Source organism: Pteropus medius, unplaced genomic scaffold (genome assembly GCF_902729225.1).
Source record: "Pteropus medius unplaced genomic scaffold, Ma_sr-lr_union100, whole genome shotgun sequence".
Lineage (NCBI taxonomy): Eukaryota > Metazoa > Chordata > Mammalia > Chiroptera > Pteropodidae > Pteropus > Pteropus medius.
Genome location: NW_024349802.1, coordinates 15,917,050 through 16,044,852, shown reverse-complemented (window position 1 = coordinate 16,044,852; position 127,803 = coordinate 15,917,050). Strand labels below are relative to the sequence as shown.

The 127,803-nt window shown below is 41.5% G+C and overlaps 2 protein-coding genes and 2 pseudogenes across 6 annotated transcripts in view; 2 read left to right on the top strand and 2 right to left on the bottom strand.

Annotated features, from left to right (window-relative positions):
- The first annotated feature begins 9,165 nt into the window (after positions 1-9,165).
- Positions 9,166-9,284, top strand: LOC120581691 (uncharacterized; annotated as a pseudogene).
- A 9,096-nt stretch (positions 9,285-18,380) lies between these two features.
- DPYSL3 (dihydropyrimidinase like 3) lies at positions 18,381-117,419 on the top strand. Of its 2 annotated transcripts, none has more exons than XM_039836467.1 (14): positions 18,381-18,923; positions 84,983-85,071; positions 89,301-89,485; positions 91,859-92,023; positions 94,176-94,237; positions 95,058-95,138; positions 98,922-98,990; positions 102,908-103,028; positions 106,943-107,099; positions 107,750-107,891; positions 108,915-109,085; positions 110,251-110,430; positions 113,089-113,251; positions 114,190-117,419. In XM_039836467.1, exons 1-14 carry the CDS (start codon positions 18,546-18,548, stop codon positions 114,276-114,278), a joined length of 2,052 nt encoding a protein of 683 aa, XP_039692401.1. In that variant the 5' UTR covers positions 18,381-18,545; the 3' UTR covers positions 114,279-117,419. The 2 variants fall into 2 exon arrangements, with proteins under 2 accessions (XP_039692401.1, XP_039692402.1); XM_039836468.1 differs by lacking the exon at positions 18,381-18,923 and adding an exon at positions 58,676-58,838 and having other exon boundaries at positions 114,190-114,927.
- LOC120581768 (uncharacterized) lies at positions 93,367-93,485 on the bottom strand (annotated as a pseudogene).
- Positions 117,420-119,991: 2,572 nt separating the features above from the next.
- Positions 119,992-127,803, bottom strand: part of STK32A (serine/threonine kinase 32A) — a 92,780-nt gene continuing 84,968 nt past the window's right edge. For 3 of the 4 annotated variants that reach the window (XM_039836469.1, XM_039836470.1, XM_039836471.1), the window contains 3 exons: positions 127,567-127,695; positions 123,989-124,053; positions 119,992-123,582 (listed from right to left, as the gene is read on the bottom strand). In XM_039836469.1, the coding sequence (XP_039692403.1) occupies positions 123,489-123,582; positions 123,989-124,053; positions 127,567-127,695 (288 nt within the window). In that variant the 3' untranslated portion in view covers positions 119,992-123,488. The remainder of the gene's footprint in view (positions 123,583-123,988; positions 124,054-127,566; positions 127,696-127,803) is intronic. The other variant, XM_039836472.1, reaches the window with a different exon arrangement.

The following is a 127,803-nucleotide window of genomic DNA, read 5'->3' as shown; positions in this document are numbered from 1 at the left end:
GCCACATCTTGAACACTTTCTTTGGATAAATAAAAATGCATGCTTATTGCCCCAAACTGGTCTTTGTTGGTGCTATAATTTAGTCAACATAAATCTTCCTCTTACCTCAGTCCAAGAGAAAAGGAACAACGCCCTCCAAAAATGAGGAATTCGAGCAAGTCCCTGGATTCACCTAGTGTCCCCAAAACAGAGATGCAAATGCCAGAGCCACCAGCAATGGTTCCCCTTCCCTGGTCAAATTATAATCTGAGGCTTTGACAGAGTATGGTCACTGCTTTTTCATGAATATAAAAAGGATGCAGTTAAAACAAATTAAAGGCTTGGATGTCTTCATCCTGAATTAACCCACAGACCCACAGAAAGTTTCTTCAAACACAGAAATTACATCCTGAACTCTCTTCTTTCCAACTGAGAAAGAAAAAATGCACAGGACAATTAAAGAGATGATTTTATTTGGGCTATTGCAATTAGGAAATTTCATTAATGAAAAACATATCAAAGAAAAGGATGGAGACCTGTAGTTTCACGGAGGAAAGCAGACAAAGGCAGAGTGGCAACAGGGCTTAACTGAGTTATGTGGGAAGGGTGGTGTTTTGTGGTTAGCTCTTCCCTGGAGCAGTGAAACTTGGGAAATTTCTTTTTGGGAGCAGAGTGCTTAAAGTTCACTGTTCTCCCTTCTCTCTCTCTCTTTCTCTTTCTCCCTTCCTTCCAACCTTCTTCTTTTCATACTGTTGTTATTCAAGAAAGGTATGAAAGTATTCAAGAACTGAGTATCTATTTTTACGCTGGAATCAAGGACTCTGGGCTTAAGAGAGGATCCTTCTGTCGAGGGCCCTTGTGGCAAGAAACAGAGCTTGGTAGGTTTCTGCATCTTCACAGGCCAAGGAAACACTTGATGTTGAGGCAGGCATTTTTTCCTCTTACTACCTCTTTCTCATCATTCCCATTCCCATGTCACCTCCCCTCACTTGGTCTCTGTGCCTTGGATCAAGATGTTCTTCTGTCTAAATAGTACTTCTATCTTCCAGGTCAATCTAAACGCCTTTTCCTCCAAGGAATTTTTTTAGATTTCAAATGAAGTATGTGAGATGGCTGTGGGAGGCTTTCATGAACCCTATCAAGCCCTGTAGCATTCTTTAATAGAAGTGATCTACTTTTTATGAATTTTTTGTAAAGTGGTATCTAAAAGCAGCTTCAGATAACCTTCGGTTTCTTCAATCAAACCAGATTGCCTCCTCTAAATGTCTCTTATAGAAATTCTGATAGGTTCCCAGAGCTGAATGAATCTCTCCTTCCTTTATTTATATTCTTTACCAATCTGCTTTATTGAAATTATTTACAAGTGTCTGCTCTGGTAATTTATAAGATATTTTTTATTTGTCTTTCTATCTCCCAAAATGCCTTTTACACCTATCCGATGTAAATTCTTTCTGAGTTTGAGAAGCAAGGGTGACTTGTAAGTATTTTAGGGAAAATTTTGTGTTCAGTGGAAAACTATGCATTGTCCATAGCATATCCTTCAAGCGTTATCTTACTTTAATTCTAAGGAGCTATGATTCTGGAAGTAGCAAATAGATAAATGATAACGATGTAAAATAACACTATAGACATGCAAATTCTACCCAGTGGAGGTTCAACTGACTTTGACCCTAGTTGTTCAAGAGTCCAGATTTGTCTCCAATCCCCATTTATTTCAATATTCCTGATATATAAATATGTCCTTTTGTGTGTGTGGTTTAACACATCTCTAGTTTCCTTATTATGAGTTAATAAACTCTTTGTCACATATTCATATTTATATCTATATGAGAGTCATTATTTTACCTATTTTTGAAAATTATTAACAAGGTTGAATTGCATGAAATTGCTCAAATCATCAAGGTGTATCGAGGAAATTCCCAACAGGCATACGGTCAGGGGAAATAGGGTGTAATAGTTAGGAGTACAGGATTTGCAATTAGACTACGTGATTTCAAGTTCTACCCAGATCTACCACTTTTTCCCCCTAAACTCTGTAATGTTGGGGTTGCTCCTTATCCTCTCTGTGCCTCAGGGGAGATAATAGTACTTATTTTATAGGGTTGTCGTAAGGATTACGTGAGCTCATCAAACAATGTGTATCATATAGTAAGAGCTCAATAAATACCAGTTATTACTATTATTATTTAATAAGGAGACATGTAAGTGAATTCTGGGCCCCATTAAATCTTAGCAGGTTAAAGACAGACAGCAAAATTTTACCAATCTCAAATATTCACAGCCACAGTTTCATTTACAGAAGAGCAAGGTGAGATGATAGAAAGGGATAGAATCAAGCTGACTTATTATTCTGCAATCTTCTCCTACTTTGCAAATAAAGTATCAAAATGTTAGCCCTCAGATTTTCAAAGCAGGGCCCTGAATTAACAGACAGCAGGTCCTTCCCGTTTATCTTTCTCTCACTTTTAGACACTGCCTCAATGCCCACTCTCCCAGGATTTTTTAGAAAATCTTCCCTCTGACTCAAAATAGAAAATGGAGCTGAGGCACAATTATCAGGATTATTTCTATCTCAAGGGATCCATTTTCAAGGTCTCAATCCAGAATCCCTTTCTAGCCAATTTCTGCTACAGTATTTTCTGAGACATTTTGGGTTCCTTCGTGACCTTACATTATACCATCTCCCTTCTTGGCCAGATAATAGTGTGGGGGAAGGACAAACTTTCCTCTATGTGCAAGGTTATCTCAGCTGGTCTCATAATCAATAGACATGAGACAGATTAGCAAGAGAAAATAAGCAAGTTTAATACATACATATGTATGGGAACTCCACAAACGTGAGAGTCAGAGACCCTGCATGCACAAGAGGTTCAGAGACAGGAAAGAAACATGGGAATATAAGACATTCTGAGCTGAGGATGAGATAAGTTACCTTGCAGGCTTCAGAGGGTCATTGCAGGCTGCTAAGAACAGATGTTTAATAAATAGAAGTTTGTTCTGCCCTACAGACAGGTCAAAAGAAATTATCTCTGATAATAGCTTATTATAGTCGAGGACCCTAATTCAAGTTATTCTAGGAAGTTAGAAGGAGGGGCAGAAGTTTTTCTTGAGCCTGTGGATACAGTTGCCTTTAGCTCAAAGTAATCTACACACCACCAAAGCACATCTTGGGGTTCCTCATTCTGAACCCCCACAATACCAAAATTTTTTCATGGGTATCTGTAATTGGATGTCCAGAACATAAAGATAAAAAAGAAGATAAAGAACCCAGAAGTAGCAGAGGTAGTAAAAGGAAGTGTCAAATTGCCTGAGGAAGCCAGATTGAGAAAAGCAGTCTTTTGTCTACAAACTCATGTTAATTTCTGAACTAGACTCATGAGAGAGAAATTATATTTCAGGGAAACAATCACAGTGCTTGCGTTATTTTCCTTTAGAAGCAAAGGGCTTTTTTAAATGTCTTCATTTTGTTTATATAAGAACAAATTTTTAAAAAGATGTTGGTACATAGTTTAGCTTTGAATTGGTTTTCTATCAATTTCTTTGAATTCAGTTTGAATCTGGTTTTCTATTATGTGCCCATCTCCATAAATAAAGATGAAACCCATATTTATTTTTTTCTCACAGTGTCAAGTTTCTTAATTATGAATTCATGGTCCCTTAAGAGGTCAAGGTAGGTAAATATTTGAAGCATGTATAATAAATTCTTCTGGGGCCTTACTTTCATTTGTTACGTAAAAGGGCTCAAGATTAACCCAAATTTAAGACTTCCTGCTTAGAGGATTTCAAAAGAATGAAATAATTTTATCATTTCTCCCAGTCAATAGGCAATAGGGACGTGGAAAGGAAGAAGGAATTTTGACTCAGCCTTTGTTCCATTTCTCCTCCAAGGTCAGCACTTGACATGAGTGAGTGTAATTCAGGGAAGGAGAGAGTGATTGCAAGGAGCCACAGCGTATGTGATCATTGCAGTTTCACAGAATGACAAGAGACCACTTTTCAAAATTCTTGTCTCTCAGTCTATTAAAATAAATAAATAAAGAGAAACGGGTTCATCTTTCATTTGAAGAAGGCTTTGAGGTCAACTGGTTAAGTGATGTGGACCAAGTTCATTCAAGTGTTAGATAATGTTTTGATTATTTAGAATGTTCGGAGGGATTTGTTCTCTGATGAGGCAGAAAAGTCATCACTTTAAGGCTGTCAGTGACTCATTGCAAAGGTCAGGCGGAAGTATTATTCTCTACCCTTTCCCCAGTACAGCATAAATGGTTGAATTCATTCTCCCAGCTATCAAACCTGCTTTTGAAATGTCCTGAACAACCCCATAGACTCTCTGATGGCCATCGATAGTTTAAAAATGTTCTCCAATTTATTCTAATGTGCAGCCAGAACTGAGAATTATTGGTTAGAATCAGAAAAATCTGGATTTTTAACCCCATTTTACTATAAATCACTTAAGACTCAAAGCCTGTTTCCTTATTCGTAAAGTGGGGGCAAGCAACAATTCTTTAACTTCAATAAATACGGAAAAAGAAAAAACACACTCTTAAAATTATATGTTAATCCTTTTCCATTATACAATAGACACTCTCCCACACAAAGAGTCATAAAGGTGACAAATGCCTCATTATCATATTCAAAGTAATAAAGTTAAAATAACTGGGTTTTTTTAAAGGATGATTAATTCTGACCAAGCATTTTCCCTTCTTTGCTGAGTGAATGATAACAATTAATTTACAGGAAGCAGGTGATTCACATTCTACTCACACTCGGAGATTTCCTGGCTAGAACCAATGCAGAAGATCAAGACATCTTGGCTGGCTGCCTATTCATCTGCAGCATTATTCTTTACAAACAGACCCAGACACAGCAAGACCAATTCATGCCCAGCTGAGACAATTGTCCTTATCACTATGCATCTTCTGGGAATGTTCCCCAGTCCCTGCCACATGGCCTGTACCTTCTTTCCTAATGATATGAGCAACCATTTTCTGCGCCAGTCAATTTCTGCTCATTATTTTACAAATATTATTTCATTTAACCCTCACAACAGCTTTGTGAGTGAAGAATCCTGTCTCCATTTTACAGAGGAGGAAATAGACAGAGAGAGGTTATAGAATGGCCCCTGGGCACTGAGCTAATGTTTAACGTCTGGATTTGAATTCAAGTCTGCTGGCTCTTAACCATTACACTAAATTTCTTCTTCACCCACCCAGATTCTGCCATTTGTTCTTGCTCAAATCAGAGAGCAATGAAGTATCCATCTCAGAAAATCTAGACTTAGGATTTCCAGTACTATAATAGCTAACAGGTATTGAGGGCATACCAGGCATCAGATATGCTACATGCCTTCTTCTCTCCTTTTAACTACCTCTTCTAGACTCTCTATATTAATTTTAAACTGATGAAATCTTTTACATGTTAAAAATTATGTCTATGTACTTACACACATATATTATGTTTACTCACTTTATTTCTCACACTCTTTGCTCCTCCCCCTCTTCTCATAGGAAACTGTTTGCAGTTCCAAGAACCAGCCACACGATCTTTTATTTCTTATCTCTCGCACAGAATCTTCTTCAGCAGCATGCTCTTTCAACGCTACTTTGTTTCTCCCTACTCATTCTTTAGAACTGGGTTTCTCTCATTCTCCAAAGATGGCTTTTTGTGTCCCATGTCTGAGCTGATCCTTTTGATAGCATTTAGGCTATATTTTCAGTTACAATTTGTTTGTCTCCTCCATAATGTTGGGAGCCCCTGTACCACAATGACTGACACATCGACTATGCATAGTGCACACATCTGGTAGAACCATAGGAATTTTTTTTTTTAAATAAGGGAATTCCAATTTCTATAATCAACACTAAACCACATAGGCTATATCCCATGTCATATTTCAAATCCATGCATTGCCCGCCTCTGTGAAGTGGAACCAAAAGCTATTTCGTACAAAATGGCAGGAATATGTAGAACTGGTTTACTTAATGACTCTCTCTCTCTCTCTCTCTTTTTAATGATTAAAATTTCCTGGGTCATTCTCAGATTCTGCCTTTAACAGACATAGAAACATTAGCTAAAACACCAATTTGCTTCATATTTAGAAACAGGAATAGGAGGAAGCTGGATTTATTAAATTGCTAACCCCAGTCCAGATTTCTGGTCTTTCTTAACACATGGCACAAAATTTCAACTCTTTGAAAATAATGTTAAAATTTGAAGGAGAGCGTTTTGACTTAAAACACAGTAAGGCCAAAATAGGATGCTAGACCATAAAGACTAGGTGCACAATCTTTCTTTTGACTGTAAAACTATAAGTATTTGCTTCCCCAAAGAGAGTCAAAACACACTCTTCAAAGAAAAAAAAAATTAGAAAAAGTCCAAGTATTCTAGTGTTAGGAAAAAAACGGAGTCATGTGAGTTGCTATCCATATGAGACTATTGCCATTTAAAACAGAGAATCCTGGGAGGTGAAAGGATTTGCTCTTTGAAGGATTCATCAGTTACAGTCTGCATTCAGGTGTGTGACCTGCATTTGAGAACACCTGTGGGATGTGGTGCTGAAAGAACAGTTCCTACAGAGACTCTTTCACCTACACCCTGTAGACAGGGAAGAGAGAGCTGGGAATCCTCTACAAGTTAGGAAGTGTAGGCAACACAGCAGTTTCAATAGAGATGGTCTCAGAGACACCAGAGAGCATTGCTTCCGAGAATGTGCCCTGGGTATTTCCACTTGCAGTAGAAATACCTGGCAGATGCATCTTATGCAGATTTTTAAGTGTCTATTGTCAAACTGCCCTCTAAAAATATTGTACTTTATTAACATTTCCCAAAGTGACAAGAACCTATCATTCTTCACACACACCAACCTGAACTTGCTATGAATCAAGGGTTGGTGAACTTTTGCTGTAAAGGGCCAGACAGCAAATATTTTCAGGTTTGTGGACTACAAAGTCCCTGTTGCAATTATTCAACTCTGCTTTTGGCATGCGAGAGCAGCATGGGCAATATGTAAACAAATGAATATGACTCTCTTCCAATAAAACTTTATTTATGGACATTGAAAATTGTAAACAAATGAATATGACTCTCTTCCAATAAAACTTTATTTATGGACATTGAAAATTGAGTCATAAAATTTTCACATGTCATAAAATATTTTCTGATTTTTTTTCAATTATTTAAAAATATTTTTAAAAAATCCAGCTGGTATGTCACAGGAAAAAAGATATTTGACTAGATTTGGCCCATAGGCTGTAATTTGCTGATCATTGAGATGCCACTAAGTCTGCTCTAGTAATTACAGAAATTTCTTTAACGTTCACAACATGTATAAAAGGTTTAACTCCTGAATGTTCTTCTATGTACTTTCATCATCTCCTTTAAAAATTATATAAGAAGAAGAAACTTTTATTTCAACTCAGCGTAAAGTGCCCTGTAAATGAATCTCCTGCAGAGGAGTTGGGAGACTTGGCCATGTGTGCATAAATTACGTTCTCAAGTTGCCAACTTTAGACTACTTCTGAGCCTTGACATGAAAACTTTTGAGGCCACCTAGAATTGAATGGGCTGCCGAGGCTGTAGTAGGAGCAGTCGATGAAGGCTGCATAGCTGGGAGAATCATCTTATTGTAACCATGTGAAGCAAGAGTCTGCCACTGTTCTGGTCCACAACACTGGGCTTCTCTGGCTTAAATATTGGGTGGGGGGCATGTTTTGTCTAACTAATAAGGCATCAAGGTTTTGCCTAAGAACTTATCCCTAAATTTTATATAATTTTTCATATTATATTCATTTGTTGCAACTATTATTATTTGATCCTTACAGCCATCTTACTAAATCCTTAGAGCAACTTTGCAAAATAGATTATCTGTCTGTTTGGTTTATTGTCCCATTGTGCAAATTGTTAAGATTCAGAGACCTACAGTGGCCTGTCTGAAAGGCCTCTGCTAGTATCTGGTGCTGCCTAAACCAGAATCCTGATGCCCTAATGCTCTTTTCACTATTCCACTAAGACTTTCAAAAGAATTCCACTCAACAGAAGACAAAACATTTTAGTAACTCAATATATATTTTATTGCAGATTACCAGGCCCTGTCTCATTGTTTTGTGCATTCATATTGATACTCTCAATATTATATAGTAAAAATCTCCTATTAAAATATGATTTTTAATCATGATCAAATCTGTATCACCTTATTCAAATACTATAAATATAGATATATTGATACTTGGTAAATCCTCAAGAACTAAGTGCTAAGCAGTGGAAGAAGTTGTTTAGACAGATAAGAAATGGCCAGACTGGCCTACTTTTCAACAACTTTCCCAATGGAATAAGAGCATCAATATGGAATCCTCACCTATTAAAGATCCTGGTATATGTCTCTTATGACAAGCAGAATTCTATGATAGCCCCCAATAGTCCTACTACCCTGGTTATATATCCTTTCTCCTACTTTTTAAGCAAATATTAACCTAGGTGCTGAAGTGAAAGGATTTTGCAGATGTAATTTAGGCTCTTAATTGATTTTAAATTAGGGAGCGTATCATGGCGGGCCTTACCGAATCAGGTGAGACTTGAAGTCAAAGACTAAAGCAACAGAGTATCTTACTCTGAGCTTGAAGTAGCCAATAGACATGTTATGAACTGTCTATGAAGGGTGTCACATGGCAAGGACATGAAGGTGACCTTTAGGAGCTGGGAGTGGTCCCTGGCTGACAATCAACAAGAAAATGTCTCAAAGTTTGGCCACTGCAAAGAACTGAATTCTGCCGCCAACCAATGAGCTTGGAAGAGGACCCCAAGACTGAAGTGAGATTTCAGCCTGATTTGACACCGTAAGATCAGCTTAGTGAGACCTGAACAGAGGACCTAGCTAACCTGTACTCAAATTCCTGACCTATGGAAACTGTGAGATAATATATGTGTTGTTTTAAGCTGCGAAATTTGTGATAATTTGTTATATATCAATGGCAAACTAATATACTCTCATAGAGAATTAAACCTTCTCTTCAGGTTCCTGTATTATTTAATCTTGTATTTCACATCCTAGCCCAACCCACAGTAAGAAAGAAATCTGTTCATCTTATCAGTCACAGCTCTGAGCTTTCTGAAAGCTTTACTGTCAAATGACAGGTTTTCCAACCATTGTTCTCCACCTGCAACCCTGGACAAAAAGTGATCAACTCTCTTGTCTACAGCCATGCCACCCTGAACATGCCCGATCTGGTTTGATCTTGGAAGCTAAGCAGGGTTGGGCCTGGTTAGTACTTGGATGGGAGACTACCTAGGAATACCAAGTGCTGTAGGCATTAAAAAAAAAAAAAGTGATCAACTCTCATCCTAAACATAATGCAGACTCAGAAACTTCCCATTGTGAAAATTTGCCTTCCAGTTCTAAATCTTTCACCAAACACTTCTTGCACTACACATTGAGATTTAGCAAACTCACTTAGCAAGGGATGAGAAATCTATATCCTGATAGCTAAAGGTGATAGCATCAGGAGAATTGATGTCTATGAAAGCACTGAAGTCTTCAGGAATAGAATGGAGGTCCTGAAAGTGATTTCGATAGCAATATCAATTCAGGAGAAATTTGAGCTGAGGGCAGATGCAGAAGTGATTTTTACATCTGAAATCAAACCCAAGCACTTATGACTATAGATAAGGTTAGTATTGCAAAGCAGGTATGACCCAGGATATACTTATTTTCCTAATCAAAAAGTTTTTCCCCTCTCTCTCGCTCAGGATCCTCCATTTTCAAGCCCTGTCCAGCCTTCCTGACCTTATCAATTATTGCCCTACAAACAGCATGCTCTCCAGCCAAGCAGGATTGTTCACTGTTCTCTACTGTTTCTCACTCTGCTGAGAATGACTTGACTCAGCTTCCCCCTTAAGACTTGTGGTTTGCTTTTCAGAAGTCCTTTACTAATCTGTATTTCTCTTGTCCTTTGTAATACTTATTATAGTCTGAGGTGCATTGCATTTGAATTTTGTCTTACCTCCTGTATTATGAACTCCTACAACACCTCGAATGTTCCCTGGCACAAAATAAGTACTCATAAATATGTAATTAATTGAATTGATTAAACAGACTGTTTATTATGTTATTCCAGAGTTCTCTTCCCTTAGCTCAGCGAGAATGTACTTGGCTCACATATTGTCTCTCCTGCATTTGATTTATTTTAGGATAATAAACAGAACTGGTCTTTGGATACAAAAAGAAAAAGGATGAATAAGGCTAATTCAAAAATTCAGTTTTTTTTTTTTAACAAGAACAAATTTCAAAGTGGTTTCTTAAACATTGCTCGATGTCTTCAAAGTAACAAAAAAAAAAAGAAAGAAAAATAAGCAAATTTGATTTCCATGTCAGGTATACAGAATTTTGGGAAGAATACTTAAAGATTTATAGAAATAGTTATATTTCTAATAAAATAAGATCAGCCTTTCCTATGGGAAGGTTTTATTTATGTCTTATCCTGAACGAATTAAAGATTTCTCAGTATCCAGTATAAAAAGCACTGGTAATAATCTAAATAGTGAAATTAATCCTCATTGTATGATTTAAGATTATATTTTAATTAGTGATTATTGAATTTTTAAATAAGTTATGGCTTGCCAGCCAATGTCAAAAATTATATTCATAACAATAAATAATCCAGCTAACAATATTACATCCTTGTTATGTTATAAGGGTAATTCTCAAGGTCTCATCCATCAGACTTAACACAACGTTATAGATGTGTTGTAAATCCCATCCAAGTCTTAAGTCGCTCAGATTTTTAGTTTGATAATTAATTTTTAGTTAAAATTAAGCTATAAAAATAAATTATTATATTAAAAGTAAAATATTTCACCAGATAATTACTATAATTTTTGCATAGTATTTAACTTCAGATTTTCTTTTGATAACACTCTTAACTTAAGTATTTGATAAATGTAAGGTTTTGAGAATTTTAGATTAGTCCATCTTGATATACTTTAGTTATTCCTAGAACTGATGAGTCAATCTTACAGCAAAAGAGTACAATATATATATTTTTGCAGATATAAATTTTATAGCCAAAAAATCCTTTCTGCTACAACTAATGATTTTATAGTATGTTATTTGAACATATAGTCACATGGATTATTTTTTGTTAAGAAATAAACATTTTAGCAAGTTAACATTATACTTTAAATGTTATAATTCCTACTGGCCAGCCAATGTTAAGAATTATTAAAAGTTGTTAGATATTATATAGTCAAAACTGAGTAAATTTTAATATGAGCTCTACTTTAAAATATTAATCATTAAAAACATTTACCTATATCTTGTTATTTTTAGTGAACTTTTATATAATAAGTTTCACATATACATCTGACTATACTTTTGGTCTAGGATACCTTTAGGAAACAAATGTTTTAGGATCGGAATAGAAGTTAATCTGCCTTGGTTTTCCAGAATAGATTTTCACTTTGGTCATGCCTAAGGCTGACTAGTAATCATTAGCTACATACTACATACAGTTCTAGAAACAAAAATTCCAGATAGCGTTAATTCAGCATATGTTTGTTGTTTACCTTTTGGGTCACAGAAATTGCAGTGAGCCTCTGAAGAAAATAACATTTGTGGAGAAAAATTATGACAGTATGCAGCATCCTACTTTTCTTTCCCAACAACACAACTTTCTATTCCCATTTTGTTGATGAGGGAGCAGAAAGGGAGTTTATGCAGTTCCCTTGAATTCACTCAGCCAGTGGTGCACCCACAGTTGTAGTCCAGATTGTCTCTCTCCAAATCCATGACTTTCCCAAATATATCGTACTCCACATAAACACCCTGATATATCTTAATAACAAGTGGAAATTGGGGCTATATGATTAAACTAATTGTCTACATACATATTTTTTTCCTCCATGTTTCCAATATAAATCACTATAAAAGCTTGAAACATTGAACAAATCCCATTTCCTATCCATTTGTCTTAATTATGAAAGATCTGGAGGAAAAAGGCAAGCGAGGCAGCTGCCTAAACAACAAGTTATTTATTAACAGAAAAATGAAATCAGACAAAAATACTGGGATAAGAAGTCATTCCCAATGCCCTTATGTGTTCTGAATCTATACATCACTACAAGTTCTCAATGAAAAAATTATTCATTATTTTTTCTTTTTTTCCCTTCCATATCTCTTAGTATCTGTCATTCATACTCTTTCCTGTTAGCTGTTCGTGTTGGAGCCAGGATATGTCCTAGTCTTGTGGAGCCAGCAAATTTCTGTCTGGAATGAAAGGGGCTTCTCTTCTCAGATTGTCACTTTATTTGATTACCTTTCTTTGAGCATTACATGGCTTATGCTCAAGGGAATACCAAAACCAAAGTTATCTTTTTAAATGTTAAATGTAAGTTTGACGTCTAGGTTTCTTGAGCCACTTAAGCTATAATAACAACAAAAATATTCCCAATAACAACAAAATGGTTAGATTTCGAGCTTGTTTCTAACAGAGTTTGTATCAGCTGATTCAGGAACCTAGAGCTCTGAAGACACACACTTTCTCTGAGAGTTTGAGTGGAGCATTTTCTGCCCTGATATAAGAGTTATGATCACCTTTATTTTAGTGGGAGAAACCTTAATGTTATTACTGCAAGCCTTAGCTTTCCAGGAGTGAGGGGCATCCCTATATCAAACATATCATGGTTATTCTTAGAAGCAAATAATTAAACTAGGACAGTAATTTATTTGGTAAGGGGAAAAAGAGTTTAAAAATCCCAATTAAAGAATCAGATTCCAACAGATAGTGGTCCCTAGGAGAAAGAAACATTAATAGAGGTTAGTGGTTCTTTTTCAGAGGGAGCAAAAGAGAGCAGAATAGGTAACGGCACTCGAACTATAGTGGGCTTTATTGCTTAAAAATGTATGATATAAAGTATGATAAAAAAGTTAACATTTATAAATTTTAGAGTGTGAGTACGCGGGAGTTTGTTAAATGACCCTCTACTTTTCTATAGTTTTGACATTTTTATTGAAAAGCAAGGAAGGAAGGGAGGGAGAAAAAAATAGGGATTAATTACTGTTATTTTTCTTTTTGGATGGCAAAAAGCAAGAGAATTGTTTATATTTTAAATAACTAAAGTGTGAGTGTTATAACAATAATGTAAAACCAATGAGGGTTTTTTTTTTTTTTTTTTAAAGGGACAAAAAAAACAGGAAAAGTAACTGGGACAATAACAAGTACATTTTTTAAAACCTTGGAAACATGTTGTGAACCATTGCAGCTGGTAAGGGATTGGGCAGGTTATGGGTTTTTTTTGTTGTTATTTGCTTTTTATTGTTGTTTCTGTTAATCCTATAACTCGATTGATTGGTCCTTACTTAGAGATTTTCATTTAGGAGATTAAATTGCACCTGTGAACCTGCAGCAAGGAAACTAGAGCATTAGAGCATTTGAAGCGAATATCTATTTTATCATATTGGTCAGCATTTAACATTTGTCTCCTTCCCACTTAAGGCAAAAGAAAATTCTTTGATTGACATTGGCTTCCGAACATTTGAGAATAATATCAAACAGAGACACCCAGTATATGAAACTGAGAAGAAAACCCCAACTCCCTACAAGGAAGGTGATTATGTCATATCTTATTAACTAATCCTTTGGTGGAAAAGATTTGCCTGGAGGACATTTATAAGCCCTCATTTCATGCCTTCATCATAGTGACCATTTTCTCACTCAGCTAACTGCTGAGGTGCTTTGCATGAGGTGACAACTTGACTCTGATGAGGGGTTTGACTTCCTTTTATTTTTATTTTTCATTTTAGATAATAGATCTTCATAATAGAGACAGGAGCTAACAGCTTGGTTTAGTAATTCTCCATCAGCAATTTTCGACATGCTCAATAAATGTATTTTTACCTAAAATAACATCCTGGACACACATTTAAAAGTGACATTTTTTATGATTATAAAAGTAAGTCACAGGAATTATAAAAATTTTGGAAAATATAAAAATACATGAAAGAAGAAACTAAAAGTTACTCAAAATCTTATAACTCATTTCCTATTAATATTTTTATATATATTCTTACAAGTTTTACTTATATGTCTATATGATAAAATAGCAGAGATTTATCTCTACATACACAATTGGGATTATTAAAAATATTTCATAATTTGATTTTAGCATTGTGCATATATTTGAAAAACAAACTTCTTTTAGGTTTCCAATGAACATTTTAGTCACCAAGTTATGAGCTGAAATTCAGTAGTGGCCTGTCAGGAAAATTCTTAGGGTTCGGTGAAGGTATATGGAAAATAGCAGTTATTTTTTAACATATATACTAAAAATTATTATAGTGTCAATTTCTCTGTAAAACCCTGCAAAACTAAAGTTACAGGACATGGTCAAGCTCATTATTACAAACTGTGTGATATTTATGATACATTTAAATATATTCTGAGGACTAATATGGAAGACTAATATTTATTGACCACTTACTTTTTATTAGGCAGAGAGCTGACTATTTTGCAAAGATTACCCCATAGATGACATCTGTAGGGTAAAAATGAGGTTTCTAATCTCTGTACCCATAAGGTAGGAAAGAGGTAAAGTAAGTTCAAATTCTGCAATTCAAGGAAGAAAAAGAGGTGCGTTTTGATCAAAAATATTTAAATTCACTGTTGAGTCAAGGTAAACTGCATAACTCCTCTATTTTCTCCTTGGAGGCACAGCCTTAGTGACTATTCACATTTTATCTTCTGTTGGGGAGATTTTTGCCTTATAAGAATGCAGTGCAAGTCATTTTACGTAAAAGATATTCTTTGGGCTGCCATATCAGGATTGCTTCGTGCATGCCACTGCTTACTATCTAGCAGTCTCTGCCTTCTGCTGATCTACAGGTAATAGAAGAAGCCTCTGGAACACATTTCCCTAAAGTTATGATTGGATATGCTTTGGACTCACATCACAAGTCATCTCAATGCAAAGTGGCAAATCATTTACTGCAGAGTTACAGGAAATGTAAATTTGATCTGGTGTGTGAAAAGTTGAAAGCTCTAGTTATAGAAATAGCTTGCTGTTCGCATATTTGTTTGGATGGCCCCTTTCCTGGGAAGTCTGACTTAAGGTGACCATAAACATAATGCTGCTCTTACGTTAGTGACTGTCATAAGTAATGTATCCTCTGCCTTACTGGGGAGAGACAAGACAGAATTGCCATGTGTTCATGAGGCTGATGACTTTATTAGAAGGACGTTGATAGGATAGTCCTTTCTGTCTTGATTAAAGGTAATCTTTGCCCAAGAACAGCTGGGCCACTTAGAATTATTTCATTTGTTAACGCCTTACTTCTAGTCTTCCTGTGTATTATCTCTTCGGATCCTTACAAGAGAACTCTATTGTGGGATAGTTTTTAAGAGCACAGCCTCTGGTACTAGCTAGTAGAGGGTTTGAATTCCAGCTGGAAGTGCTAGCTGTGATACTTTGGGCAAGGAGCTTAACTTGTCTAGGCCATGTTTTTTCCACTGGTAAAATGAGAATGACGATCACACCAAATTTATAGAACTGATATGAAAATTAAGGCAATGCATATGAAATTCTTAGCACATCAACGTCTTACTCGAGGAATGAAATGCTTAATAATCTTTTTAGGTGGATGAGGCAAATATGAAGCAGACAGACATCAAGAAGTTAAGTAAGACATTTGGCCTAAGGCCACATAGTTGCAGAACTGAAGTCAGATCAGCTATTTCCATTTAGGTCTTCTTTAAAAGGCCGCTTTGCTTTCTTAATTAAATGCATATCTGCATACATAGCTGTTGACTTTGAATATGTTTCATCAACAAATGTAATTATTGAGCATACATTGCAACAGACATCGTGGTGAGGCAATGTAGCTAAAACAATGGGGCTGCTCTATGCCCATGCGCCCACACACACATGAGCACATACACGCATGCATCTACATTCAGAATGTGCCTCTCTCCAAGGAAAGCTTAGACCTTTTGTACATATATTTTACTTTCAGTTATGAGTCTGTCATTTACTTGGGCATTTACTCAAAGCCTCAGCTTCCTCGCTAGTAAAATAATAATAGTAATAATTGTACCTGAATTGTAGTGTTATTAAGATTAATCAAGAGATTATATGAAAAGTCCTCAGCACTGAGCCTGGCACAGAATAAATTCCTAATAAATGTTAGTTAATATTCTTATTGTCCTTGCTGACAGTGCTGGTGCCAGTGGTGTTTATAGAGAGTTAGAAGTCGAAGACTTAAGTCTTTCCTGACCAGCCAGCATAAATGTTGGCTGTCTTGTTTTCTGCATAGCTCATGTGACTATCTGACCTGATCTTTCTTATTTACTGTCTGTTTTGCCCCACTGGAATTGTGATCCACAAAGGAAGGAAGCTAGGACAGTGTTGGACACATAGAAAGTGTCCCCGTAAAAGCCTGTAAATAAATGAGCGGAGAAGAGGTTAACAACAATGGGAAAGAAGGTAGAAATAACCTACATGAGCAAGAGTGGGGGAAATGGCCTATATTACTGATTTTTCACATGAAATTCTGGGTCCATCACTAGTCAGCATTTATCTAAAAGGAGCAGCTGTTCACAGGAAGTCAGTTTAAGAAATCACGAAGAATTTGGATAGTGACAGGCAGTTTAGCAAGTGCCTTTCTCCTCACTGGAATTAAGTATAACTTGTGTCAACACACTTGTCTTTGATCCAAGTTCAGGTTCACTTCCATCTCCCAAACCTTCAAGGCAGTCACAGACCTGCCAGCAAGATCCCATTTTCCAATATCCAGTTTACCCTCCAAAACTGGACTTCAGAGTTCCAGGTCATTGAATTCAGTGCAGATGCTTTCCACGATTGTGTCTGTGTGCACAAAGAAGACTGCCATATGCTTATGAGCATTAAATGAGTCAATATATGTGAAACAATTACAGTAGTGATTGGCACATAGCAACAGCTCCATAAATGTTCCCCGGTGTTGTTATTGTCACCATCATTATCCATTTATTCAAAAAGGATTTATGGACTGCCTATTATGTGCCTGTAGATATTCTAGGCTCAGGATAGTCAAAGATAAACTAAACAGATCAGATCTCTGCCTTTGTGGAGCTTATAATGTGGCTGTTCAAAAAATAAAGTTTAGTACATTGAGCATAATGGCGAATGACTGACTACTTTTGTGTGCGGCTGTAAACTATACTCTCAGTGAGGACAAGCCCCCATCTGCCCTGTTTAACACCATTGCCCTAGTATCTCATGAAGAGAGTAGAAGGCACTCAATTCATGTTGGATAAATAAATAAATAAATAAATAAATAAATAGTGAATTTCCGAGGGAAGGGGGCCCAATTTAACGTGAGCGCTGCAGGTTCCAGGATTAGGCCGTGTGTGCAGATGCCATGCAAACCCTGCAGTTTGTGGACCCTGCTTATGTAGCAACGTCTGGGTTAGAGTGTATGTGGGTGGACGTAGCGGGGAGGATGAGGTTGTGAGAGCTTGCATATACATAAATAAAATACTTTTTTCTTTTTTTAAACATAGAAGGCGAAGTCTTTGGCTGTGCATTTTTAGGTAAATCCCAGCTTATGTGTGAGCCCAGGTGTAGGGTTCTGACTGAGGTAAATCTGAGCTTGAGTCAGCGTATGAGGTATTAGGCTGGGTTTTGTGGTCTGAGACGGTATTAGGAGTATTTTGCAGGGAAAAATCTAGAGATGTATGCATATCTGTGATCTGTAATGTCATTGTCTGTGAGGCAAATTATGGGTGGGTAAACAAAATCTAGGGTGCTACATATGAGGTAAGAATGGCGTAAGTGTAGCTTTGTCTGTGAGTCAATTAGAGGCTTTTGTGATTGTCATCGAAGTAAGAGGGTCTCTCTTTCCTTCAACCAATTCAGGAGTTCTTTATTTGAGGGTGCAGGTTTGTGAGGCAGATTCTAGAACTGGGAGCAATTGTGAGACAGTTTTAAGATTAGGATAAAACCAGCCTGGGATTATGGGTAAGCAAAGTCTAGGATTGTAAATCTGATGAATCCGAATGTGTGTGTGTGTGTGTGTGTGTGTGTGTGTGTGTCTATAAATCAGATTTGGCTTTGAAATTAACACCCCTGAGCCAACTAGGTTTACATGCATAAGACAGGCAGAAAGACGAGTTGGTGAGCCAAACTCGAGAGTTGGTGTGGGTAAAGCAGGGTTTGCATGCATGTGTGAGGCAAGTTCTTGAGTGTGAATCTGGGACTTGTTGGGCGAAGTGCGTGAGTGCGCGCGCGCATCAAGTTGAGATTTCTGCTTCTGATGGACAACAAGGGCGTGTAAGCCCGTGAGGCCACGTTAGGGTCAGGGTGCACGAGGAGGGGCGGCCAGGCGAGTGGTCCCGCGAGTGGAGCGCGCCCTGCTCCGGCCCCTGCGCCGCGCTGGCTGGCTGGCTGGGGACTGGCAGGAACCGGAGCAGCACTGCCGCCTCTGGCGCGAAGGCTCAGGCGCCTCCTCCCGCCCCAGTCACTGTGGCTCGGCGCACGCTGCCGGCGGCTGCCCTTTCTGCCTGAGGGAAAGAAAACCCGCGGGCCTCTGTCGCTCTCTAACCATGGCCTCGGGCAGGAGAGGCTGGGACAGCTCCCACGAAGATGATCTGCCCGTGTACCTGGCTAGGCCAGGCACCACAGACCAGGTCCCGCGGCAGAAGTACGGAGGCATGTTCTGCAACGTGGAGGGAGCCTTCGAAAGCAAGACGCTGGATTTCGATGCCCTGAGCGTGGGGCAGCGGGGCGCAAAGACTCCCCGGAGCAGCCAGGGCAGCGGCCGCGCCTCGGGGAGCCGACCCGGGCTCGAGGACTCCCCGCGCAGGGGCCAAGGCCGGGAGGAAAGCAGGGAGCCCGCGCCCGTGTCGCCTGCACCCGCTGGGGTAGAGATCCGGAGCGCCACTGGCAAGGAGGTTTTGCAGAACCTCGGCCCCAAGGACAAGGTAGGGGGGCCTGGGTCTCTTATCCGCTTGCCGTTGTTCCCCGCTCAGCCGGGGGCGCCATGTCCCAGGCACAACTTTCTTTTGCTCACTTTGCACGGGGATGGGGGGACTAGGAGGAGGTAAAGGGCATCCTCTGCTGGGCGCACAGTGACCCCCCCCCCCTGAGGGACACCAATCCATCTGATTGCAGTGTATGCACGCCCCCCCCTGTCGCACCCGGGGGCCTAGGGTGGGTGTGTCAGCCTGACCAGCCCAGGAAGGCTTAGCGATTTCCAGCCTTTCTCTCGTCTGAGTAACCGGACACATTGTCTTGGTCCCCTCTCTGGCCCTCGATGAAATCTCCACTCAGTCAACAGGGCAAAGGGCAAACTGGTGCTGGGAAAATGGGGTCATCTCCATAGTGCCCAGATAAAAGTACAGGATGGGCGGTCTCCCCTCTCATTCTTCAAGCATCAGCTCTGTTCCCTGAAACTTTCGGGTGTGGAGCCGCTAGACTAAAATGCAGGAATCCCCATGCCCGGCTTCTGCCCTAGATCAACATTTCACATCTGTGTTTGTAAGGTGTGTATTTGTGTACCTAGCTCGGCACAAGATTGGGTACCACAGAGATCCAGCTGGCTCTGGAAGAATACCCTTGTATTTTGAAAATAGGTGACAGTATTAGGGGTGTACTGAAGCAGCATAAGCTGCAAGTTCCCTGCTGCTCTTACATGCGCCAAAGCCAATTTCTTCTCTTTGTATTTCTGAGAAACTCATGTCACACTGAATAGCCGGAGGTACAGCATTGAAATCCAGCTTGCCCTGAATTATTTATTTTATAGAAAATTAAAATCTTAGTTCAGAAAATTCAGGGCCTGGGCAGGGCTGGAGTATTCAAAGTTCGAACTGACGCTTTTGAGTTGGGGACAATAGTAATCAGATACGTCACCCTTGTCTAAATAATGGCTGCGGAATCCAGCTGCATATATTATTCTGCACTAATACTGTTATGAATAATAACTTGAAATGGAAATGTCTGCCTCAGAGCAATTAGAGTTAATGCTTACCCAAGTTTTAGATGTTTTTCCATTAAAATGCTAAGAGCCAGGGAAAGGAAAGCACATCTCTCTCAAATGTTTGATTTTTGGAAATATAAAAAATTAAACAAACCTTTAACTATTGACACTACCAGGAAAAAGCAAGTCCTGTTTAAAAGTGCCATTAAGAAACAGTGTCAGTGTCCCTTGGAATCACTTACTTTGTGATTTTCACATGTTTAGAATATAGGATTCCTTTAGGCCCTGCTCAAATACCCTTTTATTAAAAACTTTAGACCTTTTGGAAAGGGTTTGACTGATTTCTAAACTGAAGAATGGCCTTGTAGGATGGTTATTACCTCCTTCAGGCTTAAGTGCAAACTTTCACTTGTCAGAGGAGCCTGAGTTGATCAGTGTTGAAATGTTCCTTTCCTGACTCTAAGGGGTGGAAGAAGGGATGGAAAAGGTCAGTAACAATTGCTGTGAGTCAGTGCTATTCCCCTTGCTGGAACACCCCTGATGTAAGCCAGATAATATGCCGCTGGGTTTGCAAGATTAAAAATGGTAACTAGAGAGAGGAAAAATGTTCCTCCTTTAAACCCAGCAATTCTCTCGTTTTCTTTCCTTTTGTAAACCCTATACTTTTGGCTCCTAATTGAAAAATAATAATACAACCTAAGCATCAGCAGGATTTCTAGAGCTACATGGTTATTTGTACGTTCGGGCTTGCTGTCAGCTCATTCAGGACATGTTATTATCTCTAATTTGGTTGAATCACAGTTAGAAGAGACACCATAGGTTATCTCTTTCTGAACTTCATCATTATTTCCTTGAGGATAGAGGTTGTGTATTTGGATTTATCTTTGTGGCTAAAATACCTGGCACATTAGAGGTGCTCCATAAATACTTAATACATTAAGCCGCCCCTTAATTTAACCATTTATTTTGCTATATAGATGCAAAATAATCATCTGGTTTCACTGCCATTTTCAGGGACCTCTCTATCCCATGAAGCAACTTTTGGGCAACTTTTCTTTTAAAAAGTCATATTAAGCCTAAATCTGCCCACTTGTAATTTCTACAAACTATCGTTAGTTCTGACTTCTTGAAATATATGAATAACTATGTTTCCTTTTTCTGAAATATTTTAATGATTTTAAGCATGTGGACTCGTGTATCTGTTAGAAAAGGTTGGGTAATGCCACAGTAACAAGCAATCCCCAAATGTCAATGCCTTAATCAAACAATAACAATTCATTTCTTGCTCCTGCTACTTAGCCAGCATGAATGAGCCGGGCAGCTCAGTTCATCACTGCCCTTCAGAGACCTAGACTGATGGAGGTTCCATGACCACACAGTCATGGTGGGAAAAGCATGTGGCAAATTGTGCACAATCTCTTCAGCCCCCACACTGAAGTCATGAATATGACTTATGCTCACATTTCATTGGCCAGAGCAAATCATCAGTCCATGTCCAACTTCAAAAGATTTGGGAGAGTGCAATCTTACCACGATCTTGTTAGAGAGGGATTAGAAATATATATTTAGAAAATTGCTTCAGTATCTCTCCCAGATCTGGGGATGGACTACTGGGGTAAAACCTGGCCCAACTCTTAAAAATTATGAGACTATAACCATGTATCTTGGACTACTTTCCACATAATAAGTACTCAATGCGTATTAATTGGTATTACTCTTTGATTTTTACTGCTCTATATGTGTTCCTAACTTCTTCATCTTTTCCTTGTATGATCATTTTCATCATTTGGATTTCCTTTTCAGGGTTTACTTTATTTTGTAAATATTCTTTCGAAAATACAATGCCCAGAACCGAACACAGTGCTCCAGATGGGATATGGCCATGGCAAAGTGAATTAGGCTAGTTAACTTCCTTGATTTATATACACCATATGCTTCTATAGTACAAGATTACCTGATAATTCAGTGTCCATGTCCTACTATTGTCTCCATAGTAAATTCCTATCATTCAAGCCTTCAGAAACTTTTCCACATAAGCTCTCCATTCTATGCTGGTACAACTGAACTTAGAACCAAAAGGAGAGAGGGAACACTAACTGTAGAATTTTATTTTTCTTCCCACTATAATATTCATCACCATCTGAGTTCATCTTTCTATTATACCATGATAATTTTGATACAGCATCAATTCTGTGATATAGCATCCCTACCCCAAGTTTTGGACCATCTGCAGATTTGATAGTGAGTCCTTCTCTATAAGTACTTTCTATGTACCTAGCATAAATACATATCCCCCTCCCTTTTATTTTCTCTTAAAGAAAATGATTTTATAGATAAAGGAATCAAAAATCAGGGACTCTAAGTGGTTAGCCCCAGATCACATAGATCATAAGTGGTGAGCCAGAATTCAAACTGATTTTTTCTAATTCCAGAATCCATCCTCTTCCCAGACTGAGAGGCTGCTTTATTTAAATTTAATGAGCCTGACCATTGTGTCTGCACCTGACATGTTACTATAATGCAGAGCAAGGACATCTTTCCACACGTCTCTAGAAACCTTCCTTCATCTTGCCACCAGCCCAAATATTCATGATGCTTGGAAAGCATTTACTCAGCCTTTAAGTACAATAACTGCAAAATCCTTGTTCTTCCAAGTTGATTGCAAAATTATCAAAAAAGGTTTTTAAAAAATGTCTTGGTAAACTCAAAATATGCTTTGTATCTAGCATATCTACTCATTAGTCACACCATTAGAAAATGAGCTTAGTTAATTAATCAATAAATTATGAAAGAATTAAATAATAAAAGTGTTTGATAGAATAAAAAATAAAAATATTTCTGAGTTATACTACGAATGCCAAATTCCACGTTTGAGATATGATGGGGTATTTATATTGTGGTTCTGGACCTATCTGTAAACACCTTGTTAAATTTTATAGTTTGATTTTTCTCATGATAGGTGTTCATATTGCCAAAATCCTCCATGGTTGGCTCACATACTTTTTGTTAATAATTTTTGACAGTAGGAGCATTAAAAACAATTCTAAGTGAAAAGTAAATATTCTCCATCATTTCTCGAGATGGTTCCCAGAATCTAGCAGTGAAATTACTAAAGGGAAGAGAATTATGTTATATGGTCAGCCAAGAGCAAATGATACTGCAGAGACTCTCATCCAGCGAAAACATAGTAATGACATATGATTACAAGGGTCTATCGATAACTCCCTCTCAGGAGCTGTGGGTCATTTCTAGTTCCCTGCTTCCCACGTGGGCCACTTTTGTGTAAGATGTTTCCTTTATGAAGTCAGCAGGGGTTCTAGGTGTTGAAGGAGAGCATTCAAAACCAATAAGATGTGTCTCTTCGCTTTTTCACTATTTTTCATTTGCTCTTTTGGTCCTGGGCGAAAAGTTTTCAAAATGATTCAGAGACACTGAAGTTCTCCTCCTTAGCCCGCATAAGGAAAGATGGCTGAAAATAGAATCCTAGGTTTATAAAGCCCTCTGGAGTCATCCGAATCCAAACCCTGCAGTGTAAATTAATTTTACCAGGCTCCTCTGACAAGTGAAAGTTTGCATTTAGACTAGGAAAAAAAAAGAGGTGCTTGCTTACCTGGCCCTTAGGCCACACTTGAATCTGGAGTGTACTCACTTCTCCAAACTTGGAAATGTTTGAAACCTTTCAGAACTTTTGTTTAGTTTGACACTGGGCATTTGAGGAACATAAAAAATGTGTCTTCCAAGTAATGCTTCGATTGGCAGAGTTCCCTCAAAGTAATGGTCCCTGGAGTTAGGATTTTGCTGACGGCTCTTGTAAGTAATGTTTAAGACAGCTAGAGACTGCCTGTGTTGCTTTTCTGTCAGTGATTTCTATTGCTGATTCTCCTTATGATTTATTTCCACTGGGCATTATCCCTTCAACTAATATTTCTGTGAGATAGTGGATAACGCTTACTAGGAATAGGCAATCTGGCTGAGGAGAATGCAATCTGTGACTGGAAGCTTAGCCTTCCACTTTTGAAAGGAGGCAAAAATTCCATTTAGGTGTATGAATGCTTTTTAAATATTAAACTTCTAGGAAAATGTAATATTAAAATGTATCTGTACTCTTAACGTGGACTCATATGACATTCACAAAACAGTTCTACTCCGCCAAAAGAATGAGATGAGGCAGAAAAGAAAACTAAACCCCAAATAACTGCATAAGGCATTAGCAGTCTCAGCTAATGGAGACCCAGCCTTTAACCAGCTATCCCACTTGGGCACGTTACCTCTTTTCTCTCTGAGTTTTAGTTTCTCTTTTTCTAAAGTTAGGGGACTAGACCAAATGGTCACTTTGGTAATAGTCTATAAACTTTTTTGATTGTGCATCTCTATGCAAAAATTTTCGAGCATGTTCTCTATGCATGTATATGTACCCACTTGTGCATTGATATAAATTATGTACAAATAATGGACTAATATCTCGTGACCTTGATACAATACGAATAAAGGTAAAACTAGGAAGGAAGAGATATTATCAGAAATACAAACAGAAATCCTGATATTTTTCCTTGTACCTCAGTAGCTCATCTTCACTACCTAGTTGGCTGAATGCTTGTATGACCAAAGCCATAAGTCAGTGTTTCTAATATTAGAGTCACTAATGAGTTCATTGTCATTTCCAGTTCTTCAAAGATATATGTTCTTTTATGGACTAGTATCTAAGAGAAAAATTCAAAACTATTGAAGGCCGCAATGAGGCTACAGACTCGGTGCTGGTTAGCGGTCAGTGTACTAGGTTATCCAATTTGTGGGCATAGAGTTTTTCATAATATTCCTCTATTATTCTTATAATATCCATGGGATCTGTAGCAATGTCTCCTCTTTTATTTCTGTTGTTAGTAATTTGTGTCTTCTCTCCTTTTTTCTTAGTTATCCTGACTGTAAGCTTATTGATTATTGACCTTTTCAAAGAACCAACTCCTGGTTTTGTTAATCTTCTTTATTGATTTCTTGTTTTCAGTTTCATTGATTTATGTTCTAAATTCTATTCTGTCTTTTCTTCTGCTTACTTTGGACTTAATTTGTCTTCTTTTTCTAGTTTCCTAAGATGAAAGCTTACACTATTGACTTTAGGCCTTTTTTTCCCTAATATATGCATTTTATATTATAAATTTCCCTCTAAGCACTGTATTTTTACTTTTATTTAGCTCAAAATATTTTAAGTTAATTTTGCTGTTATACATCTCACTTATAAGCATACATATATATGTATACACATGCATAACTGAATACGCTGCTGCTATTATTTTGGATTAATTTATGTTAGATCAGTTAAGAAAAATGAAAGATTTTATTTTATTTTGTCTTCAGTTATTCTTTCTTCAGTACTCTTCCTTTTTTTAATGTAGATCCAAGTTTCTGACCTATGTCATTTTCTTTCTCTCTGAAGAACTTTTAACATTTCTGGTAAGACAGATCTACAAATTCGTAGCCAACAAATTTCCTCATTTTTGTTTGTCTAAGAAAGTCTTTATTTCTCCTTCATTTTCGAAGGATATTTCCCAAGGTCAGAATTTTAGGCTGGTTTTTCTTTCAACACATTATATATTTCACTCTATTTTCTTCTTGCATGGGTGGTTTCTGAAAGTTAGATGTAATTCTTATCCTTGCTTCTCTTTAGGTAAGGTGTTTTTTCCTCTGGCGTCTCAGAAGGTTTTTTATCTCTGATTTTCTGAAATTTGAATATGATGTGCCTAGATATAGTTGTTTTCATTTTGTTTTGTTTTGTTTTGATATCCTCTGAGCTTCTTTGATCTGTGGTTTGGTGTTTGACATTAATTTAGTGTTTGATGTTAATTTTCTTCACCTTTTGGTATTCCCATTATGCATGTTACACTTTTTGTGGTTGTCCCATAGTTCTTGGGTATTTTGTTATGTTTTATTTAGTCTCTTTTTCTTGTTGCTCAGTTTTGGAAGTTTCTATTATTATATCCTCAAATTCAGAGATTCTTTCCTCCGTCCTGTCTAGCTTAGTAAAGAGCCCATCAAAGGCATTCTTCATACAGTGTTTTTTATTTCTAGCATTTTTTGATTCTTTAGAATTTCCATCTCTTTGCTTACATTATCTATCTGTTCTTACATGTTATCTACTTTTTCATTGAAGCATATTAATTATAATTTTTCTAAATACTTGGTCTAATAATTCCAACATTCCTGCCATGTCCCACTCTGGTTCTGACGTCTGTTCAGTATCTTCAGACCATGTTTTTTGCCTTTTGGTATGCCTTGTGCTTTTTTATTAAAAGGTGGATACAACCAGTGGATGAAATGAACTCCAATACATACAACGTTAGTAATATAGTAGTAAGGCATGGAGGGATGGGAGCATTCTATAGTCTTATGCTTAGGACTTAGTCTCCCGGTGAACTCATGCCTGTGGACTGTGGACTTCACCATGCTTCTCAGTGCCTGCCCCCCTTAGGTGGGACAGGATGGCGGGAGGGGGCTGGAATTGTGCATTTCCCTTCTCTCACATGGAAGGTCAGAGGTGGCTGATATGGATTTCCCCCTTCCCCCTCAGGTAGGTTAGGCTCTGAGAAAATAGTTTCTCCCAAAGATGGGCTTTGTTAAGGAGAACAGAATGGTCTGGTGTATTTTGAAATGGTTCCTTTTCCCCTCCCCCTGCCAGAAGCAGGAGGAGATTTTTCTCTACTATTCACCGTGAGGACCTAGTAGAGCTCTTGGAGGTGATGGTCATAACTGTGAGGGCCCTCCAACAGTTGGGTCCCCCTGGAGTTTTTAACTCTTAGAATTGTCCACACTGAACCTCCAACAATTTGTCATCTACAGGTCAGGTTTTCCTGCCCTGGTTAGTTCCCATGAAAGTGTTTGCTTGTGGGTTTCTGTTCAGGTAAGTGATTCTCTGTATCTACCTGTCTGTCTCCCCAATTTTGGGGGCAGTGGCTTTCCCTGTGACTTCACCTTTCTGCTGGATCTAAGAAGAGTTATCGACTTGTCAGTTTGCTCAGCTTTTCACTTATTGTTAAGATGGAGCTCTTTACATGCTGGACTGGAAACCCTAAACTATATTTTTAAACTTAAGTTGTTAGGGCATCTTTTCAGAGCATCAGAGATTTTCTAAAGCATTATTTACAATGGCTTTATAGTACTCCATTGTGAGATAGTACATATTTAATTACTAATTACTTTTAAATTGGATATTTAAGTTCTTTTTCAATTTTGATTTCACTTTTCTTTTGCTGTTGTAAATAAGGAGACAATTGACCATCTTCTAGATAAATCTTTGTACATATTCATTTCACTACTCTTGGACAATGGAAAATTCCTAGAGATGTCCGCATGTGGTATGGTCATTATATGCTACAGGAACACTGAGTATGGGATGGTCACTTTCTGCATGACACCTTACAGGCAGGACTCTAAGTGTATAAAGCCTGGGAAGCCTTTTGTGTAAATTCTGTAAGAAAGAAGGGCACAGCCTGGACAACATTGCTTAACAGCAGATGAGATTAAAGGTCACAAGAGCCAGGTAAGTGGGGACAAAGTAAAAGATGTGGGATGAAGAAGATTTTAAATCTTAGCTGGAGTTAAAACATAGAAAGTTAAAGTTGTAAAAGGAGATCAACCAAAGGAACAGAATTTTTCTCTACCAAAGTCATTCTAACCTTCATCTCTTGGCATTTTACTTTTCCTTGGGTTTGGAGGCACAAATATGATGTCCAAGTTATGTCCAAATGAAAAGTTCCATTTATGGGTAACTAATTTATGCAAGACACTGTCTCTAATTCTCATGATAACTCTACAAAATAGGTATTGATATCAACATAGTCTGGAGGAGAAACTTAACCTCAGAGAAGTTACCTGACGTCGTATAATCATATAATTAGAAATAGACAAAGTCAGGATTTAAGTGCTAGGACTGTCTGATTGCTTTTGACATACCACTTTTCTGTTCTCCTTTTATGTGGTAGCAGTTAAGCATCAGTGCCAAATGGGGTCCAGCACCTAGAGCTGACTTGGCGAAAAGGATTATCCAAAATAAAATGCCTGCTAACTGGTGGGACTTTCTGGAGAGTGAGAGGATGTGGCTCACAAAATTGAAATAGCAAAGCAGAATTTGGTCTAGTCCAAAAGGTGAACACAGTAGCTAAATCAGAAAACATGGGAAGATATGAGGCCCTAGAAAGCATCCAGGAGATAGAGAAAGGGAAGGAAGAAGCGGAGAGGGAGTAGGACAGTTTCATGAGAAGCCCTAAGTGCCTAATGATAATTTTTATTGGGTGCTATGGCTCACTGGGAGGTCGGCCTGATTTAAAGGCACCTCCCAAGGGCAGACAGTATTTGAAGGATGGTGGCAGAGATCGGGCTCAAATCCAGTCTACAGGGCCTTGCAAGTCCACACGCTGCCCATTCTGGACAGTCTCTGTCAAGCACAGAACTACTTGGTTTGTTGTTAAGCCGCTAGACTATGTCCAATGAGAAAAGATTCAATGCTTCGGTTGATTTGGTAGGGAGGGGCTGTTTTCCTCTAATATTCCCACATCCTATCACTTAGAAATAAATAAAAACAACGAAATGGAAAGTTGTGTGATAAATGGATACATAGTGAGAAGGGAAAAAAAAATACAGTTGATGAATGATGATGTCTCACACAGTTGATAGCGAGGGAAAACCTTTCCAGAGATATAGTTTTCTCCTACACACCACCAAGGGAGAGTCAGGAAGCCAGCCAGTGGTACTCTTACGTGATTTTTTAGTGAGATTACAGGGTCAGGGAGTTTCAAATGGGTGTGGAGGATTTGAAATGAAGCCAGCACCTGGCAATGCATGCTGTCAGCTAAGAATTTGAAAATAAAGGCTGAGATGTCCCTTCATTGTCCACAACAGGAGTCTGTAAACTTTTTCTGTAAAGGTCCAGATAGTAAATATTTTAGACTTTGCAGGTTATCAAGTGTCTGTTTTACTACTAAACTCTGTATAGCAAGAGCCTCTATATAGACAATATGTAAATGAACGGGGTAGCTATGTGCCAATTCAACTTTATTTACAGAGTCAGGTGGTGGGCTGGATTTGGCCTAAGGACAATAGTTTGTCAACTCCTGGTCTTGAATACAAGAAAAGGGACATGCGCGCATATGTATTAGAGTGGCAGAATGAACCCTAGCAACTTTCAGTGTGAAAAACTTCAAACATTTGAAGGAGATTTGGTAACTAAACAAGACAATCTAAAAGGCTCAACAAGAAACACTCATTTCCCTCTTTCGGGATGTCTGAGATTGGAGGAGGAAATTAAAAATACATATCTGACAATGAAGGGGAGAACAGTGCAGGACATTTTAGGAATGCAAATCTGTGAAGTGGCAACACGGCTTTGTAAAGAACAGAGACGGAAGAAAGGAGAAGTTTTAAGAGGCTCACTTGGAAATGACAGAAATAAAGGAAGTCCAAGTGATGAGGAAGAAGGAAGTCAAAGTTAGAATACGGCTTTGCTGGAGTGCTAGGAAGTGGAGAAGTGTGAAGGCAGCAAACAGCTTGGAACTGCAAAGAGGAGAGGTAAATGTGGGAAAGAAGTCCTCTCGGAATGTTGGCAGATGGTGACATAAGGGAACGGGGAGAATGCTAGCCTCACTCACCCTTAAGACATGGCAACAGATTAAAACTATGGAGCTTTGGGAGCTGAAATAATGGCTTGTCCAATAAAAGTGTGATTAGGGATTTTGAGAGAAAGGGTGGGTGTACTTGGGAAGGTGTTTATTACTTTTTGGAAGAGGTACGGTCACCACGAGCATTCTGTCGTGGAGCTCAGGAATTCGGCAAGGGCTGCCTCCACTTGAGGTTCTGCGGGGAGACTCAATGGCTGTGCATTCACTCTTCCATTCGTTTTTTATTCTGTCCACTCATGCGTCCACCAGATATTTACTGAGAGTCTGCCATGAGCCTCTTCAGGGCCACCACCAATCAGAGATCTATTAGGTACTTGAAGAGGTAGTGACAGCTTCAAAATGAGTGCTCAGGAGAAGGACACTGGGTCTCTGTCAGGCCAGAGGAGAGAGAGGGCAGGAAGTAGATATTCATGAAAAGAATTCTTCATCAACAGGCAGATGCATCCAGCTAGACTGTGGAATCTCAGAGCTAGAAGCAATTTCAAAGATTATTTTGTCCCCTTCGCTTTATAAATACGAAAACTGAAACCTTGAGAGGGGAATAAGTATGAAAAATAATAATTGTGGAGTGCTTCTTATATATCAGGCAGTATTTTATTTTGTTGGTTTTTTTACTGTGGTAAAAAATATATAACATAAGATTTACATTTTTAACCATTTTAAAGTACAAGTCAGTGGTATTAAGTACATTTACAGTGTTGTACAGTCATCATTATCTTGTTCTAGAACTTTTCCATCACCTCAAAAGGAAGCACTAATTCCTCATTACTTGCTCCACCGCTGTTCTGCTTTGGCTATAGATTGGCCTGTTCTGGACATTCCATATAAATAGAATTACACAGTATGTGCCCCCGCCCCCTTTTTTGGTCTGACTTATTTTATTTAGTACAATGTTTCAAGGTTCATCATATTGTAGCGTGCATCAGTACTTTATTCCTTTTTTTGTGTAGCTGGATATTATTCCCGTGCATGGCTATACCATCGCTTATCCACTCACCAGCCAGTGGACAGTTGGCTTTCCGTTTTTTGTCTGCTGTGAATAGTGTTGCGCCAAGGCACTTTTTAGAGCACTTAAAATTTATTTAATCTGTTCACAAAAACCCTTGGAGGGAGGAACTATAATTACACCGATTTTACAAATGAGAGAAGAGAGATTAGGTCACTCGTCTAAGTTATGCCGTTAGTAGAAGGGGGTTGGGGGTGGGTGGGCAGAGCTAAGAACCAAATTGTCTATTCCCCAGCCCAGCACGCTGTCCACGCTCCTCACTCACTCAGCTCTGTAAGGGTACTCACCACTCACTCCTGACTGCTCTTCCTCAGTGTCCACCATAGTCACATGTGCTCAGTATATTTGGTGTAAATTAGTTGACTTAAACCCCTCTGCTGAATAATCTATAGGAAACAAAAGGAAGGACTAGAGGTGATAAGCAGTCACTCTATGTATTGTAATAGTAAATATATAAGATAACTAACTGATCCAGTAACAGGATATTATAAATAATTATGGCATATTCCAATGACAGAATACTATAGGGACATTAAAAATGATGCTGAAGAATAATTACGGCATGAGAAAGTATTCTTGGTCTGTTAAGTCCCTCAACTCTCTGAAAGTGTTGTCAACTCCATGGGTTGGAAAACTGAGGCTCAGAGAGGTTAAATAAGCTGCATGAGCTCAAAAAACTTGCAAAGAGAGAATTCTGTCTAAATCCCCAATCCCATGCTGTCAGCCACAATAAAAAAATTAAATGGAAATTTAGCAAAATCTTAGCAGTGGTATAGTTCTGAGCAGTGGGATAATGGATAACTTATGTGTTTTTTCTATTCCTTCAGCAACATTTTCCACAAAGACCTTGCATTGCTTTTGAAATGAAATAAAAGCATTATATTTTCTCTTACAAAGAAGAGAATCCTGCTCAAGTTAACCTCAAAACATAGGTGACTGAAAAAAAAAAAGAGACTTAATTCTCATGGAAGAAAATGTGGGCCACAGCATGAGTAAGGGACAATGCTGGAGAGAAACTCCCAACGGAGGTACAGTTCTGTGGTTATTATCTTTACTATCTCAACGTTTGGGACCTATTAAGTGATGCTGACCACTCCTTTCCCCTAATTAAACATTTCTATTTCCCAATTCCTTACAAAGCTCTTGCAGTGATTTGAAAGAGCAGTTGAGAAACCACGCCAAATCAGATGTAATTGTAGCCTGCCTGGTCTTGTGTAACATGGTAGAAATTTGCAGGATTCAGTTATTTAAGTCATATTCCTTGATTCTCTAAACTCTATCTAAAGTTTTACCTTGCCCTTTTTAATTTTATTATTTTGTTTGGTTTTATTTTACTTGTTATTGAGGTATAATTGACATATAATATATTAGTTTCAGGTATATAACATAGTGATTCGATACTTATATATTTATTACAAAATGATCACAATAAGTCTAGTGAGCATCCATCACCATACATAGTTACAGAAATTTTTTTCTTGTGATGAGAACTTTTAAGATTTACTCTCTTAGCAACTTTCAGATATATAATACGGTATTGTTGACTATAGTCATCATGCTGTACATTACATCCCAGGACTTATTTCTTTTATAACTGGAAGTTTGTACTTTTCGATTCCCTTTTCCTATTCCGCCCACCCCTCGCCCCCACCTCCGGCAACATCCAGTTTGTTCTCTGTATTCATGAGCTTGTTTTATTTATTTATTTATTTATTTATTTATTTATTTATTTATTTATTTATTTTTTATTTCCACACATGAGTGCAATCTTCCTTTCTGAATATTGCCAATGAGCACTTGCTTGGGGCCTGTAGTTGTTATAGCTGCCACAAAGGATTTGCGAAATAACCCTTCTTCATACTATCAATGTAAGAACAATAGTAGTTTGTTATTGTTTTTACTGTTGATGGGAACAACGCTATGAAAACTAGCTATTGTCTCTAAGGATTCAGGTTGTTGATATTTAATTCCAGATTTCCCCTTTCAAGCCCTGTCTCCTCATTTAATCAGCAATGATGTGGCTCTACAGTAGCTGTAATGTTGTCATAATTTCCATGGAAACTGTCTGTAAAGCTATAAACACAGGATTACACCCTCCCCGCAGGCTAAGGCAGGAAGGCCAGATGGACTACAAAGGGGTGAAGGCCTTCACTCTGACATAAATCATTTGGTGCAGGGGTGGGGTGGGGGGAGACAATAGAGGAGGGCTGCAGGAGGAAACCACTTTGGGAGGAAAATTATATTTGGTGCCGTCTTTGCCACAGGGTGAAATTTCCAAACGAAGTGGCCAGCAGTGTAGGCTCCTTTCCAAGGCCAGTGTCTGGGCCTGGTTACTCGCCCCCTGATGCTAATGGGGCTGCAGATGAGGATTTCTTCCCATGTGGGCTGCTGGCTTGGTTGGTCCTCAGCCACAGACTGACATAGGTCCTGGTCAGCTCCTGTGTGTGTGTGACAGTAGGGACATCCCTGTGAGCCAGGCTGGACACATGAATACAGTAGTCCCCCCTTATCCACAATTTCACTTTTCACGGTTTCCGTTGAGGTCAGTTGTGGTCTGAAAAATATTAAATGGAAAATTCCAGAAATAAATAATTCATAAGTTTTAAATTGCGTGCTATCCTGAGTAGTATGACGACACTTCCCACTATCCTGCTCCATCCAGCCTAGGAAGCGAATCATCCCTTTGTCCACCATGCGGACACTGTATGCGCTACCTGCTTATTCATCACTTGGTAGCAGTCTAGGATAGCAGGTCAGTTATCAGAGAGAGAGGCCACATTCACATAACTTTTATTACAGTATATTGTTTTAATCATTCCATTTTATTATTAGTTATTGTTTGTAATCTCTCACTGTGCCTATTTCATAAATTAAACTTTATCATGGATAGGTATGTGTAGGAAAAAGCATAAGACTTAAAGAGTTCGGTACTATCTGCAGTTTAAGGCATCCATTGGGGGTGTGGAACGTATCCCCTGCAGGTAAGGGAGGACCAGTGTATCTCCTTGGAACATCATAGCATCCCCGAGAGTAAGATAAGATTATTCTCATTGTATAGCTGAGGTAATGGCACTAGTCTCTCTCTCTCCCCCTCAGATCTCAACTTCATCTTGAGTATTTCCAGGGACCTTTCCCTGGGTCCTCAAAGCTGAGTGAGGTATCTCTGTGTACTTCTTAATATATCTCTCTTTGACACTTATCGTTCTGTATTACAGATTCTTGTTTATCTCTTACCCACTACTAGCCTGGGAGGCAATGTCTCTCACAGTGGTTGACTTATAGTAGGTGCTCAATACTTATTTTTGAATGAATGAATAGAAATTTTCAGTAACTTATTCAAAATATGTCTTTTTCACAGTTGTATCCCTGGGAATTAGCACAGTCGCTGGCATGTAATAGACGCTCAATGAATATTTGCATGAAATAGTGAATGAATGAACATCAGCTAGCTCATTACCCAGTGTACCAGGGAGTCACGCCAAGCTTTTTGACTCCAGGCACTGTGTTGCATTAGCTGGTAAAAGAGATCATTGTCATGTCTAGCCAGGCAATTCAAAGTGCATAGCTTCCTGATAGTGGCTTGTTACTGTCTGGTTTTAGAAGTGCATCTCATTCTATAACAGCTTTTACACTTATCTGAGGCCACCTCCAGCTTGGTAGAAAAAACATTTGTCTGCAAGCCAGGAGGGCAAAGGCGAGACATGGTTCTGTTACTCATGTAAATTTGGCCAAATCCTTTCATCTTTGTGGGCTTTAGCTTCTTCATCTTTAAAACAAAAGAGTCAGATCTGAGATTTTCTAGGAGCATACCTTCCCTTAAAAAAAAAAATCCAAAGTGATCTGATGTTAAAGGAGCTGCTTGACGAGAGGCCTTTTCCAACCTTCCCTTCTCACCCTTGGTAACCTTTGAGGAAGCTCAGTGGACAGCCAGGTCCCTGGTAAACACAGTTCAGAATCCATTAGAATAGATTCTAGTTAGGGCCGCTTTGGTTCTAAAGTTCAAGAATTCTAGCAATGTGGACACCAAATCCCACGAACTGTGCAGCCAGTTCTGGGCTAATGGTATGTGCCACTTATTTTTACAAATAGACATCTGGACGGAGAGGAATGGGCTTAGGATTTGGGGTCATGATTTCTGATTTTAGGACTCAGAATCAGCACTTGCCTAAAGGGTATCACCGTAGAGCAAGCTATTTCACTTCTCTGAGACAGTTTCCTCATCTATAGATTGCGGCAAGCATTCTTTCCTGATTGGGTTTTATGAGACTCACAGTGACAGTGATCATAATGACTATTTGGTGTGTAATTACTAAGTACTAAGCAAATTTGGTTGGGAGAGACAATCCACCATGAGCTTTGAGTAACCCTTTAAGTCCTTACTGGTTATGATCAAAATGCAAGGTCCTAACTCCTCTTTACCTTGATTATTTCTCATGGTTTTCAGTGAGCAAGCATGGCCGATAAGGTAACATTTCCCCCGGACAAAGAGTAGTCTTACTTCAGTTTACTATAAAAATATTGAATCCCCCAAACACAGTGTTCTATAATACAATCCACCATGTGTGCACACATCTATGTTGGGCCTTTTGCATCATCCCTGTGAGAACTGAGAAGCATGAGCAATCAGTGAAAGCCAACGCGAAACTCTGACTAATGCTTTTGTCATGAGTAATGAAGCTGTTTGTCTCTGACCCAGGAGTCTCTTGTCTTCTGTCAATATCCATAAAATAGTAATAAGCTAACTTGTTAGGTTGTAAGTAGGATAAAATCTCAGACCCTACACAGTTCTTGACATATATATTATATTACATTAATTAAAGGATCACAACAGCTGTTTGAAGTAGGTAGTTCTAGTAACCAGATTTCATAGATAACAAAATTAAATTTCAGCAAGTTTCAGTAACGTGCCAGAGATCGCACAGCTATTATATAGTAGAACCAAGATTAAAATAATGTTTGTTTTACTCCAAAGGTTATACCCTTAACTATAATATATTTTCTTTCTGAATCATACGAAGTAATGACTATGAAATTCCTTCCAAATGCTAAAGCATTATATACATATGTTATTATTAACAAAAATATAATTATGTGAGCACTGAGAAATTGTTATCAGCTGTGGCCCTAGCTCCCCACAGCAGATAAAACTACCTAATTAAATGTCTGTGGAAAACCTGATTCGCAGTCCCCTTGCTGCTTGCTAGCTGTGTGACATTGGACACATTTAACATCTTTCTATAAGTTTATTGTTCAGTCGTTAAAACAGACCCCATCTTAGGTACCTCAAACTGATTTAATACAGAGAATTGAGTATAGACATGTTGGGAGCTGAAAGAGCCAAGAGGAACACAAAGGTAAATCCAGAGGTAGTAACTACTTGGAACAGCAACCACCCGGGGCCGAGTAAACAAAGACAGGGCTGCTGGACTGGAGGTGCTCAGAGGGTCAGTGTTCAGAATTCTGAGGAGACACCTTGCCTAATTGATCCTGATGCTCTTGAGAAGGTGTCGCAAACCCGCGAGTGAAAGTGAGACTGGAGAGAACCGCAGCCATAATGAGTGATGCTGCCAGAACAGGGATGCACGGAAAAGCTCTGTTTCCCTTTATTTGGTTCTCTTTTTCCATTTTCTGCCTCCTATTTGCAGAACTTAATAGGAAACTAGCTGGTTAAGGGTCCTGGGTCATGTAGTTTTGCCGAATCCCAGCCAAGTAGAGGTTGGAGAGTATAGAATATAGAAGGATGGGCTCGGGGCTGGAACAGTAGGCAACTGACAGGCACAAATGTTGTCCTTTCATCTCATGTCTATAAAATAGGGATAATGTCTATCTCATTATATTCTTTTGGAGGATTAAATGACATAACCACTCAGTTGCTTAAGACCGATTGCAAGTACCCAATAAAATGTAAGCTTTTATTATTCTTATTATGCTAATCTTGCTCTCTGTATAATCTGCTGCCTTTGCCTGTTTTCCAGTGGGACTTGAGTGTTAATGCTCGCTTCGGGGATTATCAGGCCATCTGGGAAGCTAGTTTTGCTCAACCCCATGTAGAGAATAGGCTTCAGAACTCAGCACTTGCCCTTGTGAGTCAAGATGGGAACCCTCTCCCGAGAGACGTTTAATTAGCTGGTTGTCAGAATGGTGCTGATAGATGAAATGCCTGTCTTAGCCGGGGTCTGTGGTTGCTCTGATGTGGATTCTCAGTTTATTTCATTTGTCATCCTGCTTCCTCTCTTTCCCCAAAGAAAGAACAACAACCCCTCCCACCCCAACCGTTCACTTTTCTCTTTTCATTCTCTTGTCAGACAAAATGTCCTTTGCTGAGTCAGCAAGATGTGTATTACCTAACAGCTGTTCAGTGCTCTAAAGCTTCACACTGCAGCACCCTCTCAGGACATACAGCCAACTTGAGTTTCAGCAACACAGCCTGGTAATTAAGAACTTTGATTGTGGAGTAGAAACAACCAGGGTTCAAATTCCTGATCGATGCTTTATATGACCTTGAGCAAATAGCCTCTATTGGCCTCAGTTTCCTCACTTATAAATAAGCATGGTAATTTATATATATATATATATATATATATAGTTATATATATATATATATATAAATTTATTTATATATATATATATATATAAATTTATATATATATATATATATATATATATATATATATATATATATAATCATATGGTTGTTGGAAAAATTTAAAAAAGGTAATTCATGTAAAGCTCGAAACCCAGCATGCTTTACATACATAAACTCTCAATAGACGATAACTATTATTACTGCTTGAAGCACCACTTTTTTCTTTTATGAAATCCTGAAATATTCAGTTGAATTTATTAACTTAATTATTCCACAAATATTTACTGGTCACTCATTAGCTGTTAGATCCCGTGCAAATAACTGGTGAACCAAAAATGAATAAAATGCAAACCCGACCTGGTAAAAAGAGTAGTTTCTTCCGTTAAAATGCTAAGTTTAGAAAATGGTGGGGAAAGAGACTGGCCACCTTCATGAACACAAGTACAGTGTGATAGGTGTTCCAATAGGGACTTGTACAAAGGGCCACAGGGGCTAAGAGACAGATGGGGAGCTGAACCAGGGTTTGGGAGACAGGGAAGTCTTCCCATGGCCTCAGTGCATGGCAAAATCTGTACGTATGGTATGGTAATGGAAATATATGCTGGTGTGTGTGTGCACGTGTGCACACACACAATGGGGGTGGGGTTGGAGTGGGAAGGGAGGGTGTCTCCAGGCAGAGGATCTATAAAAGAGAAAGTATGGATGCTTAAGAACCTGAAATCCTGTAGATAGTGAAGGCGTTAGTTGGGCAAAATTTAAAGCAGAAAGGTCAGCATGACCAAAGTATGCATAGCTTTACAGAGCATGTGCAGGGCCACAAACCCTAATGAGCCCCTTGCATTCTCTGTGCTATTTCCTTCTTTCCAAAGGTGCCGTCTGCTCCTCAGACCACACCTTTTATGTATCATGGCATTTGTCTAACGAATAATCAATTGTCTTCTTTCTTAGACAACCCTGATTTTGTTGAGGGTAGCCGTATGCCCAGCTAGCAAAACTCCATTTTCCAGCCTCACTTACAGATAGAATTATACATAACTGAATGCCAGTCCTATCAGATGCCAGTGTGTACAGCCTGGAGATGCAGTGAAAATAAAAAAGTCAGAGTGTATTAAGAAGATCTGTAAACTACTTCTAACAGACCTATAAATATAAAGGAAGTATTTGAAGCTTTGAGAGATGTGTTATCTCATGCAGTGAATACCCAGGATAAATTCTTTATTGAAAAACATTTTTTATAAGAGCAGTACTTAAGAGAGCTCAAAATGATAGGACACAAGAGACATGAATTCTGGTCCTAGCTCTAAAGTCTAATCGTGATTCTGAATGGGCCATTAAATATCAAATAATACAATTCCCTGGAAAAATGAAAACAAAACCTCTACTGCAGTGCTATTGTGAAGATCAAATGAAATATGATAACAATAATCACACTAGCTAATGTTCATTGAGTGTTTCCTGTATTCTAGACACAGTTATAAGCATTTTACATGTATCTTTTCACTTAAAACACACAATATTATCTAATCTACAAGTGCTACCTTTTTATAGATAAGTGAAATGAGACAGAGACTAAATAACTTGCCCAAGGTCAAAAAGCTTCTAGTTGGAGGAGTCAGGGTTAGAATCTCTTGCATCACATTCTTAAAACTAGACTCATCACATGGTAGAGATTTTGAAATACTGTCTAGAGCGTGCGAAGGGAATATTATTATCATGTTCAAATGATAATGATAATCAATAGATTACTGAGAATTAGAATAAATAAAATATGCTAAACACTAACCTCGTATTGGGTGGTGTTTGATATTTAAAGATATCAGGAGTCTTTCAAAAGCCGATGTGATATCAAAATTAAAATTCCTTTGTAGGTAACATTGCTTTCTCTCTGCTTACCTTTAACGTCTTTTCTTTGTCTTTGAGTTCTGTAATTTTAATTAAGATTTAGGTATTTTTATTTTTCCTGCTGTGAACTCAACATGCTTTTTAAATCTGAGAATTCACATCTTTCAACAATTCTGGAACTGTCTTAGCCATTATGCTTGTCTCCATTCTCTCTCATTTCCTGTCTGCAATTCCTATAAATTGGTGGTGTACCATCTCACTAACGTCCAGACATCTTAGATTCTCTATTGTATTTTTCATTTATCACAATTAGTTATTTGATCATATTTACATTTCAGCTTACAGATTCTCTTTTCAGTTAATCTGCTGTTTAACTGTTCATTAAATATTTGATTTTATTGTCTTTTTTTCTTTTTAATTTCCAGAAGATATATGCCCTTTCCCTTTTTTGAAATCTGCATTATTTTTTTGTTTTGATAGTGTCTTATTCTGATCCTGTACTTAAATCTTGTTTGTACTGGGAATTTTGCCAATTTAAACGTACTGATTTTGTTTTATCTATCTGATTTTTTTATTATATGAAGTTTGGAGGGGACTTAGTATACTTATTATATCTGCTAAATTTTGCTTATGATAAATTATTTTCTAATGTGTTTTGTAATTTCTAATAATGAGCTCATGTTAAGTAGTGTTTTGTTTTTTGGTTTTTGGTTTTTTTTTTGAAAGAATTTACTTAGCCTGAATTTAGAGTGTTTCTTTTGAGTAATTTGCTTTTGCTAGATACCCCAATGGTATCTTTGCCATGACCATTTTTGATGTTAATATCTCATTTTAGGAATTCCCAATGGTTTAAAATAAAATCCAAACCTGTGAGAGGGTCCTCCCATCATTACAAATTCTGGAGAGACTCACCCTACAATGCCCTATCGAGAGCACGGTCCAAAGCCAACAAGCTCCATGTTGTCACCTTTTATTAATAAGATTTTCCTTCTTGATTTTCTTCACAGCAGGATCAAAATTTATGTGGGAGGGTGGAGAGGGTCCGACTCCTGCTTTGGTGTGAACCTGAGGGTCCCCTTTCTTGTCCTTTCTGGAGGTTTAAAACCAAACCTTTGGTAACCAAGATGGGCAAATTCCCATAAGGTCGCCAAAGTGTCAGCTCTCACACTTACTTCTATTTTCAGTTCCCTTGTTTTGGCCCCTAACTGTGCATTTATATATTTTGTGTTGGAAGGGCTAAATTATCTAATTTACTATATTGCTCTACTCATCTTAATGGACATTAATTATTTTATAGTCATAAAAATTGTCCTCTGAATGGACCCTGGATAACTAAAAGTTCATGTTAATTCAAATAAAATCAATTTGTTTCTTCTGTTGACTGGGTGATTGAGGAATTAATTGGTATCAGGGCTTAATTTTCCATGCTAAAATTATAGACCAACTCATATCCTTTATTTAATTTTGAATTTCAAAATGAAGTTCATGACCTTTTGTAGCTATATCGATTCCAGTTCTAGCTCCATCACTTGCTATGTTAGTTTGGTCAGGTAACAAATTATTGTGGCTCACTTTGTTGCTATAAAAAGGGCCATGTAATAGTATCAATCTCAGCAGGTTGTTATAAGAATTAAGTAAGTTAATACATGTAAAACATTTAGAAAAGTTCCTGGGCACATAGTGCTTAATAATTTTACTCTTTTCCTTATTATTACTATTATCTGTACAAGCAGTGTAATGATCATACATTCATTTCTGAAGATTTGTTCATTGGTGCTACTTTGTGTTCATGCTCTTAATCCAAATAAATTAACTTCAGTTTTTTTTTTCACTATAATTTCCCACTCCAAAACCTTTAAGAGTGTTTTCAAGAGTTTGAGTCATCTTTCCCATTATGATAACATGTTAAGACAATCCTTTATGTGGGATTAATCCTGTAGTTTCTAAATCCTTTGATCGTTCCATCTTTCCTAAAGTGTTTTTTACTTATTCTTTAGCTTGTATTTATAAACAGCTTTTAGGCTCTGCTTTTATCTGTTCTTTGAAGGTATTCGTTCCATTTCCTTAAATAATTTTCCACTTTGAGCAATTTGTTTTGTGATTTCAGCCTTTCTGTCAAGTCTTCAGCAACGATGATTAACTGCGTCAATCCTAAGACTGTTCTCAAAAATCATATACATGCCAGCTTTCATGTCCGACTATCTTCTTCAAAACTTGTTTGGCTTTTCTTTTGAAATGTTATTATTTTAACTTTTTATTTTGAAATGATTATAGGCTCACAGGATGTTGCAAAAATAGTACATAGAGTTGTTTGAACACTTCACTCAGCTTTCATCAGTGATCACATCTTATATAACAACAGTACAATGTCCAAACCAGCAAGCTAACACTGGTACAATAATGTTAACTATACAACATGGCCTTAGTCAGATTTCACCTATTTTTTTTTCACCTACGCACATGCATTTGTGTGTGCGAGTGTGCATGTGCGTAGTTCTTTGCAGTTTCACCCAATGCATATTCATATAACCACCATTACAACCAAAATACAGAATTATATTCCATCACTCCAAAGGAGCTTCCTCATTCTACCTCTTCATTGTCCCCCGGTAACCACTAATCTGTTTTCCATCACTAAAGTTTTGTCATTTTGATGATGTCATATAAATGGAATCATATAGTATATCACTTTGTAAAGTTATTTTTGTCTATTTAGCACAATTCCCATAAGATTCATCCTATTTTTTCATCTGTCAGTATTTTGACCTTTTTGTTGCTGAGTTGTATTGTATTGTGTGAATGTACCAGACTATTTATTTATTCACCTGTTTAAGGACATTTGGGTTGTTTCCACATTTTGGCCATTACAAACACAACTGCTATGAACATTCCTGTACAAGTTTTTGTGGGAATGTAAATTTTTATTTCTCTCGGATAAATGCCTAAGAGTGCAATTGCTAGGTCGAATAGTTAATGCATGTTTAGTCTTACAAGAAATTGCCAAATTATTTCCTGGAGTGTGTGTGCTGTTTTATATTTTAACCAACTATGTATGAGAGAAGTAACATCTTTGATAAATTTCTCCCTTAAGAAATTCATGAAAATCCAGATTTAAAAAATAAAGGAATTTTCTAGTGATGAAAATATACTACACTTAGATTGTGGTGATGGTTGTACAACTGTGAATATACTAAAAACTCATTGAACTGGTGAATTTATGGTATGTGAGTTATAGCTCAATGAATACGGTAAAATAAGTAAAAGATATTACAAGACAGGATCTAATCATATCGCAAAAAAACTTATTCCCTAATCAAATTTCTAATATTTATTAAGAATTTATCATGTAGCAGGCATTATGTACAATGTTTAACATACAATAAATCCTGACCCATCTACTAACTAACGTGTCATTTAACTGTTTTCAATTTCTGCATCCTTTTCTGTAAATGGAAATATTAAAATTACCTTCCTTTGTTTGAATGAAATAACGTATGTAGAGTACTTAGAATGCTTCCTGCATAGTATTATTATCTTAGCATTAAGTTTATGAAAAGACATTTTCCTCTTAGCAGTTTATAACTGCCTGATGATATTGTTATGAGAAAATGAGTCATATGTATTAATACAAGATGACAGATTTTTCCATTGTATTTGTAGGAAGACAAGGGAAGCAGCTGACAGTTACTTATAACCTACTATGTACCAGACACTGTATTTATTAACCACCATTTTGCTCATTTAATCCAAACAGTGTTCTGTGATGGAAATAGTATTATCCCCATTATATGGAAGAAGAAACAAACTCAAGAAGGTTAGGAAATTTTCCCAATTTCACAAAGCAAATATTTGATGTAGCCAAGACGGAAAACCAGGTCCGTGTCCCAATTTCATGCTTTTCTACTTTCATGGATGAAAAGGATTGATATACATTCAACTTTTCTTCAAACACTGCAATGAACTTACTTACAGGATTAAGATACTTACAGCTTTTCTCTCTTCTGTACTCAGAAACTAAAATTCAGCATTTCTAAGTTTGTTGTATGTAAAATATTTTGAATGTATTTTTAGATGAGATTTGGAGATCATTATGGTAGTTCAGAAAGAGCTCCAAGGTTTTACTCGGCTGAGATTTCCAACTGTTTAGAACTTGAACTGCAAAAAGGCAAAATTGCTGGTGAGACTGTCCATTGCCAGAAGTGCTCAGTAAGAAGTGAACAGATATATTCCAGAGATTAGAAGACAAAGTACCGCATGCTGAACTCAATTAAAAAGCAAAACGAAAACAAATTCCAAGCTAAAAAAAAATCGTTTGCAATAATATGTCATCGAAACCATTTCTGAGGTTTATTCACCCATGTATTAGTCTTTGTGTTCTTTTTCAAACTCTTTTCTCTTTAGAAACTGCCAAGTCCTATAATGGAAGCAAAGGAGGGACTCTAGTGTCAGCCAAATTATTGAGAAAATCAACAAGGAAAAGTTTTCTTTGTAGCGAGCCTCAAAGATTATGCATCTTATTCCCCTGGTTTATGGAGGAATTGGCTGCAAGTTTTCTTCACTGGAAAGAAACACAAGAATTTGGAATTCCACTTGGAAAACTTAAGCCCCCCTGATTTTTGGATCCACACAGACAGAATTACAGTGAGCACCCTCACACTGATGTGAGACAGGAGTAATCTGAAAAGAAACCCACTGATTTATGCTTATGTGTTGGCATGTTATACCTTATTTTATTTTACTTTATTTTATTATGAGCAGGAGAAAGAAGTCTGTTTCCTGTATGCTCAAAATCAAACCAAACTAAACAGTCTTAGGCTGGGTTAGGAGGTTCTCCGAACTATGAGAAATGACCTCAAAACTGACTGAAAAAAAAACCCAAAAAAACCCAACACAAACAAAAAAAAAAAAAAAAGGTATACTTCAAGTTCCAGGAAGAAGCAGCAGCCATCAGCTTCAGACATATTTCATTTTGCATTATTATTAATGGCTTGGAAAGAGGCTGTAAAGCTATTATGGTAATTATATCTGCAGATGAGGGTAAATAGGATGGTGTTATAGACACTGATGAGGAAGAGACATAGTACAGAGCAACCTTAGAGAGATTAGAAATATGGACAGGAAATTAACAAATGAGATCAGCTTGGAAAAGTAGAAACATATGCATCTGGAGAAATACATAATTGGAAAAACAGAGAGATACTTAAAGGAGAGTCATAGTTGGAAAGTAACGATGGTAAATAGGTTTTTGAGCGGATATCGGTCTTGGATATGTTTGTAACGTGATGGAAAAATAATTATAAGGCCTGGTGTTCATATAGCCTTTCTGAGTACACTTTTTTTTTCCATAAAAAGAGGCATTTCCATGATCTCATTTGATCATCAGCCCAAAGAGGTTGGAAACAAATAATTTATTCTCCACTAAAGTATGAGGACAGGTTAAGTGAATTGCTTAGGGCCAATTTGTTAATGAACCAGATGTGGCTAAAACCTGGGTCTCTCGACTTTTTTCCTCTTTCCACAACACCACCTTGACTGTATGCCTTGGATCTCGGAATAGGAATTGTTTCTGGTTCAGCATTTATCCATCTCTTTTGATATTGTGCACAATTTTATTTCATTTGAGACTGAGCTTAGTACTGCTGAAGGTTTGAACAGGGCATGAACCCTGCCTCTGTCCCTGACACCCCTGTCTATCTAGGATGAAGAGAGGCAGTGTGTAACTGGAGTCAGAGCCCAACACTGATTGTGTCACTAACTGTGGGGTTAGAGGTAAGCAAACTGTGTGACTTCTCCAGTCTCACGTGCTTTAACTTGTGGAACTAAGTGGGTTGGCTGCTATGGTCTCATGGACTTGATCTCTTTGAAGATCTGAAAGAGAAATGGAGCTAGTACAAATAGACAATCAGAGGCAAGACCAAGAAGCCTGAGAGAGAGAGGTGGAGGCAGGGCCAGAGAGAGAGGCACCTGGATGCAGGTAACACCTGGACTGAGAATGCTTATTAGCATATGGCGAGCAGGCAGATTTAAGTTTTCAAGGATCACCTTTGCAAAATTCATCTCAATCTTTTTTCTGCTGTACTTGTTAGACAGCTCCTGTCTTAAACTTGACATTTTTTTCTTTTCCTTGGTAATGATGTATGAATTTCTGTGCACCCTTATCTGCCTTTTTTTGTGTGGACAATAGATAAGAATCAGAACACTAGTCGTCTTTTTGGATTCTGCCAAAATCATAATGGCTCCTTTTTCTCTGAGAAATACATCTAGGTCCATGTGGGTGGGCTCCTGGCAGTGTTTATATTGTGATTCCTCCACCCCTTCTCCTTAGGTCATTAGGTTGTAGGGTTTCAACTGATTCAAGCAGAACCAATCAGATTGTTTCCAACTGGCAATTGGAACCAAGAGATATTCAATTTATTCTCTCAATGTGATTATAACAAAGAAATATGGAGTGGCCAAATGTTTTGAGAAAAAAATGTAATGTAAATAGAGTTAAGTGAATGACCACGAGGCCTCAGAAGGTCAAAGAAGCTATGCCTAACAGATCCTAATTCCAGCCTAACTGGTTCCTTATACTTGAATCTTTTTAATAAATATAATCCCTCTCTTTTTTTTTTATAATTGTTTTTCTGAGATTTGCTATCTTTCACTTTTTAACAAGGTGTTTTCATGAAGAGTGAACCTAAATGATATCCAATTGACTTGCAAATGAGTCCATACAAAACTTTCTGCCACCCCAACCAACCCATTAGTTCTTCAGGATTCTGCTCTCACTTAGTTTGAGTTTGTTTATGAATGTATGTATGTGTGCGTGCGTGCATGTATGTATAGTATATGTATGTTGGTATGTATTCACCAAAGGCATTCAGGAGTGAAAGGAAGTGAAGCCACAGAGATGAGCAGGGGCCAACTATGGGGAGATCAGTACATCATATGAAGAATTTTAGACTTTTACATGAGAGTACGGGGGAATGATAGGAGATTCACGGACAGGTAAGTGAGGAGGTGACATTTCAGATGAGAAGTAAATGATAAGAAAGACCCAGATTGGTTGTGGTTGATCTACGTGGAGGGAGCCGATGATGTAAAAGCACCAGAGACGAAGGCCCCCGGTTTCTGTCTAAAGATCAGGTGAAGAATCACCAGCTGAACTACAAAGCATTGGAGAAGGTACAGAAGCTTCTGGAACCTATTTGAGACATGTTAAGTGTTCCAATTTCCCTAAGAAGCAGATTACGAGATGAAGATTAACACACAGGTTTTTTAGGGGAAGGGAAGGAAAGGGAGGGAAGGGAAGGGAGCAGAATTAAGTAGGAGAGTGTAGCCTCACGGCAAACCTCAGCTGACCCTGTGGGGAATTCTGAAAAGTGGACAGACTTCAGCTCTGTCCTGAGTTGGGGTAAAAGGGCTAGGCCTCCACTCTGTGTTATCATTGGATATGGGCCACACCCCAAGGCAACGTTATCTCAGTCAAGGTGAATCTGCTTAGCTGAAGCCATGTTCAAAAGTGGCTGGCAATTGGGAGCCTCTGCCAGTGGCACTTGTAGCAGCTGGGATCCTATGCCCTTTATTTCCAAAGGGGGATCTGGGTGGTCCACCACGGGGTGCACTACTGTGACGCTGAGGTGTCTGTGGGTCACTCCGATGGAGACATCCCATATACATATGGATTGATGAGCTTGAAGCTGACAGAAGAGATCTAGCTGTAGATAAGAACTGGAAGGCACTATCATCTCAGTGAGAATGTGTGACCTTTTCGGTTAGGTACCCTACTGAGAATCTGAAGAATACTGGAGACTCGCCCTGGAAAAAAATGTGCAAGAATATATACCCATAGAATTTGTTTGGCTCTCTTGGACTAGCTTCACTCAAGGACACTCTGGACCTTGGGCAACATCATGCAACATTTCAATTAATCTAATTAATATAGTTTCTTGGAGCATTCCACAAAATATCAGGTACTCTCTATTATTTCAACTAATTTTCATACCATGTAAGTTAGTTTTATTATCCCCATTGTGCAGAGGAGGAAGCTGAGTTTAAAAGAACTTGTCCAGGGCTGCCATAGTTAGCGCATGGCAGGACTGGAATTGAAACACCAGTCTGTGTGATCAGCTGAGTTGGATTCCATTTCCGAGCTCCGGAGTGAAGTCTCTAGGCTTCCACTTTGTCACTCTCAGGGTCACAATAGATTCTTGCTTAGCAGGGAGGAAAGCAAAGGGACCCAGGGACCAGTCAAGAGGGTTTATTGATACCACCTTCTAGCAGCCATCACTGATGGAGAGACTTACAGCCCTGGGGAAGGAGAATACTGCTCGCCTCAGGCAGACCTCTCCAGAGCCTGGGGGAGGGGCTGGATAGGGGTGGTTGGGGAGTACAGGGTAAGCGCGGCGCAGGTGTGCTGCGCGGCGCGGCGTGCAGGTGTTGTGTGTGTGTGTGTGGCTTGTCTGGCTTCCCAGGATGTGGTGTTACTTTGAGGGTTCTCCACTGGTCATTGGTCAAAGGAGGAAGAGCAGCTTGTCTACTACTCTGTCCCCGACTCTGTCCTCGGTGGTGGGCAATTGGCTGCCTCAGATATTTTTCTTTTTTATTGATGTAGTCATGGAAAATAGCCTACCTGTGTTCTCAAGTTAATTGGCTATTTTCTATTTTACTTGAAAAAATGTCACGTGAGGGTCATTAGCTCTGTCCATACTTCCGTCTTTCCCATCTTATGTTAGTTAATGAGAAATAATCAGTTAGCAAGATCATAGTAAATATGTCAGCACAAAGTTGAGTCAAATCAGCTTTCTGTGGAATCTCTTTTCTGTTAGATCTTTTGCAACAAACTTCGTGATGAGGTGGTTTCCTGTGAGAACCTTTCACAGTTCCAAGGTTTTAAGCGAGGAGATCTTGGATTCTATTAAAACAAAAACTAGAGAACTTAGAGAGAAGCTCAACTTTATGGTGATAAAATAAGGAATAAATATAGATCCCCCTTAAAGTCTATAGTAAATATATAAATATTCAGTAAACTTTTCCTTTATAGCTACCCCTTCAAGTGATATCCAGGGCTCCTGCTTAGCAAAAGAAAGTGCCCCCTGGTTTTAATTTTAATTAAGGTTGAGCCAAAAATATATGGCGTTTATAATACTTGTTTTCCACAATGGCATTAGTTTAAAACCCTCTTAACAGAACCATTGCTCTAACTAGCCTCTTGTTATACATTTCTTCCTCTCACGCTATAGAGAGTTCCCACGGACTGGATAAACTAGGCAAGTATCAATAACAAAATGTCATCTCTGTTGCCAGCAATACCATGGGGATTTTGGAAGTCACTGTAAATTATTCGTGGCTATGAAGCAATGAAAACAGGACTTGGTTACTTATTAAAATATGTGTTAATGAATTATGCATACCTTTCTGGAAGATGCTCAGTACACTGTGCTAGAAGTCTAGAACGTCCTTATCTATTTGGTATATGATTACAGCAGGGAGGCAAGATTAGGATTTGACTGGGGGGCTTCATTTTTCATTCACTCACTGTTACAGGGACTCCAAACCTATTCTTTTAATCAGTCTATGCTGTAATGATATACACTGGCAACTCTTTTTAAAGGAATCAATTCATCCTTCTGCCTCTTAGGACCTCTTCCCTCACGTTTCTGTAAGCACATCCACTCAGCTCTTCTGCTGACCCATTTTATAGGTGAGGCAACTAAAGCTTAGAAGATTTTTCAGGCTCTTAATTCCAAAGTTAAATCATTTGAAAAATTTAAGTTTTAATGTATTTCAGTCTCTGGTTCTTGCTTCTTATGTTCACTATCTCCAATGAAAAATTAGTTCCTAGACCTTCAAAACTGACCAAGAACTCTGCTAGGGACCAGGTCAGCATCTAATATTGGGCTTCTTGAGGTCAGAAATCCAGAGTTTCATTTGGAATCAGTGTGTAGAGGTGACGTGTCCAACAAAGAGGTTCTCATTTGTTGACACAACAGTTATGTGCAAGAGGCACCATTTTTCATCCCTATCTCCTTTGGGAATTTGTTTGGAGAAACCTGAGACTGGGCCCTCAGGCATATGTCTGCCATTCCTACTTCTCTGAAAAGATAGGGAGCCAGAGGCTGATGAGGCCCTGTGGCCTTGGAGCATTTGCTGTAGCCGAGTACAGGAAACCAGAGGAAATAAAACAAAGGACATACAGCCAAAGTCCCTTCCTGGAGACGGATGGGAAACCTGGAAAATATAAACGGGGTTACAGCCTTGCACTTGGGAGTTGGCTGGCTATTCCGAGCCTCCATCCAAGAGCGAATCTCACATCCCTCATCTGGGAGTGAGCTGTTGTGCTGTACATGGAGGGATCTGAATCCAATCATGTGTGTTTCCACGCGGCCCAAGGGTGAAACTGACCGCACTTAACCATAGTTTCAGCAGCTCCAGCGCGTATTCTCAAACATGCTTTTAGCAGAGGCTCTGGTGGTTCTGGGATCCAGTCTTCTGGTTTGGGGCCCCATCGGGGTGGAGTCGGGGTGGTTGGGGAGGGGTAGTTCCCTGAAGACAATTCACGGCTCTCTCAGTTCTGAACAGGCACCAGATTGCTTAGGAAACGTACAACCCTCATCTTTGAGATACAGAGTCCCTATTCTTTAAGGCCAAAGTAACTCAGAGCCTTCAAGTGATCTGATTTCAGAAATTCGAATGATGATAAGACATGATGCATGGAAGGCCAGCCCTATGTAAAGGAGGAGGAAGCAGCAGGCATTATGGCTAATTGGAGAATACACGGTCTGTTCAAAAGGCAGCTAGTATTCCACTCCAGCTGACAGGCACAAAGGTGTGTCCATAGCTCAGAATTGTCAGGTTTTCTAATAATAATAAAAAAAAAAATCTAAGTTTGTGTGTACAATCTATACATTTAAAAATATTGACTAAATAAAAATATCATGCCCATGTTAATATTAATTTAATATCAGCCTTGCTGTGACAGGCCGGGGTTTCCTGGAAAGCAGATTCTGGGAACGAGAAAAGATGCAGGAAGTTTATTAGGAGTGTCAGTGGGATCAATATCTGAGGAAGGGAAGGGGAGGAGAGAGAAGAGAAGGTTAGGTTAGGATTGGGCAGAGCAGGAAGTCGAGCTGTGATATGGTCTTAAAAGCTTTAGCTGACCTTGCCCACCTGAAACTGGATAAACCGTCTTCTGTGGCTAGGGTGCCAGACCTGTGTATGGTCACATTAAGCAATGACGGGATCAGGCTGCCCTTTCAGGTACCTCAGACAAGGGCAGTTTCCAGAAAGGACTGACCACTGAGGGTTGAGAGCACCCGGGGGAATGTGTCCTTCAGTCCTGAACCGGGAGCCGGGTGGAGTTTCACAGAGCCCCAAGTGCCCTGTAGCAGCTGTAACTTATATTTAAGTACGACTCTTGCTATGCCCTCTGTGGAAGCATTTCCCCTTTGTTGAAAAGATACTAAACAACCCAGAGTTACAGGGGTGGGAGGCATGTATTTCCTAGTTGTGTCCCTGGGAGTGAAGACAAAAAGAGTCACTCCTGCTTCTCTTTGGTTCTTGGATCTGTGTATTCTTCCTTTTGGGACACCGCACCATATAGAAGGCATTGTTTTAAAATGTCCAGTGCATCCTGGAGGATGGTGCCTTATCCTTTCAAGGAATCCTCTCTGAACTGGTGCTTCAGTTGTGCCTTTCGTAGTCTGTTTCTCATTGCTCAGGATGGCAGCTTTGGGGTTATGTGGTATTTGATATAACTTGTGGATCCCATAGTCACGTGACCTTCCATGCATCTCATTTGCTCTTAAACAGGCCTTGTGATCTGATTTGATGTTATGTGAGATCCCAGGTCAGTGAATCAAATACTTCTTGAGCCCTCGAATAGTAGTGTAGACTGAGGCCATATTGGGGAGGCAGTGTTGCTCTCTCTTGCTGGCAGGGTGGATGTTTGACAGCACCAGTAGCTGGGTCAGCACTGGTAAGTAGGTGTTGGTTCCCTGCATAGCCTCTATCCCTATCACTGTTTCTACTCCATCCACGTGACAACATCAGGGTGGTTGATGATGGAGCTTGGCTGATGTCAGCTGGCTGAGTCATTTTGTCTTCCTTATTGTTTATTGCCTCCTCTGTGATGGATGCTTTGTGGAGGGCATTAACATGTAAAACATATCTTCACTCTTCAAGCCCAGTGCCATCGATCCACCGTATACTTCTACCCAAGGCCTCCTTTTCCTTGACCTTTTAATCTATCCCCTCGGCAGCAGAGCTGCCTAGGAATACTTCAGTTCTGCTGAGGAGTCTACATATAATCGCGAGCCACTTTTCTTTCCAAAGTAGATGAATGACTAAGTGCATTGTCTGAAGTTATGGCCATTGGGAAGAGATCTCACTATGCTTTCAACAGCACGCTGAGTAGGACTGTCACGTGGCCATGGTCTGTTTTCACTTTTCTTTGTGTGCCAAGCCAACCTATTTGTGAATCGAGTCAGGCTCAGCTGACCATAAGGACCATAGATGTACGCTAACAGAAAGTTCCTGGAGCAGTAGCGGTGGGTGACGTGGGAGACTAGACCACCTGCTCAAGTAGTTAACTTGTGCCCTCTAGCCCTTTTCATGATCTAGTCTTGGATGTTTACAATGAGTTGCTGCTAGGCTGACTTGATCTTATCACTGGCTAGGTCTGATAGAACCTAGCTCTTGATGGGCATTTCTGGCTGTCTGGCCACTTTGTGACCCTGATCCTGCCTTCCATTTCTACAAGGCTCCGGTACCACTCAATGACCTATTTTTCAAGTCGTACATAATTCCCGTGTTCCAGAATCCTAGGGAAGCCAATTGTGATATTCATATTGGGACTTGCATAACCTCTTCGTGGTGACTTTTCTCACCACGGATACCTCGAATCCTATAGGATTTATTGGATCAAATGGCAAGGTTGTTTGCACTGCCTGTGGCTTTGAAATAAATTGCCATCAAAGCTCATGGAGAATGCCAGAGGCCATCAGAATCATTCTCTTCTAAAGAAGTGAATGAGAAACTCCATCTGGGCAAAGGAGGTTTGCACCCCTTGCTCATGCTGGTATAGGTTTGATTTTGGGATAAGCCCATGGGAGTATTTCTCTGTGGCTATAATATTGTTTTTCTTTTTTGGCTTATGTATATCAAGGGTAGAATTGTTTATCAGGTTACTTCTATTAATAGACTAATCACCACTTTGATTTTCATTCTGTGACATGGAAGTACATGACTAAGATTGTTGTGTTTGAACTGTAGGTAAAAGTAATAGACCTGAATGGGTTCATGGGCAGTTCTGAGATTAACTATGTATTTATTCACATTAAAATTTCCTAGACAAGTTCACAAAGGCCTGGTATGTGGTATTATGCATTTAGAACTCTTCTGTATTTATTTTGGGACTATTTTTTTTTTCCACTCTTCAAATCAGAACCAAGGGGAAATGTTTCCCCATGTTAATATAGCAAAATATAAATTTGTTTTTAAAAAGTAGAAAATATTCTTAATAGTCAAAATGGTATAAATGGCTGAGTACTTATTTTAGATATTTTGGCAATTAAAAGGAAGACAATATTCTTGACTTTCCCTTCTACTCAATTCCATTTCCCCCACCATCCCATTGATTTTACTCTATTCCAAGCATCATAAAAGCGCTGGAAAGTGCAAAGATAAATAAGATATAGTCCTTGACGTAATGACTTAAGCAAATAATAATAAGAACATTAAAAGTAATGGAATGGCCACCACCTAATTAATTTACTTTGTACTGTGAGCTTTACATGAATAATCTTATTTAATCTTCAATATGTCCCCTGTGCTTTTTCCCCTATAGACTATACGTGCCCTCCTTTTTCTCTGAACCAGCTTAGGTCCCATGCTTCATCCTCAATTCCCTTGAATTTTTCTCTCCCTTCTCAGCAAAGCCCTTGTTAAACTGTACACCCTACCTACTCCACGCTTGCATTATACAGCTGCACATGGCTGGAGGAATATCCACATGTTTATGGATCTTTCTTTAAACTCATGGCCACTAAACGAAGGGAATCCTTAGTGCTGCCAGTTGATCACACCATATTTCCCTAGTTCCTTTATTCTCCTAGAAACTGATTTCATAGCAACTCCTCTCCCCATTAACTTCCGATACCTTCTCCCAGACTATCTTAGCTGGTGGCAGAGAAAATAGACACAGTCGCAAAGAGAACTTCTAAAAACTCCCTCCTTGAAATTTACCTAGTTACCTGTCTTTGTGCCAATGTACTCTTTCCTTTAGTTATTATGAAGAAACCATCATTGCTCTTTGCTAAGGGGCAAGCCCTGCATTTGAACACTAGATGTCACCTGCGTTGCCTATTCAAGAATGATAGAGCAGTTGTCCCATTTCTCTCCTGCACCGTGAAGTTTCCTCTCCTAACCGAGGTAGCCCCATTGGCGTACAACCGTGACACTACTTCTCTTATATGAGATTCCACTTTCTCTGCTAGTTACGGCTCCATTTCCCTGTCCCATTTGCACTAAAGTCCCTCGAAAGAGTTGCCTATCTTAGATGCCTTCAGTTTCCACTTGGATTTCCACCCCACAACTTTATTAAAACACGTACACACATAGGAGGGACTCAGTAAATATTACTTGAACAATTTAATACATGCTCACAAAAAAAGAAAACATCATGAGATAGGTATCAAGATATTTATTTTATGGGTGCTCTGGTCAAGGTCCTCTGTAACCAGTGTTTCCATGTGCTTATTAATGCTCAGCTCTCATCTTCCTTGACTTTTGAACGGCAGTTAAGTGAACACATTCTCTGCTTTGAAATAATTCTGTTTCTTGACCGTCGGAACACAATACCTGCACGGTGTTCCCTCTGCCTCATTGACCACTCTCTTTCTGCTGCTTTTCTTGGTTGCTCATTTCCCCTCAGGATGCTTACTTTCCTCACATTTCTTCTTTATCTACACTCCTTTGCTCATCTCATCCAGCATTGTTACTTTAAATAATATCTAGAGGCTGACAACTCCCAAACTTGTCTCTCCGCCCCAGCTCTTCCCTTGGATTTCTAATCTCGAATATCTATCTGCCTATTCAACATTTTACTTGGATGTTTAACAGAAATGTCCACAAATGTACTCCTGATGTTTCTCCCAAATCCCGTTTCTCATACAGGTTTCCCCACCGCACCTTCATCTTTCGAGCTGCTCAGGTTTAGTGTAAACCTTGATTTCCCTTTCTCTCACACCCCCGTCAACTTCATCAGCAAATACTGTTGGCTTTACCTTGAAATATATCCAATATCTAAATATTTCTCACTGCTTCCACCGTCACCGCCTTCTCACCTTGCCTTCTGCGACCTCTGTATGTAAAGTCCCATACCATCCATAAGACACGAGAATGATTTTTACCTCCCCATCTCTTTTTTAATCCTCAATGCACTTGCCATCATTTTAAACACTATATATTTCAATTTTTGACTCTTGATTTTTCCCTAGAACAGAAGCTTCAAGGGGTCAGGGATTTTGTCTATTTTATTCAGATATTTGTATACCTAATGCCCAGGTATCTAAAGTAAGTACTCAATAAATATTAGTTGAATGACTTAATAAATCATGACAAGAACATTAAAAGGTGGCTAATAAGATGCTCATTTTAGAGATGAGGAAACCAAAGCTCAGAAGGTTGAAGTAAACTGCTAAAGGTCACAGAAATAGAAAGTGCATGATTTATAATATGGACTGAGGTCCCTCTACCCCTGAGTCCAGATCCTTAAAACAGTCCACCACTCTAGGTTCTAGTCCATACTTTTCCCTCTGAACTCAGTATCAATTTTCTTTTTCTTTTCTTTTTTTCTTTTTTTTTCTTTGAGAAATTTTTTGACACAAGGCTCTCGATCTTCTCATACACTTTGATGGCAGTTCCTTTCAAAGCCTCAGTTTTCTAATCAGTGCTTAAGTACCAAATCTATTCTACTGAACCGTTGTTTGGCCCATGTGTTGCCTTGGAATTTCACGTCTATATCATATTAGCAAAGTGATTCCTCACCATCTTGAATTCAACTGCTTTGAAATCGAGAATCGAGAAACTCTAAGAAGACTTACAGAAGCGAAAATATTCTTAAATCTAGATTCTAACCGCACATTCTTTAATTACAGGAAGGGTTTTACTCCATCTTTTTATTCTTTCTTCAGACACAATTTTAAACAGTCTTACAGTCATTCATCTAATAATTATTGATCAATTTCTATGGGCAAGGCCCCATTTCACACAATTAGGACATAAAAGTTATTAAAACAGACATATTTCTTCCCTCAAGGAGCTTATATTCTAGTGATAGGAAGGAAGACAATACTCAATAATAAATTAATATGTTATGTGGTAAAAATTACCATGAAGAGAGATAAAACACAGAAGGGGGCTAAAAAATGATAGGTGGTAGTCTCTTGACAAAGGTATAAAGTCAACTCTGTGAGATCTGGAATATTATTATTATTATTACTCACCTCTAGAACACTAGTACCTAGAAAAATAGTAGCATAGAGTAAGCATAAGTACAAGGTAAGTATTGTGTGAAATTATGAGAATGAATGAATGAATGAATAAATAAATGAAGGAATGATGGTGAAGAAAGGAGCCCAGTTAGGAGGTTACTACTGTAGTCTGGGGATAGCTGATAGTGGCTAGACAAAGACAGCAGCTTTGTAGATAGAGAAAAGAGACCATAGTCTGGATATATTCAAAAGACAGAATCAATAACATTTCCTGACACATTAAATATGCAGTGCAAATTGGATTGGATGGAAGAAGTTTGGATGATGCCAAAGCTTTGGAGTGAGCAACTAGAATAATGTAGCCTTGATTCAGGTGTGGAAGTGTCTAGATGTGATAGATTTGGTGGCCAAAGTTAAGTTTCTCTGCAACCATAAATTACGTCTCTTTGTGTCTCCCTCTCCCTCTCTCATAGTTTCCTGAGATACCTAAAGCCAAGTGCTGCTGTGTATCCAAGGAAAACCATTCAGAGTCATTCTACTGTGGAAAACATCCATGCTGCTTGTACGCCTCACCCTCTTGGCCAGACATAGAGGCATCTTGTGTTGATGGCCGCCTTTCTTTTCGCTCCTTGAATAAGAAAGGCACAGCCAAGGAAGGCTTTTTCCTTCAAATTCATCTTATATACTTGATGTTGCTTTAAGGAAGAGAAAGATGATTGAAGGGAATGAAAGAGGGAAAAAACAATGTTTGTTGTACGTTTCTTGAACCGATTAGCTGGTTATTGTGCATTCTTGTGCATGGCTTGTCACAGCAGTCTGAACCGGAGAAACACATCACAGGTCCTATTCTGCATGGCCTCTCACAGGCAAACCTGACCTCAAAGAGTTTAATGAAGTTTCATGTTCAAACCTTCCCCCCACACACACAACCAAGTGACCAAAAATATGGTATAAATCTCTTTAGTAGAGAGTGTTCTGGATTATAATGACAGAAACAGAGGAGATAAATTAAGATGCAAGACAGGCAAAGAAATCCAGGAAATTGAGGGCGGCGGGGCGGGGGTTGGGGGAGCACTGGCATTTCTTTAGGAGTGTAAATGTCCCCTACATATTTTTGTTTATCTTAAGAAGAACTAGCAAGATCCCTTCAAATGAGTTGGGGGCAGTAAAACCTATGGAAAAGATTCAGAGACCTCTCTGCACGGTTTCCTAGTAGTTAATTCTCTTTTACTCTGTTCTAAATATAATCCTGCTTATTTGCATGCCAATCCCCAGAATGCTTTGTAATTTCACAACTCTTGGCTAGTGGTCTCAGCACTTGAGCATTAAGAACAAAGCAAAATGTTTAGGGTGTGCCTTTGGATTCAGTCTTTTCTTTTTTTTTTTCCCCCTGTGCTTTGCAAAAGAGTTCAGAGAGGTAACCTTTGCCTGGTATTGATCCTCCTAGCCAGAGTATTGCAGAAGTGAAGTAGAGGGTGCTGTGGGCTTTCCCTGTGAGGACTGCATTCAGTCTCGTTATCCATAAATAACCAGAAGCTTGGATTAACTCAAGCAGGGGGTGTTTCAGGGGACTTAGTCTCCTCTTTGATTATGGGACCAGGCTGGTTCATTTCAAGTTTCTGGAAAACCCAAGCTGAAGCATTCTGTACCCTCTTTCTGTAGATGCTTTGTATACCTTCTGTATTGCAAAGTAAGCCTTCAATTTAAGGAAGAGATGTCCAAAAGTGTGGTCAATGTGCTTGCTTTACAGAAACGTGAATTCAAGATCCCTAGCACAAACCTAGTCATGCTTAGTGATGTCTGCAGAACTATTTTGTAAGGCGTTGGGATCCACATTTGAGTGGGGATGGGAGGAGGGGATTTTATAATCTTGGCATTGTAAACCACCGTTGTTATTTAAATGTTATGGTTAGGATTCCTTTTCTGGAGAGTTGAAGAAGCTCCCCACTGGGAGCACCTCTTAGCCACCACTCACCGTACCCCCTCCAAATTTGCCTCTCTTGGCGTTTCAATTTGAGCGAGTAGTTAAAGAACAATATATTCCAGTGGTGAAATGGGCATGTTTTTGCTTCTAATGGCATACTGACATTTGTCTATCAGCCCTGCCTGAAGTAAACTCGGGATTGTGAGCAGCACACATGGTTGACTCAAAATCCATGGCTGCACACCAGGAACGTGCCGGGGTGTCTGCCTCCCCGCACAGGTGTTTTCTACTCTTTAGCACAGAGCGGCATCAATGCCCTTTTTTTTTTTTTATTCTGAGAGCCAGGCAGTGCAGTTTTTTTAAACATATTATTTTGAGCCTATTTTTTAAATTCAGAGAATGGTTGATATTAACGGACACGGTGCCCCTCGCAGCTCTCCAAGAGTGAGTGGCCGCTTTACATTTTCTGATACGTATTTTTATGGTCTCCGGATAGAAGCGGGCTGGCAAGGCTGCACAGTCTGACCAGTTCTCAGCTTTTTATGGGATTGCGCTGGCTGTCTGCACACCCAGCGACCAGCAGAGGTGGCGCCCAGCCCTTGGCTGTAACAAAGGCAGCGGCCGCCCCATCCAGCCCGCGCGATGGCGGAGAAGGGAGGAGGGTGGGTTCCGGGAGGGACGTCCGGAGCCGTCACCTTTCTAAAATGAGGGTGGTGAGAAGAGAAATCGGACCCTGCAGGGTCTGGTGGGAGGCGTTGGCGTTTTCCCGGGCTTGGCCCACGAGGCCGGGAGGGCAATGCTAGAGCTTCTCTTCCTGCACTGGGACTGCAGCATCCCCACCCCGAAAAGTCCCTCGCGCCCCCTGGTGGTTGTGGAGGGGCCTGGCTCCGCAGCACTCACAGTCGCAAAAAAAAAAAAAGAAAAAAAAAGAAAAGAAAAAGAAAACGAAAGAAAGAAAAAGAAAAAGTGGGTGAGGCAGATGCTAAAAGGAAAATCAATAGGGATAAGACAGAAGGGGGAGGAGTCGCGGATCAGCCATTCTTGTCTTACGGGGCTCAGCTGGCACCGCAAAAGAAAAAAAAAAAACCAGCATGAACGCAGTGGAGGGTGTGTAGTAATGGCAGGGGGGAGGTCGAGAAGGGGGTGAAAGGGGGACCAGGGAGATTTACTATTGTCTCTGGCAGCCACCGCGGGAGCCCAGGAGGGGGGCGGAGGCGAGGGGAGGCGGCGCCCAGGAGGGGGGCGGAGGCGAGGGGAGGCGGCGGCCGCGGCCAGCGCACCATTCGCTCCACCTGATCTCGGGGCGCTGTGCGCTGAGGAAGTCGCGGGCGAGCGGGAGCAGAAGGAGGGAGGGACGCCGCCGCTGCAGCCACCGCCGCCACCATGTCCTACCAAGGCAAGAAGAACATCCCGCGGATCACGGTGAGTCTCAGCGCCGCCGCCTGCCTCCCTCCCTCTCTCCATCCCGCTGCACCGCGGGCGGGGCGCCTCGGATCCCCGCCGGCTTCCCTGGTCGGGTCCCCGGGGAGGGACAGGGACCCAGGTCCGGGGGGTGGAGAGCGGCGGTCAGTCCGGCCGGCGCGGCGGGCGCCACCCAGACAGAGCGACCCTGGGGTTTGGGGAAAACAAAACAAAGAGGAAACCCAAACAGTGGCGCGGAGAATTTTGGATTATTCAGCCTCCTTTTCCACCGCCCTGTGGTTCCCGAAGAACGCGGGGCTCAGGGTCCTCTCCCGATCCCCGCGCCCGTGGAGTGTCGGTGTGTGCCCGGGGCCAGGCGTGCTTTTTTGTTTGAGGTTGCTCATGGTGAGGTGGGGTATGGAGAGATGACACCTTTCTTTAGGAGTACTTGGCATCCGGACCGCATCTCTCTCCCAGATCCAGCCCCGTGGCTCTGCCCGCGCCTCAAGGGTGGTGGGAGTCTGGACTGTCCGTCCTCACCCTGTCCCCTTCTTGCCTGCCTTCACCCCGATATATATTTCAGTGCGTCATTTTCGGGTCTGGAAAGCTAACGTGGCTGTAGCGGAACGACCAACTTTTTTTTTTGCTCACAATGCATTTTACATTTTTCATGTCATTTCTCCTCATTCCAAGAAAAGGCTGAGTTTTTAGAGCAGAGTTTAAGTTTGCGGTCGCGGATAAACGCTGTGTGTATACCGTGTCCAACTGCCATTGTGTGCAAGACAGAGCCACCCGCGGCCGGCGAGTATCAGATGCGCTGAGCGAGCGCCTAGACAGGGTGGAGAGGGGATGTGCCCTTATCAGGTATAGAAGCCACATCTACACCAGTGTCCAGAAAGCGCTCTCGCGGCGCAAAATACCGCACCCCGGGCGGGGATTCCTCCAGGAAGCTCTGAAATGATGCCCCTGTTGAGGACACAGGACAGGCTGGGATGGGCATTAAAAAAGAACAAACAACAAAAAAATCACAAACGGTCGTTAATTTAGCACAAAGCAATGCAGTTGTGCTTTGTCTATAGTGAATGAGATGTGCGTGTAGTTTTTGTGTAAGTGTGTAGAAAGGGAATGGGTGGCTACTCCATCTTTGCAAGGCGAACAAAGGAAGTGATCAGCTGGCCCCTAGGGAGGCTCTGCAGCTGCCCAAGGGCAGAGCTGTACCTGCTTCCATAGTTAATTTGCCCAGATCCGTTAGGTTTTGCTGTGGCCATGAGTCTGTTTGCACTTGTTGGGTTATGCCTGAAACACCCCGTGTGTGATTGCCATGCAGGACCTTCCCCTCTGTAGGCAGGAGGAAGCTTTCCTTGCCTTTAGTGCACTGATTGCCAAGTGGTTTATTTCTCTTGCAGCATCCTACCTTTTTCATTCTGCACAAGTGTGCCCCACCCCTACCTGCTGTCCACCTGGTCCCTGGGGAGAAATACTCCTTAGCGGGGGAAGAGTTGGGATAGGTAGAGATCTTTTTTGTTTTTATTTATTTATTTATTTTTTATTTTTATTTTTGCCAGGTATAGTCCATTTTCCTTTACCATTACTTGATATCATTGACTTCATATTATTGAAGAAACATTGTGTGTCATTTACAATGCTCAGTATTTTCTCAGTGCCAATTGTCTTTGCAAAGAGCTGTGAAAGTCATCATAAGAAAAAAGAAGGCCAATTTGGACAAAAGCTCAATTTTTATACTTATTTCCCTAACTCAGGAGAGATGAACTCTAGCTCTCATGCTGTTATTAAATGCGGGAAGTGTGTTGTGCATATATGTCACTTGCTTTACATCCACCATTCATTTGCCAATTCTCCTTTTTGGCAAAGCAGAGAACAGATTTTTTTTTTTCTTCCTAGTCTGAAAATTGCAATGGTTCTTCTTATGGATTTAGCCTGTGAAATGGCATTGAGGGCCACGCCCATTCTTCTAGGCATCACTTAAGCCACCTTTAAGGAAAGAAACAGACATTTAGCCCTGATAACTTACTTGCCTTAGAAGCCCCAATATATGTGGCTGTGCCCTAATCCCAGGGCCAGGTTTGCAAGGGGTTCCCTTTTGTTCCTGTTTGGATGCTCTTCCCTGGGGTGCATCCTTCATTTTCAGCGCGGCTTCCATCCTTTCTCTCTGCGCGTGGGGCGTGGTGCTGCATAGCAGCCTCTGCTTGAAGCTGGGGCTGTGTCTCTAGCAGCTGTGACAGGAATGTACAGTGGTTGTGAATTTCTTCAAGCCAGGCTGCCTGGTATTCATTGTTGAAAAGGGTGTGGGGTAGGGGATGTAGCAGAAGAGGGGTAGGGGATGCTGGTCTTTGGGAGCAAGGAATCCATTTGTAGATTTTTTTATGCTTTGTGTTTGTATTTCTATGAAGTAGGATTCTATTTCAGAATAAAATACTTTTGTACATTTGCATGTCTAAAGGTGATTTTGGTTATCTATCTACTATAAAGGTTAGATATTTATCTTCCTAGATAACATAAAAATATGGACATGGATATAGATATATGGAAAATATTATTGAAGTTCTAAATATAACATATATCCCCTACTGTCAGTTCTAGTACATTTTTTCATAGTAAGATTATGGAATTTGAATTGAGTTTACTATCCTCTCCATATTCCTTTCTGTGAAGGCTGCCCCACCCAGTAGCTAAAATGTCACCATAATCTGAAGACAGATGGGGGCATTCTTTCTTGGCTTGATACTCTTTACCTTCCCAAGCACCACCCCCGGCCACAATTTTGGGGGCCACAGTAGGGTTTTGTTTGTTTGTTGTCTGTCCTTCTACCTATTTTTGCTTCCCTCCTGAGATTAATGCCTTCTTACTATCCTGTGTTTATTGATTTGCTGGAAGTGTAGGTGAGGTGGTTTCTCTCTCCCTGGTAAAATTGACTGGGCCTTTCTCTGTGAGTAGCTCAGGCCTCAGATGTCACCGTGTCTTCCGAGGGCAACTACATGTATGACCTGTATATTCTACTTCAACACCAGTTCTTGTTTCTAAGTGTCAGACTGGCAGTTTGGAGTGGTCCAGCAGATCAGAGCAGGAACCTTGTATTGTCATTTACCTGTCTCTACTCACTGGCACAGTGCTTAGCACATAGATGCCTAACGATGATCAGGTAAATCAAAAAATGAATGAAAAATTGTTCCTAATAAGAATAGCTCACACCTATTGAGTGTTTATTAGATGAGTTATCTCTTTTCATCCTTGAATCAACACTGAGAGGTACTAGAGTTATCCCTACTTTATAGATTAAACAAAAAAAAAAAACCTGAAAATCAAATGCATTTGCCCTAGGTCAGAGCTATAATATTAGAGGCAGGACCTAAACCTACACATCTGGCTGAAATCAAAATGCATGTCCCTCGCCTCCACACTCCTCGTGGTGTCTCTGCTTCTACCATCATTACTACTTGGTGTTTGTAGAGCAGATGGTTTAGAGCAGAAGTCCTCAACCCTGGTCCCCTGCCCATTAAGAACCAGCCACACAGCAGGAGGTGAGTGGCAGGCCAGCAAGCAAAGCTTCATCTGTATTTGCAGCTGCTCTTCAGCGCTAGCATCGCCTCCTCAACTCCACTTCAGATGATCAGACATTAGATTCTCATAGGAGCACCGGTCCCTGGTACCAAAAAGGTTGGGGACTGCTGGTTTAGGGGAAATACTCAAGATTTTCTCTACCCCTGGGAGGACCCGTGAAACATATTTTTCCTGCCACTATCAACAAATTCCATAACACAGTCCCTCTTACTTTTATAGTAAATAAATATAAATACCAATTTTAGGGATGGTAGCTACCATATCAGTGCTACAGGTAGAAAGTTTGGATACTTCCAGTCATTGATTTTCTCTAACAAAAGTTGCACCTTGAAGTTGACCTTGAAGCTGACCCCAGGAGTGGGTAGGGATCTAACACTTTGTTTCCAGGGCTTTATATGCACTCCCTTATCAGAGTCTCTGCAGAAACCCATTTCACAGTTAAAGAAATTGAAACACAGCTGGGCAAAGTCAGTTATCCAGGGTTACGCAGTGAGAATTTTGGAGCAGAGCTGGAAATTAATCCCAGGTCTTGTCTGACTTCACAGTGTCAGCTGCCCCGGTACAGCCTTTCTACCTCCCAGAGGCACTTGCCCGGTGATTTTGAAAGGTATGGATCGAGAGCTCCAGAATTCCTTCTAGGGGACACATCACAGGGAACTGGCTTTTTGCAAACAATAACTGGATTTCCGTAAATACTGTCTGGCAGATGATGCATTTCCACTGCACTGGAGGTGTTCGCGTGAGATGTTCGGGAATTGCCAGTCCTCAGGAACACAGCCTGGGCAGTTTGGTCTAGGGCGGTGGTCAGGATGCTGTGATCTCCCCTGAAGGTGTGATTGTGAGTGTTGTGGGTGCCATGGGAATTCTTTTTTGGAGGGGACGTGGAGGGGGCCTTTCAAACTGTCTATTTCTAGGTCCTCAACTCAACTGCAGATCTCTGCAGCAGTTGAGTTGAGGACCTAGAAATAGACTAGAACCTGGGTAAGGGACAAGTGCAACTCAAACTGTGGAGCTCAGACTTCCTCTTACTTTGATAGATGTCACTTTGGGAGCAAGAATGAGGAATAAGATGGATGACTGGAGTTCGGGAGACTGAAAGAAGTCACCCAAAGCCAGCTCTATCCATGTAAGGCATCCAGGAAGGGAAATTCCAGTGTAAAAGACAGGAAAACTATCAGACGTAGGAATGGAAAGCATCTTAGATATCTGATTGTGGGGATCTCAGCCCGGGCCCTGCCTGGAGTGTTTATCTGTTACTTTATATTTTGAGCAGATATGTGGTGATTTTCAGCCAGGTTATTTCTCTTTCTCAAATACCAGCAAAACACTTTAGGTGAATAAAGACCTCAGACTATTAGTAACTGAGACAGTGCCAGCTTGGCACTTGGGGGAATTCTGGAGAAACAGATTTCCTGAGAGACTTCAAGTCTCTGTGGTAGAACTGTCAGTTTATAAATAAAAATCGATCCCACCGGTGTCACTGGGCTGTGGAAAGTCTCAAATGAGGTGGTGACCGTGAAAGTGGTCTGTGAACCCTGGATGGATTCAAGAGAGTAAACACTGATTTATTTATAAAATCTCAACTACTTTGGAATATGGAAATTAATAAAGGAAGACTTGACAGGTCAGGGGTAGAGAGAGACTACTTAGGAAACTATTTTTTAAATACAAGTTTTCAAAACAAATAAAAACAACGTTCTATAAAAACGAATTTTTTCCCTGCTTTAGTTACGTTATACTGTTCCTCAGATTAATGCTTGTCATTCATTTGTGACAATCTAATAGAGGCCATTAGACTGCCTCTGGACTTTGAGATAGAAGACTCTCCCCGAGCCTAAAGGACACTTCTCATAGTTGAACTATATTGTTTTCAGTCCTAATCGGCCTCTGGCCTAGAGTGACACCGGTTATGAATACGCTTTCTATTAGTTTCTTCTCAACTCCCTCTTCAGTGGCTTTTTTCTCTGCCCTTTCTCCTCAGTTGGACAAAAGTAAAATTGAATTTGAAAAAGAACAAAAAAATCTCTTCATATCCCAAAGAGCCCTCTGTTCTTTATGTATCGATGCATTTCATAGCACTATTTATGTCCGCTTATTATATTTGAAGAACTGCGAAGTGTTTACAATAGTAGGACTGGGAATTTGAATGTGTCATCACTTCCGAGGATGGATGCTAACAGCAGGCCTGAACTGTTCCCTGGTTACTCTCACCTCCGATCGATGCTCCCCTTTCCTTTCCCCCCATTTTCTGTAGGCCAGTAGAAAACAAGTTTGAAAGACCCTGGACAACCCAGAGAAATAGGCTCCTCTTTCAGACTCTTCCACTGCAACATCCTTCTCTCATCAAACTCTGTATGTGTCTATTTCAATATAAGCACTAGAAGCTCCTCCCCCCAACATAGTTTGGTGGACTAGGATGCGTCCCTCAACTTGGCCTCTTCTTTTGGCCCTGGTCTTTATGTGGAGTCCAGTATAAAAACTACTGCTCTTGAGGAATGTTTATCATGTTAATTAGATTGTGGAGAACACAGTGGTTAAAAAGATGGGACTAAGTATAGTGGGCTTATTATTAATATAGTTACCATTTATTGAGCACCTTAGCACAAACTACATGGATTATCTCACTTAACAGACAACCTCACCTGTAGCTAGATTTAGTAGCCATCATGTTGTGTTCTGGATAGAGGCTCAGAGAGTTTAAGTAACTTGACTAAAGTCACACAGCTGAAAAGCAAGAGCCTGGCATCGATCCCTCCAGAGGTGAGTTAGTTTCTCAAGCAGGAAAGCAATAATTCCATGTCCACAGGGGACTATCTTCACCTCCCATCACCTCCATCTGTCCACACCTGTTAGATCACAAATGTAGGTCAGTGTTCGCAGGCTGGAAGGAGCTGGGATGGTCTGGCCAGGCCTATCACATCGCCACTGGAACAGCAGCTGAGTGCATACCTTCCTAACCGCGGTTCATGCGCCGCTCTGCCAGCCGTCTGAGTTAGCTTCTGGCTTTTGCCCAGGGGCATGTATGAGTGGAAAAGGATGGAAAAGCATGGCCGAAAAGCAGATGCCATAAGTGCGGACCCAGGCTCAAGGCCCCTTCTTACTGTCTGTCCCTCTCCTCTTCCTTGATGTAGAAGGAGCCAGGCTCCCTGTTCCCATTCAGCCAGGCAGAGAAACCCAGGACACACCCAGCACTCTGGGCCAGATCGGGGAGCTCCCCTCTAGAATGGTCTAGGAACCTCACTGGGACATCTGGAATTCAAAGACACATTTCTCATCGCTTAATCAGTCTTTTTATTTCCCCTGTGGAAACACTAGACAATGAGATAAGAAGGATAAAATAAGATTTTACTTTTTAAGAGAGGAGTTTCTCTGACTAGTAGGGCAAAGGAGCCCTGATGTTTTATGATGGAGGGAAAGGAAGAGAACCCTGAATGGAGAGTCAGCACATTGTGGTTCAGGCCTGCCCTTGCCTCTAATTTACGTGCGACTCTGGGCAAACCCTTATTATCCTTCTCAGATTCTGCATCAGTCAAACAAGGGCATTGAACTGGATGATCTCCAAAGGCCGTGCCAGTGCAAATGACCTTGGGAGCCTTTATTTTGTCCTCTATTTTCTCCCGAGATCATGGTCAGCCCCTCCTCACTTGGTTCCAAATCCACAGAGAGGAGCTCTAAGCCCTTTCCACGAGGGAAGTGAGAAAATAGATGAGAGCCGACAGTTGTTGGCTTATGATCAGTAGGACCAGCCAATATCGATGTTGGATATAAGGGTCTTTGGTTGCTTTTTACCCACAAAATCCCAGCCTAATTCAGACAGTGGACTTGGTTAATAGACTGTGCAGGTGAGAAATGTAATAACGATGGCAGATAGGTCCTTTCCTTAGCAAAGCTTTAATACTAATTCAAATGAGTATTATGAAAATGATCAAGATTCATTTGCTGGCACATACAGTGTCTCTTCTGAATAAGGCTACACTCGATAAGGAAGGGCACAAAGGTGACAATTGCCACAAATCTAGACTGGTTAAACAAACAAGCAAACCAACAGAATACAGCTCTGCGTCTGTATATGCTCGCCAAGCTCTTTTGTATTGCTCTTGCCAATATTTTAAATGTGATGGCGGACATCCAATAGAAATAACCCAGCCCAAAGGGCAAATAATGCCACAGACACTCCATGAGATAGGGATAGTTTTTATTTTGTTACCACTGAATCTCCAGTGCTTAGTCTTTGGCCGGCACAGATTAAGCCCTCTGTAACTATTTGTTGATTGAATGGATACCTTTAACACTTACTTTGCAGGAATAATTTCAAAGGAGATGATCACAGCCTACATGCATTTGTGCTCCTATGCCATCCTCCTTTTTGCTGACAGCTTTCTAGAATATTAACTTTTCAGAGATAAGGCCCAACTAAGAAACCGGCACAGGATCACTGGGCCAAGAGAAACTTGAGAGCCCTTTCACAGAACAAGCAGAGTTAACTGTAACCTGGTGCCTAGGTGGCTACCCATCATTTTTACTTCTTTCTTCCCAGACCTCTATTCCTTTTCCAAATTCAGCATCTGACCTCATTCTCAGCCTGTTTCAGGGGCCTACCTGGGTACTTGTTGCTTGTAAGCAGAACCATCATTTCTCTTACTGCAAATGATTTAAAAAAAATTAGTAGAGACCTGTTTTCTTTCAAACAGAAAATTGTCACCATGACTTTTTGAACCAGGATCTAACAGATCTTAATTGAGGCCTCTTTCTGCTTTTGCACAGAAACCACAAGACACTAGAGTTATCAGCAGTAATTAGATAAGCCAGTCTACATCTGTACAGCAAACTCTGCCTTTTAGAAAGTTTGGTTAAGGAGCAGCCTGTAGTACTTTTTTCTTTCCCTATCAAGGCTGGCCATTTTATTCTTGCGTGTGTGTTTTCTCAAAGATTTTCAGTCTTTCACCCTATCACAGTTTTCTCTGGGCTTATATTTGGAGCTATTCCTGTGATTAGCTTTTACCTAAGATTTGTTCTTTAGTTTGAGGAGTGTGGACAGTTAAACTTGAAGCGCATTTTACCTAGCTCATCACTATAAATTGTATACTTTATAGCCTCAGTAATCTATGTCTAATAGTAATCACTACATCCTTTTAAAATGAACATCTGTAAGAGAAGGTAAATGAATTAAAATATATTTGTGGAATTACAACTTTAGATCAGAAAACATTTGAAGTACTACATATGTCATGTAATATAATCGGGTATAATAACAGCGTTTTGCTGTATTTGATTGAATAAATAAGTATTTATTGACCATTTGCTCTGAACCTGTCAATGTAATACTTCTCACAGGAACATCTAATCTAGAACATATAGGGAAAATTAGTTTAATAATTAATAATAAGTATTAACATTTATTATATCTGGTATTAAGTGCTTTTTATCCATTACCTCATGTAATCCTCATGACAACTCAATTAGGTAGATGGATTTCCAGCTAGATCTTTCCATTTTATTGATGAGGATACTTAGATCAGGAAATTTGCCTAAGATCACACAAGGCTTAACTGGTGGAACCAAAATCCAAACTGAGCCAGAGCCCACATTCTTAACCCCACTATATGTTGCTACCTTACATTCTACCTTCTCTTATCTTCTCCCACCCAGGGTCATGAGATGTTGGTTCAAACTGGGATTTACGTGCTTCAAGCCCAGGGTTAAGCCTTTCTCTGCACCTCTCATGAGGCATGAGCAGTTCAGGTTATGGAAGGTGTGAAAAACAGTTGGTTCCCTCTTCTTCATGGGGCTGGAGCCCCACCCGCTTCAGGATGCTCTCCAGCCTTCTGGGCACATCCAGAGCAGCCAACTCGCCAGGGATGTGCCCAGCACTCCTAGAGCTGGAGGCTCTTTTACACTGAATTAGCAAAAACACCAATGAAGGATTCTTAATGTGGGCTTGAACCCAGCCTCTCATGCCACACCCCACGCTGCGCTCCCCAGCTTCTGGATAAGTCCTAAGCAAGATTCTCCTGAGATTTTGACTTAATTCAGCTCTATGAAATTTAGGGAGTCAGCATCTCCTTAGAGATTGTTTTAGGCAAGGCTTCCCTTGCAGATGAGGAAACTGAGACCCAAGTGGGACTGAATGAATTAGGGCTTTTTCTACTATCTGATTGACTGCAGGGCCCTGAGATTTTAAAATTGAGTAGGAGATTCCCGTTTCCAATAACAAAAAGGAAAAACCATAATGGTTATAGAAAATTTACCAAAAAACAAACAAAATGAGGGCAATAAAAATAAGCTACAATGAAATTTATCAGAGCTAGCCATTGTAAACTATGAGTATACCCATCTAGAACTTTTTCCTACAACTATATATGCCATTTATTAAAATGATACCACATACTGTTTGTGTTTTACATCCTGCTTTTCATTCCACAATATGTTATGACATCTTTTCATGTTTTAAATAGTCTTCCATAACATAATTTTAAATATTTATGTATTATCTCTGTGCATGAGGATCTGGTTAAATTAATCCCGTTTTTATTTATCTATCTATCTATCTATCTATCTATCTATCTATTTATTTATTTATTGGTTGTTTTTGAGATCATTTTTGCTTTAACAACAAAAGTGAAATGTTGGATTCATTTTCAGTTACTGTTTTTTGGTCGAAGTTAAATTAAAAGCTACTTGAGTAACTTGCCCAAAGTTGCTCAGCTCATAAGTATCAGACTACAGATTTGAATCCCGGTATCTTTCATCTTGGTCTTATATTCATGTCATCACTCCAGTTGCTTCAGCAGTTATGCCATTTTCCAGGGAAATCTGTTTTCCCTCTCGAATGAGCGCATTTGTTTTCTGGCTGCCATTGATGCTTGCCTCCCTGTCTTGTTGAGTCTGTGGACATTGCAGAAATAGGTACACAGCGTCTTAGGACCTGAAGCCCTACAGCTGGAGAGAAAACACGCCCAGTCCTTTTTCCTCCGTCTCTCCTAAATGGCTTAACCTATAAGCTTGGAAGCTGGTTTTCATTTGACATTTTCTGTGTGTATGTGTGTTTGATTTTAAAACTTTTTTCCCCTTAATTCTTTCAAGGAGATCTTTGTTTGAAATCATACACTCTTTCCTCAAAGCCAATCTCTGCCCCAAATCTTGATGAGATTACTTTGTTTGGGGATATTGATAAATTCAGAGTGGGGTTTTTGGTGTTTATTCAATGAAATTGGTTTAAATTATGGCCTTACATAGAGAAAAGACTTTAACCAACGTAGGTTTGAAAGCAATTGAATGTAATCCTCTGCTTCTAGAGACTTCATCTTGGGTTTATTCCACAAAGAAGGTATGTTTTTGTTTTTCATTTTGTTTAATTTCAGTTACTTCATGCCATGTTCTATCTCAGACCCTTTTTGCTGTGAGAAATCATAGGGAAAATCTTAGCTTTGCTTGGTTTAGGGCAGGAAGAGAAATAAGGAACCTATTATTTCAAACCCCCTTATTTTAATGATTGAGAAAATGTGGGCCAAAAAGGGAAAATAATTTGCCAAATAGTTGTTCTTTTTCTTTTTTAAATGAGGCTTAAGACTCATTTTTCTTGCTCTGATTCAGTGTTTTTCTCACACTTTTTTTTTTTATAGCAGGGCATAAGGGGGTATTGTGTGCTAAATTTTGTCCCCTCAAAATGCATGTGTTGAAGCCCTAACTCCAAGTATCTCAGAAGGTGACTGTATTTGCAGATAGGGTCTTTTAAAGTGCTGATTGGGTTAAATGATGTCATTAGGGTGAGCCCTGATCCAATATGACTGGCTCTTATAAGATGAGATTAGGACACAGACACACAGAGCAAGACCATGTGAAGACACAGGGAGGAGAAGAGGGCCATTTACATGCCAAGGAAAGAGGCCTCAGATGAAACCAACCATGCCGGCTAATCTTGATCTTGGTCTCCTAGCCTCCAGAATTGTTAGAAAATAAACTTCTGTTTAAGACGCCCAGTCTGTGATATTTCGTTATGGCAGCCCTACAAACTGACACAGAAGGGACGTTAAGAACAAAGACATTTAAAAACTCAAAACTTCACACTTGGGAAGTTCTCAATGACCAGAAAAGGGAAACCCAGATGATTAATATTTATAAGAAATTATGCCACGTCAGAGCCCGTGCTAACTGATTTTCAGTCACAATTATATATATGGTGTCTCATCCCATCCTTAAAACATGCCTAGATTATAGATATTATTAGGTCTACTTAACAGATGCAGAAACCGAGGCTCAGAAAGTTAATGTATCTAAAGTGCCATAGTTATTAACTGAGTGGTGGAGCTAGCAACGGATTGACCTCCTAGTCTGACTTTAAAACCCTCACTTAGTAAACCATGCTCCTTCCCAAAGAGTTGGTTAATCCAAGCTGTTTAGTAACCATTCTTATCAATTTTTTACAAGGTATTAAAAAATAATGTACTCCAAAGTCTCAATGACCTGGAATCCACTTCATGGATTGGACAGGAAATATTTGGCCCCTGATTTTAGAATAAAAACAGAGATCAGGGAAACATAAACAGACAGTCAAGGTATTTGAGTTTCACTACAGTCTTCCCAGTGGCTTACACCTTTGCATTTGCCTGTGAAAGGGACAGCTACATGTAATGAAGAATTAACGTTTGTAGTGATGGACTCCGGGCCCTGAAGTTATCTGACCCGTCAAAGGGAAATCTGTCACCCACACTGGGTCACGTTCGCTAAGGCAGGAAACCAAACCTACACATTTGTAACATGAGTGGATGTGGAAACTGTCTGTGCCAGCGTTTTACAGTAACTTATTTTAGAATTATTTTCAACAATAAGACCTGGTAAACATGCAGTCAACAAAAAAAATAAATAATTCAAGTTAACGTGAGCTGCTGGTAATCCCAGTTGTGATGGTATGAGAAAGATGAGGTGCTTTATTTAAATATTGAATGTAGATGGCTCTCTTGCAGCCGTGTCCTCCCTGTTTTAAGGTTGTGTGGTTATCAAAGCTTAAGCCTATAGGTTTAAACTTCCTTGGCCTTTATAGTAAGAAGACACAATCAAGTTACAAGTCAAGTGGGCTTCGTTTTCAGCAGATAATGGGGCCGAGTCTCAGTTAAGTCAGCCATGTACTAGCTATGCGACTTTGTTGCTTCTACCCTTAGAGAAGAATTTTCACCTAACCTCACCATTTTTCATCACTGCCACCATCACCCTAGCTCAAGCCTCTGTATCTTAATGCAAGAATCCCCTAATTGGTCATTGCGCTTCCACTTTGCCTACCTATAAAATCATTCTCCATGCATAACTGGGGTGGTCCTTTAAAATGTAAGTCAGATCCAGTTACATTTCAGATCAAACATCTATTGAAGTTGGAATGGCTCTCAAGTTTCCACTCAGCCTGGCCCTGACATATATATCTACCTCTCAGCGACTTGGCATCCGCTGTCCCTTGGACCTGCTCTGTCCATCCATCTCCAGCTCAGAGCTTCTGTACTGGTGGCTCCCTCAGAGAGGGGAGCAGTCTCTTCTAGCAGCAGTTTGATACTTAACTTGCTCCTTCTGGTCATGCAGAGCTCTGTTCAGCTGACAGCTTCTCACACTGGCCTTCTTTAAAAACCTCATCAGAAGCTGCCCCAGACTCTTCCAATCCTTCACCATCCTCTTTCCAAATGTCACTTATCCCTGTTGCAGTTACACTCATTTAGTAGCTTACTTGTTCTTTGCCTTTTTAACCATATAGTACAATGGCAGGGGATTAATTTTGTTCACTGTTGTATCTCTAGTATTATGAACAGGAGGCATTTACAAACATTACATGAAGGAATGAATGGATAGATAGATCAATAAATGAATGAAAAGACTGCAAACTAATGTGCTTTCCCTGGGTTAAGTGGTTGGCGAGAATGGAATCAAGGAAACAGTATTATCAGAAGGCTACGTGACTGTCTGCTCCATGGTGATAGGGTCCATGTCTATGTTGTTCTCAGCCGTATCACCAAGGCCTAACTCAGTCTAACCTTGAAGGAATGGACTGATGAATGAAAGATGAAAAGACTTGGGGTAACAGGGGCAAAAGTGATAACACACAGATGAGAGAACCTGCAGTGTCTGAGATGACTTAAAGAGATTTGCAAAGATTGTAACTTGTTTGCTGCTTTTTTAGACATAATTTAATACATGTCACATGTGCATCTTGCTTTGGTGTGCAAAAGACGACTGCAACTGTAAACTTCAGTAGGCACAGATAGCACTCTCTGAAACATTTCTGAGCAGAGACACAAAAAAGAACAGATTGTTTCAGAACTATTCCAAGAGAAGATTATTCTTCTGGTACTGGAATCACAGAATGTTAAAGAGTTATCATTGGGAGGAGAAGAGTACAAATTCATGGCTTTTCAGGTATGGATGAAATCTGTAGGCCTTCAAGCCTAGGGAATATATTCCTGTAATGTCAGCACAATATTTGCAGATAAAAGCAGTCTTAAATATATTCTGGGAGGTGCCTATTGTGTTAAGTCTTCGATCTTTGTTGAAGGAGAAGAAACATTTCGTTATAGGATTAACTGCCCACTATTCTCATTTTTTGATTTCTGATCATTTTTAAGTGGAGCCTCTATTGTACTTATTTCAAGGGTTCATTTCCTTCAACGTCAGCCTGACCTCTTGAAGTCCTTCTTCTCAGAGCATCGGTGGTTTTCTCTGTCAATATAACTTGGAGAAGTTTGGGGCCCAAGAGTCAAAAATGGCCATTGCTTTAATGACCATCTATCTAGCAAATGAAAGCAGAGCTTTGAGTATGCAGGATTCTAGGTGGATGAAGGCTCTGACTGAGAGAATCAGTCATCATCATTGTCTGTTCCTTGTGTCAAGAAAGAGTCAGGAAAAAAAGAATGATCTCCTCCATCCCCTCTGCTCCCCATACTCCATCTTGGGCTCTTGGAGGATAGTAATTAAAGCATGTATATGGACTAAAATGAAATGAAAAGTCAAGCTATTTGAGAGGGATAGAGGAGAGAGAGTAGGTAGGTATTCACATGAGTGACATTGACCTGAATGATTTGGGTCCAACTTTTAAAGAAATGTGCATTTATTGAACACCTACTATGCGCCAGAACCTGGGCTTAATCCTTATATCAGTCCTTTGGCACAGATATCATTTCACTCGTTTTCTATCCAGGACTGTGTCTCTAAAGCCATGTTTTTTCCTACCATTTCCTTGGGCTGCGCTGGCACTGATTTACCACTTGGGTTTTTTAGCTGCAAAGTGTCCAGGTGAGGCCTGGACAGCCTCCTCACAGTCCTCGGTCTCTCATATCTGAACTCCAAGGCAGAGCAAACTGGGAATATCTCTGGTCTTTGAAACCGTCCCTTCATCCCACACCGCCTCTCCGTGGGTCCTGTCCACGGCAGCGTGGTGCGAGCCGGAACATCGCAGCTGTACGTTCTCTTAAATGCATCCACCCGGGACAGTTTTAGGAAATTGCAAAAGCCAGTGGTTTGTATGCTTATAACCACAATCCCCAGTCAGCCCCCACCAATTTTAAAAGTATAAGGTCAGACTTGGAGAAGAATCCCTGTGGCCGCCACAAATAGATGAGGAGTAATTGCTTGTCATTTGAAGGTGCCGCTCACACATTCCAAGCCTGGAGCCCGCATTCCTCCTCTGGGAATTGCATTTTGGCTGGCTTTCAGGTTTAGTGAAAGAGTTTCTTGTTTCTGAGAAGCGGTAGAGTGGGAATTCACTAGGCTTCCCTGTCATTCCAAAGGCCCAGTCAAAGCCGGCTGCCAGTCAGAGATGATGAAAGAAAACTGCTTCCAGTGAAGGGGAATGGGTACCATTCACTGGCCAGCAGCCCAGAGCGGCAGACAGCCTGGCTCGGGGTCACGGAGTTATGACCAGAATCCAGGGCTCTTGACTCTCGTTTCAGCCGCCTTCTACTATCCTTCGTTGCCTTTCAGTCGGTATAGCCATCATCAGTGTGACGTTAACTCAAGTCCATCTATCGGTGCCTGACCATTCCTCTAAATTGCAGGCCCGTGTTTCTGGCTATCCGCTGCATGGCTGTTTGGTTGACCAGCACCTCTAAATTATCTCTGCGCCTTGACTTTGTTACTCTCCTTTCTTTTCTCCATTTTTCTTATTGAGTCTTTCTTGCTATCCTGCCTTGGGACTTCAGTTGATTTGGGCACAACATTTTCCATTCCCCTTCCGCTGGCTAAGTTGATTCCAGCTTTCCTCTGCAGTATGCCGTGCATTTTCTGACCCATATTCTTGCTGTCACACTAGACCATAGCAATTACCTTATTCTTTTTCCTTTTTATAATTTCCTTTATTAAATCCCATTAAAAGTTACAAAATGTCATATGCATTGTGCACCTAGTTAAAATGATGTAAATAGAGGAAAAAGAAGGGAAAAAAATTAAGTTCCTCATACCTCCGCCCTCCGCATCTCTTCCTCCTACCATACCCAGTGCTAAAAATTTGGGGGACATCCTCGCAGACCTTTCTCTCACTCATATGAAAACGTAGTAAACATTTACATAGATCTGTGTTTGCTTTTGCAAAAGTAGAATCATATTTTGTACTTCTTTTAGATCTTCAGTTCAAGATGCAGATTTAACCTGTTTAAAAAAAAAAAAAATAGCTGCGTAGTGATTCATCGTGTGGCTGTATTGCAGTTTATGAAATCAGGTCCCGTGGTCGGATATTCAGGGGCTGGGCTGGCTATTTTCCGCTTGCCTCTCCAGATACCCCTGCACCTTCCTCTGCCCTGCTCCGTGCCCTGGACCCGTCTAGTCGATGTCAGTAGGTCCTTTGCCCTTGGGCACCCGCTTGGATTCAGTTCAGGTGGCACCACTAGGAGACTGGAGGGAGGGGGAATAATGAAGTCAGGGTACTTTCCCGATTCCTTCCTGCCGGGTCACTGTGGAGTGGTGCAGGCCTCTGCTGAAGGTCACAGCGCCCGTCCTCTCCCCGCGACTCCGCTCTTCTCTGTGGTAACCCACCCTCCTTCAGGCCTGGTTGGTCACATCCGTTTAATTTCCCTAAACCCTGTCCACACTTTGTTAAATAATTCCTTGGTTAAACTCTCTTTAAGAATCCACTTTGAATATTCCATTTGTTTCTTGGCAACCTAAGTGATTAAAGTTTTTTCTTTTTTTTTTCCTGCCATTTGCTATTACTTTCTAATTAGTTCTTTCCTTAATCCCCAGCATGGCCGTTCTGTCAGCTTAATTTTTTTTTTTCTCAGACTATATTTCACTCATTTTCTCTCAAAATCCTTCCAGACTACCCCAGGATTCAGAATAGAGGTCAAACTCCCTAACCAACCATCTCTTGCATCACCCTTCCCTCCACCCACCCCATTCCAGAGTCCTAAGCATCAGGGACCCTGCACAACCCTACAATTTCCCCCTGACACGCATTTCCTGCTTTGGTACAATTGGTTCTCCCAGTGACTGGTTTTATGATGTCAGACCATGAGCCAACCTCCCTAAGCTTCCATATCTTCATCAATTCAGGAAGCATAATAATAACATAATTCGTAGCATCTGACTGAGGGATACTTGAACAAAATATACATAAAGCTTCTAAGACTCTATGGCCCATAAGAAATTTTCAGTAAATGCTAATTAGGAATTATATTGTTCCCTTGCTCGGATCAGAATTGCCTTTGGCCAGACTGCGTGTCCAGATCAGTCATTTTCCCAAGACCCATCTTGACAAGGCTTCTGTGACCCTTTCACACACACACACACACACACACACACACACACACACACACACTCCCCTCTCTCTCAAGCAATTAATTAATAGACTTTGCTTTTCAGAGCAGTTTATTTAGGTTTACAGAAAAATTGAGTGGAAAGTACAGAGATCTCCCATGTAATTCCCTAGCCCCACCCAAGTTTCCCCTGCTATTAACATATTGCATTGGTGTGGTACATTTGTTAGGATTGATGAACCAATATTGCTACATTATTAACAACAGTCCATAGTTGTATATTAAGGTTCATTCTTTTTGTTTCTATGGGTTTTGACAAATGCATACTTTAATGGGCACGTGTTCACCATTAAAGTATCTTGCGTAATAGTTTCACTGCTCTGAAAATCCTCAGTGCTCCATCTGTTCACGGATTCACCCCTCTCACCTCCCTCCCCTCATCCCTGAACCACTGGCGGCCACTGATCACTTTACTGCCTCTACGGTTTTACTCTTCTTCTTGTAATTTCACATGATTTGTGTTCATGGCTTTCTTTTCCTACTGTTTCATCCTTGCTTCTTTGTATGCTTAACATACAACTTCACAACCAGTAGTCACACGAGTGTATGTTTCAGGAATGAATTATTAAACCAGCTTATCCCCTCGAGTCAAGGCCTGCGTTGAAATTTCAGGCCCTCCTTCCTGACGAAGCAGGCGTTTGGCTTTTGCACAGGTTCTGTGACTAATGGGACACAGGATCCTGTTGGAACAAAGCTGGAGTCCAGTTTTCTAGTCCGTATATACACAGAGAGCTTTCAGCCATTGCACGTGGAGCTGAGACCTAAAAAGGATCAATGCAAAACAAAACAAAAAAACGAATGCAGCACAAACTGTCATATAAATCCAGACGAAAGATGGCCATGAATTAGTTCTCAAAAGCAGAGAATTTTCTTTAGTTTATGTTCCACTTTGCATTCCGGTCTGAGCCACGTGTTTCTTAGGCAGTTTATTTATAATAGTAATAGCTACCTTATATTCACTCCGCAATTTGGATTTGCCTTTAATTGTACATCTATATAATAAGAGCAATAAAATACACAGCATTGTTATTAGTAGTAGTAATACTGGTAATGCTTGCCACTTATAGAGTCTTCGCTAAGTGTCCGACCCTGCATCATGGCGTTTAAGTTAATTCTCACAGTGAGCTGTGAGGTGGGCATTATATCTGTACTTTATAGATATAAAATAGGTCTTTTAAGAGAGCTACACCTTCACTCAGCAGAGGAAACTGAGGCTCAGAGACATATCAAGTCACTAGCCTAAAATCACACGATAAATTAGTGACATAGAGGCAAATCAGCTCTGGCTCCCATACTCCCCGGGTGGCTACCTAGGTTCCGAATGGCTCTGCAAACTGCTCTTAGGACAAACTTTCCATTCTCTCTTCCAAAAACCCAGCTAAAATGTGCCACATTTCTTCTCTTACCCACATGTGGAACATTCTCTCTTCTGTAAGGATTATTTGTTCCTATACTCGACCTCCCCTGCCCTGCCTCCTTCCCGCATCCCCCTTAGCCTTGTGACCCCATGATCCTTCAGGATCCCCAGTTTCTCCTCCTGATGTGCTGCCCAGTGCCTGGCAGTTCCCTGTGACTCTGCTTTGGGCCCTGTTCTTCTGACAGGCCTGTGTTGACCCTTGTTGGCCCAGATTGTCCCACGTTCTGCCCGTGTCTCAAGAGCAGGGACTATATTTCTGCTGTTCCATTAGATCATTTTAGGTGGAAGAGGGCATTAAATAGCACTAAATCAGAATGGGAGATTCTGTCTCCTTTCTAATCCTTTTATAAACCTTCTGAGTGAGTCAAGGAAAAAGTCTCCGTGTAGGCTGGTCTGTCTTAAACACCTCCCTGCCACTCGGCAATCTTCCTTTGTAACAAAGGTAGCAGATCTCAGCTCATTCTTCTGAAGGAATCCTTTTGAAGGCAGCTGAAGGTAGCCAAAATTTAGCAGTGTTTTTATCCTATTTATTCCTAGGTTTACCATCTATTTTTGGCTTAGAATTTATGGGAGTTAGTGTTTCCTTTTAAAATACATTTATTTAAGGATAATACTAAGTAAATAACAGTACAGTTTGTACCGGGATATGTCAAATACCATGAAGGCAGCGTACAAGTGACTGAGGTTTGGCCTTCGCAGGCCCAGCTGGCCTTCCTGCTCGAGAATGAAATGGCAGTGCTGGCCCTCCCCGCCCTATCTTCTCGTTCCTGGCCTGGTTATCCACTTGTGCTTATCAGTGTCTGGAACCCTGTTGAAGATGCAGAGACAGTTATCAGGGGACTGGGATTAAGGGGCCATTCACAGTCCATCCCCCCACTGCGCTCTGACACAGGGCAGGCCATATAACTTGTCTGGCCTTGTGATAATTACATCTTGAAAATGGTTACCGTGAAGTGCTCGGGAGGGAAGAATGGACCTGGCTGACTTTGATGTTCTAGTTGAGAGGACCGAGGAGCCACCCTGTTCTGGTTCGTACTGCCCTCGGCTGCTGCTGGCTCTGCCTTACTGCTCTCCCTCCTTGTGTTCTGTCCCCACAGGGCCAAACCAAACATGATTAAGTGAAAACAGTGCGCCTCATTTGTTATGAATTCTGCTTGGCGACGTTGTGTTTTGAAGGGAGTGCCCCAGGTTAACCTCCATCCAGCTCACTTTGGTGGTCATAAGTATGTTTGGATGATGAGAGAAAAGAAGAATGTTTTTGAGATTCATCTGTCTCAGTTCAGAGGTTTGGAATAGCCAACCCTGTCACGCTATACCCGGTTTCAATAAAGACTCAGAGCTAAGAAAGTGCATTGCTCATCAAGCTGTGTATTTTCTCCTGGACCTTTCTCAATGGCATGTTTGTCATCGAGGGTCCTAGAATCAAATCTGTGCCCTGGACAGGAAGAATGAGTTCGGGGGCAAGTTTAAGACCTTGCCACTCACTCTTCATTGCTGCTAGAAGAGAGCAAATGGATTGTTAATGCCTCACGGAGGCTAATTTCCAGAGGAAGAATGACTTGGAGGGGCCATGGGAACTTGCCCTGGGGTGTGGGTTTAAAAGGAGAAGTCTTGGCTGACCTTGGCAGCTGGTGGCAGGAGCTGAGAACAGTTGCTGAGGGTTGGCTGAGGACTGGCGTCTCTGGAATTCCCTTTATGGCAAGGTCCGTTTTATTTTGATTAACCAAATGTTAGTTCAGTTCTTCTCGAGTATTTCTGAGGGGAGTTTACAGTGGCCCAGTTATAATTGTAATGAATAATAATAATGACGGTAGTTCACGTGTATTAAGCATTTACAATGTGCCATGCAGAGTTCAGCCCTTTGCATATTGCATTCCCTGTAATCCTAACCAGCACCTTAAGAGAAAGGTATCACTGTCACCATGTCACAGATGAGGTAACTGAAGCCCAGAGAGGTGAAGTGTCTTGTCCAAACACAGGCAGTATTAGCGCTCACGTCTGAGTGTGTCACCCGAGGTGCATGTGTAACAACAGAGCCAGGATGACAACTCTGGTCTCCTTAGAGCCTATTTAGAACCTCTCTCTGAATACTGTGTTGAGTCAACTGGACTATCTTAGGAAGCTTTTCTCTTTCTTCCTCAAATGATGCTACTTTGGGGAAGAAAAGATTTCATCCATGTAGTCTATCCATCCTAATGTATTCTTAAGAGCGGAAGTGTTTTTAGGGAGTAAAATCTAATGACCCAGATGGGAATTTATTTTAAATGACCACCTGTGCCTTCATCTGGAATTTAAAAGGACCTAGAGTCCCCTGTTGAGGATCAGAGCCTGTGCTCTGTGATTTGAACACAGGTAACAAAATCTTTGATTTTGGAAAGTTCATTCTCCATTTTATATCCTTTTCTTTTTTTTTTTCCCCAGGATTATAATTTTTATTCTGAGCTGTGGGGATATCTGCAGAGTATAGACCTGCCGTTCCTTAAGTAGTGTTCTCAGGCTGGCTGTACTGACTGGGGAGAAATCCAGGGAGGGCTCTGAATGCTCTGGGGGCATGGTCTTGTTATAGACGGAGGTGGCAATTTAAATTGTTTAAGTTAAAGACTAGATGAGGAAAATCAAAATGGCAGCCAACATCTCCAAAAGGCTTGAGTCCAAAATTCTGTCCTTTTATTCTCCATTCTAGTTTGAATCACAGCTGTCCTTAACGACATCCCTTACTGTAGAGTTTACTTCCTCCTGCCTTTCCTCCCCGCCTCCCCCATCCTCTTTTCTCTCCCTTTTTCTTAAAAACTCCTATTTTTTTCCTAGTCGTTTTCTTAATTCTTATTATCGCTTAGTGAAGGAAAAAAGATTGGACCTTGACTTTATCACTTTATCAGATTTCCAGGGTCTGTGCTACCCTGGATTATAAATTATAAGCTGCATCAACACATTCAGGCCATGAGGGGCAGGTTTAACGCATTGATTTTCTAAGTCGTGGCAAAAAAATGATGAGACTTCTAAAGTTAGCCATCACGGGGAACTGGGTTAGCAGTGTCAGCACTGGAACAGTCAGGTTGAGTATCAAACAGAGAAGAGAGTCTGTCAGAAAGAGCCACTTGTCATAAGGTTTAAGGACGCTTGGTACAGGTAGAAATCAATGTGGTGCCACAAGGTAGGAGACCTGGATTCGCTTCCAGCTGGAACTCATCACCTCTGTCATCTACCTCTCTGTGTATATGCTCCCCATTTCGGAAATGAGAACAGTCCTCCTTCTTCAACATACTTCTTAAGGCTTTTAAAAATTTGAAGGTACTATAAATAATATGAAAGAAATAAATATAGCTAATATTTAGAGGTGCTTACTCTGTGCTAGATATTTTTATATGTGACACACACACACATGCACACGCGCGCGCACACACACACGCGCACACACACATGCACACACGTGCGCGCGCGCACACACACACCCACACACACACACACACTTTTTTCCCCTCATTTCTTCCTGGCAGTCACCCTGTGCAATGAGCTAGGTGTTGTTATCTACTCTGAGCTAATAAAAAAACTAAGGTTCTGAGAGGTTAAGTCCTAACTCAAGATACACACCCAGTTAAGTGGTCTACCCGATTCTCCCAGTGGTGGGAGAATGCAGCTGGACCCCAGCTTGCCTTATGGTATGACTGGCACTCCCATGGGAAGAGTTCTCTGCTGACTGCTTCAGACTCGAATAGCTTTGTTTCGGGTTCCAAATACCCACCAGGGCCTTCCAATGTGCTCTAGAAATACCGTCATTCTTTACACTGTCATTACATGAGAAATAGTAGGCTCTAGACTAAACCATTGTACCTCCTCCGGCATCAGCACATGTGTGCTTGACAACTTTAGCTGCCGGGAACAGAAGGTGAAGAGCCCACAAAGCCACATTCACCAGTCCTCTCTCACATCATCTAGGATGCCTTTCCATCTTAGGCATCAAATTTGTTCTTCTTGTTAGTTTTTGACCCTAGCGTGTGTTACTCTATCAAACTGGTTTATGAATTCACAAACAAGCATGTTCTGTAACCAGTGAGGTTTGGTTTTATGTGCCTTGGGTGTGGTCAGTAGTGTGTCATTTTTCGGTGCCCAGGCTGACTTGCTTTTCAGCTTCTTCTGTGTCTGATGACAGTTTGCCTGGGCTGCCCTTTGTGGTGGATCCCATCCCACAGGCATGGAAAGAGTGAAAATTATTAAAGCAGTTTTATTAACCACTTTAGGGGGACAAGCTGAAGACCACAGGGGCAGCATCTGTTTGAAGCTCTGTGAGTTGAGGTTTTGCTATCTCTGCCCTGCGTGATGAAAACAAATAATAACATGAATACTACAGCCCGTGGAGCATGGGTCTTGGTACTCCCATCTCTGAAAACTGCACCAGGCCTGTAACTCATCTTTGTGCTGTACCTGTTTAGATTCCTGATTATTGAGCCAGAGAAGGTTTATTTAATTATCATTTAAAGAATTTCCAAACACCCCATCTCGATGGTGTTATTGCCACTCGTATCAGCTCTTACTAATCCCCCTGATGTACATTGGGCCTGATATAGCTTTTGCCCCTGTGCTGACATTTAATACTTGTTGAAGGAAGTGATCATCATGCCGGTGGCTCAGGGCTAGATGTCCCCAGGTAAGAAGATGGTCATGTTTCATAGCTGGTGTCACTTCAGTCAGTAACTGGCTCCTTTCCAAAAACAGCTTACTTCAGCTCTTTGCTGGAAAGATAAAGAACATCAGGAAAGCACTGAGCTATGAGAGGGAACTCTTATAGTTACCAAGATTGTTATTACCATGAAGCTCCTGCTAGAGATGCTTTTTTCGCCCTCATTGATGCACAGAACTGTGCCTGGGGCAGCGGTTCCTGCTATTGGCCTGTGACTTGGCCCTGGGCTGGCTGATGGCTGCATAAGAGCCAGGTGTGGAGTTTGTAAAATACAGATTTGGTGGCCAGAGCAGGCCATGGGAATCTTTATTTTATTAACATGCACCCTAGTTTAGGAAGCACAGTCCTAGGACTGCCTCTATAATTTTTCAATTACTGTTAACATAGTAGATTATAATAGATTACAACTGAAAAAAAATTTCTTAGAAGTCCAATAATTTTCTGACTCAGATGGCCTTACCGTTATACTTATATAATACAACTTCCTGTGTCCTACTCTTTATTCATATGACCAATATTTAACAGCTGCTAAGGATGGACTCTTGGAACTAAGGTAAAAAGATCAAGATATGATTCTAAGAATAAAGGAGTGTGTGCTCTAGTCGGGGAAAAAAATGAACAATAAAGCCGCTATTGTAAAACAATATAATTTTTTGAACTTAGTTGTAAAGGGAGCAGGTGGAATTTGCTGGAATATCAAGTAATGTGTCCTAGGGGAGAAACCCTTTGACTGGAGGCTGGCAGAGGAGAGAATGGTTAGAGAACGTATGAGAAGGCAGAGAGAACATCTTGTCAAAGGCTTGGTGGCCAGGGAGCCTGATATATGACAAGAATGACTTGTTTCTTAGTTTTGCCACCGTGTAAAATACAAGGCAATTCGTGATGGAAATGAGGGCGGACATACTGACCAAGGCCGGGTCACGAGGGGCCTGTGGATCATGCGTGGTGGGAGGTGGACCTCATCGGCACGTCTTCCTTGCCACATACATAGGGTTCTTTCCTAAGCGCATCGTTGATGTGTATCTTCTAAAAATCCTCTCTCCTGGCAATACGGCACGATGAAATTTCTTATTCTCATGCCATACCTTGGAAGCAGGAGAAACTAAGTGGAAATTGGCTATATTCCCCATGAAGCCCTAGTTTCAATTCTCATTTTTTTGGCCCTGTTCACTTTTATTTCTGTAGCCAGAAGTCAGCTTGTTTATGGGGCTTCCTTCCTTATAAAACTTATGTCCTTTCTGAAAATCAATCACCTACTTCAACAACTTTCTCATACCACTTCCCTCCTGATTTCTAAGTTCCTTCCACATTGATCTTTTTCAAGTTTTCAAAGGAAAAAAACACTACTACCTCAGGGCTTCTGCACACACTACTCCATCTGCCAGTGGTTCTCCATCCCCACAACTATCTAAATTGATCTTTCCTGAAAAGGCCTTTTCCAGCCTTTATTTTAAAAAGTGCCCTCCCCGCCTCCATATATTTTGTGACACTTAATACAGTTTTACGTTTTGTTTTGTTCATGTTCTTTTTTCTTTACTGCCAGCTTCCCCTTTAAGTTCCATAAAAGCTGTGACTTGGTGTGACTTATTCATAATCGCACCCTCCCCGTCTGTTTAATAATAAATCTTAAATAATTATTTGCTGAACAAGTGAGTGGGTGGGAGGAAGGAAGGAAAGAAGGAAGGAAGGAAGGAAGGAAGAAAGATTGGTTGGATGGATGGAGTTGAAGTCCTAAGTTGAATTCTTAACAAAATCCAACCTACCATTTATTGTTCATTCTATAGTTCCACTCAACTAGGCTCCTAAGAATTCTCTTCTTCCCCCATGAACCTAACAAAGCTTGATCCATCATTCATGCTGCAGTCTCAGCTCCATTCACTTAATGAAATCTGTGATCTCTAAAGCTGGTGCTGATTTGTCTTTCTTCTGACTTATATATAAAATGTGTGTATATTTTGTTAATAGTCTTGGAGTATGTGTGCATTGTTTCCAGCTGGGTCACTTATCCATACTTCATGTAAGTTATAATTTTTAAAGACTTTTCTCCTAAGAAAAAGCAATTTTTAATAATCAAAGCACTAAAGAAATACACTGAAGAAAATGTGAGAAAGACAGTATAATGAAGCAAATATGAATCCTGCATAATCTCTCTACCTCGAGTTAAACACTATAGATATTTTGTCTTTTTTCCATCGAGTGGTTTTCTTATACAATCCATAACTTTGTGTGCATGTGTGCATACATGCATAAGTATTCTGAATTTTAAAAATAACACGATCCCCATGTCATTACAAAGATTTTTAAAGGCTGTTTTATATATATATGCCTGATCCTAAGTTCTATTTTTGAGAATCACTAATGAGTGCCAACAGAATACCAGACTGGGTGCTAGGCACTGACGTATATATTATCCTACTTTGTATATTGAGTGCTTACTAAAGCAGAAAAGATAATAAAAAGAGTATATTCCCTCAAGTGGCTAGGTTTCTGAGTGGCTATGATAGACTGTAGAAGCAAGAGGTGAAACTCCAGAATAATTTGAATTAGAGGCAAACAAGAAAGACTAGATCCCCAACAAATATACCCAGTTCATTATTGAGTGCATCAAGCACACAGATGTCTTTAGTAAATGTGTTTCTACTAGACCTCTAGACTGCTTTTCCTTGCAATCTTAGCCGTGAGAATGACTTGTGTGTTCCTTCTTTTCTAGAGTGACCGTCTTCTTATCAAGGGAGGCAGAATCGTCAACGATGATCAATCTTTTTATGCCGATATTTACATGGAAGATGGCTTAATAAAGTAGGTGTATAAATCCCTTCTCTGTATCTTTTTGTACTTTCTCTCTCCATTAGAGGCTCAGAAAGAAGCTTGTTACTTTTTGCTTACTGGGCTGATGGTTCCCTGTATTTAATTGTTTCTTTTCCTTGAAAACAAGTCTTTATTTTAGTCCTTCAATCTGGATGCATATAATCCTTTAAAAATGGGAGCTAGCCTTAATTCACTTAGATTACATGAGTGAAGTGAAAATCTGAATTCAATCACCCAAATGATGCCAAGGGTCCCTTTGTGCAGGCTGCATTAATGGACGCTCTGTGGGTCTTGGAGAAATGGAAGAGGTGACCACTGCCCTTAAAAATACAAAAATGTGCGCAAATTATAGCACCCTAAAAATATAAGGACAAATCCCTTCAGAGGAGGTTTTTTTTTGTTGTTATTTTTTATTTTGTTTTGTTTTCTTTTTGGAATGGAGAGGGTATTTAAACTGAACCTTGACTTAAGTAAAACTTAGATGGGCAGGACGCAGATAGAACATACATTTCTGACAAGATTTCAAAATAGTTTAGGGATGTCTAATTTCTTTAGAAAATAATTTGCTATTGGATGCCTGTAAGTAGCATAGCCAGGTAAGCTTTACGTGCAGGTTCCTTACAAAGTGACTTTTCAAAAATATTTTGGTCTCCACATAGCCTTTCATCACATAAAGCAAGGGACACCACACAATGATAAGATATTGTACGAAACTGGTGTATCCAGTTCATCCTATTCACCATCCCTGACCTCGTTCAGTTTTATTTTTATATTTTTATATTTCTCAACTTCATTGGCTAGTTTAAGATTCTGGTTATAGGAGACCTCTTACTTATCTTTGAAAACTCGGCTTAGAAATAACTTTTTGTAGGTGGACATTCCCTACCCGCCCTCAAATGTAGGCTAGCTTTCCCTTCTATGAGCTTTCAAAACACCCTGTGCTTTTATCAATTATAGCAGTTCTGACGCCGTTAGGCCCCCTCGAGAGCAAGGACCATGTCTTGTTCATCTCCATATCCCCAGCACTTAACCCCGTATTGAGCACTTAAAGCACTTAGCACTTTTATAAGAGGTAGCTTTTATTGAGTATGTAGTATGTGCCAGGCACTGTGTTAAATGTTTTACATGCCTTCTCTCATCTAATCTGCCAGCAATCCTATGAAGTGGGCACTGTTATTTCCTTCTTCTCAGAAGAGGAGAAAGAAGAGCAGAGAAAGTAAATAACTTGCTAAATTTCAACATATTAATCAGATACATTGAATGCATGAATGAATGAATGAACGAACAAATGCAAGAATAAAGGTATTGGTGTTTAGTTGCCTTGCCAATTTACAGAAATACTTTTTCATATTAGAAGTAGGGCGGATAGAAATACTAGGCAAGCTAACCAACAAAAAACAATAATTTTGTCAAAATATGAACCACAGATTTTATATTTTTCTATTACTAGAAAATTATTGTATATAGTTGGCTCTCTTTGGAGGTAGTGAATTCTCTCATTTGGAGATTTAGAGATGGGGAAAAAGGTAGTACCTAATGCTTCTTCCTCATTGCAGAGCTCATGACAGGCATCACTAATGATCATAGAACTATTCATAGTCGAGCCTTAAATCCAGGCTGAGAATCCATCTTCACACAGTGATTTAGGTATATATTCTCACAGTTGAATATGTAAAATGAATCCTTTTCACCGTTTCTATTAGAATAGACTAGGAGGTCACTTGCCAAGGATGTTATAGAAGAAATTTAAACATCAGATATATGTGTTGGTGGTGGAGAGAAGGTTGGATAAACATGATCTTCATGCAATCCTGAAATTTTGTGTATCTCTAACAACATTCTTAACTTGCAGAGCATGAAAACAGAAATACGATCAATCTTTGACCTAATGATGGTTCGACTTAGGATTTTTCAACTTTACAGTGGTATGAAAGTGTTACACCTTCAACTTCGAATTTTGAGTTTTGATCTTTTCCTGGACTAGTGTAGTGATAAGCGGTGTGATACTCTCTCGTGATACTGGGCAGTGGCCGGAAGATGATTTTGCCTGACTGTAGGCTAATCTAAGTGCTCTTAGCACATTAAAGGTAGATTAGACTAAGCTACGAAGTACTAAATGCATTTTCAACTTACGGTATTTTCGATTAATGATAGGATGTGACCCCATCGTAAGTTGAGGAGTGTCTGTAATTTCCTCCAATTATTAGATTGTTGTTTTCCTGTGAATATTTATAAAGTGCCTGCTAAGTGCAAAGCAGTTGTCTAGGTAACTGGACACTTGCTCTCTCCCGTACTATGGTAGATACCATTAGAGACCCAAACCATCATGCTTTCTTCCCCCAGGGACCTTATAGTTGTTTAAGCAAACTGAGAAATCTGTATGTATGCAAAGGACCGATATAACATTATCTGATAATAGTAATATCAAGTATTACATTAGTAGAATAGATGAGATTCAGAAGAAGAAGAGGCCTATATGGGGGTAATATAATAGCTGACATTTGTTGAATTCTTATATACTTAACAGTGTTCTTTGGGGCTAACACATCTTAACAGTTAATCTACACGACCACCCCATAGGAGGTATTTTTATTATACTTTACAGATGAAAGAATTGAGACCTGGTGAGGTTAAGTAACTTGGCCAAGGTCATAAAGCTAGTAACTGGCAGAACCAAGCCTGTGCATCTAGATAGCCCACATCCAGAGCTATCCACACTCTTAATTGTTAGATCTGGCTGTCAGCAGAAACATGAATAAGGAAGGGAGATGGAAACTGAGCCTTCAAGGATTAATGTGACCATGAGTAGTTTGGTGGGGAAAAGGGGGGGAAGGTATTTCTGTTTCAGACTTGGTGTCATACCATTTGTCAAAATGGTGGAAATATATATACGTATACACACGGGCCAGGCAATGTGCCCTTGGTTTTCAATTTCTGTCCGAGAAAAATCAGTGAGGGAGGAAAACAGAACACAGCTGGCCAGTTTCTGGACTAGAATGGGGTTACATTCAGAGGCTGCATTTTTTCTACAGTGTGTTTTGAATTGTGGTGGCTCTGGAATGGCCCCGTGGTGATGTGGTGAAGTCGAACTCTTAGAGATGTCAGGAGTACTTTGCTTTAGTTGCAGAACTAAGGTTTTGGCAGGCCAGGATGGACTTCTTACCGCCCCGAGGGAGTGTCTTTCCTGGCCAGCTATGAACAAAAGGGGAAGCATTCCTGCCATCGGTGGTGGGACACATGTATCCTCAACGTAGGAGATGTTTAATGACAATGTAGAGGCTTATGAATCACAGTTCTACCTGGAATCCATATTGGACAGGTTTAACGGGCCATTTAAATCAAAGGTATGAAATCACTTCTAATCTAAGCAACATAAGATGGTCTGTGAGGTGACATTGTGTCAGGAGTGCTTGTGTTTGTCACTCGCTGTGTGTAGTGTGACTTTCGCATACACAGTGGTTTCCTCTCCACCTGAGTCCCCCACTCTTCCTCCCTGGAATGCTCTTAAGTTTCCTGGGTGAAGGTGTGTCTGGTGGAGATTGTCATAATCATCTTTCCTTGGTTTGAAGCTTCTACTGAGATGCTGACCCCAACAAAGTAGCTGGGGCTGGCTGTCTGCATCATTGGCTTCTTCCTTTTGCATCTGCCTTCAGCTGTGATTGACAGATAAATGATCAGAGAAGGGTGCAGTTGGGAGTGAAGACTGAGGTGCAAAAGGCCCCACACAGATTCTTTTTCTGTTAGGAGCATGGATGAACCCACTTAGAAGATGGCTAAGTTCATATATCAGTTCTTTAAATAATTCATTACCTCCTGAAATCTCTCCTAACAGTTAATTATTTTATACTCTTATGATCCCTTTCTAAATGTTATTCTTCATCCTTAACTAAAAGAACAAAATGAAACTGATAATAAAAATATTGATATTTTCAAAAATATTTATTTCATACCTTATATTCTAGGAACTATCAAACCCCTGGGGTTACAATACTAAACCAGGACACATGGTTCTACCAAATAGCATATTGGATTGTTTTGTGTCTGTAAAAACTGTTTTCTGTACTTATACCTATCTTTACTTGTTTCTAGATTGCTAAACTTGTGAATCACTTGCAAAGGGTACTTTGATAACTATGTAACAATGTTTAAAATTTTTATAATATTATGTTTTTCTTCAAAGCCACTCTTTTAAATTGCCATTTGGTTCACTGTCTCACCAGGCAAATCGGAGACAACCTGATTGTCCCTGGAGGAGTGAAGACCATCGAGGCCAATGGGAAGATGGTGATTCCTGGTGGCATCGATGTCCACACTCACTTCCAGATGCCCTACAAGGGGATGACCACAGTGGATGACTTCTTCCAAGGGACAAAGGCCGCCTTAGCGGGTGGCACAACCATGATCAGTAAGGCCCCCGACATTACACACTCCTGGCCCCAAGAAGCGAATCTTTAACTAATGCATTACCTGCTGTGCTCTCTGATGATAGCACACACTTCCCTTAAGACAGTTCATAGACTCTCCGCTTAATGGGACCTGAGAAAAGCAGGTTGGAGCGAGGACATGGTCAGCTCACCATAACTGCATAGAAGAGATTCATGAGGTTCATGACTGTGAAAACGGCTTCCTTCTCTTATCTGCCTTAGCAGCAGGGACTGGCTGTGAGGTGGATGGGCCTTCAGAAAGTAGCTCCTCTTGGCCCGTCACTGGGGAGAGTGGACTGAAAAAGTTGTGGATAGTGGGCAAAAGTTATTTCAGAACTTCCAAGTTGGGTTGGAGGCAGGAAGAGAACATGGCAGAATGTGCACTTGGGGCTGAGAAGCAGACCAGAGAGAATGATAATGAAGACTTGCCATTCAGGAGAAATTAGTGGGCTTTTGTGGCATTTGGTGTTGTCTGTGCTCTATTTTGACCAATTCATATCTTTAAGATTAGGCAAGCTGTGGAGGTGGTTTCCTTTTTTTTCTTTTCTGGTAACTATTACAATTCCCAAAAAAAAAAAAAACAAAACAGAAAGCCTTCCAGGGCAGTCCATTCTGTCCCAAAGAAACCTGATGAATCAGGTCCCCTCCCAGCCCCGGTCCCAAGCTTGGTCAGCACACTGTTTATATTAACACCATATACATCCACCCAAGAACACAGAACAGCCTGAGCTGTAGAATTATTCACTGTCATTCGCTTCCTTTTGACAGAAGCCCTAGCAGGATTCAGTGTCAGCTAGTTGGGTGTGGAAGCCCAGGAAAATTGCATCAAGGCCATAAAAGGTGCAATTCAGGGAGACCAAAGCTTTTTTCCAGCCAAAGGGTGGAAGCCAGCTGACTTCTCAGCAGCCGCCTGCCCACGAAGGCCCTGCTGCGGGTTCAGACATCAGTAATGCAGCCCCATGCGTTTGCTTTCCGATAAGTGCACTTAGGCCGCTTGTGATAGAAGGCTGAGAAAATGAGTGCTCTTGGCTTGGCTTTCCGCCATCTGGACGAGGAGTTGGACTGGTTTAGCATTCTGGAGATGTGTATTAGGGAAGGAGCGGGAAGGAAGTCAGAGTTCCAGGTGTAAAGGGAGAAAAGCACGCAAAGAACTACGAAAGTGTACATGTCCTTCGTAGATCATTTAAAAACCTTAGCCAAAAAGAAAAGAAGACCCATAAATCCCACATCACCATTCCAGTTTGACTATACATATTTTTTTCTATTTAACAAAAATAGGATCATAATAGACATACTATGTTTCAGCCTGCCATTTTCACCAAATCATATGTCACGGATGTCTTTCCATTTATTTTTATCCTACCACAACATGTAAAATGGATGCCTAATCATCCATTTTATGAAGGTATCGTGATTTATGTATTGAATCAAACTTCCTTATTGTTAAAGATTTTGATCGTTTCTACTTTTTTCACTTATATGAAAATGTAAATAATTTGCAGTAACAAACATCTTTTAGAGCCCAAATTTTGCATACAGCTATGTTTATTTCCTTAGGAATAATTCTTAGGCACAGAAATAATTATTGAGTTAAAGTATGAAACTGTCAAGAGTTTGATTTTTTAAAAGTAATTGTTCTTAGGTATGTTATATCCATTCACTCAATTATGAGAGTGTCACGTTTGCCTTATCCTCACTAACTATAAATGTGATTATTTTAAAAAATATTATTGTTGCAGGTACTGCAAGAGTAGGTTTGAGCCTCAAAGACACCAGATTCTTAACAAACGATCTACACAGAAATAACATCTGTGGGCCTAGTGTCAGGTTCATTTAACTAACTCTGACTCTTTCCTGTGGTGATACACATGAGGATGTCACTCTCATGTGCTGACGTAACCTTAAAACCCCTCTTCCCCCATTAAAAGGGAGTCCTACTTTTATCTTTTATAGTGACTCCCCAGAGTACCGGTAAGAAAGACACAGTGTATGCACACATTGATAGCTAACACTGACTGAGCACCTACTATGTGCCAAGCACCAGGTGCAGCATTTTACATTGTATTTTCCCACTTAATCTTCTAACTTAGCAGGAAGGCACTATGACATCCCGACCCCCACCCCACTTGGCACCCATTTTAAGGATGAGAAAACTGAGGTACAGAGTAGCTTGTATTTGCCCAAGGTCACCTAGTTATGTGACAGTTAAGTCAGCAGCAGCACTTTCCAAAGTTAATTCCATGCTCGGGAAATAGAGATTTTACAGTCATAGCTAAGCAAGCAGGAACAGGCCTGTGCAGAGGCGAACAAAGGCCAGGTCAGTGAGTCATCCATCTGGGGCCTCTGTCATTCAGTTGACCATGTGGTGCCCGAGCCGGAGTCCAGCCTGACGGAGGCCTATGAGAAGTGGCGAGAATGGGCCGATGGGAAGAGCTGCTGTGACTACGCCTTGCACGTGGACATCACCCACTGGAATGACAGTGTCAAGCAGGAGGTGCAGAGCCTCATCAAGGACAAAGGTGGGCTTCGCCTCCTCCCTTGCCTTCCCCCTCGCCCACCATGTGCACACCGTCCACTCACTTGAGTCCTTTCTCCTTGCTTAGAGCCGGAACCTTGAGCCTGAGTGCCAGATGTAGGGGCACCACTCTGCCCAGGCACTTTATCTTTATTTATGCCATCATTTTACACGGGATAGGGATTGCTATCTTCACTTGTCAGGTGGGGAACCTGAGGCTCAGAGTGAGTAGCCCCGGATTACAGAACTAGTAAGCAGTAGATCTACCTGCAGTGTACACTCGTCACCTCTGTGTAATGCCGCCCATTTGACAGAGGAAGAAACTGAGGTCAGGAGAGGTTAACATCTTACCTAAGGTCACACAGCTAGTTGATATGACATTAGGAATTTTAAACCTCCATCATTTTAACTCCAAACATCAAACTATTACTGTTGCATATCAGTAGCATCCACAGAAAATGCTAAGCCATTTCTGGGAGCAAAGATATGTTCGTACTCAAGCTAGGAGCTTAGGAGATGCAAACATGTTTGTGTGTGTGTGTGCATGCAGGTGTGTGTGTGCTTAGTGAGTACATGACTTAGGTTCCCATCGTCTCCTTAGATTCTTCTATTCTCTACTTCTTTCTGCATTTCGATTGCCAGATATTTCACACACATGCACCAGCCCCCATATGCGCACACAGTCATGTGACGTGCTTGGCATTGTAAGGCAGCCTGGGGGACTTAGGGAATGACCTCTGCTTAGTGTCCAAGGCAAAAAGAAGCAGGCCAGCAAAGAGCAACAGAACAAATGCCTCAGGATGCAGAACTGCTACCAAATGAGTAGTCTCGATGCACATGCCATGAGTGCCGAGGAAGAGAGCATGCTGGTCTGAGGGGTGAGGCCCACTTTCCTTTCCATCCCCCCCTCACCCCTGAAGCTCTGTGCCCTCCTTCCTCATATGGCATATGAGAATAACCCCCTCCCTTCTTTCTTCTGCCGCCTTTCACACTTGGGTGGAAAACTGGACAGCTTTAATACCCGCTTCTCTTCCAAAGGGCCTGGGTCATTCCGTGGATGATGCAGAGGCTGTGGGAAGGGGAGTGTTGGGGAAAATCTGCCCTCGGTTGAACCAATCCGGGTAGGGAAGTTCTCAAGTTACAGCCCACTTTTGGCCTGGAACACTGTGGGCTGAGATGGCCCTGATGGTTGGAGACCAAAATTATCCTGTTTCTCAAAATGACTTTCTGTTCCCAGTCCTACCTATTTCTGTAAATTACTGTATTAATAGTTTATTTTGGCTGAAAAATGTGTCTCTTTCTTTATAACCCTTACAAAATATATATATATATATATATATATTTTAACGTCTATAGCACCTGGTATTCCTAGGTGGTCTCCCATCCAAGTACTAACCAGGCCCGACCCTGCTTAGCTTCATAGATCAGATAAGATTGGGTTTGTTCGGGGTGGCGTGGCTGTAGACACAACTTAGATATTTAAATGCCAGGTGATACCTGACTTCTGCCCATCAGTTCTGTTAACCTCCAAAGGCAGGGTCTCTACCGCAGGTCTCCTCTGAGATCCAACACCCCGCATGGGCCTTGTGTAGAGCGGGCATTCTTACATAGTAAAATAAACCAGTCCTAGGAGATCCATTTATAGGGACCAAATATGTGCTAGGCCTGGTACTAAGAGCTCTGCATGGGTTACCTCATTTAACGTTCCCAACCACCCTATGAAGCAGGGTATTGTTATTTTTCCGTTTTACTGATGAGGAAAAGGAAGTTCAAGAGGTTTGGTATTCTAAGCTTACTGAACTAGTGTATGGTGCAGCGTAGGAACACAACCCGGGTGCTACAGTGATTCTCAGTGATATACACCACCTCAAGCAATAGCGAAGCTTATTGACCCTCCGGGCCGGAGAGTGCTGGAGGCGGGAGGCAAGAACGAGTTGCTGAAGACCGTTCTCTATGACATCACGGAGGGATTGTTGCTTTTACAGTGTGAGGAGGGAATAGAAAGACACTTGTAGAGAATGGGAAGCATCTACTTTATGCTGGACGGGAGGCGGTAATGCACTCGGGCCCCGTGGGCAATAGAAGAGGGAGCAAAGGATGGAGAGTGGTATGATAATGCTGTCTTCTTCCTGTTCCCCCCTTTCCCTCTCTTGCAGGGGTTAACTCCTTCATGGTTTACATGGCCTATAAGGATTTGTATCAAGTGTCCAACACAGAGGTAACGACCCACTGCTGTGCGGTTTGGGGTATCTGGATGGGTTTCCTATTGCTACTAATGACCTTGGTTCTTTCAACATGAGTCACTGTGGGAGACCGCTGGGCTAAAGTGCTTCTGGAAGACCTTGCTGTCCGTGCTACATTTTAAATAAGGCAATGGGCAGGATGCCTGTGGAAAGGCAGACAGGGAGCTAGAATTTCCACTGGCAGCAGCTTTCTCAAAAGGGCAAGATGAAGGGCAAGCCCAAATCTCTACCTACCCCTTATGAGCTCAGTGAGCATGTGAGGTGCTCAGCCTTGCAGGATTGAGGAAGGCCTTCTGTCATTTGAGGCGATCATCCCAGTTTGCCTCTGACGCTCTGCCTAAAAAATTTGTGAGATGTGTTTTCAGACGACTCTCAAGTTTTCAGAGGAAATATAAGAAATTAATTCTTATACCTCCTGGTTAAGAGGTGAAGGAAGGTCTACCTTGAGAGGTTAAGAGATAAGGGTTTCAGTTTTTGCATTAGCTTCTGGCCAGGCTGTAGTGGCTTCCAGAGTTGAGAAGGATTCAGAAGCTCAGTGGGAAACCCATAAAAATGTGTGCTTGAGACAGCGTAGAGACACAGCAAGCCCTGTATGTAGACAGTTTTCTAGAGTTCCTTTGGACTAAGCACTCACTTTTGGTTGTGCATGGTTTAGTCTGTATTTCTACCCTAGTCAAGTTATTTCCTCTGGTTTACCCCATTCATTCTAGCTCTAGCTCTAGTAATTGCCCTTGTGTGAGGTTGCCGAAAGCATCAGTGGCTTGTGAAGGTGACAAAGACTCATTTCTATTTCAGCTCTACGAGATCTTCACCTGTCTGGGAGAGCTGGGAGCCATTGCTCAAGTTCATGCTGAGAATGGGGATATCATCGCCCAGGTAACAGCCTGCAGCTCCCTGGAGTGTGCTTCTTGCTTGGGCTTCTGTCTCTATATCCCATTTGGTTCCTCATTTCTTCACTGTTGCTTGAGCTCTCAGCATGTGGCAGGCACTGTCAGGAGTGCTCTGCTAAATACCTGCCCCAAAGGACCTCACAGTCTAGAAGGAGGGAAAATAGGCAATGTAGACAAGTGAGGGAGAAAGTGGAAGCTGCTGGAAAACAGGGAGATCTAGATGCTCTGGAGAATCAGAAAAGACTTCTGGAACGGAGGTTTTCAAATCAGTCCATTCATTGGGAGAGCATTGCTGATTCTCTCTTGCAAATGAGTCCAAGCTCCATGGTGTTCTCTGTCCTAAAGGAAAACTCTTCGGCAGCATTTCTCAGAAGCTGGAAATCTGATCCAGGACTGTGGCACTCATGGCCTTAGATAATCAAGAATTTAGGTCTTGTAGGAATCAGACATCCCACTGGTTTCCTAGAAATCATACTGAGAAACTTGAAGAAAGAGTATTGTGACGGCCCCAAGGCTCAAATGGATCATTTGTGAGGAAGCAAAAGGCACTTCTTTCTCCATCTCCAGGTTGTTTAATGGGCTAGATGCACAGATGTGTCTTAGCCAGGGTTTCGTTTATCTCAGGATTGGCCTCGGCTAAGTGGAGGCTTCCAGAAAAGAGTGTGAGCTCCCTTAGTCCATTTGATGCCATTAATAACAAGAAATCATTATTCATTCTTTCAAAGAGCATTTCCTGAGCGCTTCATGCCCGGCACTAGGCTATAGAAGTGAGCCAAAACAGATGCCTTCCAAGGCTCATAAGTGCTTGGGCTGTGCCTTCATTTTAGAAGTTGTCCAGGACTTGGCGAATGTGGTTGACAGGGATGTGGGAACAATGCTTATGTTGACCCTTGTGTCAGACCCATTAGCTTCCAACAGCAGGCACCATTTAGTGAGCAGTTACTACCGTGTGCCAGGCTCTGATAAGTGCTCTAGTATGTTCCCATTTAATCTTCACCAAACCTTTTGCAGATGGCTGCCATCCTCTCATTCTGTAGATGAGAACAGTGAGGTTCAGAAGGATTAGGTCACCCATGACAGGATCACAGCCAATAACTGGGAGAACAATATCTCAGGCCCTAAGGCGATATGCCTCAGTGGGCGTCTTACCCAGAAAAGGTACATCCAGACCCTTACTCCACCACCCAGCTCAGGCCTCCTGGCGTGGCAGCGCCCGGCAGCGCAGGGCCCAGCTGGTGGAATATTGTCTCATCGGTGGAGGAGATGACTAAGAGCACAGTTTTCTCTCACTTTTGACCAAGGAGGTTAATTAGTCAGGCCCCTGACAGCCTTCTTCTCATCCCCACACACCCAGAGATAATAAAATCATTTTCCAAAGAGAGTCCAGATGCCTTGCCCCCGTGGGAAACTTCCTGGTGATATGAGAGCCCTCATTCTCCCCTTTCTCCAGGTTTTCAGTGCAGCAGCTGGAGGCCCCAGCCCAACTTCCAGATGCCCTAAAAATCAAATTCGCTGTGTCTTCATTCTTGACCCTGGGGAGGCAAACGGGCTCCAACTCAAAACGTCTTCTCCCGCTTCCTCTGGGGCTCCTTAGCACAGTTGCGTCTCTGGTTTCCCCCGCCCCACCCTCCCTACCTTAGGAAGATCCGTTCTCAGTCAGGAAAAGAATAAGGGCATTTTTCCATTTGGATGAGTTTCTAGTGTATGTTTATTAAATTCAGCTGGAGCCAAAAGATTTTTATCACGTTATCTAAATGAAGGAAGCTGCTGTACTCAGTCTCTTGCTGCATTTTATGCCAAAGTGACTAAAGAGGAAGACAAAATCTTTTTCTGTGGGTCTCAACAAGGTACATTTTTCCAAGTTTCAAGCTGGCAGGACAGTCTGAGAGTACAGCCTCATTAGCCATCCATCTCACAAATGTTCATTGAGGGCCTACGATGTGTGAAACATTGGGGAGAGAAGACAAAAAAGACAGGGTCCCTTTCCTCATGGAGCAAACCGAAACTGCGCTGTGACCCAGACTGTGATGTAATCACATCAGTGATCAGTGCCTCAAAGTGTCCCCGGCTCCCCATCCATGTCAGGTCGTATCCGTGAGTCTTTACAAGGCGTTCTTAGTCCTCCAGCAGATAGGGGCACCATATCTTTTAGAAGAGGACTCTCCAGCATGAGCAGTGTATTAGAATCACCCGTGGAGCTTAAAGAACAATTTCTAGGATTCTTAGTTCTGGAGATTCTCATTCAGGAGGCCAGGAATAGAGTTTAGACAAGTATATTTTGGAAAAGTTCCCCTGGTGATTTGAATGTGCGTGGGAACCACTGCTCCAGACAACACCACTGCTTCGTCCCGGGTGTTGTCCCAACAGTCTTGAACCAGATAGGAGTGAGCATGTTGTATAGCACAGAAGATGCTTTAACCCTTGTGTGACTTCAGCAGGCAATTCAGCCTGGTAACGCACCAGAGTTTGGAAGAAATTTTCTTCAGTCCAAGTTTCAATAAATGAAACAGTAAGAATGAAAAGCAGTGGTACTTCGCTGGAAAAATCAGCCTCTGACCTTTTTTCAAATTTTGCAGAGCTGGGGACAGTGACCGTTTTACATCTCAAGTTTGCTTATAACATATGCATTTTCCTTTCTACTCCTCATTTAAAATTGTATATTATTAAAAACAAACAAACAAACAAAAACGCAACAAAAAAATAGTTCTTCTTTTCTTTCTAAATATCTCATAGTTCCAAAGTGAGACAAAGCATTGTTCAACTCACTCTTTCCCCAACTCTCACATCACCGGTACAGAGATTCATGGGAACTGGCCTTCGTACTTTGAGAGCAAATGCCAGCAAACCTGCAGAGATGGCGGCTTTAGATTTGTGTCAGTTCCAATTAGCCCAAGTGTGAGTTCATGAGCTAATTGAAGAAGCCCAGCCACCTGCTTCTTCTAGAAAGCCGGCCAGAAGTCTGAAAAATTTAGCCATCAGCCACGAGAGATAGGCAGTTCTGCCTCATCCACCACCTAATTAAATAGAATTTGACCAAAAGACTAACTCAGGTTATGCTGTTTAGAGGTATTGTTTTGTCTGGTTAAATTCTAATCCATTCATTTAAGTCATAAATTTAAAGCATAAAAAAGCCTGAGGAGCTTGTTAAAATGCAGATTCCTAGAATTTAACCTCATTTAGTAGGTCTGGATAGGGCAGACATTTGTATTGCTATACACTTAACCCGGTCGATTATGATGTGGGCGGCAGATAGACCAGCCTTTGGGAAATGTAGCACTACACTGTAAGTCTTGGGAAGCCAGGGGCCTGGCTGCCTTAATTCAAGTATCTACCCTAGAGCTTAGCATGAAGCAGATACTCAGTAGTTTTGTTGAATGAATGGGTTTTAAAATGCAGGTGTGAGTTTTTTTAAAAAAGAGTTAAGGGTGTGTACTTTCAGCAGGATCTGAATTTGAAAGAAATGAGTAAGTGCTCTGGCTTGACTTTTGATGCCTAATGTAGAAAGAACTGATACCCTTTCACAGACTGTCTTCCTTTTGGTAAAAGCAAGCCTCCCTGAAAAGCTTTTTCTCCTCTTAAGACTCTACCTCCCCTACTTTGCAATTTCGTATAAACAGTTAACAAATTTGTTCAACATACATATTTTATTTTTCCCACCTCCCCACCCCCCGCCCCGAATACATCTTTAAATTAGAATATACAAGCGTGATTTTTCCAAATCTCAGCCGAGCTCATCTAAAAACTGTTTTCTATCCCTTTCTCATTCTAGGAGCAAAGCCGGATGTTGGAAATAGGGATAACTGGCCCAGAAGGCCATGTACTGAGCAGACCAGAGGAGGCAAGTTGTGGGGGGATGTGGGAGAGGGGAAGGAGGGAGAGAAGCAGCGGCAGTGGAGTCTTTCTTTTTGTTCCCAGCATCTTCCACGAGACTCTGGTTATCACAATCACAATCCCAGCAGCTTCCCTTACAGCCTGTCAATCATTTTATGTTTGGAGTGCTTGTGTGCAGCCTATCTTCCTTAGGCACAAGCGCACACAGTGTATGAACACACAAAAGATAGTGAGACTCTTACAAATACCAGACAACAATTTTGGAACATTTCTTCCAAAGGCCACTTCTGACTGGGCCCTTGAGAAAATTAGAAAGGAATGTATGGAACATTCTTACTTTTGATCCCTAATCTCTCTAATGATAATGTTGGTTGGAGTGTAATTCAGTTATTCAGTAGGTGTGGTAAATATCTAAATCCCTTCTTAATCAGTATGAATCTCAGAGACATTTCCACTCACTCCCTTATTCCATATTATATTTTGAGTCTTGCAAAATATTGGACATATGGATAGGAGGCTGAATGGGTTTTTCGTAGGCCTTATGTCTGTTGATTTGTAAGGTGATGGTTGCAGCCAGGTATGGAAGTCTCCTATGAGTAAAATGTATGCTGGTTTGTGACTGCGCTTAGCAGCTCAAGAGGGAATGAAAGGTAACTAGGGGTGGATTCCGTGTCTCTGGATGTCAGCCACCTCAGCTTCTGGCACAGGGCACAGAGCTGGAACTGGCTCTTCATATGGCTGAGAGCATATTGGTGTTGGGGGATCAGCCTGTGTCTGGCGCCTGGAGCAAATTCAAGGTCCTCCGTGTCAGTGAAATGAACACTGTTCCTGTGCTGTCATTCCAAGCCCCACTCTCCACAGCAGATAGAAGTCAGAACCAGAAATGATTGCATTCCCACTGCCCATCTCTTTTAGGATCTTTTTTCCCCCTTAAATTGAAGTGTAACACGCATAGAGAAAAGTATTTCTGTTGTAAAGGAACTATGAATTTTCACACACCAAATACATTCATGTAACTAGCACGCAGTTGGAAAAATGGAACATTATCAGCATCCCAGAAGCCCTTTTGTCTAATATGTTTGTAACCAGTTGAAATAATTCATAATTTTGTCTGTTGGTGGGAATGTAAATTGGTATAGCCATTATGAAAAACAGTAAGGAGGTTCCTCAAAAACTTAAAAATAGAACTATTAATGACTTCACTTCTGGTATTTATTCAAAGAAAACAAAAATACTCATTCCAAAAGATATCTGTACCCCATGTTCATTGCAGCATTATTTACAATAACTAAGATATGGAAACAATTTAAGTGTCCATCGATGGATGAGTGGATGAAAGAAATATAGTATATACACACACATGTACACACACAGTAGAATATTATTCAGCCATAAAAAAGAATGAAATTCTGCCATTTGTAATAACATGGCCTTGAGGGCCTTTTGCTACGGGAAATAAGTCAGATAGAGAAGGATCAATACCATAAGATCTCATTTATATGTAGAATCTAAAAAACAAAACACCCCCACACCCCCCCAAAAAATCAACCAAGTTCATAGAAACAAAAAACAGATTGGTGGATGCCAGAGGCAGGGGAAGGGGCCACTGGATGAGGATGGTCAAAAGCAACAACCTTCCAGTTATAAAATAAGTAAGTCCTGGGGATGAGAGGTGCAGCACGGTGACTGTAGTTAATGATACTGTATCGCATATTTGAAAGTTGATAAGAGCGTAGACCTTAAAATTTCTTATTACAAGAAAAAAAATTTTTAACTGTGTGGTGACAGATGTTAACCAGCCTTATTATGGTGATCATTTTGCAATATGTACAAATATCTAATCGTTTTGTTGTACACCTGAAACTAATATATCGATTATACCCTAGTGAAAAAAAAAAAAAAATTGTTAGAGTAGCAGTGACGGCAATTCTGAAAAAAATCTGTGTCCTTAATGCCAGGTCCCTTCTATGGAATACTTGCTTATACCCGGTGTTGTGCTAACTGCATTGTCCCAGATGTCCTTGCTGCTCTGGGTGGTTGGTGTTATTGGTGTGCAAAGGAGCCGAAGCTCAAAGAAGTTAAGGCTCTGGCCCATCGTGTCTGAAGGATTGGAAGGTTGTTTGCACAGTGTGAGTTGGCCAGGATGACCAGCACTGTTTGTGACGCGTTTCTTAAATGCTGGTCACTGTTGAGATGTGCTGGCAAGATAGATCCTTCAGCAGCAGCCAAGGGATTTCTGAACAAAGTCTATTTTTGTTCTTGGTTTGTTTGTTCAACCCCTCCCCTCCCATTCTCATCTCCTTTTTAGTAGAAAGCCTCTTGGCTGCTGATCCCGACAACCCTGGAAGCCCTTTTGGGTGAAGCTGGAAAGTGATGTAACCTTCCAAAGATAGTCATGTTGTCAAGGTGCTGAAGAACCTGCAGAGCTGCAAGGGAGTGAAATCAAAGGGCCGGGACTGAGGTCCCAGGGCGGCTGGGGTGGTCAGCGTAGGAGTGAAGAGGCAGGTGGGGCGTGGGAGGAGCCTGCCCCTTCTCCGTTCACAGCACACTCAGCTACCATGATGGTGCTGTTCAGAGACCCCACGACGCCACTCCAGCAGTGGAGTGGTTCAGGAAGGTGGCTGCATTCCCCTGTGGTCAGGGACCTCCAGGACCTCGTCCACGTGGGACATAGTGCAGGGGGGGTCAGCTGGACCAGCCAAGCTCTTAGAGTCTGTCTGCTGAGCCACACTCACCACGGGCAATAATTGGTTTGCACTATATAAGCACTGAGCGTCTGCAGGCTATTTTTGGTGTTTTTTTGAAGGGTCCGGCTACAAGAGGCTAACCAGAACATCATATCCATCAAAAAAAAAAAAACCTTTTAATGATCAAATGGACAAATGCCAATGTCTCTGCTCTGGGCCGAATTGGACTAACTTGGGTAGTAACTTTGGCGAGTAACACAGGCTATCACACAGCGGTCAGAAGCTGCCATCAGCAAGACCAATAGCCACCCTTCTAGGAACGCTGGCCTTGTCCCAGGAGTGGGCTGATGGCCTTACAAGGATGAACTCTTTTAATATGCACAACAGCCATATGTGTCAGATCCTATTATTATCCCCACTTTAAAGACAAGGAAATTCAGGATTTGGGAGGTTGTGTAAGGTACCCGAGGTCACCCAACTTCTAAATGGCAGAATCAGAACTCAGACCCAGGTCCTTTAAGAAAGCCTGAGCTCTCAAACACTGATTTGTTAATAAAGTAAGTGAAAACTCACTATTTCGTACTTAATAACTGCAAGTGGGCTGGTTAGCATCTTTGAAAACATGAACTCTACATGAGGGTGGAATGGAGGAGATCCACAGCAAAAGAAGTCTTTGTGCCGAGAAGTCCAGGAATTAGTAGTATAAGACATGCCCGCTGGAATTAACCCATCACTGACCACCAGTTTGCTGCAGGAAAAGATCTGAGGAAGCGTGATGGCTAACAGCCTTCACTGGTTGTTTTATACATATTGGTATTGGGATTGTGTTTTGCCAGAGTATCTGCCGTGGGAAGACTAGGGAGCAAAGGCTTTCAACTGCGTGGGCTTTGTGATAATCACAGGAAGAGGAGAATTGGCCAAGGAAAAACTAGCTATGTCAATGCAGTGCTTACTGTGTGCCAGGCACTGCTTTCATACAACTCTATGCTGTCCTCTCCCGATCTCCACTGCACAGGAGAGGGGCAGACACTCTGAGAAACCTAGTAAAGGGACACAGCCGGGAGGTACTAAATCTGAGCCTTCTACCCAGCATTCATCTTCAGATCGTCCAGGCGTTTAACCTCTGCACTGCACTGTGCTCCCAGTTTGTGGAGACAGGGGAGGGGCAACTTTGAGAGGCTCCTCTTCCTGTTGACTCCTGGAGACCTTTTTTTTTTTTTTTTTTTTTTTTTTGCAGCTGGAAGCTGAGGCCGTGTTCCGTGCCATCACCATCGCCAGCCAAACCAACTGCCCTCTCTATGTCACGAAGGTCATGAGCAAGAGTGCAGCTGACCTCATCTCACAAGCCAGGAAAAAAGGTGATTTGCGCTCCCAAGATCTCGGGGCCTTGAAGCTCCATGTGTGTCCTCCCATCCCTGGATGTCCTGTATAAATGGTGCCTGTTTTGCTCATTGCCTTGCTCTCTGGAGAGCCCCTCGTCCACATTAGCCAAATGGGCTTCATTTGCTTTTTTCCATATCTGTGTGGATAGCAGGATCCCAGATTTCTCCCATTTGGCAGGTGAGTAAACTGAGGTTCAGGAAGGATAACTGGTTTACCTGTCTTGACACAGCTTGAATCAGTTCCTTGGAGATGTGACTCATCTTTCTTCCTCTCTTTGAGCTTTGATTGTCAATTCACAGGAACTAAGCTTTATTAAATGGACATATTAGTCAAGATAATATTGGATGCAGAAGTCAAAGGTCCAACTCCAACTGATTTAAGCAAAAGTAACTTCTTGGTTGAAGGTGTTTCAGACGTGGCCAGGTGGAAGGGGTTTAAACAATGAGATCAGGGCTCTGTCACTCTCATTCCTGTCTTGAGTCTGATGGTCTCTCTTGGCTTTATTTTCAGTATGAACAGTGACAGTAATAAATGCCAAGAGGTGCCCATTGTCCTCCATTCTTGGTGGGGAACATGATGAGGAGGTGGAGTACATCTTTTCCAACAGCTCAAGCCCAAGTTCCCAGGAGTGCGATGGCCGTGGCTTGGGGTCATGGGCTCATCCCTGAACCGTATCTGCTCTGGGGGCAGTGAGATTGATTGGACAGGGCTGAAGGCCGGAGCAGGGCAGGGTACCCCTACCCTGAGCCACACAGATTAGCACAGGTTGTTTTAGAAAGAGGCTGACTGGGTCTCCAAAGTGTGCCTGGCATCACGGCCACATGACCCAGAGCTCTGTCCCCATTCCCTCCTGCCCTCTGCTGCTTTCCTCCACTGCTGTTAACTTGGGCTTCATTTGCTCACCTCTTGCTAAGCTAAAGTTCACTCTCATTTTAAAGCTTTCCTTTCTGCTTTGAATTCTTGTCCTTAATAGCAGACTAATGGGCTCCTTTGTGAACAGAGTGTGGTTGAGAAACTGGAGGCAGAGGGCTCTGTTTTAGTCGTGAAAGAGGAATCTCTGGGCCGCTTGTACAATCGTTGCTGTTGTAGGCTGGTGGCCATTCTGGTAATGGAGAGACCCAGGATGAATGATTCATCTACCACACGCAGAACTGGTGTGTAAAGCTCCAGATGTGAGTGACTGGGGCAGCTAAAAATAGTCCCAGCTGATGCTGATGGCCGAGTGTTCAGGGCCTGGCCTTCTGGCAAAGGGGACCCTTTTTTACAGAGGGGAGTTGTCCTAATTGTCTGATAGCCCTTCCAGCTGGTAGAATCTGGGGCTCCTCCTGCCTTACCCTGCTCATGGTAAGTCTGCTGTTTTCTCTCTCAGCTTTTAAATGTCTCGACATGACATGTGTGGTTGCTCCACAGGGTCTGAGTCATCGCGTGAGAGCCAGAAAACAGTCCAGTGTTCCTTACCCATTCCTGGAGAAAGGCAGAAAAAAAGAAAAAAAAGAAAAGACAGAAAGGAGCATAAGGAACACCCCCACACCTCTTTCCATGACCACTTACCCTGCTCGCCTTCTCTAACCTGCCGCTGATGGCTACATTTTGTCTGGGACCCGTTTTTAGGATGACCTGGGGGGCCTCAGGACAAAGTGTTTCAATTATATGCTGGGTCTTATTTTAAACTTCATGTTGAAAAATTCCTCACCTTTCGCCTTCTGGCTCATGCTTCACTGGCAAGGAGAACTGGTCCAGCTGGGTCTGCAGGGTGGAAGGGCAGCGTTATTTCAGTGATGAAAAACTGGCTGTTGCTATTGGAGCCAATAAACATCTCAGGAACTGTCATTCTCAGAGAAAGAGTCCAGAGCATTCAGACCTGGAAGACAGAGTATAGCAGGGTTCAATCTTCCCTCCTGACCAGGTTACTCCGTAAGTCCCAGTGAGTTTAATCACCAGGTTCTCTTTACCAGTTCAGCATGGCTGCTCAGAATTAATATCAGGAATCTATAATTTAAGAAGGACAAACATGTATCCTGCACTGAGATAAATACAGGTATATCTCGGAGATATTGCGGGCTTGGTTCCAGACCACTGCCATAAAGCGAATATTGTAATGAAGCAAGTGAAACACAAATTTTTTGGTTTCCCAGTGCATGTAACAGTTAGGTTTATACTATATTATAGTCTATTAAGTGTGCAGTAGCATTATGTCTAAAAAATGTGAATACCTTAATTAAAAACACTTTATTGCTGAAAAACGCTAACCATTATCTGAGCCTTCAGCAAGTCGTAATCTTTGTGCTGGTGGAGAGGGTCTTGCCTTCAATTTTTAAAAATGCAATATCGTCACAGTGCAATCAGGTGAAATGCAATAATGCAATGTACTTTAAATTTATTAGGTGGACTTCTCAAAAAACTCTGAGAAATAGGTATTATTATCCCCATTTTTCCGATGAGGAAATCGAAACACAGCTCGTCCAGGGTCCCCCAGCTGGGAGAGCTGTCATTCACGCCCAGGCAGAATGACAGCCTTTGCTTATTCTACCCTTCCATCTAAAGAAAGTACAAAAAGAGAGTTCTTCCACTTTTAAGGCAGTATTTCTCTTAATGGTATTAGAGTGCTTTACTTGATTTTCATGTCTTAATTACTTTGCGTCCTTAAAGGATTTAATTCGGTAAACATTTTGGGGGAGTCCTTGAGATTCCCATTAGTCATGTGCAGATCCTTTTTACTGTCATTGCAAAGAGCAGGGCTGTCGTATATAAATCGTTATTATTGCTTCCTTCCTTTGCCCATGGCAGACATCACAAATCAATCATGAGCCTTTTCTAGCGAGACCAGAAGCATTATTAGAATTCTTTCCTACACAGAAATCTGGGAACCAAATTCAATTAGTAGGAGTTGAAGCAAGGCAAAACCTATTTATAATCCTGGCCATAGAGCCCTCTTAAACTTCGACCTTTTGGGGAACTTGAATATGGAAGATGGAGGACCAAAGCTAAAGAAATCCAGAGCTATATGGACCATATGTAGCTTAAGATTCTGATACCGAGAAATTTGGTACCACCCTACCTTCTAAGAGACAGCATTTGCCTTATGCATCACTATCCCTTCTTTAAGAAGCACAACAAAAGCTTAGGTTAGTATATTTTCCAATATCCTTCCTCCCCTCTCCTTGGTTGGGACATTTAAGTCCCTAATTCCAGACACAGGGTCCAGGAAGTTATCCTCATCTTTGATGTACCCCAGGTTATTGGGTGTTTTTGAGCAAATCACTCCTTGCCTTAAGGAGTAACAAACGATAGAAAAAAATCACAAGAACCTCTCAGCCACAGGAGTAGATTTTACTTTGTGGAACCAATGCATGTCCTCGGAACAGCAGGATCTAGCAGTTCCCAGTGACATGGGTGCATTTGGGCCTTTGGGCCTCTACAACAGGAAGGAGGAGGAGGTATGAAGAAATCAAATTTGCTGAGCATCTCCTGTGTACCAGACACTTTGCATATGCCAAATCCTTTTATTTTTGCAAGTCTGAGAAGTGGGCGTCATTTTGTTTCATTAATACCAGGATAGGTCTATTTCACATTTTAACATTTCTGAAATGAGGATGAATTTTATAATCAATGTATACATTTTTTTCTTTTGCCACAGAGTTTAATTTGCCTCAAAATTTGAACAATTATACTGCATCTTGCAACCGATAGCTTCTTATAATCTGGGGAATACAATATTGTTCCAATTTAGCAGCTAGAAAAGCAGAGGCTTAGAAAAGGTGGGACCATCGACTTGAAGCCAGGACTGCTGAGTTCAGAGCCACAGCCTTGAGTAGGCTAAAGGACTATGATTTATCTAAACTGGTCCAGGGCTGACGTAAACCCTGTGCCTATTCCCTACTCCTTGCAGGAAACGTGGTCTTTGGCGAGCCCATCACTGCTAGCCTCGGCACAGATGGAACCCATTACTGGAGCAAGAACTGGGCCAAAGCAGCTGCCTTTGTGACATCCCCACCTCTGAGTCCTGACCCGACCACTCCTGACTACATCAACTCCTTGCTGGCCAGGTTGGTGCAGAATGACCTGCAAGTAGGCATTGCGTGGAAACGTCCCGTAACCGGTGGGATGAGGATGGGAGCAGGCCATCCATCAGCTAGACTAGAGTCTGCAGTGAGGGAAAGACGTCGAGAATTCCCCTGCACAGACAGCAGGCTCGCCTCCATTGTATTTTTTAAAATACTATATAGTTCTATTAATAATGGTAATAGCAGTTGATATGCGTTGTGTGCCAAGCCCTAGGGTAAGACCACACACGATCTCATTGTTCTTCATGACAACTTTATGAGTGAGGGACTTTCATAACCATTTTACAGATTACAGCTGAAGGTCAGAAAGACTAAATTATTTACCCCCTAACCAAAATTATAGGGGGACTCATTTGCTGCCACCCTCTCTGGATCAGTCTCATTATTCATTTGGGTCCCTTCTACTTTATAACACAGAGATGATGTCACCCCCTCTCCCCCGCTCATTTTCCATGTGGGGTAAGCTTGCTTTAGAGAAATTCACCCACCTTAACATAGTTGTCAAGAAGAAGAGGAAGAATCCAAACTCAAGCTCTGGCACTCCAGATGCTGACTCTAGGTGCTCAAATCTGGGCCTCCAAGGTATCCCTAGTCACCTCTGCCATTCACATGGAGTTTTTCTCCTTTGCCAGTGGGGACCTGCAGCTTTCTGGCAGTGCCCACTGCACCTTCAGCACCGCCCAGAAAGCAATTGGGAAGGACAATTTCACAGCCATTCCCGAGGGCACCAACGGGGTAGAGGAGCGGATGTCTGTCATTTGGGACAAGGCTGTGGTAAGGATCAAGGTCATGCGAGGGTGGGCCAGGATGCACAAGTGATTGTCTATCAGTGTTTTCTGGCAAAAGGGCCTGGTTTTATTTTCCTTGTTAACATCACAGAAGCTGACAAAAAAATAGCCATGCAAATGGAGGTTTCTCCCAAAGATTTTACTAAAATTAGTAATTATTAAGTTGGTCACATTTCCATTTTCAGTTTTAAAACCTCTAAAGATACTTATTTCAAAGCTAAATAGAATGCATAGGATCTAATGTCTCATTTATCTACACCTTGTAATCTACCATGTTCCCCCTTTTCTTCTTGGCTACCAGGAAGCTCCAAGCTAGATTTCAAACTAAATTCTTTTTTCTTTACCGAGCCTTTTTGTTTCGAGAAGTGGGAGGTTTTTTACACACTTAGATTGACTCTTTTACATACTTAGATTGTCTTTTTATTATTTTTTATATTGTTATATGTTTCTGAATGTATGCATGTGTTTATCTTGACACTCTAGAATTGTTTGAAAATAATATTTTTATTAATTACATGATACATTCTCAATAAAGAACGCTTGGAAACCACCAAAAAACACACACACAAAAGAAAATAAAAATTACTCATAGTTCCACACCCCAGGGATAACCATTGTTATCTTTTGGATGAGGTTTTTCCATATTTATCCTATGCCCATGTGAATACAAACACATATCTAAAAAATGAGCTCATCATCACATTTGTTTTTTACTGTGAACTCTCTATAATCCTTTTTGGAATTAGAAGGGGTAAAAGTCAGTAAATACGTGCATATAACCAGAAAAAATGCACACTTCAGGAACAGTAACTTCCATCTTAAACCATGATTTTAACCATTTTGCCTGGGTGACCATGACACCCAGCTGATTCTGAAGTTTGCTGGATGGGTTCTGTGCTCACAACCTTAGAAGCCTTTCTTTATATTTTTGAGCCATTGTGGTCACCTGACCCTGAGCTCAGAAGCCCTGCATTGACAAATTTTTTAAAAAGTGTATTTATTTCAATAGGCCACTGGGAAAATGGATGAAAACCAGTTCGTGGCTGTGACTAGCACGAATGCTGCCAAGATCTTCAACCTGTATCCCCGCAAGGGAAGAATATCTGTGGGTTCTGACAGCGACCTGGTGATCTGGGATCCAGATGCTGTAAAGATTGTGTCCGCCAAGAACCACCAGTCGGTAAGGCTGGGGCCGGTGGGAGTGGGGCAGGGTGGAGAATGCACGCAAGGAGCTCGGTCAGGGGAGTTGTGTGCATGTGGTGTACCAGCGTGCTTAGACTAGGATGTGCTGCAATAACCCCAGTTCTCAGTGACTTAAAGCCTTAACAGTGTATTTATCACTCATGTTTTCTAAAATGGGTCAGCAGAGGGGCTCTGCCCATCATTGTCACTCAGGATGGAGGCTGATAGAGGTCTCATCTCTACACACGCTTCCACGATTGCTGAGGTGGGGCTGTTGCGGGGCAGGACATGGGAAGTGGTATACTGACTTTGAAAGCTGTTTTAAGACATTGCTTCCACTCACGCCACATTGGCCAAAGCCAGTCCCGTGGTCATACCTTCCTCCAGAAGGGCAAGGAGTGCTATTTCCTTCTTGTGCCAAGAAGGAAAGAGAATGGGAAAAAAATCAGAATTCCTCATGAGTTTCAGGTGGAAGATAATAAAGCACAGTGCCTAACAGACAGGGAGTTCATACTCGTGAGTAAAAATAGTTAATATTTTCTAAGCACTTAAGTTTCAGGCATTATGCTTTTAATTCATTCAATCTCTATAACAGTCTTCCACCAGTAGCCCCTATTTTAAAGGAAACTGAGGTACAGAGAGATTAAATAATTTGGGCAGCAAGGAAATAGTGAAGCTTGGAATCAAACCCAGACAACCTGACTCCAGACTGATGCCCTTAACCTTTTTGCATTGATGCTTCTCATTTGTTGAGTGACTAAGGAAGTAGGAAGAAATCCCATTTTTTAGTGGGGATGGACTTTGCTTAAACATTGTGTCATGCCATTATTTAATTTCGGGTTGGCGGGGATGTAAGTCCTGCTAGTTATCCAGCTTCTCCTTGAACACTTCCAGTGACAATATTTACTTCCATAGGTGACCTCACTAAAGACTGGATGCTTCTCTTTGCTAGGAATTCCAGCCTTTACTTAGCGAGCATCTATCCCTGGGGCCTCTACCCACTGAAAGCTTGCGGATGCATTGTAAGCTTTTCCCAGCTTGCTGGCAAGTCAGTTCTAGTAACACTGAAGGCAGGATCCCAAGCACTTGAGAACGCGTTCCTCTTTCTCCCTGCCCCATGCCCATGCCCATGCCCGTGGCTTTGTCCCTCACCCCATCTCTAGGCTGCAGAGTACAACATCTTTGAAGGGATGGAGCTGCGTGGAGCCCCTCTGGTGGTCATCTGTCAGGGCAAGATCATGCTGGAAGATGGCGGCCTGCACGTGACCCAGGGGGCTGGCCGCTTCATCCCCTGCAGCCCCTTCTCCGACTATGTCTACAAGCGCATAAAAGCCAGGAGGAAGGTGAGAAGCCCCAGAGCCAGGGGTGGGGGGACAGGGTTTGTGTCCTGTCTGGCATAGGAATAGTAACCATGGGTCGGGAGGGATCTGTGTGCTCCCGACTCTCCCAAAGAAGTTCACGGCAATGATCTCTCCCCAAAGGACAATCAAATATTTCATGTCCATAAAAAGGGGTTTCAAAACCTTTTTGGGCCTAAGAAAGTTTCTTGCAAGTGATATTTTCCCATTTTTGTATCGCTTTCCTTTAAAATAATTTAAAATTGTAATAATTCAAAATACTGTCAGTGAATATTTTTTAAAAATAAATTACTCTTTAAGGTGTACTGTGAGAACCAGCAATCTACACTCACACCTCCTTGTTTCACTCTATCCATTTTGCTCCACAAGGGCAAATGCTTCTAACTCAGCTAGTTCTGTGGTTCAAATAAGATCTTATTTATGACAGACAGTTTAACACACACATGTATATCTACCCACCTACCTACCTACATATTACGAACCAAACAGCTCTAGTTGATTTAGGGGGAGGCTCAGAACTCCGTCTCTTCAGCTTTCCTTCCTACCCCCGCATAATCTCCAAGTCACTTTCAGGTAAGCTTAGGGCTCCACAAAGTAGGGTTAGACCAGCCCTGGGATCCTGGAATTTGAACCGTGCTTCTGACTTCCTCTGTTAGAAGAGACACAGTCATCCATGCACGTGGGATGGAGGAGCTGGTGGGGAGAGGAAGAGGGGGCTCACTCTGCAAGTCACTGTGGGCCCATGCAGGGGAAGCAGTCCTGCCTGCCTTCACCTGGACCGCCCACAGCCATCCCCCCTGCCTTCCTGCAGGTCAGGGGGAGAAAGAGTGTCTCAGAGCAGTTTCCCTGGGAAACAGGCTCTGGGAGAGAGATTTTCAAGTAGGCAGTTTCCTGGGGATTGCTCTCAGGATCTGCCCTTGTGGCACAATGTCGGAAGCAGGATGGGGCAGAGGGAGAATATGGACTGGAACAGCTGTAACAAAGGCCTCGGCTCATCCCCAACAAGGCTGGTCCTTGAAAAGGGTCTGGGCCTTTATATGCACTCCCTGCAGCCCCAGCCCCAGCCTACCAACTAGCCATGGGATGTGGACTGTTTCTTGGCAAGGTGGCTCTCTTCAGCTGAGGGCCATTCTTGAGAAGGACTCAGCTGTGAACCGTCTGCTGCCAACACGCCCAGGAGCTGAGAGAACGAGTCTTCAGTGGTGATGACATGTTGGGGGTTGGGGACAGGAATCTAGGCAAACATCATGATGTCCATTAGAGAGAGGCTCATATAAACTCAATACCCGAGTGCCCACCCCACTCCCAGACCCCCAGTGATCCCAGTAACAGGTGGTCCGGCCTCCGTGTGGACATTTGCAACACAGAGAGTCTCCCCATCTCATGAGGTAGCTGACCAGCTCTGCCTGTGAGAATACACTTCCTTCTGCTGGGCTGAAATCGACCTCCCTAAAGTCAACCAATCAGGTCTGTTCTGCTCCCAGCACCTGCATGGAACAAGCTCAACCTGCCTCTTAGAGCATCTGCGTGTTTCCAGAGTCATCTGTCACTTAGTCTAAACATCCCTGTAGCCGTCCACTGTTTATTTTATGACAATGTTTTAAGTCCTTTCACCATTCTTATCTCTTTATTAGTGGTCATTTTAAAGTTGGATAGTGTGGAGCAAAATTCCACACTCAAGTTTTGGCCTAAGAGGGAAGGAAATCAATCTCAACCTTCCCATATATCAGTTCTTTATTTCCATGAACATGACTTAGAATCTGGACCCAAAGAAATGACGATGATCTGGAATTGTGGGTCAAGGTTTTGGATCATTAGCATCTGCAAATTTGATGAGCTTGGCTTCTCTGCCTGCACCTGAGTCACTAGCAGAGGAGAAGGAAGCCTCTATGGCAGATGTCCTCGGAAGCCTTCCGATGGGCCATCCTGTGCTGTCAGGCTGCTCCAGCGTTGTGTCCTCATCGCCTCAGCTCTAACGGGTACCGCTGTACCCACTGGGTGGTCTTGCAGTGTTTGTCTAAAAGACCAGGAGCCCCTTTAGGGAGTCATCATGTTTCATGGGACCATAAGCCCCAGTGCCTGGCACCAGGCCTAGCCCAAAGCATCCCTCGAGTGCTATTACTGGCTGGCTCCACAGTCCCAAGCCAAGTTCACAGCCATAGCCAGAGGTCAGGGGATCAGGCCGGGAGGCTCATTCCGAGGCCTGACGACTCTGATCTGTGCCGAGGAGCCTGAGGATGGAGCTCCCAGGGCATCTCATCTCACCCTACCACCCTTCCCACCCACTCTGCTCCGGCTTTGCAGGCGCTTCTGTTCCCTAACATTTCTACCATGGGTTTCCTCTGCAGGGAACGCTGCCAGCCACATTCCCCCCCCCCCCAAGCCTCCTCCCTCAACCCCGGCCCCATAACAAGCTCCTTTAAGATCAAGGGTCACCTATTTAGAGAGACCTTCACCAGCCTCCTTCATCATCACTCTATTGTGACACTCCACTTTATTTGACACTATGTCTCCTTCCCTTAAAATAATATTGTTATTATCTGGCTCCACTACACACGCTTAGTTCGCTAATACATTTGTGCTACCTAGAGCAGACCCGTCACTGTTGTGGGAATACTTGGTGACGCCCTTTCTCTGCCGCAGATGGCAGACCTGCACGCGGTCCCGAGGGGCATGTACGATGGGCCCGTGTTCGACCTGACCACCACGCCCAAGGCGGGCACCCCGGCGGGCTCCACCCGGGGCTCTCCCACGCGGCCGAACCCACCCGTGAGGAACCTCCACCAGTCCGGATTCAGCCTGTCGGGTGAGCCAGATAAGCTGAGGGTGACCGTGAGTGGGAAAGGGAGGAAGGAAGAGGGAAAGGGGAAGAGCAGGGCTCAGAGTCTGGCGGGTGATCGTGGCCCACTTTTAGGGTGGTGGTTAGTTGACAAGCTGGAAGGTTTGCTGAATTAAAAAGAGGTCCCATTGGGATAGCGAGATACCACTCAGTCAGGTTAAGGATCAAGTGTAAATGATCACCAAGTCTGCCTAGATTAGCCTTGATTTGGTTGATGGGGAGTAAAGAATGGGAGAAACAGGACAACAGGGAATAAACCAGGTAGGGAGACATACCTAGGGGAGGAAGGCAAAAGGAAAAGCCTAGAAGTTTTGAGGCGATGTGGCCAGAGGTCCCATTATGCTAGTTGCAGAAATTTTTGTCAGAATTTTTGCCATTTTCTATTGCTCCCTAGCTACCCTAACCCCTAAGCTTTTAGCAGCTCCTTTCTGAGTGGCCATAAGGCACGTCGATGCTTCCTTTCGTGCTGGGGCTGCGGGGCCCATCCGTCACCACTCCATCACCGTGCCTAACCCCTGATAGTCTCCATCACTTCCTCTGCCCATGGGCTGATGGCAGTACCTCTTTCTCAGGATACTGGTGAGGACTGAGTGAGATAATCTGAGGAACACTTAAAATATGGCTTGTTATGGTGAATGTAAGCAGCTATTTTTCTTATCACCCCCATTGTTCTGTTTATTATCCGTGTCATGATGCTGAGGGTCCAATGACATCTAGATAAGAACCTGGCTTCACCTGGCAGACGGAGATTTTTCTAGAGGGTGGGTATGAAAAGTCTAGAATACCTGACAGACTAGAATGGAAGTTTCTTGGGAGATGAGGGCAGAAAAGCACGTAATATCTTAAAGTCTTAAAATTAATCCAGTTTCTCTCTTGTCTCCCTGGGAATTGATTGCCAACGGCAGGCACCCAAGTGGACGAAGGGGTCCGCTCCGCCAGCAAGCGTATCGTGGCGCCCCCTGGAGGCCGTTCTAACATCACATCTCTGAGTTAAGCCACCCCTTCCCAAAGAGGGGCAGAAGCAGCAAGAGATTTTTTGAAGCCAAAATGGTACACCGATATTTAAGAAGGAAAGCGAAAACAGTTGCGATCTAAAGAATCAATAAGCCTCAAGCCTTATGTTTCTCCAATGTTACGCTCGCTTGCCTAGCTTTACGAAAATTGCTTTGTTTTCTGTCTGTGCCTAGCCTTGATTTGGTTGACTCCTCCCCCCATTTGCATGCATGCAATCAGGCCACTAAGGTAAAAGAGTCTGCTATATAGTGTTGAGAGCGTGTGTAGTGCTGCATCTTAAGACAAGGGGACAGACAAAGCTGGATGTCAGGAAAATGAACAAAAGGGACACAGTTATTTGGGGTGAGTGGGTGGTGGGAGCCCAGAGCAAGATGGAGGGCTCAGCGGGGCTGGGGTAGGGTATGTAAGGGGGGCAGGGGGCGGGTGGGTGAGCTTAAGGGGTCTTGTGTATTGTGTTAATGAAGTACATTTATTTCCATGGAAGATGGCCCCTTGGGGCAGCTGTCACTTCATCACAGTCCCCTGGGGTCTGCAGAGAAGGCAGGTGGTCTTTAGGTTCCGGACTTTGTCACGTCCTCTCTTCATAGATTTTATTCCTTTGAACGTTTTATTAAAACACCAAAACCCAATCATTGCTTCCACCCGCTTGGTCGTGCCGGTGTTTGGTCGGGCCTCTTTCTCAGTGGTGCTTTCAAATTCTTCTCTTTCTCGGGCTGGGAAGGAAGAGAGGAGAGAGGAAAGACCCTTCTCTTGCCTTCCCGTCTCTTTGGTGCTCTTAAAAAGGCAACAGCTGGGAGCACAGCACAGGCCCTCAGGGTGGGGCAGGGCAGCCGCACTTAAATAACACCTCCCTCCGAACACGTGCTGGAGATCACCTTCCATTCATCTGTCTTTGCAAAGCCGGAAGAGCAGCGTGCTTCTGGCATCCCGGAGTTAGGAGTGGAGCTGAGATGGCGCCGGTGGTGAGAGAGTGACTCTGGATCTCCTGAGATCCGGGTGCAGCCATGACGGGATTTTTGTTGTTGTCCGAATTTTCTTTTCTTACGTGTTCCTTAACTTTTAGTGCAAATAGGTCTCAGCTTCTAGGGGAGTCAGGCAGGGGTTTGGGGAAGCTCGTCTGGAGCAGAGGCAGCACGTTCTGTGGCCAAGGTTCTAGTTTTCAGTCCTGAGCCATCTGTTTCCCCTTCTGCTAGCACAGCCTTTGGGGGAACGTTTGTTTTGGTACCAAAGTCTCCCAAAGCGGTGGCAGTCACATGCAGCCTTTGTGACATGGCACAGAAAGGTAGTTAGCGAGGAGCATTTGCCTCTGCCTTGTCTGTCAGAGCTGAATGTCCATGTCCTTATTCTGCCGCTTCTGAAAAATTCAATTTTAGAGCAAGTTCTTTGAGCCAGATCAGATCTATAGAACTAAGAGGCCCATACGCAGGAAAATTCAATTCAACCTGGGATCAGACTTCTGTGTTGGGTGATCCAGCTGGCGGAATCCACACCCCTGTGTACAAAGTACTTTGGAGAGAAGAGCAGGTGTTTCTCCCCCAAACACCATTCAGGTTTTCAGGAGAAACCGGTATCTTTTACTGAAGGTTTTATGTTGAGGGCCAGAGAAAAGGGAATACGTGGCCAATGAGGCATTTGAAAATAGCCAAGGAATAGGATCTCCCTTAGCAAGCTAATTTTTGTTTTAATCATGAAAGAGATTATTTCCTATCAAAAGAAGGAATCTTGCTACTTTTAGGGCTTTTTCATGGTGCCTTTATTCTAAGGAAACTTAAACGAAGGGTGACTGTACCTCTTGGTTTATAACCCACAGATGTGGGGGCCTATTGCAGTCTGGGAGTGACAGTTTTGCAGACAGAGGGAGCTTGTCATTTGGGAAGCATATTCTATATACCTCAGTGGCTGCGCTATGCGTTAGAATATGTTGCAGTACCAGCCATAACCACCAGATGGAGGAAAAGACACGTAAATAACTAGTCGGAGTGCCCACTGATGTACCACTGGCGACTGTTACCAGCCCCTGCGTCCAACCCATCCCTTCATGACCTTCCTGTGCCATGGCCCAGTTGGTTGCATTTGGGACTTCTGAATGAAACATTCATCCAGAACGTTATATTCTACCGACACGTTCCATGCTGTAGAAAACAGCTTCCTAAGGCCTTGGTGATAGGCAGCAGCATGACCTGACAGAGCCTCCCTTTCTTTACTTACTATTAGTAACTTTCCAAGCATAGAAATTCCTGAGAATTCCAAGAACATTCCCACTATTTTCTTGACTTCGATTTCTGGTTTCTTGCTCCTTAAGTTAAAATTTCTATTCAAATTTGTCCTGTTCCATAAGACACATCGAAGAGCCCCACGCAGGGTTCCGGAAGAGAACCTAACAGCAAATCTTGGGCGTCTCAGAATTCACTGGCACCTCATCCAGCTATGGGAGGGTGTGCTGAGTCTTCTGTCTTCCTCCTAAGCTCCCTTTTGCTGTCTCATGTCTCGGCCCCTCTCTAAGGATGCCACACCTTGCCAAGCTTCTCACGTTGTTTCTAAACCCACATGGCAATCAACGAGGGTGCTGTCTGGGAAGGCCACGGTCTTGGGTAGTTGGGTAGTTGAGAAGGGATCTGGAACTGTTAAATCAGCCACCCCAATGGAGATATTTCTTCTAAATTTTCTAAAAACGGAAATGTCAGAATCATCCCAAAAATACATTTTCTTCAGAGTCCAGTCATCCGTTGAGCTTTTTCCTTGTGACTACACCCAGAGAATCACGCTCTGTCCTAAGGGCCTCAATCCTAAGTCTGGACTTTCTGCTCACCCTGAGAAGCCCTTCCCAATAGGGTGATGAGAGTCCCACAAGCTTTCCAGGCCTTCTCCCCTGGAAAGCTCCAGCTCAAGCCCCAGAGGGACACATGGGCCGTCCAGGCAGCCAGCATTCGGTGTAAGTTCCCTCTTTGGAAAATGGCGTGTGTGTGTTCAGTTCTGTGTCTGGTGACTATGAACAGACAGTAAATGTCCCTGTGATCTGTGGTAGCTGTGGGGCAGCTCTGGAATGTGAAGAGCTGTTTGGTTTGAACCGTGAAGAAAACTGTGTTTTGAGTTTAGCTAAGATTAAAAAAAAAAAAAAAAAGTTCATTAAGTGACTGTTAATGTAAACCTGGTTATTAAAATAACTATGAAATCACAGATGTCGTTGAGTTTCCTTCTGTGTGTGACATGCCTTTTCACCTTAAGTGTTAAAATTGGACAGTAAAACTGACATAGGAAGGAGGGCAGAGCTGATGAAAACAGAGTTATCCCGAAAATATTGGGGGAGTTTCTGTCTTTTCAGTTAAGGTTGAGTTTCTGTTTGGCCACCGAGTTTGATGACCATTATTGAAACTTTGGGGAATGACCAAAGTTTTATCTATGTATCATCGAATTCAGTATTAGTGTAAAAGGCATTGCCGTTTGGGATTAAATCTAGGTGAGTCCTAAACAGATCCTAAGTTGTGTTATGGTTGTCATTGTCATTTGTCATCCCCTTAAGCATTGCTCCTTCCTAAGCCTGGACTTTGAGAAAACTCAAACTAAGCATGTTCCAAAGTATATTCTTTAGCAAACTGGTCCCAACAGAATCATGAGTGTTGGAAAGGGAAAGGATTATTTACTATGTCTATGCCTCTGAGATATTTAATATGCATATCATCAAGGTCAAGTCTCTGAGAAATACTGTGTCTTTCAAAATTTGTCTAGTTCAAGGTTCTCAAACTATTTTTGACCATATATCATTTTCTAATATTCCACCAAATGTGTTAAACTTTTGTGGAGAAACACTTCTGGGTCCAATGACAATTTATGTAGGACATTTTTCATTTTGAGTGCTAGACTAGTGTATGCAAAAAGAAACTTGAAGGTTTTTTTAAAAGTTGGTATAACTGAAAACTTCAAGGATAGGTTTGGGTACATACATTCAAGCAGAGGTGGATCGAGAATGTTGTTCTTTTTTTTTTGTCTCTAAGCCCTGTTTGCCTTTTGTCGATGTTTCCTTTTTAGAAAAGCTCTTTCCATGTGAGAGCAAAACTAGCTCTCCAGGTTTTCATCATACCTGCCTACCAAGTTCAGGGGAAGAAGAAAGGCTCCCTCAATAGGTCTAGCCTAAGAGATCGATTCTGATTGGTCCGGCTCAGGTCATGTGTTTTCACCATTGAACTAGTCACTGTGCCTGGGAGCCTGTGGGACTGACTGGCCACACCTGGTCACATGCCCGGCCCTTGAGCCACCTGAACTACAAAAGAAACTTAGCAACTCAAAAGAAAATCAATTTTTGATACCAGAGAACTAGGGAATGGCTGCGGGTAGGTAAATCCAGCAGATGGTGCCATTCTCAAGCCTGTAGGACATGAATGTTTTGCTCAGCAAAGTGTCTGTGTTTACATTGGGGCAGGTGGAGAAGGAGACCTGGGGATGGAAATGCCTGATGAATTGCTTTTATGTGTGATGAACCCCTCTTGGTTTGGCAGAACAATGCTGTCAGTGCAGGAGCTCAGTGGTGAAGCCTTTCGGCACAGAAGCTCAGGAACCATATTAAAAGCTACTCTGAGCACATAATTATTTCAGCTTGAGGGTCAAGGTTTGAGAGTTTATGAACTTTATCCCAAAGTCTCATTTTCTGTCTCAAACTCAGTATCGGGAAATAATTCTTCCTGCTCATGGCCAAGGCAAGAACTGAGCTTCGGCGAGGATTAGTGGGGGTTCAAAGTGAACTCAGGTTACAGGTCTCTAAAAGAGATGAAGCAGTTTTTAAAAAATATTAGTGAAATTCACACACTGACTAACTGGATGTATTATTCTGGGCTGAGTCACATGGACCGGGTGGGGATGAGAACACTGGATAAGAATAACAGGATTTCTCTGGTTTCAAAGAACTTTCTGGAATTGGCTGTGGTACCATCAAGCCATCACAAAGGGACTACTAACTACGAGAAGGAAGTGGGGGGTGAAAGGGCCAAAGCAACCTGCAAAACTGAGACCCCTGAAGGCTGGCACTCTAGAATAGAAAGAGGTCTAGAATCCTGTGCTGTGCTCAAGTGACCACTGAGAACATGACAGACATTTAACATGACCTGACAACAGACACGGAGCACACAGGACTTTAGAGCCCTGTGAGACTTACAAGAGCCAATGGCAGGACAAGCCTGGGGAACCAGCTGGCCCACTGGCTGCTGAGCTATTGTGAGTCCAAAAGGTAGTTGAAAGGTCCCCTTAATCTCTAAGGCAGAAGTTGCTTCTAGTTGCAAGAGTTCAGAGCTGCTATTCCTCTTCTATCCCTATGAACATCCACCTGCCGCTTTGATGTAGGAAATGGGACAGGAAAAAGATGCTGAGGGGTAGGAGAGCAGAGTGCTGAAAAAGAAGTCCCCGGGCCATCCGTGGACGTCAGGTCATAGTGCAAAGCAAAATCTGGAATTCTGGGTTGTGTTCCCTGAGGTATGAATGTTAGAGAGGGGTCAGGTATTTGGTTTTTCTGCATGGGGATTAGTTTATAGAATACCATCTCTATCACCAGTTTCTTCGGTAAAGGACATTTCTCATAGCAGAAAATGGAAGTAAGAACAGGTGACTTGGGCATCCTCCACCCTTCCTCTTGAGAAAACCATTACACACACACACACACACACACACATACATATACACACAGCTGACAAAGAAGGGTCAGCGTCTTACTGAATACAGGAAACATTTTAATACATGCAGCATATTTACAGTTACTAGAGCTGAACAGAAGTGTGTGTTTCCCATCCAAGGGCTGTCTGTTCACAACAGCACAGACAACAAGTTTGGAGTTTTAACGTCAATATTTACTACCAGACACAGTGAGCGTGTAAGAAACAGTAATCACAGGCAGAGTCGGAAACAGGATTTTGTGCAGACATAATGCAAGGACAACTGGGTACTGAAACTCACTATGCTTTGCATGCCTTTAATTCAGCTTTTGAAGATTTGAAGCCTTAGAGTTACTGCATCAGCCCAAAGCAGCCACACTGGTCCCTGCTGGCCACCATTCTTTCTCCACAGTTATTTGTCCATCCAATATAGAAAAGCTATGAGGATGTAAAATCTATTCATTTCCGGTTAAAACTTTCCTATTAGAAGAAGCTTAACTCATCCTAATTAATTTAGCAGTGCTCCGTGCTGTTCGACGTTGCCCTAGCAACGACCTTAGGCAAAACCAGTGCTGCCATGGAGGTGTGTTGGCCGTGAGCAGAGCATTTACCTTCAGAGTTAGGGTTGTGGCCAGGATTGCAGGGCTGGGCTGCCCTGCCCATCCTCTAGAGGGCGCTGTGGACGCACTGGGGCAGGCGGCCCTGCAGCAGTGCTAGAGTGTTCTAACCAGGAGGTGTCTGGTCTTCAAAATCAGCTCAGACTTTTTAGACTCTCCACACAGGTAAGGATTCCAGGAATACCAGACACACACACACAAAATTCAATAGTCACCGTTTTCTAAAATTCTTAGCCCTGAGCCTTGTTTGTCACAAATCTAGATATGTTCCACCCAGTAGGATAGTAACTTTTAGTCCACATTATGAATAAAATGAAAGGATCTAATTTCAACAACGAGCAACCATGGCAAGGATGTAGGCATCCTTTTATTTATTTATTTTTTTAAGACTTTTTTGTCCTAATATTAAAAATATATGCTGGTGGGTAATGTTTAAAATCAGATGTTCTACACCGACGGATGTATTGCTTTTTCTTTTCTAACTGGGACTGGAAACCTGTCTTACCTGAGGTTATGCTCTCTCTCTACTCAGTGCGTCCATGGTTCTTGAATGCCCACAGAAGCACTTCAGGCACAGAAGTGGCTCACTGGAAATAAAAACTCGGGATCCAAACTACATTGGGTTCCTATCCCATTACAAATCGTAGAGATGTGAAATGGCACAAATGATCAGCTCCCCCATCCCAATGACGAGCCTACCAATTCCATTGCCCCTCGGTGTTTCCCAAAGTCCCTCCTTTGGGATGACACCTACGAGGTCATAGCAAGAGGAGGAACCAGTGAGTAGGGAGATAAGCTCACAGCACATCAGGCCTTAAATCACAAACAAATGAAAGATGGAAGTTGGTAAACATGCAAGTGGCCCCTGACACTCCTGGTTACTAGCCTGGAGCAGAATCTGGCCACCTTCTTTTCGTTCTTGTGGACCTACCCACTCTGTGAAACTGAGGGCCAACACTTAGAATTTATAGTTACGTTATCAGAATTTATGTTATCAGAAGAGTGGAGAAAAAACAGCATAGACACTGTGTGGCAAATGTAGAGAAAAGGAATCAAACAGAGCAAAAGAGCTGGCTTTAATTTTTAACAAAAATAAGGTTGCTCTTCAAAGCAGAGAGGCACTGTTTCACAGCTCCGCCAGAAGTTCTGGGCCTACTGGCTTAGTGAAGAGACAACTGTGAATGCTGAGTTAAAATCCAGTGCTGGCGTCCTACCCAAGCTGACGTGCCCTAATGCAAACTTCCTCCTGGAAAAGTCGAGTGTAACAGGTAGCCATATCTCTCACTTCTGCTGATTTCCATCTGTCTGGTTTCCCAAACGGCTCGGTCTGGTCTCTCCTGTTGCCAGCTTGCCGCCATCTTGGTGAGGCCCATAATCTCTATAAGTAAGGACAAGGTTTAGGTGATCTGAGTGGCCGAGGGGTTAAAACAGTTCCCCACCAAGACTATTCACTTCTTGACTCTAACCAGTGGAATCTGTAGGTTCCCCAAAATAGTTCCTCTGCAAAAATTTATGTTATCAGAAGAGTGGAGATACATCACATGTACATCTCAGATGAATTAAACTTTGTGTTTGGCAAATAAGTAAAGAGTCAGACATCGATAATATTTTAACAATGAGGCAATTCTGCCCACCATTCTTGCAGTGAATACAGGTGGTAAAACATGATACTGCTTTTCCTTTCATCTCTGTGACCTTAGGCCTCTCAGACATGAGCATCCCAAGGTTCTGATGTAATTCTAGTCTGTAAAGGCATGTATAATTTGTACAGCATTTTGGTTCATCTGATAACTAGCCAAAAATTAGACCAAAAATAAAAGTAAAAAACAAAATCAAAATGAACCAAAAACAGGAACCTTGTTTCATTGTAGAAGGATGGCTCACTGTACTGGGATCCACTAAGATCCCCAGCATATGTTATGGGTAACTTAAGGGATTTTCAAGGGTACATTTTACTATCCAAATTCACCTCACATTCTACCTTAGACAATAACTCCTGTTTAAAACTCCATTATACAAGATGGACATGCTTTTAATGTGACAGTATTCTTTTCTGATCCTGCCCAGACACAGGTCTCTGCTAATTTTAAGAAGACAATTAGCTCTTAAGAAACATTAAGAAGGCAAGTGGCGTACTAGTAAATATTTAACAGCTGGCTTGTGGGGAAGGGGGGAAAGCCCTGATTTGTAGCATTTGCCAATTTCCATGATGTAAATTCTGCCATCACTACCATTTCAACTTCCCAACTTCACATCACTGTACAGGACATTGGGACAGCTGTGCATAGCAGGCTCTCGCTAGCTGGGACAATAGGTTATGGCGTGCAGACTCCAGCATACCACTGGAAGGTCGTCAGTCTCTGCTACTTCTAATCTGGTCTCATTCATTTCCTCCTGACTGAATTCCTTATCCCTGTTCAGACGGGCTTGGGGATCCTGATCTCTCTATGAAGTTTCGTGGCTCTGAAGAGCCTCATTCAATCACCACCCCCCAAAATCTCACTCAATCACCCACCGATGTCCACTTGTCTATTTGTCACAGTGTCATGAAGGAGTGGAAAAATAAATCCACATCCAAATATTCCTTTTGAAATAAAAACCAAGGCTCTTTAGGATAACAGAATGGTAGCAGTCAAAAGGCAGAGTAGAGCTCATCTAGTTTAACTCTCTCATTTTAGATGAATAAATCAAAGCAGAGAAAGCGGTTAAGTGACTTGCTCAAGGTCACGTGGTTAATTAGTGATGCAACCAGCTCCCAGGAGCCCAGGGGACTCTCCACTGTGTCATGCCGCCCCCTTCCAAAGGTGTGCACTCATATTTTCTAAGGTGTGTGAGGTGTGGAGAGGCGAGAACTACTGTCAGCTCTTCCTGACGTGGAAATCGCAGTTCCTGGTTTGAGGTGCCAGGAAATGTCCCAAGAAGAAGATGTTGAGGCTTTCACAGGTTGTTATTCTGGCCATCCTCTTCTTGTGGGTCTTTGGTTTGTTCCGAGGCTAGAGGTGCTTGTCTTGTATTAAAGTTCCTTTTTACTCTTAAAAGGGGAAAAAAAAAAAAGAAGAAGAAGGTTTGTTTATTCACTGAAAAAAAAAAGATTTAAGATTTTGGAATGATAGTATGAAGCCCAACAATTTATAAAGAGGCATGAAACTGTCTTAAAGATGTCACCGATTTTAAATGTGTAAGTCCCCAATTTCTCTCCCAATTCCTCTGCCCTTCTTAGAAACAGTAATTTGATGCTAAGCTCATTCCCCTATTACAATTTTTGAAATTTCTTGCAAGAAAAAAAAAGGTTTCTGAAATTTTCATATGTTCTATTATGGATATGCATCATTTTTGTAGTTTGAATTAAAATATTAATAAACATATTCACCTTTTGCAAGTAAAGGCTAGCTGACACACTACATTCTTGCTGGGCTGTTCTTCCAGAAGCTACTTACTTTTCTCTGTTAAAAATTATGAACTCCTTTTGGACAGATTCAAGGTGCTCTTGAAGAAGGCATGTCTTCCAGGTGAACAATGAAAATAAAAAATAGAAGTATAGTTAGCAGACCAACAAGGATCCTCAAACAGCCAATAACCGATTGTCTGTTCCCTGAATGGCCCAAATCGAAGAAGTACAATGTATCTTCAAAATGGATGCTAGCCTGAGTGAGACCCCAGCTAAAATAATAGAGGAGCAGATAGGGAAGAAACAGCAAGAGGATAAAGTACACCAACACTCTGCTCCCCAACAACGAGCCTGCAAGGAACACCTGAGTTATGGCTTATGAGCTTGATGTCTTTAAGCCAGCCATTCAGCCCGAGAAGAAAGCATGGCTTCAAGGCAGGTCGCGACGAGGGTTTATTGAGCTAATTACTTACTCACCTCTCATCTCCTGTCCCTCAGATGAAAGGTTTAGAGGCTCTACTTGGATTTAATAAATAGCCTAGAAACATCCCCACACTGAATTCTGATCGAATGTCCCCCCTCGACAGCTGTGCTGGGGTTGACTGAATAGAGTTAGGGTGCAGTGAGCAGAGCTGTCTTTATTTGGGACTTTCAGTCATTAAAAACGTGTGCTTTGACATTTCACTGTCTGGCTTTCAACACCTATCGATGACTTCTCCATCATCATGAGAAAAATTTAACCTAAAAAAATAAAGGACGATCATCAGGCTCAGGACAGCGTCAACCCCAGATCCAGTGTTTGAAAAGTCTGCAACCAAGAACTTCCAAATCACTCCTGATGAGAAACATTTTTCTCTAAGGAAAAAATATAATTCATTCATTTTTTTTTTTTAATCTAGGAATTAGAAAATACTAAGTCCTCAAGTACTAAAGAGTGTTCTTTCTTTCCTGGGAAAATATTTAAGTGATAAGAGAGGAAACTACAAAAAGGAGAGGAAATTTCAAGAAGCAGGAAAGGAAGCAAAACAAAGGAGAGAAAAAAGACCACTGTGCTTCACTCTTATTCTCAAATGGGGGCACTTGTAACCCCGACGTTTCTGGTATCATGAGAGACATGAAGATACAGGAGAAACAATCTGACAGCTCCTTGGAGCAGAAGCTTTACGTCAAGATTTTAGGAAAATCATTTTTAACACTAAATTATTCTATAAAATATATGCAAAAATAGATAAACAAAATATTACATATTTTAACATATTTACATAAAATTTTATTTTCATATATTTTGCATGTTTATTTTACAGACATATGAGTTTATATATTTATGTGCACATATATGTATGTATTTATATACATGTTACATGTATGATAAATATATTTCTATGTATGTATATAAAATATTTACATAAACATATATATAAAATGTTATGTAAATATAACATGATAAAGGCATCTGCAAAAAACCCACAGCTAACATTCTCAATGGTAAAAACGAAAATCTTTCTCCCTAAGATTGGAAAAAAAACAAAGACACTTGCTTTCATCATCACTGTTCAACATTGTTCTGGGACTCTACCCAGAGCAATTAGGCAAGAAAAAGAAATGAAAGCATCCAACTGGAAAGGAAGAAGTGAAACTGCCTTTATTTGCAGATGACGTGGTCCTATATATAAAAATCCCGAAGAATCCATGAGAAGCTACTAGAGCTAACGAACACGTCAGCAAAGTTACCGTGTACGAAATCGACACAGAAAAAAATCAGTTATGGTTCTATAAACAGTACTTAATAATCCACGAAAATTAAGAAAATAATTCCATTTCCATAGTAACCAAAAGAATAAAATTCCTAGAAAAAGTTTAACCAAGGAGATGCAATATTTGTACTCTGAAAAGTAAAACACATTGCTGAAAGAAATAAAAAATAAATAGAGTTTGGAGTAATAAATAATTTTGAAAATACTGGTGATGGCTGCACAACACTGTGAATGTACTTAATGCCACTGGATTGCACACTTAAAAATGGTCAAAATGGCAAGTTTTATGTTACACATATTTTACCGCAATAAAAAAGTTAAACACAAAATAAAAAAAATCAAGAGATGTAAACTTCTCCGATTAGCGATGTAAAAGCCTGTTTTTATTATGGCCAGAGCCACTTCTTAGTAAATGATTCTGAGTTTGATATGACACCTAGGAGAAGGAGGAAACTGCTTTTTTCTTTTGCTTGGTATTAGAAATTGTTGGGAGTCTGTACTGTGTGTAAGTGGCTCAGAGCCTTTCCTGTCAAGGGAGGGACACTTGCTACTGCAACCTGGTGGCTGGGTGGGGAAGAATGAAGACAAGAGAGGACCCTAGGAAGATGTCCCATGGATGGAGCTTGACCTTGGAACTGTAAGGACAGCAGTAACCATTTCCACTGTCCAGTTATAAAGTTTCTTCCCTTTCAATGTATTGAGCCTCCTACCTATTGAGCCTCTGCTCCGTTACAGGCACTGTGTGGTGCCACGAAGACAGTGGTGGGAAAGCCTGACCTGATCTTCACCCACAAGAAGCTTCATTTTCGTGTGATAGAAAAAGAAACACAAATAAACATAGAAACATTCATAAACTATGTTAATGTCACAAAGGAATTTAAAAATAAGGATTAAGGAAGAGAGTGATGGCGAAGGAATCTCACCTTTGACAAGGTAGTATTTAGGGTGCAAAGGATGAGAGGAAGCCCCCTATGGGAAGATTTAAGGAAACATTCCAGAAAAAGGCAAGAGCGAGGGTCCTGAAGAAAAACAAAACGTACAGTGCTTGAGGCTCACACACTTGCCAGGTCTGTGTGGTTGGAGGGTCGTGAGGGGCATAGTACAGGAGTGGGCGAGAAAGGCGGGCAGATCGTGGAGGGTCTGGCCGGCATGGTAAAAAGTTAACTCACATACGGCTGTTATCTCTATAACCTGAGGAAACGTATAATAAAGATGATCTCTTGGCCTTTGCTACATTTGGGGGCTTGTTACAAGGAGTCTGCATCCAGCTTGAGGCAAGCTCTGTACGGACATAGAAAAAAGTAAGCCCGGAGAAGCCAGTTGGTTATGAAATGAACAGCAGATGATTAGGAGGAAGATGGTCGAAGTGACAGAGAACAAGCAAGATGGATTTGTGGCACAGCTGGGCGTCCCTTGGAGGGCTCTTGAAAGCACTTAAAGGTGGGAATCTGGCAAGAGACCAGTTCTGTGACCAACAGGATATGGACTTTGATTAATTAAAGGGTATAGTGGTCCCTAGAGAAATTAAGGACATTGGGGATACTTATTTGCTTGCAGAGCTATCTTCACCACAAGACTATATCTTTGAGAACAGGGATGCCCTTGAATGCAGGAATTCTATCTCGTAACTATCTCCAGTACTTAACATAGGGCCTGGTAGATAACAGGTTTTCTACAAAAGTAGCCTAAATAAATGGATGGAGGGAAGGATGGATGGCTATCTGTTGAGCAGGTGAGAGGATGAATGAATGGCTGTGTGGATGGATGGGTGACCATCCGAGGCAAAGTGAAGACCTCCGAACAGAAGCTCTCACACAAATGGCAGCCACCTGGAAGTTCCCACTGACCCTGAGTTTGGCGGGGACCTGCTCACCTCAGAGGAATCGCATTTCCTCATCTCCTTCTCCTTCTTTGCCAGACGCTTCTTTTTCTTGTGAAGAGGTTTGGACTCCAAAATCATTTCCTCGAGTTCAAAGGTGGGGTCACAGTTCAGCCTGCCTTTCTGCAAGGAAGACAGGTAGGCTCACTCCTTAGATTCCTGTATCATTCTAAAAATACACCAGGCCGAAGGCAGAGAAACACACTTGGTCTTAATGGAGCAGCCCAAGGA

Coding starts and splice junctions, on each gene's coding strand:
- DPYSL3 (XM_039836467.1), top strand. CDS start 18,546: ATGGCCTCGGGCAGGAGAGGCTGGGACAGCTCCCACGAAGATGATCTG. Junction 107,892..108,914: donor TCATTTGGGACAAGGCTGTG/GTAAGGATCAAG, acceptor TTATTTCAATAG/GCCACTGGGAAAATGGATGA. Junction 113,252..114,189: donor GTCCGGATTCAGCCTGTCGG/GTGAGCCAGATA, acceptor TGCCAACGGCAG/GCACCCAAGTGGACGAAGGG.